A 133,504-nucleotide genomic window follows, 5' to 3' on the forward strand; every position below is an offset into this window, starting at 1 on the left:
TGTAGGAATAGGGGGTCCATCATCAGCAGGGTTCGGCTTCTGTGCTAACATCCATTAATGACATATGCAATTTCTTTATTAGCCGCTCTAACATCTGCTGCATCTAGTGAGAGAACTCCTCTTGTACAGCCAATTTTTATTTTGTATCAACAAGTTCCTTACCCATTCGAATCACTTTAGGATCTCGCTCAAAATATCCATCGTCATCTTCATATCCATCATCATTGTCTTTAGGGCTTTTTTGGTTAGACAACTGCCAAATTTAGACGTCTCTACCTCCCTTACAGTGCTCGGCTGGGTGTACACTGCTAGAAGAGGATTAACGTTGCCCATGGCAGCGTTCTGCTCACAAAGATTAGGCTTGGGGATGGTGTTTCTTGTAAGCACCATTGTTATAGAGACAAGGTGCTTTCAAATCTTTCTTCAACTCTCAATAAAAGTACCGAAATAACTGATTATATGAAAGTGAAAGCCAAGAAAGTAAATTCAAAATAAGTAAGTGGAGATGATAATTTTTACATGGTTGAGGAGTTAAAGAGCTTTAGTCCATGAGTCAATTGTATTGGGCTAAATAGTCTTTAATGTATTACACAAGTATTCTTGTAATGGCTTAAGAACCCTAGACGTTGGCTAAAGTGCTTGAGGAACAATCTTCCAACCCTTTGCATGAGGGTATAATGCTATATTTATAGGCTACGATCCGGATATGGGTATACTCGTGACCTGATAGGGTTTGCATTAAACTTGGTCCACTAATGGAGTAAATACACTTAATAAAATGACTTTAGGCCCATAGAATGAGGCCCAGCCCGTGAGACTGTGATATTACATACGGATGGGGACCACTTGATGTTGACAAGCGGCGTGCATGAGCCGTTTCCGTACACTGTTACGTCAATGAGGTGGTCGTCGGACAAAGTGTATGCTCCCTTTGGTGGTACGCGCAATCCTTTGGTCTGACGCAGGGGACAAGGTCCTAAGCTTGTGGAATTCGGTGTTAGAAGTTTTCCATGTCAGCTTGTGGATTCCAAACGCCTTTTGGATTACTCCTCCAAAAGTATCCCTTCAGCTCATTTGGAGGGCTTTCGGTAAGTTATCTTCATCTCAGCGAGATACCCTTTCGAATTCTAAAAGGTTCGGATCAATACGTGGATGACTTACAATTTAGATAGACTTGCGGTCCATCTTCTTTAGTGGATTCAACCCACAGACTTGATTAGACCTGAGACTAGCTTTAGTGGGCTGTTTCTTGGAGAACCCTTCTAGATCTATCCCAGACGCTAATATGAAGGGTCTTGACTGATTCCTTTTGAGTGGGGCGAGTCACCCTTCTGGATTTGGAGACATCCAGTTTCAGGCATAGATTTCCTGTATCTCAGATGGTTGTGCGACCCAAATCTTCGCATACTCTTGGCCCATTATCTTGTTGGACTTCTAAGCGGGCTTTAATCAATTAATTTTGTTATTGGGAATGTCACATGTCTTCCCTCGAGAAATGTGGATAACAACAAGCTATTATTTTTATATACTGATTATTTAATATATTTTTTTTATTATTATCTTGAAAGCTAATTAGTTATCAATTAATAAAATTCTAAAATAAATGTTAACTAAGATTAAAAAAAAAATTAAAAAACGGTAACTAATCACTATATTAGTAAGCAAATGGTTTCTTTTCTAAAAATAGCAAAAAAGCATATGATTCTCACATCTTGAAATATTCACATTGAAGAGTAAATCACAATGGTACTTTTTTAAGCTCACCCGCATAACAATGTGACCATAAATTATTTTTAAAGTTTGAGTGAAAAGAAAGAAATAAGAAAGAAAGAATAAAAGGAGAAAGGGAATAACTTTAAGAACATTATTAATATTTGGGGTAAATACCATTTTAGACTATGTGTTTTGCAAAAGTTATAGATTGGATCATCTGTTTTGTTAAATGATAAAATGAACCCGATATTTTTCAAAATGGTAACAATAGGATCCTAAACTTAATTTTCGATAACTTTTTTTTAATGTAACCAACTTAAAGACAATTCTTAATACGAATAATTAATAAATACATAAAATGTAAATAGTTTTGTCATAATACATTTAGATCGGATTATTATTAAATTTTATTTTGATTAAAAAATCAGTTCAAGTTCCTATTTGTACTATTTTGAAAAATACAGGGTTCATTTTATCATTTAACAAAATAGAGAATCTAATTGGTAACTTTTGTAAAACACAAAGTTCAAAATAATATTTACTTTTAATATTTGGCTAAATTATTTGTGACACTTAGATGAAAACTAAAGTGTGAAATATAATTTTTTTTGGGTTGATGTGCACGTGACTTTATAAAGTGAATACAACCTATTTTTTACACAATCTATTTTTAACTTCCACCTCTACATGGATGTAAAATAAGGATAATCTACTCCACATAATAAAATAAAATACATATTTTTGATGGAAATTCATAATCTTTTTCTATACTTTTCAAAGAAATTATCTTTTTTTATTAATATTATTGTTAATTTTTTTGTAGTTTTTTCCTAATAATTAAATTGTATAAAAAAGAGCTAAAAATTAAGGATATTAATGACTTTATATAATAATTAACTCTTATTTTCTAAGTTGATGAATCACGTGACTTCTTTAACTAGTATTATAAAGAGTGGAGTGAGGTGCATAAGTATATAGTATTGTTATGAGTATTGCTAATAATCACTAGTGGTGTCTAGCATTTTCTTGATATGTCGCATTGTGATTGGCTAGCGATACTCCCTAAAAACTATTATATTAAATTATATGAGACTCGATACTTAGTTGGACTAATAGCGATATTATCACATAAGAGAATGTTAGGCACTACTGGTGCCATTTAACATTTCTCTATTGTTATTAAGTGTTAAGTAGTTGGAGATAATATTTTATAAATGATTAATTATATTATATAATTATTATTAAATTAAATTAATTGAGACTTCAATACTTAATTATAATATTTAATTAGTACTTACTACTTTTCATAAGCATATTAGCATTTGTATTTCATGGTTCAAAAGATATTTTATTTGTAAGGGTCCCTCAATAATTATTTTAAATTGTTCTTTTGCTTTTGTATCTATCAATATTAATAATAATAATAATATATTAATAACTATTATTAGCACAGCTGGGTTTGAGTTTGGTGGGACCATCCAATTAATGGGATTTCGTATTTAATTTGTTGTTCGTCGGGGCCCACGTAATTGCATCCACACATAAGAAATGAGAATGATGCTACTCGACCACCCATGTGAGCTGATGCGAGAACAACGGCGCGTACTATTACACTTCACGCAGCTGAGAGTGGGCGATATACCCCAATTTTGTCATCTTCTCTATACACATTTATTACTCCCTCACGGGACCGTGATTGAGAATAGAGATGCGTATAAATAATTTAATTAGTGAAATATTAGATATTTAAATTGTGATTAGATTAGACAGGATTTTAATTTTAAATATCTAACTAAATTAAATTACATAGTAGATAGAGTGTAAAAATTAAGGTGTCGTTTGGTAATACTTTTGTAATCAGTTTTCTATTTTTAAAAGTTAAAAAGTGAATATTTTTCAAAAACATATTCTATAAAACTGTTTTTACTTTTCAATTTTATAATTAGAAATCAAAATTTTTTTTAGAAAAAAAAAAAAATCACTTTCAATATATTTTTAAACAGTTTTTTTTTTCTTAATCAATCTTTTGGATTACAACCAGACCCGGACCAAAATCCCCTCCTCACGGCCTTGGCGCTGAACCCGGCTTCTGACCCGAACCCAAATCCAACCCCGGATCTTGACCCGACTTAAATAAAATCAAAAAAATAAAAATGAAAATGAATTTTACAGAACACACTTTTATTTTCTGTTTTTAAAATTGAAAAACAAAAGTGGTTACAGAACGCATTTTTGTTTTTTAAAAATAAATTTGTTAAAAACAAAAATTTTACTTTCATTTTGTGATTAAAAAATTAAAAAACAAAAGTGTTACCAAACGACACCTAAATAATTTAAAATCTAATTGTTATGAAATATTATTTATGAATATTTAAATTATTAAATTAATTTATCACCATTAATGTTTGATTGTATTTTCTTTTATTAGATTGATCACCATTAATGTTTGATTGTATTTTCTTTTATTAGATTGATTTAGTTCCTATTCTTTTACTCATATTTTTGTATAAAAAGGAGTTCATCCCATTAGAATAAACAATTAAGAAATTCTCATTCAGTTTTTCTTTTTCTTTTCATCTTCTTTTTCTTTTTTATTCTTATATAGTTTATATTATTTAATAACACGTTATCAGTACGAGTCTCTGCTCAAGCTCCAAATTTATTTTTTCTTCTTATGGTAATGGGACAAGTTCCCAAATTTTATTGTCTTGCATGGACTTAATCTCTTCATCCATGTCATCAATCCACTTTTGAGAGCTAGAACTTTTCATGGTCTGATAAAAATTGATTAGGTAATCTTCCATCATTCTATTGTCATCCTCATGTTCTATTATCTCTGGTTCTTGAGGGTATTAAATTTGTTCTTCTGGAACAATTACCTCATCTTGAATTGGGAGTTGTTCAACATTATCTTGTTGAGGTTCTAGATTCATTTCTTAATCAATGACTGGTGTAGAAGCCTATACATTGTCAAAAGTGATAGTAAGAACTGAATTTGAATTCAATTCCTCCTCAAAAATAATGTCTTTAACCTTATTTCTCCGAGAAATACTAATGATTTCCTTCGAGAATCATTGTACCTAGTGTGGCTAGCAAATCTCATTCTGGTCCCTAAGCCTAATGATATATGGAGAATGTGCATAGACTTCATGGACCTCAATAAGGCTTGCCCAAAGGATTCTTTTCCACTCCCAAGGATTGATCAAATGGTGGTCACCACATCCGGATATGAGCTTTTGAGCTTCATGGATGCCTACTCTGACTATGATCAAATCAAAATGCACGTTGCAGATCAAGAACATACTGGTATCCAAATGGATAAGGGGGTACGTGTACTGTAACAAAGTGATGACATTTGGGTTGAAGAACGTCGAAGCCACCTATCGGCGGTTGGTTAACAGGATGTCCAAGGACCAGCTTAGGAGGAATATGGAAGTGTATGTGTATGACATGGTGGTGAAATCTAAAACTTCTGCAAAGCACAACACTGACCTCGATGAGGCCTTCTTAGTCCTCTAGAAGTATGCATTGAAACTCAATCCCAAGAAGTGCACATTTGGAGTCTCATCTGGGAAGTTCTTAGGCTTTATTGTCAGCTCTCAGGGAATCGAGGCAACCCAGAGAAGATCAAAGCATTCTTCGACATGCCTTTCCCCAAGAAGTTCAAGGATGTGCAAAGTGTAACTGGAAGGATTGCAACCTTAGTCGATTCATTTCAAAATCCATAGATAAATGCATCCCATTTTTTAATGTGTTGCGAGGAAATAAAAAGTTCGAATGGACTGAGGAATGCGAGTAGAGATGGAAATTGGGCGGTTAATGTACGGGGAATGCAATCCCTGCCCCCATCTCCGCTACCTATTTATACCCCCATCCTCGTCTAATAACCAACTGATTCAGGGTAGGAGAATACCCATCGGTTATGGGGAACCCATCGGGTATCCATTAAGGTAAAATATAATAAAAAATTAATTTAAAATAATTGAAAAAAATAAATTAAACCAATATTCTCACAAATATTTATTATGCATTCATAATTCATAGAAGATAAAAGATAAACCTACCTAAAAAAGCATAACCTAGTAGAAAATAAAAACTAAATATGTCTCAAAGTTTGAAAAAAAAAAAACAAAAAAGTCATAACCCAAGTATAGGATCATAGTCTCATACCTCTCAAGCCTCCCAACAAATTAAAAATTAAACAAAGATAAAATTAAGAATCGAGAAGAAAATATCTTTACACATGTAATCCACAATGATCATCAGCTCACTATCGTCATTAGATCTTCATAATTTAAGCATATGATATATAATTTTTATTATGGATGATAATCAAAATATTTTTAATCATCAATCATATATATACTATATATATGTTAAGAATAAAAAGGAAATTATATATATCTATGGAAATCACGTTGATGAATAGTCCTTGGCCAACCATGAAAAAGGATTGCATCGAATACATCTGGAAATATGAATAATGACGGCGTTATGCCAAAATTTTGCGAGTTCCACCAATGGAAATCACGTTGATGAATAGTCCTTGGCCATTTGCTATGTGGAGAATCGACTTGCTAGGTTCTCTTCCAACCAGAAAAGGAGGGGTCAAATACACCATAGTGGCTTTTGATTATTTCACCAAGTGAATGGAAGCAAAACCCATGAATATGCTCACATCCAAGAAGGCTCTGGACTTTATCATCAAGAACATAGTATGCATGTACGACCTCCCACACAAGATTGTATTTGACAACGGGAAATAATTTAATAGCGATCACTTCACTGGCTTTTGTGTCAAGCATGGGATCATCAAAAGTTTCTTAGTCGTGGCTAGACCACAGGCAAACAGACAAGTGGAATCCGTCAACAAAATCTTGAAGACCACATTGAAGAAGAAATTGCAAGCCTGCAAAGCTCATTGGCTGGAAGAACTTCCCAAAGTTCTTTAGGCATGCTGGACCACCAAGAAAACTTCAACGGTGCACAATCCTTTCTCGATGGCATATGGATATGAAGTAGTCATCCCAATTGAAAATACCATCCTTTCTCATAGGCAAGAAACTTACGACCCTACCTGGATCCACGCTCTACTTCAGGAATCCTTAGATTTAATTGAAGAGCTCCACAAGAAGTCTCAAGTCCAATTGAAAATGCATAAAGGCAAAATTTCCTTGCACTTCAATTCTAAAGTCAAAAGTTGGACATTTGAAGTTGGTGATCTCGTCTTGAGAAGAGTGTTTCCAGCCTCTCAAGATCTGGGAGTGGGAGTCCTAGGACCCAACTGGGAAGGACCTTATGAAATCTAGCATAAAGTGGGTAACAGAACCTATCAAATGAAAAGACTGGAGGGATTAAAGATTCCGCAAGCTTGGAATGTAAACCACCTGCACCGATATTATCAGTAAAATGGGAGTGTCAAGATCCAACCTTCCTTTCCTTTAAATGCATTTTTTACCTTTCCCTTTTCATGTATGCCTCAAGGCACATATACAAATTAAATGAAAGCAGAGGAATTGCTCAAAAATTGTACTTTTAAATTTTCAGCAATATTGTTGTTAGTTTTGTAGTACTAAATCAGTTACGCAGCGGAATAATATTTTTTGATTATCATTGTATCACATCTTTAGGATTACAATAACTATATACGTTAAATTTGAAAAAAAAAAAATTTACCTCTTAAAGCCTATTAGGGTATCCTTGTTTTTTCTTCGTAAGTTGTATTCTTGGATGATGACGAAGAAGTCACACTGTAGTCTTCCAGTTCTTTCACCACACACAAGTACTAGTGTGGGCTAGTAGAATATAGTGTATATGGAGTTCTTAGTTTAATTCTCAACACACGAGAAGAAATCTTTTTGGAGTGATGATGGAAAAGAGATCAATCTGATTAATCCTTTTTAGGCTTACCCAAAAATAATACGTATCTCTTTTTAGGCTTACCCAAAAATAATGTGATGAAAAATTTTTGTTTTTAAAATTGAAAAACAACAGTGGTTATAGAATACATTTTTGTTTTTAAAAACAAAAATTTTATTTTTATTTTTATGAATAAAAAATTTAAAAACAAAAATATTATCAAACGCTAAATTAATTTTCATTTTTCCCATTATCAGTTAATCTAAATTGAATGGGGCACAAAATGTATGGATTTATAACGGCTATACACATAGCAAATATTTTATGAACTTTGCGGGAAAAAAACATAGTAAATATTTTATGTGAATTGGTTAGTCTAGAGATTAGAGAAACAAATAGGTAGTTTAAATATGTTAAAAATTTAAATAACGCAAATCGTCGCAACAAGTAATAAAATGTAAGTATTTCACTCCCAGAGAGTATAGTTATTTTTTTTTTCTTATTCTTCTTCTTCATGTTCAATAGGAAGGCAAAATACTTAAGTGGCGTTTAGTTGAAGGTAATGAAATAAAATAGAATAGATCATTTTCATTCCATTCATCTGTTTGATTGTGTTTGAAAGTATTAGAATGTCATTCTAATAAAATGTCCTTTATACTATTTTGGTGGAATTACTATATATTCTATTTTTAAATTAAAGGAAAGACCATTCCAATATAACATGAGAAAAAATTTAATAATTTTTTTAATCAATTTTTTTTTATACAATTTAAATTTTATTCCATTCAATTATCATTCATATTATTATTTCCATTCTTGTTATTTTATTTTCATTTCTAACAAATGATAATGTGTGAATATCGTTTGGCAAAGTCGATTTGAGTAGATCGAGTGTTTGTTGGTAGTTGCTTGACCACGTCAATACCTGCCTCTCATGCATATCATGCAGGCCGGCCTTGAAATGTAGTGGGCTATAGGGTAAAAATTATTTTTTGGGCCCTTATTTAGAAAAAAAATGGTATTTTTCAAAATCAGCAAAAAAATTGTGTAATTTTAAAAAGGTAAAATTTTTTTTTAGGCCCCTGGACTAGGTGGGCCCTAGGGACAGGCCTAGCCCGCCTATGCCCAGGGCCGGCCCTGATATCATGTATGCTTCTTTTTTTTCTTTGTTATTTATAAACACCATCATACAACATATTGTAAATGTTTCTATTTTTTGATTTCTTACCGTTAAATTTTATTGTTTTTGATCTCTAGTCTAATATATAACAACAAGACAAAAGGACCATAAAACATTCTTTTTAGTAAAGCAATCATGTCGTTTTTGAATATGAAAAACGACATATATGTATGGCTTTGGTTAGTGGTGAATAATGATTACATACATGTACACACATTCAACGCCAATATATGGCCACATATTTTAAACATGCACTTTATTTATATAAGATTTCAATCGAGAGGTGACAATATGCATGACATAGCAAAATAGCAAAACTCCTATAATTTTATCAAATAAGGTAATCGATATGGATTCTAGTCATCAACATGTCAAAGGTGCAAGTTTTATCATCAGTTAGCTTGTTAGAGTTTCGTGTAGAAATATTAATATTATGGAGAGCTTCTACGGGTGCAATTTTTTTTTTTTGTGCGTCGATGCACCTCTAACTTTTCGACATTTATAAAAAAAAAGTTAGTTTAATTTTTTTATGGTCGTGTACATATATTATAATTATTTAACATATCTTGCAAAATTTTAAAAAGTTCGAAATAATTTATAATATAGAAAAAAATAATCAAACAGTCTATTTCACACACTGATAAAATAAAAGAAACACCCGTACTATAGACTGTTTGAATCTTGTTTTCGGCGTGTTATTTTTTTAAAATTTTTTAAAATTTTAAAGGATATCTTAAATAACTACAAAATACATCATCATAAAACAAATAAGAAATAGATTAAAAGATTCTTCTTAATGTCGAAACATATACAATTTTTAAATATTATATATATATATACACATTTACGTAGGCATTGTAAAAACATTATTCATCAATGTAGCAACGACTTTTTCATTTTTACCCTATTAGTAATTTCTCTAGAACACCTCAAACGATGACAGCATATTCCTCCTTTATCGTTATCTTTATCTTGTGCATGGTCTAGTTATTCAACCACTCAATTATATTCACTTATTGTAAGGTTATAACTTATAATATATAATATGTAGTATGTGTACAAATAATAAATATGCAGTCAAATATCATAACGATTAATTAATAAGCAACTATCAAAACTATAAACTTAATATATGTAGTTATTTTATATTAGACTTCCTTTTAGAGAAATAAAGCTCTTAAAAAGTGCGATTAATTATGAAATAACGACTTCTTCAAATATCAATAATAACTTTTATTTTGACTATTATTTATGTATAATACATTTCCCTTTCATTTCTGTTTAACTAAATGAGTAGCAATATATTATATATATATATAAATATATGGTAAAAAGTGAAGTGAAGTTGGCTTAGTTTTTATCTCAATTACAGGATGGTCATAGTTAGTTTTAATGGGAATTGCCAATATTTCACCTAAAAAAAAGCTTTGAATTTAAGGAGTAGGCCACTACGTACGTGTTGAAGTTAGGTGGCTGAAGGCAGTCGCTGCTGCACACCGCACGAAATTAATTGAAACCTTCAACTTTGATTTTTACGAACCACATATTTCCTAACTACTTCAATCCACTTTTCTATATCCCTTTTCATCTCTCTCTTTCTCTCATAATAATTAAACTCCACAAAAAAATGATAATTTTTATTATCTTATTGTGACATTACTAAGATTAGTGACACTAACGGCCGCGACAATGTTAAAATTTTAATTTTTGTTGCAAAAAGTTACGGTGACTACAATTTTGTCGTTGAATAAAAATTCTAACGATAAAACACTGTATTTTATCGTTAGAAATTTTAGAAACGATACTTGTAGTTATTGGAGATCTTGCATTTTGTCACTAAAAAATTCTAAAATTTTGAATATTTAATGCATTTTATATCCTAATTGTTTTTTCTTTTTAGTATGCAGTCATTTAATCTTTTATTTATATTTTCTCTATTTTATTTTATAATTTTTTTAAAAAAAAAATTCAGTTCAAGTTTTGATTTCCAAACATCCTTATGTTTTATTTATTTATTTGAAAATAAAAAGCATGGCAAAAAAGCTCATTAGAACATATGAGTTAGCTGGTGGGAGATGCACCTACCTGTTGTAATACCGTATGTGATTGGTGTCACTAGTCTTGGCGTTAAAGTTGGCCAAACAGGTCTTTTTCGTTCCTTTTTTTTAATGATTAAATCATTCCCTTATAAAAACAAGCACAGACCTTAAATCAGTACCACAAACTCTTCTTATTAGTACCTTTAATTTAAAAGGGAAATTTGACAATTTATGCTTAAAAATTGTCTCTGATTTTCATCAAATCGTTTAAACCGTTTAAACCGCCCGCACCACACCGCACCGCAAAAAAAATGCAATTTGAAATTCTTTGCGGTGCGGTTGCGGTTTGAATTTTTCTTAAACCGCGCGGTGCGATTTGGTTTGCGGTTTTGAATTGTTAATATGCGATTCAAACTGCACCACACCGCACATTATAAAAATACTAATTTTTATATTTATTTAGGTCCAATATGTGAATGTCCAACCCAAAGTCCACTAATTATTGTATTGTTGAAACTTATTTTTTTTTTCATATTTATTTTCAAGCCTTATAGTAATTTTGACAAGTGTTGCTCAAGCTTTATTATATTTGTGATAGTTTAATTATTTGGTGATAGTCCAAACCGTAAAAACTGCAAAAACCGCACCGCACCATTTTTTGCGGTGCAGTTTTTTAGTTTCGCGGTGCGGGTGCGGTTTGGAAAATTAGAAAAACCGCATGTACGTGTTGGTTTGAAAAAATTATCAAAAATCGCACCACCCGCACCACGAACACCCCTATCCGTGGTCTTTTAATATACCACATTAAAATGCATACAAATTTAATACTCTAAAATTAATTAAATCCCAAAATACCTCCTCATACCTTCCCTCTTTCTCTTCCACGACCACCGCACCACCTCCAGCGGAACGCACTCTGAAGACGAAACATAAGACAAAACCAAGGAGGATATCGCGAAACTACAAAGAGAAATTGTGAAACCCAAAGCTCCAAAATCTATGAGTTCTCAACTCGCTTGTTTTCTGCATTTTTTTTTTCTGGTTTTTGACGATGTCGTGAAATATCGTTAAATGTCGCGAAACATCGTAAAATCATGAAACATCGCTAAATGTCTTCAATTCACAACATCGCGAAAACACATCGCTAATATCATCGCTAAATATCGCTAAATATCGCAAATTATCACTAAACTTCAACCATAGCCTCAGATTTATTCTAATCAATGTGAATACATCGCTAAATATCGCAAAATATTGGTAAACTAGAAGAAAGAAACGCAAAAAATGAGAGAGGCCGTGAGAGAAGATGACGGCGAGGCCTTGCGACCGGGGTTTTGAGTCTGTGTGTTCGACGGTAAGATTTCTAAGTCGGGGTTAACGCCGAAGAGTGAGAGAAAGAAGTTTTTTTTGAAATGTAAGGGTATTTTTGGGAGGAAAAAATATTAAAAGTATATATATACCATTTCTAATTTGGTGGTATATTAAAACAACATATTTTACATTTAAACATACGAAACCAAATTTTCCATTTAAAACTACATAAGTTCTAAGGATAAAAAAAGAAAGAAAAATAAATGCTAAAGTAAGAGAATAAAGTTTGAAATGTTGTTTTAGAGGATTCCAATTTAGTTATAGTTATATTGTATTTCAAATTGTATAGGTGACATTCTTATATTTTAAATTATATATTTCTCTCTCCGTACATTCTTTAATTTTCAAGGAAATAATTAAAGAAGCTAAGAACTTTAACCTAGAGGATTTTTTTTATTCAAGTGGCCCCTGATAATGAAACAGCTCGGGAAATGATTTCTAAGACAGTGGTGGGGAGGTTCATCTCTAAGAAGGTGGTCTCAAAAGGGACCTTGAGAAAAGCTCTTACGGGCATGTGGAAGCTTACTCCAGGATGGCATTTGCAGGCTCCTGTTCCAAAAACCTATATATCTCACTTGAATAGTCCTAAGAAAGTGAATTTTGTTTTGGAGAATGGGCCTTGGGGCCCTTGTAGTGGCTTTATGATGGTGGCGACACTTTCGAAGGATGGTAAGTGGGAATCTACTGATTTATCAGCTCTGGATATCTGGATTAAGGTTAATGGGGGTGTCGTTGCCTTATATGGCAAATGAGTGCATAGAGGACATGGCTAATTATATGGTGACTCTTATCTAGGCAAACAAGGTGCAAAAGAATGGGGTCATTATGAATAACTATCTTCATTTTCAAGTCAAGCTTAACCTTATTGTCCCCCTCCTTGTTGGGGTTTCGTTGCTGGATATGGGGACAAAAAAGGTGTGGGGTCATTTTATATAAACGTCTTCCTATCTTTTGTTACAAGTGTGGTTATTGGCCATGTAGAAGAGGACTACTTTGGCCAGAAAAGGATGGTGTCTTTCTAAGATGGTCAATCCATTCCCATGTTTGGACCTTGGCTCAAGGAAGGGTCTCGATTGGAGAATGGCTTTGCCCTTCTAGAAGTTGAAGACCTCTAAGATTGTCGAAGGCTTTAGACAGATGACTCAAAGTTGTAAGGGAATAGTGTGGTGTTGGCTGTTTCCACTAGTCTGGTGGGTTGCCTGAAAGACAGAGCGACTGACGAGATAGGCATAAGGCGCGGTGGCCCTAGCGCTATTGAAGTGGCACCACTAGGGTGGAGGTAGAGGGTATGGTAGGGGTTGTTTCTCAAATAGCGGATAACTCCTACTCAGTGACTTACAATGACTATGTGGACCGCTCAAACTTTCCTACTCAACACGTGGTGCATGTGGCCAATTTGTTCAAAGAAAAACTTGGATCGATTAGATTTAGAGTGACCCATGATGAGGATTGGTCTAGGCTTAGTAAGACAGACCCAATTCAGAAATTGAAGAAGCCCCACTTGGCTGGGCTGAGAGGAGTCCCGAAGCCACCAATTTTTGGAAGAAAAAATGGGTGAACTTGGAGCTAGCATTGGATCAAAAAGAAAAAGGATTTCTGAGAATTTTATTAACAAAAGTGATTTTATGCATGAAAGTCAGGGACAAAGTTGCTATACATTTAGAAAAGCGAGTGGCATTGATCTGAACGATAAGACGACTAGTAGGGATGAAAGTGTTGGTATAGGTAAAAAATCTCATCTTCTTCATAATTCTATGAAATCTGTTGAGAGCTCCTATAGTTCGAAGAAGGATGAGGCAGTTCGAGATCGGGATGAATTTAACTTGCCTAAGGGCTCAAATGATAGGGATAATGATACCCTGCTTTGTGGGGATACTAGTAAGGGGCTCATTACTGAGTCATCTCCCCTCCGTTTGGCTAATCAATGAAAGGATGAAGAGTCATTTGCTTCAGATACTAGAGCCCCGAGAAAATTTGAGAACAAGAGTGTTCAGGGGAAAGACATTGAGAGGGATTTTTCTTTGGTCGAGGAGGCGAGCCAAATTATACCCCCCAAAGCCCCATGAAAGTACTTTCGTGGAACTACCGCGAAGTCAAGATTATAATGGCTAAGAAAGCGCTTAGAGCTTTAGTTTTGAGAGAAGACCCAGATGTTTTGTTCTTGATGGAAACTAAGCTCGTGGGAGAGCATATGAATGGGGTTTGGTGAAGTTTGGGGTTTGGTGATTTTTTTTAAACATTCTTAATGGCCTAGATTGGTGTGTTTTTTTTTTTTGTCTATGACCCTCCACTTAGGATTGCTAGAAAAGAGTTTTGGGAAAGTCAAGCTTTGGAGAGTTTGACTCTGGACCATCCTTAGATTTGGTTGGAGACCTTAGCATGATCTTATGCCAACAAAATGGAGTTGAAGAAGGAGATTGTCAAGGCCTTAGCGATTTGTTGGATGTTACTTGGGGTGTGGACTTGGGAACTATAGGGAATCATTTCACCTAGATAAATGGTCGCCGCTTTCAAGATCTAATTTGGGAAAGATTAGACAAAGTTGTGTGTGATCCTGATTGGATTCTTACCTATCCTAAACCAGGTGTTCAATCCCTTGCTATTAATATTGGATCTTTTGTTGGAACAGGAAAAATATAGAACCCAATTCAAATATCTTAATGTGTGGGCAAGAGATGAAAAATTTAAGGAGGTCATTAAATAAGCTTGGGCTATTAAAGTGCTAGGAGCTAAGAGCTACCAGGTGGTCACTCATTTGGCTAACACACGGAGGTGTTTGGCAAAATGGAACAAGACTCATTTTGGTATTTTCAAGGAAAAGCTGAAAGTGTTAAACAATCTCTTGATTGAAGTTTAGCGCTAGACTCCTTCAGAGGTGAATTTGAAACTTGAAACGGATATTGCCTTAAGATAGAATTTTGTCTCACAACACTCATGTTGGCTCGGTAAACAATAAAATCACTACTAGGGGTTAAAAGAGTCATTCTTTTACATATAAGTATGAAGATACTTATTACTATTATTATTTAAAATAAATCTAAACTATTTGGTGACACACTCCAAGGTAATTAAACCCAGTGCTCTGATACCATTTTTCTATCACGGCCCGAGCCTTAGGTCCAGGCAGATATTTAATATCCATAACTTGGGTGGTCAAAGGTCACACTTTGACCCTTGTAGAAATATAACACTTATAAAATGATCTAATTTATATTATAAAATACTTATTTAAAAATAATAAATTAACTCCTATATCGATAAGAAAATATTAGTACAAAAATTAGGACCACTCATTAATATAAAAGAACAATAGTATCCCCAAAGTTATGTAGTCACTAAATAGATAGATTCAATAAGTTAGTAAAATACTAAAATAATATCTAGCATCCATCATTCCTCATTTCTAACTAGTACATAACTAATTTAAGTGATCCAGACCATCTATTCCAGCTCACATACAAAATCAATTTCATTAGAAGTTTAATAAGTAGAATAAGACTAAACTAATAACGACTTTTTTCCTCAACGGTACCATCCTTATTTACTAGCATCAAACTGAGTTCCTGGAATGAGAGAAAATGGGGGGTGAGCTTATTAAGCTCAGTAGGAAAAAAACTAATATCAAAGACCCTTAGTTTAATAAAAATTCCTGCATGGTTAGTTTTAAAAAAAATACAACATTTCATCACCATTATCAAAATGTATAACAAAGTAGAGACACCACATATAATCAAAAAATCAAGCGTCAAATGCATATCACACCGTCCACTAGACTCCTAGCTATCAATACCAATCATAGAAAACGACATCCAAAACTGGTTAGTCGCACCTGATAACCTCCATAATATTGGGGCTCAGATTCAATTCACTTCCTATACAGATTCTAGCTCTTTCACCTACAGGTGAGTGCACACCTGATCTACCTATGATGACATATATTCACAAATCATGATCAATATGGCTCTCATCAGTACAACCAAAAGCATGCAAAATAATAAGAATAACAAAAGAACACATTCCCTTTTTATTTTCTAAAAAATCCAGCAGCATAATGGTTGTATTTTGATTAAACTAAAAAATCATAACCTACATAATTATTTGTACAAAAATATATTTGGCACTTAGTGCCCCAGAACAGTTCACAAAAATGTGCAGATTAAGTTTTTAATTTTTCAAACAATTTGCAAGTCATAAAAATTAAGTCCAATAATCAAGTTGAGTCCCTACCTTTCCCAAGTCGTTAAACTTTGTCCAAAAGACGATCTTAAGCTCTCAAGTCCCGAGCTCCAATTGTTTAGTCATCTTAGATATCACTGTCCCTTATACCATTAAATAGCTAAATAATTATTATGATTATATTTTACTTTCAAAACTAAATCCAATGACATATAATATGACTATATTTAAAGTTTGAAGTTTTGAAATCTCACTTAAGCGATGCACATTAACTATCCGTGGTGGTAGAAATCAGTGTACTGGAAACGTCGCTAAAAATAGGGATATTATATATCAAATGACTACCTCGACGAGTAGATCACACCCATGCTAATCATTTGTCAAAACAGTACACGATATCGCTAAAAAGGGGTGGAGCTACAAAAACGTCACTAAAAAAAGTAGCGGCTTGAGCGAAATGACTTAGTGTAGGTTGTTCTCCTCGACAAGTTGAGTCTAATGGTAAAGACGACTCGTCAAAAGGATACCGGAGGTGGCCAAAAAATTTTAACTTGCGATCTTGGGCTAACAGCAGCAAAAGGGTAGCGCCACTTGGGGGTTGAGATTGTCGGCACCTGGGGATTTGAATGGTCCGACGCGTGGGGCCACATAGTGGCCAGAGAATGGTCGCCAGAGCTACGCCAGTGATGAGTTTGTGGGCTTTTCTCTTATGGTCTGAAGAGAGAGAGGGGGGGGGGGAATGGGGATAAATGTTCTATTTGTTTTTATATATATATATATATGTATACATTTTTTTTTATTTATTTATTATATATATATTTTTCTTTTGACTCGGTCAAAATCAAGTCTTTATATTTGTGGGATCAATTTTATACAGCCGAGAAATTGATGGGAATGAATATTTAGTTTCTCGATTATTTCCCTATTATTTTTGATAACAAATCATTGTATTTTTCTATAAATAGTGGAGCCATTTTATTATTTAGGAATCTCGATTTTCAATTTTTTAGCGAGCCATTACACTGCTAAAATAATTGAAAACTTTCTCGAGATTATTTTTATTATTTTATTAATAATTGATCATTCAATCTTATTGCTTTAAAGACTCAGTGTCGTTAGCTAAAAGTAAGGTTAACAATTATTATCAAAGCTAGCTATGAAACCTTATTCTACAACCCTTGCATGACCTGCACCAATTGCGCTGAACATTGAAAAAGGTCATAAAAATTGAAAAGTGTGTTTTATAATAGTGTTTGACTGTAAATTTGAGTTTTTCGTTTGTTCATAGTCTATGTTTTGAATACCATGTATTCAGGGTCAGAAGCTGAAAATATTTGTAAGTGGACCAAAGTGCAAAATAATTATTTTAGGGGGTCAAAAAATAAATTTTTAATAAGATATAAAAAAAATATAAAATTATAATTGAAAAATTAGAAAAAATTGAATACATAGATTCGTTCATGCACGTATTATTATTTTTTTTTATGAGATTTGGCTCAAAATATAGCAATATTCATAAAGTTCCTTCAATGAGATAATAGAAATTGTTACATGAAATTATTAAGAAAAAAAAATATTTTTAATCTGGGTTTATATTTAATGTACTGCAAAAAATATAATGAGAAAAATGAAGGAAGAAAAATAAATCACTAATAAAGTTTTAGTTTTTTTTTTATTGTTAATTAGTTTTCTTTTTGTTATTTAGTATTATTTTTTTTTAATTAATGCTAAAATTTTACCTTTATTTTTTATTTTCTTAATTTTTGAAAATGATTTTTTTAAAAAAAAATTATAATTTTTTAATAAAATGGGACATTTGGCAATGATCAATGTTCGGAGACACAAATATGTTAGAAGGAATTTTTAACAACCATTCAAGCTTCACATATGAACCGATCATAATTTGGAAAACCAACAAAAATACTATTTATTCTGACTTTAATTTAATTTAATTCAATTTCATATTCTTATTAATATTCCCTTTCACATTCTCTTTCTTATTTATCTCATGTTTATATTCCCAACCAAACGTCTCCTTCCTAATAACTAATAAGTAAATAATTTGATACAAAAGAGAGCCTTCTATATTTACTTTTCCTTCTCTTCTTATTAAATATACCATATGAGCTCACAACAAAAATAAGGGAAAGGATGACATGGATAGACCTAACCTCCAACCATATCCAACCTCATCCCCATCTTTTGCAATATTAATGCCTTGTTTTACTAATCCAACTCTTACCTATATATGCATTATTGTTATTTTTAAAGGGAAAAACACACTAAAATATTGGACCCACTCCTCTATAATATTTTTTTTTTCTTTTTTAGTAAAAAAAAAACATATAACATATTAAATATATGTGTAACAAGAAAACTATAATATATATTTATCATTATGGAACATTTGGAGGTTTTGGTTTGGTCGACTAAACCACCCAACTCTCTTGGTCAAGACATAACAAAGACCCCCCTGCCCCCTTTTTTTTTGGGTTGATTCATGAAGTTGTATTAAAAAATTAGGTTACCCAAATTGAGTTTTTAATAAGAGTAGAAAAAATTGGGTTGAAGAAATGAGAGAGAAGGGTAGATGGGAGCTACGAGTAGCTGTAGTAGTAGTAGTAAGTAAGTGAGGATGTGAGCGTTGTGGAAGGAGCAAGTGCCACGTGCGAATCTCATTTAAAGTCGTTAAGAAACTTGAATGACCCCACGGGCTCTTGCTACCCGACCCCAAACTCACACCTACCCGCTGCAATTCCTTATAACTACTATTAAGCTTTTTCAAGATTTGTGCTTTGTGTCTTGTGCATGATCATCATTATCATCATATAAACAACATTCATTTACACTCTTCTTCTTGGTTCTCTTCACTTTCAACACCGCCTTTTTCCGTTTTTGGTTCAATATGCTTCATACCCACATAGAGATTTGAAGCAATTTGATTCAAGGCTTCTTCAATTTTTAAGTTCCACTTTCATTGAGGTCTGTGCTAGTTTTTTCTTAGATTATTTCTTTAATTCTCTTATGGGCTGTTGCGTTTTGCTTAATATGTGTTAATTTGGACACTGAGGTAAGTGTTTCTCCTAGCTTAGGAGAACTATTCTAGTTATACTTTCTACTGGTTTTTGTGGTTTTTAAAGACTGCATCTTTTGCAGCTTGTAAATCTGAGTAGGCTATGATTGGGACTCATGTTTTTTCCACTTTTATTTTATTTTTATAAAAAGGGTTTTTATATGTAAATCATTATGCTGGTGGTGTAAAAGTTAAGTTTTTTCCTTTTCTAAATTATTAATTTTTGAGCGGTACCCTTTTCGTGGTAAACTATGTTCATGTGATATTACAAATGAAAATTGCATCCTAAGACTGTACAGTCAATCAAATTTACTTCTAAAAGCAATTATATCTTAGAAAGTTTCACACTTTTTTTTTATTATTCTGGGGAAAGTGGTTATGATCACTAGAAAATGTCTACTGTTAACGAATAATTTCTATTGTTGGAGAACTATGTTTGTGCATCAACTGTGTTTTGTGTAATTGAGGTAGTTGCAGTATAGAACCACTGCTGATTTTCTTGTAAAAAATAGATTTGACTAAATTAGAGTGAATTAGGAGTAAAACGCTTTTGTTTTTCTCCATTCAATTACTAGAGTTGTTGAACAAATAATTCTCTTATTGCAGTATGTTAGAAGCCCGAAAGAGTCCGACAATGGCTGGTGTTCTAGGTGGAAATGGATACGTAAATGGGGCAGCTTTAATCAGGCATCCTGCTGCCGTTTCTGAAGTTGATAAGTTCTGTAATGCACTTGGTGGCAAGAAGCCAATCCATAGTATTTTAATTGCAAACAATGGTATGGCAGCTGTTAAATTTATACGTAGTGTGAGGACATGGGCTTATGAAACATTTGGCTCAGAAAAGGCAATCTTGCTGGTGGCCATGGCCACACCAGAGGACATGAGAATCAATGCTGAACATATTAGAATTGCTGATCAGTTTGTGGAAGTTCCTGGTGGGACTAACAATAATAACTATGCCAATGTACAGCTTATTGTAGAGGTCTGTATTCTGAGCTATGCCAACTTTCATGTTTTCTTAATTTGGATTCTAAATGTGAAACAGGCCAACTAAACTCGAAGGATAATTTTTCAGTTTACAGAAATTTTATATTGGTTTAATGTTACACTTGCTGAATTTTTAGTCTAGGTGAGACAGAAAGGTTGGAACCTAAAATCCAGTGTCCCAAGTATGTTTTTAGAATATATGATCCTAAGATTTTAATGTTTCTAAGAATGTGGAAATTTTTGGTTTGTGAAAATGGGACGTACATGTATATTGTCATTTGATGTATCGATCTATGTTATTGTTCTATCAATCTTGTTCTTGGTGCATTCATGGGGTGGTGGTGAATAATTCAATGTTGGAAATAGTTGATTAATATTCTGTTTGTTTTCCCAGATGGCGGAGATAAAACATGTAGACGCAGTTTGGCCTGGTTGGGGTCATGCATCCGAGAACCCTGACCTACCAGATGCTCTAAATGCAAAAGGAATTATATTTCTTGGGCCGCCCGCAACATCTATGGCAGCGTTAGGAGATAAAATTGGTTCATCATTGATTGCTCAAGCAGCAGAAGTGCCTACCCTTCCATGGAGTGGTTCTCATGTAATATTCTATCAAACCAAAACGTACCTAAATTTATCTTGATTTATTATGTAGTGTTTTCCACACCTAACCTTCTTAAAATTTACCAGGTGAAAATCCCTCCAGACAGTAACTTGGTTACAATTCCAGATGAAATATATAGAGAAGCATGTGTTTCTACAACAGAAGAAGCAGTTGCAAGTTGCCAAGTTGTTGGTTACCCAGCAATGATCAAGGCATCATGGGGTGGCGGTGGTAAAGGCATAAGAAAGGTTTGTTCTTTGCATGTCAATATGCTTTCATTTGGAAACTTGTTTCAAATGATTTTCATTCTATTGGAAAAAAAAATTGCTTACAAGATCTGTATGGCGAAGAAGGTGTTGTAGAATGATTTGAACAGTAGGTTAGACTAAGTCGTCTATTATGGTGAGGAATTAGTTGAGCCCTCTTCATTATTTTTTAAAATACTGAAGTAAATCATTTGAATCTTTAGGTTCATAATGATGACGAAGTCAGGGCATTGTTTAAGCAAGTTCAGGGAGAAGTTCCTGGTTCCCCAATATTTATAATGAAGGTTGCATCTCAGGTTAGTAATCTCTACTTTTTGATATGAATGATTATAATTGCAGCAGTTTTGAACTGTGCTAAGCAAACTCAACTAATCACTTCATAATTTGTGAATATTCTGCTGCAGAGCCGACATCTAGAAGTCCAGTTATTGTGTGATCAACATGGAAATGTTGCAGCTTTGCATAGCCGTGATTGTAGTGTTCAAAGACGACACCAAAAGGTAAACTCATATCTGAAGTGGTAAAATGCATTTAGGCCCTCTTTCTCTCTAACGTGTTCATCTTTGTTATATAGATTATCGAGGAAGGTCCAATAACAGTAGCTCCTCTAGAGACAGTGAAGAAATTGGAACAGGCAGCTCGAAGGTTGGCTAAATCCGTTAATTATGTTGGAGCGGCTACTGTTGAGTATCTGTACAGTATGGATACTGGAGAGTACTATTTTTTAGAGCTCAACCCTCGTTTACAGGTAAGCTTATTGTAGGTTAGGTTCATGTTTTGTTGCTCTTCAATTGTTCAGTTTATTTGCCTAAAGTGGTTGTTAATGAAATCACACCAATCGAGTAAAACTAAGTTATTTAGATATTATGCACCATTTTGTGAAAATGGAACGAGCACATAATTAAGGTGAGAAAGAGGTATCTACATGTGTGACTTCAAATATTAGAAACTCATTTTATTTCATTTCTCTGACTGGCTATTTTTTGAGTAAATGGATGTCCTGGAATGATTTTATTTTTATTTTTGCAGGTCGAGCATCCTGTTACTGAGTGGATTGCTGAAGTTAATTTGCCAGCAGCCCAGGTCGCTGTTGGGATGGGTATTCCTCTTTGGCAAATTCCTGGTAGGCACTTCTATAACCTTTTTTTCCCCTTTTCTTGAAGAAGATTTTTATTTTTTCCAATTTTAATATTTCCTGTTCTCTTCTTAATATGCTTGATTCAAAAAGAGATAAGAAGATTTTATGGAAAGGAACATGGTGGTGGATATGATTCTTGGAGAAATACTTCAGTTAAGGCCACCCCATTTGATTTTGACCAGGCAGAATCTATAAGACCAAAAGGTCATTGTGTTGCTGTTCGTGTAACAAGTGAGGACCCAGATGATGGATTCAAACCTACCAGTGGGAAAGTACAGGTTAGCCTTTAATATTTCATATGCAATAAAGAACAAGTGATACTGGTGAATTCATATTGACTTGCATCACCATGCACAGGAGTTGAGTTTTAAAAGCAAGCCAAATGTGTGGGCATACTTTTCTGTCAAGGTAACTTTATGCTGGTGTTATGTCTATGGAATTCTATTCAAATTCTCTTTCCAAAATGAAAATGGAAAAAGTATTGAATACCTTGAGTTCATTCATTAAATTCTAATCACCATTTTTCCTTTTGCAGTCTGGAGGAGGGATTCATGAATTCTCTGATTCTCAATTTGGTAAGTGCTGACTACTAATGTTGTATGCCGTTTGAATTTTGTAGCTAATCATATGGCCGAACTTCGATAATCTGAAACGTAGGTGTTAAAGTGAATCATCCAATATCAACATGTGTTGTGACTAATCATTCTTTACATTGATACTGTACAAGCTAGAAGTGGTTTTTGTGTCTTGAGAAAAATCTTCACAAACAATTGGTTTTTTGTTTTATAAGTATGTGTTGCTAAGTCTTTGATCACACCTCAGGACATGTTTTTGCATTTGGCGAGTCTAGAGCCTTGGCTATTGCAAATATGGTTCTTGGGCTGAAGGAAATTCAAATTCGTGGAGAAATTCGAACTAATGTTGACTACACGATTGATCTCTTACATGTAAACTTCTCACAAATTAATGGTTTCTTTTTTCATTTTCCCTTTCTAGACTTGGTAGAATCAAATCAAAACTCCAACTAACGCATAAATAAATGTTTCACAGGCTTTAGATTACAGAGAGAATAAAATCCACACAGGCTGGTTGGATAGTAGAATAGCTATGCGAGTGAGAGCAGAACGGCCCCCTTGGTATCTGTCTGTTGTTGGAGGAGCTTTATTTGTAAGCACATATGTTAGAAATAGTTTATTATTCGATGTATCATATGTCTAAAATTCATCACTTACCCTATATTTTTGGTCAATTTAGAAAGCATCTGCAAGTAGTGCCGCAATGGTTTCAGATTACGTGGGCTATCTTGAAAAGGGGCAAATACCACCCAAGGTATTTTGGTTAAAAGTACTTATTGAAGTTCCATGATGTATCTCATGTAATTAATTCATGCTTATCCTCATTGCAGCATATATCGCTTGTACACTCACAAGTGGCCTTGAACATCGAAGGAAGCAAATACACAGTATGTGTTTAAACGATGACGTTGTAAATCTTTGTTTTTGTGGATATTTGTTGCTTCTCATTGTCTATTGACATACATTCTCCAAAATATGGAAAATGTTTTTAGATCGACATGGTAAGAGGTGGACCGGGAAGTTATAGACTGAGAATGAATGAGTCAGAGATTGAAGCAGAGATACATACTTTACGTGATGGAGGTTTATTGATGCAGGCAAGTGTATTCTCTAAATCTTTTGTTCTAAAACTCATCATATTTTACACTATCCACTTTCTTGTTTGCCTGATAGCAAATATTAAAAAAAAAAAAATCAAGTTGCAACTATTAAACAGTTTGTTATTTTCATTACACGACACATGCAAACTCAAGTGTTTCTCCGTTCCCCTGAAGTGGGGTAACCCTCTTAGAATACGAGAATACTTGACTCCCAAATTCAACTTTATGTAAAATTGCTAGAGGAAAAGCTTCCTCAGTTTGTAAATAGAATGTCTTTGTCCATTTTGTATTTTGGAATTTTAACTGAAATCTACAATATGTATTTTCTTTACAGTTGGATGGAAACAGTCATGTGATATATGCTGAGGAAGAAGCAGCTGGAACTCGGCTTCTCATTGATGGAAGGACATGCTTGCTTCAGGTATCCCATCATTCACTTCTTCCAAACCATTTTGTTTTCTTAAGAAATACTTCTTGAACAAGATAGAGTTAACTGTAAAATATTTTGTTGCATCTAGAATGATCATGACCCATCTAAGCTCATAGCGGAGACACCATGCAAACTGATGAGGTATTTGGTTTCTGATGGTAGTCATGTTGATGCTGATACACCTTATGCTGAGGTCGAGGTTATGAAGATGTGTATGCCTCTACTTTCACCTGCTTCTGGAATTATTCAATTTAAAATGTCTGAAGGTCAAGCAATGCAGGTAATTATGTTCCAAATAAAGATCTGGATATTCATAACTTGCATAGAAGTTAAACAGTTACTATCTTTGTAGGCCGGTGAGCTTATAGCAAGACTTGATTTAGATGACCCTTCAGCTGTGAGAAAGGCAGAACCTTTCACTGGGACTTTTCCTATCTTGGGACCTCCAACTGCAATTTCTGATAAAGTTCATCAGAAATGTGCTGCAAGTATAAATGCAGCACGAATGATTCTTGCAGGTTATGAACACAACATTGATGAAGTGAGTATCTAATTCTGTTTCACCGTTGAAAAAAATCTATGATTTTAGCTAATAATGTAATAAATAATGATGTTATGAGATTAAACTTTTAATGAAGAGATTTTCATGCATCTACCCTCCAGGTAGTGCAAAACTTGCTCCATTGCCTTGACAGTCCTGAACTCCCTTATCTTCAATGGCAAGAATGCATGGCTGTTCTTGCAACCCGCCTTCCCAAAGATCTTAAAAATGAGGTAAATAAAACTTTATCTCCCCCCTTCCCCTGCAATTATATGCTTGAATAGTGGTTGATGCTCACATTTTATCCGATGTTTATGTTTTCATCAGTTAGAATCAAAATATAAAGAGTTCGATGCAATTCCTAGCACTCAGAATGTTGATTTCCCTGCTAAACTATTGCGGAATATTCTTGAAGTAAGTGCAGTTATTTTTCATTTGGGTTCCGCCCTCTCCTTATGATTCATAGTGAAGGAACGCATATTTTTCTGTAGGCCCACCTATTGTCCTGTTCTGATAAAGAAAGAGGAGCCCTGGAGAGGCTTATTGAACCTTTATTGAGCCTTGCAAAGTCTTATGAGGGTGGCAGGGAAAGCCATGCTCGCATTATTGTTCAGTCCCTATTTGAAGAATACTTGACGGTTGAAGAATTATTTAGTGACAACATTCAAGTAAGTGTTCCTTGTGAAATAAAATTCTTCAAACTGACATGGTAATGAGGGTAATATTATTATTTCTTTTATTCACTTTACTTTTATGCCCATTGTGTTTGTACAGCCTAACTGTTTGTTTCTTACTTAACTCTACTGAATGAGTTCTGGTTTTCACTCTGCTTGTGATAGATTAATCATAAACTTGTTAACAAATAAGCAAACAATGAAAATGTTTGGAGTAAAAAGAAAAAGAAAAGAAAAATGTTCTGAGTCCTAATTATCATTTTACATCCAATAGTTTCTTAAGAACATGAAATTAATTTTACTTTTCGTTCTCTCTTTTTACGTATTTTGGTCCATTCATTTGTAAAATTTAGCCTCATTTGTATCATATTTAGACAACTTCGTTTTCTACTTTTTGAGAAAATGATATTGAAAGTAATTAACTTATAATAATACTAAAAAATCTGACTGAAGACTTTTCTACATTATCCAACTTGGTTTTTTGTGTCGTCCATTTTAATAGCCAAAATCCAGGTGATTAAGCCTTTTACTTGAAATGCTTTTATTGTTCATCTTTTTCTTTTTAAAATCTTCATTGAAGTACTCTGTTTTGTCCAGGCTGATGTAATTGAGCGTCTCAGACTTCAGTATAAAAAAGATCTCTTGAAGATTGTCGACATTGTACTTTCTCATCAGGTAATATTTTGATGAGCCCAGCCAGTTTTGAGGGTCTTTTTATTTACTATTGGAATAGTTTACGTTTTTACTCTGTCCGTTTTCGGTTTGCAGGGTGTCAAGAGTAAGAATAAGCTTATACTAAGACTCATGGAACAGCTTGTTTATCCTAACCCCGCTGCATACAGGGAAAAACTAATTAGATTCTCCACGCTCAACCATACAAACTATTCTGAGGTTTGGCTGTTGCACTAAGCTAGTAAATTATGATGGAAAGAAAAATCCTTTGTATGTTTTTTTTTTTCGTTTAGTTTCTCAAACATCTCTCAATGTTTATTTTCTCCGGCATGGATGATCAGCTCTTAACAGTTCTAAGTTTTGTATCATCTTTTCATGTTTTCTTGAAGCAATAACTTCAGTTTGTTGATCAATGTTATAAATGAAGTTCTGCTGTCAATGTATTTATGCAGTTGGCACTAAAAGCAAGTCAGTTGCTGGAGCAAACCAAATTGAGTGAACTCCGTTCCAACATTGCGAGAAGTCTCTCAGAGTTGGAAATGTTTACGGAGGATGGTGAAAACATGGATACTCCCAAGAGGAAAAGTGCCATAAATGAACGAATGGAGGATCTTGTGAGTGCTCCTTTGGCAGTTGAGGATGCCCTGGTAGGTCTGTTTGATCATAGTGATCACACCCTTCAAAGGCGAGTGATGGAGACTTATGTTCGTCGATTATATCAGGTACTGAGATTTGAATTGTTGTAGTTTTCTGCTTATTACTTGCAGACAGTTCTCATGTGTTAACTTTGTCTATGCCATCAGCCCTATCTTGTGAAGGGGAGTGTGAGGATGCAGTGGCACAGATCTGGGCTCATTGCTTCATGGGAGTTCTTTGAAGAGCATATTAAGAGAAAAGAAGAGGCCGAAGTAAATGATAAACCATTAGTTGAAAAACACAGCGAGAAGAAATGGGGAGTCATGGTGATAATAAAAACTCTCCAATTTTTGCCAGCAATAATTAGTGCTGCAGTAAGGGAAGCAACCCATAATCTCCATGATGCAACTCCAATTGGATCTCCTGAGCCTGATAGCCATGGGAATATGATGCATATTGCATTAGTTGGTATTAACAATCAGATGAGTTTACTCCAGGATAGGTATCTCATTTGCTCTCACTTTGATTATGACGAGTCTACATCAATTTGTACAAACTCTCTATTTCATAGATAGCAATGCTTCATAATTACTTGGATTCCTATCTACAGCAGAAGGAGCTTTCTTAATCTGTTTTTGCAAATTGTTTAAAATATATGAAACATAAGTCTTACCCTGTACTTAACTTGATGCTTTGCAGTGGTGATGAAGATCAGGCTCAAGAAAGAATCAACAAGTTAGCAAAAATACTTAAAGAGCAAGGAGTAGCCTCGAGTCTGCGCAGCGCAGGAGTTGGAGTGATTAGTTGTATCATACAAAGGGATGAAGGACGGGCTCCTATGAGGCACTCCTTTCACTGGTCATCAGAAAAGCTCTATTATGAAGAACCTCTATTACGTCATCTGGAACCTCCTTTGTCCATCTATCTTGAATTGGTTAGTCATTCTAAGCCAAAAAAAAAAAAAATAATGTTTTCCATGATCTAAAGTTCGTTGAATGTTGACATATTTTTAAATATTATCAGGACAAGCTTAAAGGATACGAGAACGTACAGTATACTCAATCAAGGGATCGTCAATGGCACTTATACACTGTTGTAGACAGACGTGTACCAATGCAAAGGATGTTTCTCAGAACACTTGTAAGGCAGCCCACAACAAATGGAGGGTTTACCGGATATCAAGGACTAGATGTGGAAACAACCCGTATGCCATTTACTTCCAGGGGAATTTGGAGGTCCTTAGTGACAGCAATGGACGAGTTGGAACTTAATGCACACAACACGACTCTCAAATCTGACCATGCTCATATGTACCTTTATATCTTACGGGAGCAACAACTAGAGGATCTTGTGCCTTACCCTAGGTAAATATGTTTATATATTTGTTCAACTCCTTTGACAAAATTTGATATGTTCTGTTAGTTAATCTTACATTTGGAATGTTGTGGCAGGAGAGTTGATGTAGATGGTAGTGTAGAAGAAACTGTTGTTGAGGCAATCTTAGAAGAGCTGGCACGTAACATACATGTATCTGTTGGTGTAAGAATGCATAGATTAGGTGTTTGGGAATGGGAAGTGAAACTTTGGATATCATCTTCCGGACAGGCAAATGGTGCTTGGCGGGTTGTAGTAACAAATGTGACTGGTCATACTTGCACTGTACATGTAAGTTTTTATGTGATTTATATTCATGAAAGGAAATATTTACACTATCTTGCAATTTAAAAGTTTAATAGGTTATTTTATGCTTGCAATTAATACAATACACAAGTGTGTTAACATTATGTTGATCATTTACATGTGTTGTGGTAAGAAAGTGATTATAGACTACCATGCTAGTCATAAGAAGCAAACTAGCCACATTGAAAAGCTGATTTATTAGCAACAAATAATTAGTTCTAGAACCTAACATGAGTGATGTTACTTTTGGAACTGGCCCAAGGACGAAGGAGGAAGAAAGTGAAGCCATAGATGAGTACCAGTTAGTTGTGTCATACTCTAGACATTAGTATAATGCCTAAGCAATTATGATATCATATTCTCCTAGATGCATTCTAATATACTATATAATTGCTTTGTAAAATTCAGGTTTATCGAGAATTTGAGGACAACAACGAACACAAAGTGGTGTACAGTTCAATTTCTAGGGTAGGTCCTCTGCATAGAGTTCCAGTGAATGCGCAGTATCAACCTTTAGGAGTTCTTGATCGGAAACGCCTTTTGGCCAGGAGAAGCAACACGACTTACTGTTATGATTTTCCACTGGTAAACACTATGCTTAACACTGTGGTCTCTTTCTTTCTCTCTCTCTCTACCCTACACACACTCACATCTAATTATTGTGATTAGGCATTTGAGACGGCATTGGAGCAGTCATGGGCATCTCAATCTTCCAGTATCAAAAAACCAACAGATAAAGCTATTCTCAACGTAACTGAGCTCCAGTTTGCTGACCAGAATGGTAGCTGGGGTACCCCTCTTGTTCCTGCTTCACGTCCATCTGGGCTTAATGATGTTGGCATGGTAGCTTGGTCTATGGAGATGTCAACTCCAGAGTTTCCTTCTGGAAGGAAAATCTTGATAGTTGCAAATGATGTGACATTTAAAGCAGGGTCTTTTGGCCGAAGAGAGGACGCATTCTTCCTTGCTGTGACTGATCTTGCTTGTGCCAAGAAACTACCTTTAATATACTTGGCAGCAAACTCTGGCGCCCGTCTTGGAGTAGCTGAAGAAATAAAATCTTGCTTCAAAGTTGGTTGGTCGGATGATTTAAGCCCTGAGCGTGGTTTTCAGTATGTATATTTAACCTCTGATGACTATGCTCGCATTGGATCATCTGTGATAGCACACGAGTTAAAGCTACCAAGTGGAGAAACCAGATGGGTTATAGATACAATTGTTGGAAAAGAAGATGGTTTGGGGGTTGAGAATTTGTCTGGCAGTGGGGCTATTGCTAGTGCGTATTCAAGAGCATACAAGGAGACATTTACCTTGACTTATGTGACTGGTAGAACAGTTGGAATAGGTGCTTACCTTGCTCGCCTAGGGATGCGATGCATACAGAGGCTTGATCAACCCATCATTTTAACCGGTTTCTCTGCATTGAACAAACTTCTTGGTCGAGAGGTTTACAGCTCACACATGCAACTTGGTGGGCCGAAAATTATGGCAACTAATGGGGTTGTTCATCTGACAGTCTCAGATGACCTCGAAGGAATATCTGCTATTCTAAAATGGCTAAGCTATGTTCCACCATATGTAGGTGGTCCTCTTCCCATTTCACCTTCATTAGATCCTCCAGAGAGGCTTGTTGAATACTTCCCTGAAAATTCGTGCGATCCTCGTGCTGCCATTTGTGGTGTTTTGGATGGTCAAAGCAAGTGGATGGGAGGCATTTTCGATAAAAATAGCTTTGTGGAGACTCTAGAAGGTTGGGCAAGGACTGTTGTCACAGGAAGGGCAAAGCTTGGAGGAATTCCTGTAGGTATAGTGGCTGTAGAAACACAAACTGTAATGCAAGTTATACCTGCTGATCCAGGCCAACTTGATTCCCATGAGAGGGTTGTTCCTCAGGCTGGACAAGTATGGTTTCCTGATTCTGCAACTAAGACAGCACAAGCATTGTTAGATTTCAATCGAGAAGAGCTTCCACTCTTTATTCTTGCCAATTGGAGAGGTTTCTCAGGTGGGCAGAGGGACCTTTTCGAAGGGATTCTTCAGGCTGGTTCAACCATTGTAGAAAACCTTAGAACATACAAGCAGCCAGTTTTTGTGTACATCCCAATGATGGGCGAGCTCCGTGGTGGGGCATGGGTGGTTGTGGATAGTCAAATTAACTCAGACCATATTGAAATGTATGCGGATGAAACAGCTAGAGGTAATGTACTTGAGCCAGAAGGGACGATTGAGATCAAATTTAGAACAAAGGAGCTGCTGGAGTGCATGGGAAGGCTTGATCAACAACTAATACATCTGAAGACAAAACTTCAAGAAGCCAAAAGCAGTGGTACACATGGGCTGGTTGAATCCATTCAACAACAGATAAGAACTCGGGAGAAGCAACTTTTGCCTTTATACACTCAGATAGCTACTAAATTTGCAGAATTGCATGACACTTCCCTGAGGATGGCTGCGAAAGGAGTTGTGAGAGAAGTTCTGGAGTGGACCAAGTCTCGATCTTTCTTTTACAAGAGACTGTGGCGGAGAATTGCAGAGGAATCACTGATCAAGACTGTAATAGAAGCCGCTGGGGACCAGCTGCCATATAAATCTGCGAGGGACTTGATTGTCACCTGGTTTTCAGATTCTGACATTTCAAAAAGCAGACAAAATGCTTGGTCGGATGATGAAGCTTTCTTTAAATGGAAGGATGATCCACAGAATTACGAGGCCAAACTAAAGGAGCTGCGGGTGCAGAAGATATTTCTCCAATTATCAAACATTGGCAACTCAACTTCAGATCTCCAAGTTCTACCTCAAGGTCTTGCCACCCTTCTAAGCAAGGTAAAAACCCTTTTCTTGTAGTTTAGTCATATCCATTTTCATATGCCTATCTGAATATGAATTTGTATCATAAAACTGTTTGTGCCCAAATACAGGTGGATCCCACAAGCCGTAAAGTGCTAATAGAAGAACTCCGCAAGGTGCTCGGTTAGCTGGAGAAATCGATGAACTTGTTCTCGATCATTTTACAAGATGTTATAACATTATGGCCTCTTGGAAGTGATCTTTTGAGAACCTGTACTCATCTCTCCTCAAAGTGTATATCTTTTTCTCTCTTTTCTTATTTATTTTAGTTTTAGAGTTCAAATAAGGGAACGGATAACGTGTAAGGAACAAGACTAGCTCTATTTATAGCAGGGCCCTATCTCTTTCAGTTCCCTGCAAAAGCTTTATCATTTCTTAGAACTGAAACAAATATTATTTTTTTGAATAAGAATGTAGATTATTTAATTAATCTACTCATATTTATAATACACTTTGATAATCGATGATTATTGTTTCATGTCAGTGAGTTCAAATTGATTAGATGCCATGCAATTATCTGTGACTATTATTTCATTGAAAATGAAAAACCAAGCCTACATGAAAGTTGACAAATTGAGCAAAAGCTCCAAGACATAAACTTGAAAAAGGAGCATATTGTTTATTTGTTGTGTAGTTTTGTTGGTATATTGATATTATTTCTTCATCTTGTGCTTGGATTTTTGTTTCTCTTGGAGCTTCTTCTTCTTCTCTTTCTCTTTCTCTTTCTTCCTTTTCCTCTTCTCTCTCTCCTTGGCTTTCTTTTCTTCTTCCTTCTTCTCTTTCTCCTTTTGCTTTGTTTTCTCTCTCTTTGCTTTCTCCTTAAGTTCTTCTTTAGTTAGTTCTCTTCTGACACTGAAACACATCTTGAATGAATATCCAACACTTCTCTATATGGCACCAAACTATACTTATATAGTATATGTAATGTACACAAACACACACACATATATATACATACATACATACACACGTATGGTGCAGTTTTTGCCGTCTCCTTGGTTGGTTGCCGTCCAATTCCATTGCATGCTCTGCTCTTTATTCTTCCTTTGCTTTACTTCTTGGCATTTTCCTTTGGTTTTATTTGAAATATGACTAATTTACTGTGACGGCATATCCTTTTTGTATAATTTACAAATTTTATTTTATGTCTTCTTATTTGGTTTATTTTCTACAAATATGTGGAGTTATCCATAATCAGTTGTAAAATAAATGAGATCAGATTTAAGAAAATAGTAAATAAAAATTATATTATGTAAATAAGATCTAAGCCGTATGTGCAACCCACTTAGAATCGATTGTTTGATTGGGAATCAACTCATCTATCGATTAAATAAGATTGAAATCGACCCACCTATTTATTAATTAATAAAATTAAATAATATTGGGAAGAAGAGATTAGATAACAGCAACATCTTCTACATATATATGTGCATATCACTATATTCAGATTTGTACGCAAAAAAAAATAATTCTCAATATAATTATTATTAACTATATCAATTATTCGGATTGGTTAAAGGGTTTAATTTCAATTTGTTTGAAGTTAACGTGAGAGTTAACCTCTCTTATTTTTGAATATAATTTTTTTTTTTAAAAAAAAATCACCTAATATTTATGAGATTTGTTTTATTTTTATTTTATTATTTTATTATATATAAATAATATTTTATTATTTTATTAGAATAGATATATATTAAAAATAATAAAAAATATATATATATATTTTTTTTTTCCTTACAAGCATTATGGTATTATGAGAGGTAATTGTGGAGCATTGCTACGAGATATTTTATGGTGCTCAATACCATACTAGTAGTTAGTAATTTTTTATATTATTTATTTAATCAAAATATGTTGAACCCACAATATGTCACCTCTTGTGTATTTAGCACCTTAACTTGCCCTTAGCTTTTCTCTTTGTATCATTCTTTTAGGGCCCGAGGAGACAAATATCCAAGTTAGTGGTATGAGATAAGAGCAAGTATCATTTCTTTTATAGCATAAACGCCAAAAAGTGAATCATTTATCCAATAAAGTATATAGTAAAGAATGTGGTATCTTATGCTCTAAAAATATATATAAATATATATGGAGTTAATTTTTAAATGAATCTGGCTTCGTTTTGTAACTACATTCGTACAGATAGACATGGTTTGCGTGTGTCATCATTTGAAATTAAGGGCTACAGCCAACATATGTAGCAAAGGCTAGTTCATAATTTTTATAAGTCTGGAATCTATATACATATATAATGACTTTATATATATATAACAAAGTGCATTATATAAACATATTTTGCACTCATTTCAGTGCTTATCCAGACTCGTATTTTTCCACCTGAAAACCGAACCCTTTTTAAGGTAGCAGCATATAGCATTGGACCAAAACCTTATTACATTTTTTTTTTTTTTTGAAACTGTTCCATACTAGCTTGTTCACCTTAAGCTGTAATGGTTTCTGATTAGGATTCCACTTCAGCACATTTACATTTTATCTTTTTTCCGTCTCAAAAAGAGAGCCCACAAAAATCAATTCAACCCCTTGTCTTAATAAGTGGAAGACTTATTTCTCTAGCTAGTACTACTCTTTCTTTTCCTTAAAGAAGTTCTCAGTTTGTACATGTTCTTCTCCAGAAAAATCTCTTCAAATTAAATTAACCAAGTGGGTTTCTGAAGCTTATATGCTAGCTAGTTTGAGAATCAAATAAAGGAACAGCTGGTAAGCTTGATTAATCTTTACAATTGTTTTTCATTCTTCTAATAATATAATTCTAGATATATATTATATATATGGTGGTATTTTTGTATATGGTCGTGAGAAATTAATAATTATGTTCGGTTTTTAATTACTCAAAATGTGAATTATATATAAGAAGTATTTTTCCACTATCAGATCAAAGAAGGAAAGAAAGATAGAAAATCCTTTAGTTAATTTGTATTATTTGTTTCAACCAACTAATTTTCTACTTTTCTGATAAAATATTTGTGTGAAAAACATGAGAAGGGGGAGTGTGATCTCAATGTAGCTTAGCGATTTTTTCATTTGGTTTTAAAATGCTTCTTATTATTATAGTACGTTGGCATGGGCATGCTAATTTGTACGTAAATACTTGGTTTGATTACATTCCCTAATATCTAATTAGAAGATAACTGAGATTAAAGGTTCCCTCCTTATTGGTTTCTCTGCAATTGTTTCCAGTAATCAAATAGAGGAGAATTATTTTATCTCTAACAGCGTTATTTTAAAACATTTTAATAATTTTGTTTCATGAATTAACAAAATTAAAAGTATAATTTTGATGTGTCAGTTCAAGTCCAACTAATGATCTTAACTATATATATAATTTGATTTTGCATAGACATCATCATTTAATTAAAAATATGTATAGGTAAAATTAAATACTTGATAATTGTGTGTAAAATTAACTAGTTGACACATTTTACATCTCCATGATCAACATTAACTAATGGTTTCACTTTCACTGATGGATTATAACTAAGAGAGCTAGAATTTCTAGCAAAATTCTGGTGTAATTCTACGAACATGATCGTTCTTTCAGAAAAAATAAATAAATAAATGAGGTCATATGGATAAGATTGAACAAATCTTCCATCAACTTTTCTCTTTATTTATTATTATAGTTTACGTACAAATAGTTAAATACTAAGATCTTGTTAAGATATTAGACTAGGAAATTTTTAGGAGGAAAATATATAGTAGAAAAAAACTGGCCGGAAGAAAATGTTTTCCACAAATTTAATAAGAAACCTTCTTTTAATGATTATTTTTTTAAAATATGAATATAATCAAACTTCGTACTTGATATGAAATATCATTTCATGTTACTTCAAGCTTAATTAGGTGCTATACCATGGTTATTATATGATTAATAGGATCAATCGAAACTGTTAACTACTCACAACATTAGAGTATGGTGTTATGCAATGATCATTTGCATCAAAGCTCATTTAAATCTTAATTACATTCAAATGTATATTATATTATATATATAGTGGGTGAAAACAAAAGATCTGAGAAAAGCCTCGAGGTCATGATATATAGGGTAACATAATCTCAAAGTATGGAGTGAGCTTTAGATAACTTTAACAGTTCAATTCTACGCAGACTTATAGACTTTTGCAAGTTATTACATTAAATTCTTGCATGCTTTCTTGTAGTGTACAAATTGTACACATCTATATACGTTATTATTTTTCTTTCTATTGGAATTAAGGCATATGACCCTCCATTAACCACTTTCATAATGGCTCTTCTCTTCTGCCATATATATCCAGAGTTATACTAGTAATTTCTTCAGAATTCAACTTATCAGCATGTTCAAGACTCAGCTGATTTTTATGATATTGCCATCAACAATATTACGTTCATTTGTAATGTGTTTGTTGTTACTTAAACTTCTTCCAGCAATTTTGGAGAACAAGCTGCCACTGCATCCGCAACAGTTAGGAAGATTCGGTCCTCACCGATCAAAGTCGTAAACTTAGATGCATGAAGTTTGTCAATCACCACAGGACCAGGATTTGCAAGAACAAGCTGTTTAGCAATAACAGGGGTCAGTATATACTCAAACCAATTAAGTACAATTATTGTATTCTATGAAATGTTAGTAATAATTATGGTTTGCTATTATAGGTAAGAGGAACTAAAAGTAGAATTAAATATGGATAGGTTTATTTACTTGAATGTCTCTCTTTTGGAGACTCCTATACAATTCTTCCAAGGCATGGATACCACTGGTGTCAATGTCAGTAACAGCTGCAACAATTAAACAACAAAACCAAAACATAAGAAATAAAATGTCATAGGTAGTTGATCAAAACTAGGTACAAAATTCACTTACGTGACATTTCGACTATCAAGAAGTGAATAGCTGGTAGATCAGCTGCTTTAACAAGTTCTTCCTCATCGTTCAGCCATCTCAATATTCTACATACATATTATATAGTTAGATAGATTTACTTGTAGGATAAATATGAAGGAATAACAGTAAGGCAGAAAAGGCTCTAGCTATATACCTTTCTCTAACGTAATTAGAGTTGGAAAAGTAAATTGCTGAATCAACTCTGACAATCAAAGCGCCTGGAACCTTAGTTGCTTCTGGATATTGTTGGATGTTTCTGTACACAGTTGTTCTAGGGATCTTTCCAAGAGTTGCAGTCCTTGGTCTAGTAACTTGTAACAGAATTTTAGCAAAGGATATGACGACCTACCACAACAACAACAACGATTAACAACAGATCACTTGACACAATATTCTTTCTTGGTCTACTCTAGGAATATAAGATAGTTGTAAGCTTATGTTGGGAATTAGTACCGCGATTAAGAGACCAATCTCGACAGATTTGAATACAACACCAAAGAAGGCTCCCATGCAAGCCACAAAATCAAACTTATCAATCTTCCATATTAGGATTGCAGCCTGAAAATCGATTAGATTGAGCACAGCAGATATAATGATGGCGGCTAAGATGGCGTTTGGAGTGTACTTGAAAAGGGGTGTGATGAACATCAATGTTAGGAATACAACAGAGGACATCACAATGTTAGAGACTGCTGTATGACATCCAGCCATGTAATTGACTGCCGACCGAGAGAATGAACCTACAAGCAATGAGCAAAAAGATACAATACAACCAGTTAGAGACACCTAAGTTAGTTTAGTGTTTACAAATCTATGATGACAAGAATTTCAAACATAATAAAAGCATTGGAAAATGAAATGAATGATTGACTCCCTTGTGTTTATATCATATTAGTTTGATCCCCTTTCTATATTGTTTACTGACGTATTATTATAAAGTTAAGAATGTTAATCAAAACAAGTATATTACTTAAATGAGGGAGGATCAAGTGTGAATTTTAGAAATTTGCTTGTGATGAGCAGCTAATCCCCAGTTCAAAATCAGCTATTATTGTTTGAAATTGGTCATTTATATAAATAATTTTCACCTGTTGTCACATAGCAGGAAGTCATTGAGCCAATAACGTTCATGGTTCCAAGTGCCACCATTTCTTTGTTTCCATCAAGTTGATAATCCTTCATGGAAGCAAATGTTCTTCCAATTGCTATAGCTTCCTAATATATAGACAACCCCAAAAAGAAGTTCACTTTCGATGGTTAGATTCATGTTGCTCCAAAGTCCAAAACAAATTCTTCAAAAATAGGTATATCAGCTTACCGTTAATGCTATAACACCGGCCACAACACCAATCTTAAAGCCTTTGACGAGATATTCCCCAGTGAAGTATATTTGATTCAAGGATGAAGGACTGATTCCTTTCTCTATATGTCTCACCTTCATATAATAAGTCAAACACGTCATAAAAAGTCAACGGCAACAAGTACTAAAAAACCATTCTTTATAGTATTAAATCTATTGGTTAAATAATTAGCAATAAGGAGGGAGAGAAATCATGTCAAATGCTTACTATTTCAACTCCTTGCTTTTCTGCATGGGTTATGTAAACAAAAAAAGTTGACAAAACAACTGATATCAATGGAGCTATTGCAGGCACCCAGAAGAGTTTTTTGTTTTTCTTTCCCTGTTCCCAACACAAGAGTGAGTTAGAAAAAAAAAATAAGAAAACATTGAGAGCTTATATCGCTTGAAGTAAATCATGGAAGTGATATTGTGATTCTTACGATGAATTTAGAAACTAGAAGAAAGGTTAAAAACACCCCTCCTATGACTATAGTCTGCCAATTCCACTGCGAATTTGGTACATATAAATCAGTAACTAGAAAACTATAGAATGATTTGTTATTGAAACTGCATAGTTTAGGGAATGTAAGGAGAGGTTTACCCCATGGTGAGCTGAGTCAACTACTGAATGCATCACTGAGATGATATCAGTTTCCTTTGTGAACTTTTTTATGCCAAGAAATCCCTTAAGCTGTTGGAGGGCAATTGTGATAGCAGCTCCACCCATAAAACCAACAATAGCAGCATGTGATAGGAAATCAATCAAGAAACCCAATCTAATATCAGATGAAAAAGAAGACATGAAATCAGTGCATATTTTATCAGAGAATTAGCTGAAGATAGTAGCCATACCAGGCCTAAACACTTAGTTGAGAATTACCTCAAAATCCCAAGAGTTGCTTGGGTTATCCCAGCAAAAAAAGTAGCTGTAAATGCAAGTCTCAGATATTCAACCGGATGTGTAGTATGATCAACTTGATTCTGAAGCAGTGTACCAAGTAAGAGAGATACAACAGCCACTGGTCCTATGGCTATATCTCTTGAGCTTCCCATAAAAGCATAGATCAGTGGTGGAACAAAGCTGGAGTCTGCAGAGATTAAAACGGGGACAAGAAGAAGACTAAGCACAAAACTCAATGAAACAATCAAACCGAAAATAACCATAGATAAGTAGAAAGATAACATACACAATCCATATTGTGGAGCCAAATTTGCAAGTTTTGAGTACCCAATATCCTGTTTTCCAAGTCAATGGAATTGGTCAACATTGTGAATGACAGAATCTTTTAAGTATAAACCTCTCAAGAGAAGCAGAGAAGTAGCTGATAATGATGTACCTGAGGAATGCAGAGACTTGCAATAGTGAGTCCAGCAATAAGATCTCCCCTAAATTTTTTAAGACTATAATCTCTAGACCATTCAAAGATGGGGAAAACGGCCTGCACTCCAAGGATGAGCTTTTTAGACTTGGACTGATCCTTAAATGAACGTAAAGGGTCATCAGCAAAGAATGTCTCTTTGACAGTGTTTTTGAACTCCTTGAAGAGGTTTTGCTTGGAAGGAACTGAAACTCTGGGAATATATCGGTCACTCGGGGTGCTCCTTATCGTGTCCATCTCTTCTTTATTTTCAGCAGTTGAATGAACTGTTGAAGCCATCTCAGTATATATTTTACTTTGAATTCAGAACACTGATATGCAGAAATATAAATGGAGGGACAATTAGCATAGAAATAATACTTCGTTTACATCTAATTATGCATAGACAACTACCCTTTTGGCTCCAAGTTCAGAAGGGTTAATAATAGACCAACCACTTGAGCAAGTGGCTTTATAGTCGTCTTGTGACACTTAAGTCTTTAACTTTGTGTTCAGCAAAAAAAGTCTTTAACTATGTAAATGAAGTCCTAATTTACTGTAACTAATGAAATAACACCATATAGTCAAACAGTTGAAAAAAATAAAATAAAAAACAGTGTGAAGTAAACTCAATGGAAAAAGTGTACAATGTTATTTAAAGCTTACAGAGTCATATAATCAAATACCTTAATGGAGCAGTAGAGAGAGTTATTGAATGCAGAACAGGATGTTGAGGAAGTTAGCCTTATATAAGCTGTTATGAAAGAATTTTAGTCAAACTTTACAACTGAAAACACAAGCACCAACAGCAGTGTATTGATGAATCTGGATCTCTTACATGTCACATACACACACAACTAGACAAAGTGAAGTTACTAATAATAAAATAATTGAACTTTAGAATCATAAAACAGCCAGACGCATGGACTATTGCTATTATTATTATTATTAATTTTCAATGGCTTATAATTGATGTAAGCAATAATCTCATCAATACCATAACTCTGGTGCTTAAGGATTATAATATTTAGTTTGAAATGGGTGTGTTGACTTGAAATCACAGATGGCAGAAGTAGAGAGCTAAGTCCACTTCTTTTAAATTATATTTTCCAAATCTTTGTTCATTATATAGAACCAATGAACCAAAGTTTCATTTTTGAGCTTTAATGGGGTTTATTATATTAATGAATTTTTTAGTACTAATTTGAGGGATCACAATCAAGTAAGGTCCCACACTTTAGACATAAAACATCAAAATATGAAGATGTATTCTCTTAATGTAATCCATGCTCCAATTTTCTTTTCAACTAAAGCTTAAGAATATAATATGATACGAGAAGGTCCACAAAGCAAGTTAACAAAACGACTAAACAAAGTATTAGAGTGAACCATTGACCATTTCAACTCAAGCAAAAAAAAAAACAATAACCTTGTAACAGACGCTTAGATATAGACATATAGCGTAAGCATCACCTTTATATTTTTCTTCTTCCACGCTCAAATAGTTATTGGTATTCGACTCTTGATTGGGACATTAAAGAAAATAAAAGGGCATCCATCCATATCCAATCATAACAAGCATTAGTTTCATTGAAAATATGCTGTTATTCTTGAAAAGGATTAAATAGAAAAATCATTACTGTAATCTAAAACTGGACATTGTTTTCAAGAATCGCCAAAAGGGTGCATGCGTTTATGAGATGTTGTTCGTTCCCTTTTGGAATGCCTAAAGAGACAACTTGACCAAATCCAATCAAACTCATACAGATTATATATTATTCTGTGAAGATAATTTTTTTTCTATCTAATGTAACATTGATCCCCCTACTCATATCATAGGCTATTGCCAATGGCATCTAATAAAACAGTTCTCCCTACATGCATTGCCAAATAATAATAATCATGACTCAAAATCCATAATTGGTCATTTCAATATGCATAAAAAAATATGAAGAATAAAGTCCAAAACAGAGTCTTACTCACCTCATTCATTCATGTGCTTCTAACGAAAACCATCGATAGTGGGAGAAAAAGGGCACTTTTTTTTTTAATCAGAAAAGAAATAATATTATATATGTATATAAATATCTATATGTACATATTTGTACATACAAAAAGGAAAAAGTAAATAAAGAAGAAGAAGAAGAAGAATTTGTATATGTAAGAGAAAGAAAAGAAAGAAAAAGAAACAATATTTTATATACGTGTCATTGTGAAAAGGCAGAAGTGGGAATCAGTAGTAGCCACCTTCCGTTTTCCTCTTCCCACAGCACACTTAATGGTCCTCCTCGTATTTTAGGAGTAACTCAACTTAATGTATTATTATTGTATGTAGTACATGTTTCTGTCCAAGTTCAATATCTACTCAAACTGCTTCCTTGTTCATCACTTTGGTTCATAATCTAATTTAATTAACCGTTAACCTAAATTTTTGGGTATTCTAAGATTCATAACATTTAACTTTTTCTTTTTAACTTAATGAAAAAGTCTCGACAAAAAAAAGAATAGGAGATTGTTTTTTATTATTATTAATAGCTGGGAAATATTAAGTGTGGGGACTTTGATGATCCACGTGTTGAATGAAAAAGTCAAGGGTGGGGAGTGTTTTTTTCAGAGGTGTGGACCCCACAAATTTTGAATAAGGACGTTTTTAGGGTCATATTCAATAATCAGCTCCCGCCTAAGCTGTATTCTTTTCAAACTGGTTGACCGACTACAAAGATTTACATATTTATTTATTTATTTTACAATATTAATAAAAATCTAATAATAAATAGAAACTGCTAATTTGGCTATAACATTAAGATTCATATTTTTAATTTAATTATTATAATGTTTTGTATAGATAGAAGTTAAAACAACAGTAATTACCTGCATTAAGGCTATCTTTAATTAAAGATCTATTGTAATAAATGATTCAAAATATAAATATAAATGTTATATTTGATATAATATTTGTTATTATAATCGAGTGTATAATATAATTTTAAGATGTAAATTAGGACAAAAAGTAAAGGAGCCAGCAAAGGAGCTGTATTTGAGAGATGAAGAAATTTGTTTTTGTTTTTATTATTATTTTTTTTTTTAAATATTGTTTTTTGGTACAATATATATATATAAGCAGTAGAGTCTCTATCTAAGAATATTTTATTTAAGAATAATCTCTAATTTGTTATAAAGAATACAAGTCTTAATTTGATCAAATTATAAATAAGAATAACCTTTAATAATTTATTTATAAGAATAATTACATCTTATTAATAAATATAGACATATATTTTATAAATTTATTTACGTAGAATTAATAATTTTATTCTAAATTATAGTATATGTATAAATATTATATTTACTTAAAAATAATTTTATTATAATATAGTATTAATGATTGTATAATGTTATTGTTGTTATATTGATATTTTTTAGTGTTTTATTTTTTTTTTCTAGTGTAACTCTATTTACTGTTACAAAGGTATGATACCCAAAAATCTCATTACAAAAAATTAACAAAGTCCAGTCAAATCTGGCTTATTCATCTTCCTAATGGCTATATTGAGAATTCTAGTTTGAAAATCTCTTTCATTCAACTCCACACTAGAATACACATTATAAGATTTTCTTTCATAGATACAAGCTTTTTTATTTGGGAAATTTGAATTTCTATGCTTACATTAAGGAATAATTTTTTCCCTAAACTTAAAATGGGGAATATTGGTAAAATGGGATAACATTTTCTTAATTCCCACAATACCCCCCCATTTGAAACCATCAACTCTCTCTCTCTTTCGCCTCTCTTTCTTTCTTTCTCTCTTTCTCTCGGTGCCGCACCCACACACCCACGGCAGACCACCCACGGCAGACCACCCACGCCGTCGACACTCAAACCATTTCACCGCCCCCACCTTCAAATGCACCACCACGGCTCACCTCCACCACCCACCCACTGTATCGCCCCTCTCACTCTCTTCGTCTCTCTCTCTCTCTCTCGAACAGGAAAAAAAAAAAAAACATATGGTTCGATGGTCGGACCACATGGTCCGATGGGGTCCGACCAATCGGACCATATTTTTTTTTTTTTTTTTAAGGAAAACGAAGAGAGATGGACATGGTCCGATGGTCGGACCACATAGTCCGATGGGTCCGATTGGTCGGACCCCATCGGACCATGTGGTCCGACCATCGGACCATATGTTTTTTTTTTTTTTTTTTCGGTCCGAGAGAGAGAGAGAGACAAAGTAGATAGAGGGGGTATTTTTGGAGTTTTGAAAAAAGAGTCATATTTTTCATAATGTAAAATGTATTGGTTCAAAAACGAAATTTTGAAAATGTTTAAGTATAGAAAATCAAATTTCACAAATTATAATATGTAGCAACAACTACAGCAAAAATAACATTAGAAAGGAAACAACTATTTTTTATCACAATCTAAGTTAGCCAACTTTAAAACTGAAGAGACAAAGTACACCCAAGCGGCCAACCATGAACACCCTGCACAACTTTTTGAGAAAAATTGCACCCAAAGAATAAATGAGAATGACTCTCAAGAACTTGCTCACAAAAAGGACATAAAATTTAATCTGAATGGATATTGAAAGTCATCAACTTGTCTCTAATTAACAAATGGACATTCACTGCTTGTCACAGAATGAACCAGTGTTTAGGTTTAGTGTAAGTCACATGTTCATAATGAAGAAGACTCTAATAAAGCTTACTAGCCTTGAACTTTGCCATTACTGCTTTGGAAATATCATTAAAATTTCTCCAATATCAACTAACATCAGCTTTCAAAAAATAAGACCAAGCTATACAATATTGTTTTTAGTTGCACTAAATTTCAACAATTCATGGGTCAGGTTGGGATTTGGAGATCATTGCTGACCTGTTTGAGGCAAGGGATCAGTCCCTCATCCGTGGTATCCCTCTGTCCAATACTGCTGCATATGACCAACTGTTTTGGTCTTTCGAAAATTCAGGTGTGTATTCTGTAAAGTCAGCCTATAATTTCCTGCAGAATTAAAAAAGTAACTGGTTTGATGAAGAGATTGATGCGTTCTGGAGTAAACTATGGAAGCTGAAACTTCCTTCAAAGGTTAGTAATTTGTTATGGCGTGCGTGTACACAGTGTCTTCCTACGTTGGTTCAACTCAAAACTAAGAGAGTAGATGTTAATTTACTTTGTCCCATCTATATGGAAGAAGAGGAGAGTGTTTTGCACTGTTTGGTGACTTGCCGTGTTGTCAAACTGTGTTGGAATCGGGTTGGTATCGGGACGGTGGTGACTCCTGGATCTGGTTTTTTGGACTGGTGCTGGGGTGTGTTTCAGCATGCTACCTCGGATCAATTGTGCTTAATGGCTACTATTTGTTGGGCTGTTTGGGGAGCCCGAAATGACCTGGTTTGGAATGGAAAAGCTGTTCATCCCGATAACGTTGTTGAGTTTGCAAAAAAGTATCTTGATCAATGGAAAAATGCTCGTCAGTCGGATTCCGATACATCTTACTCTACTTTCCAAGCAGGAGATGGAAATGAGCATTGGTGTCCTCCACATAGTGATAGCATCAAGATTAATGTAGACGCGGCATTGTTTGAAAGGAATCGATCATATGGCTTTGGTCTTGTCGCTAGGGACTCAAACGGTTTGCTTATAGAGGGACACACGGCTCTGGTTTATGGTGCAGTGGAACTAGTCCTAGCGGAGGTGTTGGGAATTAAGGAGGCTCTTAGTTGGATCAAAGAAGCGAAGTGGCAAAATGTCACTCTTGAATCAGATTGTCTTTGTGCGGTTCAGGCCATCCGAAGTTCCTTAGACATGATTTCTACTTTTGGTTTGATTGTAAAAGACTGTGAAAGCTTGCTTGCTTCTCTTACAAATGTTTCTATTTCTTTTGTTAAACGATCTGCTAATTTAGTGGCCCATAACTTTGCTAAGGCTGCTATTTTATTTCCTGATCGTCGTTTCAGTTTGGAGCATGTTCCAACTGATTTGTTACCTTGTTTAGTAGCAGAAGTTTATGGCTAATAAAGATTTTCGACTATTCAAAAAAAATATATATAATTTTAATTGATAAATACTTTTTTTTATATATAATTAAAGTACCAAATATAATCTTATATAATTTATCAAAATTAGAGTTTCTAATGCACATAATGAGAATATGACCTATAAAATTGGGTATAAATTAAAGAGTAGTAAAATAAAGGTAAAATTTAAAATAAGAAATAAAGTGTGTATAGAGTATAATTTTCTCACAGTCATGGCCTTTCCTTGAGGAAATTAGATTCTATATCTTTTTTATATTGTTTTTTTATTTTTTTTTTATTTTTACCTACTTTTAAAAGTTTATTATTTTTACCTCTTTTTTTAAACATTGTATCAATTTTTCCCTATCATTGGGTACAATATATATAAAAAGAGATATATTTTAATTAAATAAAAATTAGAAATAAATTTAGTTAATTGATTAATAAAAAAAAACATTTTTTAACTTACCCCATTTCCTTGGGCTTGTTGGGCTTCTGCAAAATTTGTTGGACTTGACCCAATCTTCTTGTCAGATGTGAGAGTCGTATCAAACCATTTTTATTAGGGAAAGTTACTTTGTTTAGGGATAATTATATAAAATAAAATTATAGTTTTACTTTTAATATTTCTTTTATATTTTTACCATTTTTATAAAAACAAGAAAATAATAAGAAAATTATATGAAATTAACAGGAAAATAATATCTAAACAATATGAAACTAACAACAAAAAATAACATACAGATAATAAAAAATAAACAAAAAATTAACAAGAATACAATAAAAAAAATATTTTCTATAAATAAAATTATAAAATTATAAAAAATATTTAAATTTTCGTACAACTTAATTTTTGTAATTTTTTTTTTGTGTATTTGTAAAATAATCTCTCTCTCTCTCTTTTTTTTTTTTTTTTATAACTTTACGTTTAATTTTTTTTATAATGCAACACAAAAACAATAAAAAAAATTCATCAAAAACAATATCAATAATAATAATATATAAATAACAAAAAAATAATTGTAAAATAACATAAGTATAAATATAAAAAATCTTTAAAAATAACTGTAAAAATATTTAAAATTCCATACAATCATATTTTTATAATCTTTTTGTTATTTTTGTATTTTTTTCAGAAAATCCTTTTTCATTATTTCAATAAATTAACAGGTATATCTCTTATATTGTTCAATTAATCATAGTATTATAAATTATATACAATATAATATCTGATGTTTTATAAATTTTTAACAAAAATATTTATTCACCAATAGTAATAAGTGGACGATGATATATTTTTTTAGGAGGTATTAGTAATTTTAAGATTTCCCGGTGATTTTAATGAAACTTATTTCATTGCAAGAACTATTGGAATCCTTATTTTTGTCGCTTTTCAATGTGTTAAATTAACTCACGTTACTAACTTCCTTTCTAGCAATTCCTTTAGTTAATCATAACAACGACATGTTATATTATTTTAGTTAGGAGTGTTTAACAAAATTTATAAATCGTCCAACTCGAATAAATAATTTGTAAATTGGTCTGACTCGTAATTCACTTCTGACTCCGTGTTCGATAGCCCGACTGCAGTAATATTAATTGTAGTTACATTTATAAGTAGCTTGGTACATCTTTATTCTATTTCATATATGTCCGAGGATCCGCATAGCCCCCTTGTTAAGTAATGGGTTTTTAAGGAGGCCGCCAGCTTACAGGCCAGGCGTCTCTCTGACTTGATAACTAGTATTATCTTCCCGCCCAACTCTATCAGCATGCCCTTTCTTTTGAAATACTTAATAAGGTCTCTCATGGCCCAACCCGAAATATTTAAATGAAAATCCAAACCGCTTAATAAATATATTGGGTAGTTTACAAATTATTTTAAACCGTCTAATTAATCCGAATAAACCGAATTAAACTAATTTATATATTTTTTAATAAAACTGTATATATTATATTACATAAATTATATTTATTAGTTAAATTATTTTATATTTAAAGTTTGGATGTTTTAGTTTTTAACTTAAAATTTAGACTTTATAGTTAATAATTTTTATTGTATTTGGATATTGTAGTTGAAGTTTAAAATCTATACCATATTTTTTTTTATTATTTTATTCAATTATTTTATGTTTACTCAATTATATTTATCTTAAAATTAATTTAATATAGTATTTTTTAACTTAAAATATAAATAATATATTTTTATTTTTAAATCTAATTATTTGAATACTAGAAACTAACAATAATAATTATATAAAAAAAAAGTAAAAAGCGATTTGAACGGATTAACCCGACCAAACTGAAAAAATCATTGGACAGTTTGAACTTTTTCTAATTTTTGATTAGACGAGTTACGATAAATATTTACAACCTGATATTTATATTGGGTTAATAAAAATATGTTATAATCCGACCAAACTGACTAACGTACACCTCTAATTTTAGTGCAATAATGTTTGATTAAATTAAATATAATAAATTATTAAAGTGTAAGATTTGTAGCTCTAACTAAATTATCAAAATTAATATATAAAATGTAGATTACATATCTTTAATTCATTTTTCATGAGGTATCTATATTAATGTTTTGTAATGGTTAGAGACATGATTTTGACTAGAGGAGTTCCTAGTGCAGGTGGTATGGGTTGTGATTTTATGATGTCAAATATTTTGTAATTAGATTTCAAACCCGCATTGTGAATATTTCTTAAAACTGTTTATGTTTAGTAAAGATTTAATTATCTGAGAATTTTTTTTAAATGCACTTTATAATTTCAATATCCTTTGATTAGTAAATATCAATAAAATAATTGAAAAATACGTACGTAATGTGCCTTAGATATTAGAGCGTTACAACTTTCAAGAAGGGTGCACGGATGCACTCCCTTTGTGTGACATCCAGATTGTTTTAGTTTTAAACTTTATTTATATGATAGTGACGATGTAGTTAGTTACGACATTCTATACAGTGTTAAGAAATTCAAAATAATTTACAAAATATAGAAAATTATAGAAAGCAAAATTCAAAGAATCTATTTCATACGAATGTAAAACAAAAATGAACTTGTTTTTGGCATGTTAAAATTTTTATAATTTTTTAAAATTTACAAAATGTCTTAAATAACTATATTGTATACAATCATATAAAAAATTAGGAGAATCACCCCATATATTATTTTTTTAATTTTTTTATTTTTAGGGTTTGGATTGCAAGAGTAATTTCTGTGTAGGTTGCGAAGTAAATTTGAGTTGCGATTTAATTTACTGTGTACGTATTTTTACATAAATACGAAAAATACTACTTTTAAATGTAAAAATAAAAAAAATTCTCAAAAAAATAAAATTAAAATCATCCAAATATCAAAAGCACAAAGGAGTGCACCATAGACTTTTTCATATGTATATATCATTAATTTTTATTAGAATAATCATGTATATATATCTGGAAAATTCGTTTAAAGATGTGGAGCAGGACTCTGGGAAAGTGAAAATCACCCTAGATGATATTGAAGAAGAGATTCTGTTTTGGAATCCTTTAATTGTGTGCTATGTTCTTGGAGTAAATCCACCATTGCACGTTCTTGAAGGATTTGCGAAAAGGATATTGCTTGATAAGGTCGATCGAGTCTCATGGAATCTTCATTATTCGGTTTACCTCTCTTGAATTCAGGGATCAGGTCATGAATGGGGGTTATGTTTTCTTCAATCGCAGACCTGTAATATTGAAACCTTGGGACCCTAATACTAATTTCAAGAAAGAGGATGTCAAGTGTGTACCAATTTGGGTGCAACTTGAGGATCTTGAATTGAAATATTGGGGCCAAAGGTCTCTTTTTAAGATTGTTGGGCAAATTGGCAAGCCTCTTATGGAGGATGCTATCACTAAAGATAGGGAGAGGCTGAGCTATGTTAGAGTGCTAATTGAAGTGCAAATGGACCAACAACTCCCGAACTTGATTGAATTTGAAAATGAATATGATTTTAATACCTCAGTTTGTGTCAAATACGAATGGAGGCCGATTACTTGTTCCCACTGTTCTGGAGTTGGAAATTCTGCAGAGGAATGTAAAAAAGCTGCTGTTCCTGCTAAGTATCAGTGGATTGTGAAGAATGACAATAGAAAGAATAACATTCCTACTGCAGATGCTGATGGTTTTACCAAGATTGTAAAAGGGCCGAGAATGGACATGAATGGAAAGCAACAGGTGTCTGCTGCAGTAAGGGTGGTGAACACATTTCAGGCACTTACCTTAGAGGAACAAGATGGAAATAATGGGGAAAGTAATGCTGAATATGGTGATGACAAGGCCACAACTGATGAAGAGAATAATGACAATACAAGAGGAGGGGGGGGGGGAGGTCCCTCTCTTTCTAATGGATAGATTGTTATGTTGGAATGTCCGAGGGGCCAATCATCAATCTAAACAACAACTAATAAAGAACTTTATAATTTCTCAAAAGATTAATTTTGTGGGTCTCCTCGAGACTAGGGTAAAGGCTCCAAAGCTTGGAGCCTTGTACTCTAATATTTTCGATGGATGGTGTTTTTCCTCAAACATTGCGTGGCATTCGGGAGGTAAAATTGCGATTGCTTAGAATCCTTATAGATTTATGGTTGATATCATCAAGTGCACTAGCCAACTAATGCATTTGAGGATTTCAACTATTGAAGGTTTCAACAGTCTGCTTACGGTTGTATATGCTTCAAACAACAGGGGAGAGAGGAAAGTACTTTGGAAGGACTTGTGTGATTTATACTCTGATGAAAATTGGTGTGTGATGGGGGATTTCAATGACATTCTAGCTAAAGAAGAGAGAGTGGGGCATCGAGTAAGGTCATATCTGGATTCAGATTTCCTTAATTGTGTGAATTATTGTAAGTTTGAAGATGTCAAAGCTAGTGGGAATTTTTTCACTTGGACGAATAAACAACCAAGGGCTGATAGGATATATTCCAAGATAGATAGGATCATGGCCAACCAAGCTTGGATTGGAAAATATGAGTTTGTTGAAGCTGTATTTCTTAACGAGGGACTATTCGATCATTCTCCGGCAGTTCGTTCTTTGCATCCTCAAGTGGTGGGGGAAAAAAAGCCATTCAAGTATTTTAGGATGTGGAAATCTCATCCTAAATATGATTCCATGCTAAGAGATATCTGGAGCTTGAAAATATCAGGGAATCCAATGTATCAAGTTGTTTGTAAGCTAAAGCAATTCAAAGAGAGGTTGAGGAAGTTAAACAGGGAAGCATATTGTGATCTTCAGCAGCAGGTTCATGAGGCCAAGGCATCCCTCGATAGTCTACAAAGCCAACTACAGCAGCAGCCTCTTGAAGACAGTTTACACCAGCAGGAACGATCAGCCCGTGAGCTTTTAACTCAAAAGCAGAAGGATTACTCATTGTTCTTAAAACAGAAAGCTAAAGTGGAGTGGATTCAAGATGGTGACTCGAACTCTGCTTTGTTTCATGCTTGCATAAAGCATAGAATAAGGCAAAACCGAATCCTCTCCATTGAAAACCAAGAGGGCAGCAGAATTACAGACCCTGAACTCATTACAGCAGCATTCCTAGACTTCTACAAAGGTCTACTTGGAACCAAAAGAGAGGAGAGGAAGGTAGTGGAGAACAGTATACTCAGCAATGGCCCTGTACTATCCTCAACTCAAGCTGATTACTTGCTTTCGGAATTCACAAAGGATGAGATAAAAAAGGCAATATTCAACATACCTGCAAGCAAGTCCCCGGGTCCAGATGGCTTTTCTAGTAGCTTCTACCAAGATAATTGGGAGCTCATTGGAGAGGACATATGTGCAGCTGTGCATTCTTTTCTGAATTCAGGTAACATCTTGAAAGAAATAAACTCTACCATAATTACATTGGTGCCTAAGGTGAAATGTCCTAACTCTGTTAAAGACTTTAGACCTATAGCTTGCTGCAATGTGATTTACAAGATTGCAATCAAGCTGTTAAGTTCTACAATCAATAACATCCTTCCTTCAATAATATCACAGACTCAAGGTGGTTTTATTAAAGGGAGATTTGTAGGACATAATATCTTGATATGTCAAGATTTGGTGAGGCACTATGGTAGAAAGGCAAATAAGCCTAGCTGCATGATTAAGTTGGATCTACAAAAGGCATATGACATAGTTGAGTGGAGTTTTCTTGAAGAGATGTTAGTTGGCTTGAATTTATACTCAAAATTCATCCAGCTAGTCATGAACTGTATTACCACTCCTAGATTCTCATTGATGTTCAATGGAACTCTCCATGGGTTCTTCGAGGCGAAAAGGGGAATTAGACAAGGTGACTCGATCTCTCCCTTGCTTTTTGTTCTGGGTATGGAATACTTGTCGAGATTGATGAAGAAAGTGGGGGGAAAAGAGGGGTTTCAATTCCATGACAGATGTGCTAGTTTGAAATTGAATCATCTTGCTTTTGCTGATGATGTACTATTATTTTGTCATGGGGACTTCATGAGTATCTTATACATGTTGCAGGCTCTAAAAACCTTCTCTCTCACTTTTAGATTATATCCGAATGCCAGCAAAACTGCTTTATACTGTAGCAACATGCAACCTAGTGAAGTCAATCACATTATGCAGATATCAGGATTCACCAGACAGGAAATGCCATTCACCTATCTGGGAATACCAATCTGTGGGAAAAGGATTTCAGGGAAAGAATGTGATATATTAGCTGAGAGAATGACTGCCCGAATTAGAAGTTGGAGTTCAAGGAATCTCTCTTTTGCTGGGAGAATCACCCTCATCAACTCAGTTCTTATTGCTATACAGGCCTATTGGAGTCAAATAATGATTCTTCCAAAGAAGGTATTGAGATCTATTGAAGCCATTTGTAGAGCTTATCTTTGGAAAGGTCAAGCTATGTTCCAAGGTGCAGGGTCTGTTGCTTGGAATAATATTTGTCAACCTAAGGCAAGTGGAGGTCTAGGGATCAAGAACCTAGAAGCATGGAACAAGGCTGCAATAAGTAAGTATGTATGGGCTATTTCTAACAAACAAGAGAGCTTATGGCTCAGATGGGTCCATAGTGTTTATATTAAGAATCAGACATGGGGGGATTACTCTCCCTCCATTCATTCCAGTTGGTATTGGAAGAAGATGGTTACCTTGAAAGAACAAATCCGAGAGCTAATAGACTTTGATGTTTTCCAGAAGCAGAAATATAGTATTTCAGCCGGCTATAAAATGTTCTCCCCCCAATCAATCGGTTAGTTTGGAGCAAAGAAACATGGTCAAGGCTTAACAACATAGTGTTATAGCTTGGTTGGCAATGCTTAATAGGTTGAAGACACAAGATAGGCTGATGAATTTTGGCATACAAGTTCAGGGGACCTGCTGCTTGTGTAAGATGCATCTTGAAACCTGCCAGCACTTGTTCTTTGAGTGCAATGTTGCTGAGAAATGCCTACAGGATCTGAAATCTTGGCTGGACTGGCATGCTCAAACCAGTAGCCTACAACAGCTGCTTAAATGGATTGGGAAGTCCAAATTGTCCAAGTTTAGGAAGGGGGTTCTCTCGGCTGCTGTTGTAGGTCTGGTGTACAACATTTGGAGAGCCCGAAATGAAGTGGTTTGGCAAAAAGCTAGAGTTAGCTCGACCCGAATTGTTGAAGAAACAAAATGGAACATCAAGGTTCGGATTGATAGGGTGATGCCTAAAAAGATCAAGAATAATGATAGAGATTGGTTTATTGCTTTGTAAATCATATTACATATATTGACTCTAGATTGATATAATTGTATACATAGATATCGACCCTTTTCATGGGTGCGTTTAGTTTGTAAAAAGCTTGTTTTGTGCAATACAACTCATTAATTTATAAAAAAAAATCATGTAATGGTTTATCATAAGGATATATAGTCGAAGAAGAAAGTGAAAATTTTGTAAAATCATGATTATCCTTCAATTCATCATGAATCTAATTAAATCTAGATATGTTTATATATAAATAGAACATATATATATATATATAAAAGAATTACATCGATGTGTAATGAATCTTCCCAGGATTGAGTCCTAGTTCATCTGGAATTAATTATAGATTGATGTAGTTTTAGTTCTTGTCTGCCAAATATTCGTTCTCTCTTGTCCTTTTTGAACGTATGCAGTACTTATCTATAAATATAACTAAAAAAGACTAATAAATAAATGACTAAAAGAATTGACTTCCAATTCCACCACAACTTTGTAATCAATTGCAAATTAGACACCTTAATAGTTAGAATAATTTCGATAGATAGCCGGCCAAAAAAGCAGCACCACCCGTTATAGATTATATAATTAAATAAATAACTTGCATGTTTTAAATTTACATTATATATATATTTATACAAATTAAAATATATAACAAACGATAGGGTTTGTATTATATTTAATATATATATGGGCAATAATACATCGAAAATTATTCTTAATATGAAAGAAAAAAATAAGTGAGAACCCCCTCCCCCCCAAAAAAAAGTGTATTAATTAATATCACTGTCATATTACTCATTTATTTGGCAATAAAGAAAAGGTCTACGAAAGAAAGTCGCTTAATTATAATATAACAGTTCTGTGTATTATAACTTAAACCTATGATACTTTTTGACTATAATACATTGTGATATATTGTGAAATTTATTAGTTAGTGACATAAAAGTCAATGTACGTATACTTGGTTGATTAAATTACTCAACCACATATAAACTCGTATGTATATATAAATTATACATATATTTTTTCAATATCACATTGCAAAATTAAATTTTAATTTTTAACTAAACAAATCTTATGCTATGTTATTACTGAAGGTCTATATGATAGTAATAATACTTATCAATAAAATATATTGTTAGTGATCACAAAATATTTATCATTAAAAATAGTTGTGATTATAAAATTATATTAGTGACAATTTATAATTAAATATAATATTTAGTATTATATTTTGTTGTGAATAAAAGTAACATTTTATCACAAAATATTTATATATATATTTTTGTAAGGATAAAATATTTACATTCGTGACTAAAAAACTATCTAAATTACTTTCTGTAGTGTTAATGAGACCACTCAAAAGATCAAAACCCTAAGCATGGTTTTCTTTGCAAGTAATAGACTTAATTAGTAGTTTTTTTAAACAAAAATTGGCTTGCTTTAATTACCGTATAATAATTTACAGTATTAATTATATATATATGAAAAAATGCTAAATAAACAGATTCTATATTGCACTCTATTAATTAATAAGGTAATTTGATTATGTGTGAGGCTTTTTGACATAGCACGAATAAAGAACGATACAAATTCGAGTACGGTACGAAATTATTGGACTTGTAGACCGTGTCGAGTGTAACGCCCTGACTTTCAGAGACGCCACGTGTGTACTTTTACAAATTTAATACTAACTAATCTATTAGTTTAGAAAAAAATATATTGTAGTTTAAATAAATTTTTTTTGATTAAATTAGAATAAAACCTTCATACAAGTTCTCCCTTTCGATCTAATCTTCTTCTCTTCTTCTTCTTCTTCGTCAGGTATGCTCGCAGACCACCATGGCAGTGGTTGAGATATTGAGTGTCAACAACGACGGCTAGCCAACTATAGAACTCACTTTTTTTTTTTTTTTGATAAAATATAGAACTCACTTTTGTAGATCTTGTTTTATTCCTCTCTCGTTTCTCATCGTTCAAATCAAACTTTTTTTTGTATAGTCACATATGGTGGCTCAACTTGGTGGCGGCGTTGCAGGGTTCAAATTTTTATTTTTCTGTATTGGTTTGGTGAATGTGGTGTGGATGGATGTAATTTTTCTTTCGTTCTAGCGTTTGTGTCCATTAATAACCAACGCAAAATAAATAATCCCGTTAGTTAATAATCGACCCAACACTCCCCAATTTGTGTCAGTGGAATGTACGATGGTCTTTTGGACTGATGCAAAAAGCAAATATGTCAATTTAATATTAGAATTTTATACCCTAAATAAAACTCAATTTAAATGTAATCTTAATTTCATTATTAGTAAAAGAACATAAGTTATTTCGTTACTTATTTCGTTTATTGCTTGGTGCACATGTTTATTTCATGATCATATATATTTGATATATAAATTCTATTAAATCATTAATAATTATATCATTGTCTACACAACAGTAAATAATTATGATTACATGATATAAACTATTTTAGTCTCTCAATTTATTAGTGCACTAGATTTATACTGACATGATAATCATCGACGTTGTTTACTTACACTTGTTTAAGTAGAATGTATTTTCCAAGACATTAGCAAAGTAAGCATGTATCAGATGTATTGGTTATACATCGAACTGGACTGATATTGACAGTGGAAAAGATATCTTAAACTTACTGTATATCTTTTCTAAGTCAATGCCACTTATTTGATCTTATAAAATCAGTGATCTCAATCCTAAGATGATTAGGTTCTAGCCTAATTATACTATTCAGGTTTTTGGACTTCTTCATTACCCACTTACCCATAGGACTAGCATATACTTACATATTGAGAATATAGTAGTACAATTGAGTGAGAATGCTAATTATAAATATGCAATCTATAACTTCTATAAACTCTTAGAATTGAAATAATGGTTTCCTTAAGCTTGGATAAATGAGTTTAAATGGTAGAGCAATCATTTCAGTAATTATATTAGTTTACTAGAATATCATTTACAAGTAGCTAAGTGTTTTAAGGATAAAATAAATTAAAGGGTAAAACAATAAATTTCTCTCTATTCGATGTAAACTATCCATAGAGGAACATTGATTGTTTAGATTGAAACAATGGGTACGTAATTCATAGTGTATATGTTGGCATATAGAGCATTCTATGTAATCAAGACTACAATTCTAAACCTATAGTGGAATTAGGAGGAATTAATAAAACAAGAAATTTATTCATAAATTGTGGGAACTGCCTATTGGAGTTTGGTTACATAGGCCCATAGTCCCAAAACTATTTGGGATAATATTGTCTTGTAGTCAATTAATTGGTTTCTTGAACCAATTAGAATTCTAAAAAAGACTTTATCTTTTTTTTTTAATGATTTTTACTAAGCAATGTGCCTACACCAAAAATAGCCCTATACATCAAAGGTTGACACGTGGGAAGAAAGAAAACATCCTGGAGTTGAGTAGTCCTAAATCATACCACGTCGAGATGGGAGGGGTCCCTAGCCTGCCCGCAGGTTGACTTTGAAAACTTTAAAATGGGTGTTTGGATCCCTCTAATTTGTTTTCAACTCACTATCTTTCAGTATTCTATACCATGAAGACATAGCCTCCAAGTCCAGGGTCTGGGAGCTAAAAACACACGAAACAACACATCAGAAATGAACTTGGGCGCCTAGGGTTTCACCCAGCGCCCAGGTTGAAACCCCAACTAGGGTTTCAGTTTTTGAGATCGTTTAAGTGAAAATGGGTCAAATTTTACACTGGGACATGAACTAGACATACCACAAACATATTTGAGGCATCCGAATCAAATTCAAAGAAATTTCATTTTTGAGCACCCGGTACCCAGGCACCCAACGCCCAGGTTGATAATTTCTCAACTTGGGCCACTTCCAAGCATCAAACTGCAAATCCAACTCATGCATCTTCTTTGTCTTCATAAAAAATTGGGAAACAAGTGTTTTTGGGGAAGAAACAGACCAACTTGGGGGCCAAAACAAGGGACCAGCACCCAGGTTGACACCTGGTGCTAGCCTAGTGCCAAGTTTAACATTTTGTCAACTTAGGCCAATTTCAAGGAGTTTATCCAAAAAGTCTTCCAGGAATATTCTCCATTTTCATCAAAGATTAAGATTCAACTATTTTTGGGGAGCAAACATAATTTTCCGAGGGCCTTAAACTGGACCAGTGTCCAGTTAACACCTGGCACTGGGCCCAACGCGCAGGCTGTCATATTGTCAACCTGGGCTGTTTCCAATCCTCTCTCTGAATAAGTGTTCTGGGAATTATTCTAACATCAGAAATAATGAAGATACAAATAAACTTGAGGAGAAAGAAATAACTGCAGGGGCTTCAAAACTAAGCTTAGTGTACAAGTTGACTTGGTGCTGGGCCTAGCGCCCAGGTTGACAATCAACCTGGTGCGCTGGTTTTGATCACTCAAATGCAAATTTTGCTCTGAAAATTCTTTCCAAAATGGTCAAAAATAGTGTAGGAGACCTTGTCCTTAAGTTCAAGAAAGTGACAAAATAGCAGCTCGGAAGCTCCAAAAGAAACCCCCAACACCCAAGTTGACATATGGCTTGGTGCGCTGGGTTCTGCTTATCCGATTCTGATTTTTTCTTAATTGTTCATATAGTTTTCCATAGTAACTGAGAGCTATGAAGTCAAAAGAGTCAAATTTACAACTTCACATTTCATTTTTCTAGCAAAGTGACTTACACAAAAATCGGGTAGTTTCGAGTCTCTCATTTTTACAGAATAGCAACATCTCCAAGAACTGGTGACCAATTTTACCAGAACATAGAAACTAGCTAATTGATGTAGTGCTAGTATCCACTACAGAACTAGAGTATATTTCCCTTACTAAAGTTGTCAAGGAAGCTCTATGGTTAAAGGTAATCATGACTGAATCGGGGTTTGATCAAAGGGATGTAAGTGTGCACTGTGACTTTCAAAGTGCTATACACTTAGCTAAAAGCACTATATGTTTCATGAAAGGATGAAATACATTGACATCGAACTTTATTTCTTAAGGGACATAGTTAAAAATGGACTCATCAAGGTGGTTAAGATTGCCACAGAGAGCAACCCTGCTAATATGCTAACTAATGTGATACCAGTGAGCAATTCAGTATTACATTAGACTTTCTTGGTATCAAGACTTTATTCCCGGAGCTTTGCCAAAGTAGTCGCTAATTCACTCACAGGTTACACTTAAGGAAATAGAAATCAAGGTGAAAAATTGTGAAGATTTGGTCCTTATATCTTTGGACCTTTGTTAGACTTTTGTCTAATCTGACTCATATTGCATTAGAAGACTAGTTATTTGTAACATCCAACTGTCCAAGACTCAGGTCAACAGTTGATAACGGAATTCATTAATTTTGTTACAACTAACTTCAGCTCTCTTCTTTCAAAAAAAATCTTCAACTTTCTCCTTCTCTCTTTCTCGCCTTATATATAGAGTTTAGATTTGATCAACTTAGAATTGAGACAATTGTAATGTACAATGATATTTCTAGAGAAAATTTCAGAGAGAGAGAACTTGTGCCATTCAGAGAGAAATTTGTAATGCGAGTTGGAGATCATTTCTGATTTGAGTGTGTAACCTCATTCTTTATAGTGAAGTCGACTCAAAGCACTGCCTACTCGAATCTTAACCAAATAAATTTAGCACTCCATTAGATACTCTTATATATCTAACAACATTTTAGTAAAAAAAATAGAGGAAAATATTTTTTTAGAAATTTATTGGATAACTTCTTTTTATTTATATATAACTCTGAATTGATAAAATAATATTTTTCTAATTGAATATTAGAAAATATGAAACAAATATTTGGCATATATTGACACTCATTTCATTATTGAATATATTTTATAGGCATGGTTAGGGAGTTATAATATAATAACATGTTTGCCAACTTAAAACTCTAGGGATATGGTACTTGTCATATTATTGTTCCATGTGGGACTCTTAGGGTCCTTTAATATATATGGATAATCCCATTAATTTGATGTAATTTATAACGCATATATATAAAGGGCAAATCATTCACAATTCTTTCCCAAACAACATTGCAAAACTTTTGCAGCTAAGCCAAATGGGTTCACTTCAAAGTGAGAGTACTAATAATAACGCATTTGGCTCAGTACTAGAGCTTCAACAGTTCGATATAGCTAATGTCGAGGAAGGTGCTGTTAATCATCATCATCATAATCATGGTGATCATATCAAAACATCATCGTCATCATCTGATCATGAGAATATGGTCCTCAACATTCCTGATCCTCCAACTATCTGGCAGGAGCTTCTTTGTTCAATCAAATATGAGTCTCTTTGTTCCAAGAAAAAGAAAAATATTCATACCAAGAATACAGTTAACCATTCTTCGTTCCTTCCAACTCTATTTCCCATCTTCCGATGGGGAAGACATTACAATTTTTCTATGTTCAAAAATGACTTCATGTCTGGTTTAACTCTGGCTAGTCTTAGCATTCCTCAGGTACGTACGTACTACCTCTTTATATTTATACATACTCAAAATTCTTCTACATAACTTAATTAATTAGTGTTACATTTGTTTTGTGTAGAGTATAGGATATGCAAATCTAGCAAAGCTTGATCCACAGTATGGCCTCTGTAAGTTATTTTACGATGACCCCTCTGCATATAATTTCACTTTATAAATCTATTCATTATATATATGTATTTATATTATTATATATGATGATATACAGACACAAGCGTTGTCCCACCTCTAATTTATGCTGTAATGGGGAGCTCAAGAGATTTAGCCATTGGACCAGTAGCTGTGGTTTCATTACTAATATCCTCTTTGGTTCCGGAGATTCAAGACCCTGTAACTGACCCTGTCGCCTATACCAACCTTGTTTTCACTGTTACATTCTTTGCTGGGGTTTTCCAAGCTTCCTTTGGATTCTTAAGGTTTATATATGTATATATATATATATATATTGATTGATAATAAATTACTCAATTATATATATTAAACGTTACTCTTCAATTATTAAATACTACATATGTATATAATTATAGTTAATTCTCTTAATTAATGCATATATACTTATACACTAGGTTGGGTTTTCTAGTGGATTTTCTTTCCCATGCTGCAATTGTGGGATTCATGGCCGGAGCAGCCATTGTTATTGGTCTTCAACAACTAAAGGGTCTATTTGGCATTACTCACTTTACTACCAAAACAGATGTGGTCTCTGTATTGACATCCGTTTTCAAATCACTGTTGCACGACCCAGTAAGTATCTCATATATAAACACATTAATGGGTTAATAACCTTACTCTAATTAATTTAATTAATTGACTTTTTATGTTACAGTGGCACCCTTTGAATTTTGTTCTGGGTTGCTCATTCCTGATTTTTCTTCTAATTGCCCGACACATCGTAAGTAATTGTAAATTCATATGTCACCACAATATAGCTTTGTTTTTCTTTTCTTTTCTTTTAAATATATATAAGCTTAATTAATAATTTACGTGCAGGGTAGAAGAAATAAAAAGCTGTTCTGGTTGCCAGCAATAGCTCCCTTAATATCAGTTGTATTATCTACACTAATAGTGTACTTAACAAAAGGTGATAAGCATGGAGTGAATATAGTGAAACACATCGAAGGAGGCATTAATCCAATCTCTGCTACAAAATTACAGCTCACAGGTCCACATGTGGCACAAGCTGCCAAAACAGGACTCATTTGTGCTATTATTGCTCTCACCGTGAGTAATATTTTTATTTAATTTCTCTTAATTATTACCTACCTATTAATTAATTAATTATATATTTATTCATATATATATATATATTATCAGGAAGCAATTGCTGTAGGTCGTTCTTTTGCTTCCATTAAAGGATACCATCTCGATGGTAACACTGAAATGGTGGCCATGGGTTTTATGAACGTTGCAGGATCTCTAACTTCATGCTACGTGGCTACCGGTATAATTAAATTTAATATATATAAGACTCTGAGGTGGATTCTCTCTAAATCTGTATTAATATATTTATATATATATATATATATATATAAATACTGCAGGTTCGTTCTCAAGAACAGCAGTGAACTTCAGCGCAGGGTGTGAAACAGTTGTGTCGAATATAGTAATGGCCATAACAGTGATTTTGTCACTAGAATTGTTAACAAAGCTCTTGTACTACACTCCCATGGCCATCCTAGCTTCTATCATTCTCTCAGCACTTCCAGGCCTCATTGACTTTAATGAAGCCCTTCATATTTGGAAAGTTGACAAACTAGATTTCCTTGCTTGCATTGGTGCTTTCTTTGGTGTTTTGTTCGCCTCAGTTGAGATCGGTCTATTAATTGCGGTAATTATAACTAATTTCATTAATTAATATTAATATTTTGTTAATTATATTATTATATATATTTTTTTAAAAAAAAAACACATATTATAGACGTGACCATGATAGAACCCCATCATCCAAGTTGTACAATATAAATAATTTAATCAAGTCACCGAAACAATAAAAACATGCCCTCGTGATGTTGCTCTCTATAATAGTACTATAAATATTGGAACACACTGCTGATAATTATATCAATCAACTTAAGTAATAGCGACAAAATTTAAGAGGATTATATATATATATATATAATTGTTGTTACGTATAAAATTATATTGTAATATTCATGATTGGTATGTAATATTATAAATATATATATATATAATATTTTATTGAGTCGTTTTCCGATTTAATTGTTGAATGTGTGTTATATTATTTGGTATTTATGGGTGGTGGAGATGGGCTCCTCGTCTCATAATTGAGCACTTGAAATTATTTTGGTCCAGTCTTGATCAATTTTTCTTTAGTGGATTCTTAGCTTTTTTATATATGTGCATATATACATATATACCTTTCCAAAAGTAAGGCTACTAGTCAGGTCTCTAGTCTTGTTACAGACGTTATATCTACCACTTACTTCTTAGCTCTATTGGCACATTTCTCTTGGCCCATATACATATGATATATATTCTTATTTTTGATCATGGGTCTATTACTTTAAAATTTACCAACAAAGAAGAAGAAGAAGGACTTGTAAACATGTGTAAGCATCAACATCATAATCAGCGCACAATACATGATCTGGGTCCCATTCCATATTACTACTTGTCTAGTAGCATTTGCACTTTTACCCATGAGAATATAATTTTAAGTTGTAGATAATTGTATATAGAAAAATTAAGGTAGTAAATGATGCAACTTGATTAGTATATATTAAGTGTTAATTACATGCATATATCTGCAGGTAAGCATATCTTTTGGTAAGATATTATTACATGCAATTAGACCAGGGGTAGAATTGATAGGGAGAATTCCCAGAACAGATACGTTCTGTGAAATCAGCCAATATCCAATGGCTACAAAAGCTCCCCCAGGCATCTTGACCATCCGTATCAACTCTGCCTTGCTTTGTTTTGCTAATGCTAATTTCGTAAGACAAAGGTACATATATATATTATATATAATTAATTATGCCATTATAATTGTTACAGCATAACACTGCAAAATTCTAGTACATCTCCTTCGTATTTTCATGACACAAATACAGTTCAAAATAAATATAAAAACCATTGCCTCTAGTCTACAAGGACCTTGTAACATATATTTTGTCAATAACACTATTAAGTAATTGTCTCATTATGTATGTATTGGCTTATTAATAATTAGGATAATGAGATGGGTGAAAGATGAGGAGGAGGATTATGGGACAGAAGATTCGACTCATGTAAAGGATAGAGTTCAAGTAGTTATCCTTGATATGTCCAGTAAGTTTACTCTTAATGCTAAATATATTAATTAATTATTATTACCAAAATATATTATATTATAGTGAACATAAATATTTATTAAACACCCTACATTATATTATTGATTAACAAAGTAAATAAAATATACTTTTTAGCTCACATTTCTCAACACATACTTAAATATATTCATTGGTACTGTATCTAATCTAAAATATGTCATCAGATTCCATACAAAATTACACTAATAATATAATGTGTAATAAGTATTGTTAGGCTATAATACTACATAATTAGAGGAGCATTGCAATAAGCTATAAGAGAAATACTAATTATAATCTTCCTTTTAAATTTTGCGTTCAAAAACATATGCGGAAATAATTTCTTTTTCTCAATAGTCCGTTGTAGTTATAATTTCGTATAGCCTATTTAGAGATCAAAACACAAATTAGAAGCTTTTGAATAGGAGTGGTAAACTTAAATATCAAAATTCTGTTGTTAATACTATAGACTATTAAATTTTTTTTATTTAAAAAAATAATGATTTTGTAACTATAAATAGCACTACTATGTAAAAAAAAAAAATTAAAAAAAAATATTTTAGCCTAATATTTATGTTACAAGTGTGAAGGTTGAGAAAGATGGCGTTGTAATTAACATTCATATAATTAAAACATAATTGTGTTTAAAATGATAAGATTGGCATATATCGCCACCATGATTCCATTTTTTTTTTTTTTGACATACTATGATATATTTCATATTTTAATTTAAATTAAAATATATAAAATTTAACATTTACGACCAATAATGATATGTGACATGTTTTTTAGTATTTTTTATCATTTCTTTTTTATTAATAATTTTAATTCTAATATAATACAATAAGTTTTTTTTTTTTCTTTTTTTTTAATTATTTATTATTTATTTCTTTTTTTAAAAAAATATGGTTGGTTGAAAGGAAAGCAAACAAAATGCATATAATTATTGGGCAGACCCAACAGATAATTAGGGATGTCAACTACCGTTGACTTTTTTTTTTTGAGAAAAATTAATAATTTTATTTTTATTATTTATTATTAATCATAATATGTGTGTGCATTTTTCTTTCAAAAAAAAAAAAAATATGTGTGTGCATTTTTTATTATAAATTTATAATATATTGTGTGATAAATTTATAATATATTGTGCGCATTTTTTCTTTTTTTTTTAGCAGTGTTATTTAGTTTTTTTTAAGTGTATGTTGTATTTATTTAAGACTATAAGTAAATTTTTAGAAAATAATTTATATCGTAAATAAAGTTTAAACATACATACTATCTATATAAAAATAATAATAAAATATTTGAAATTTATTTTTATTACTGGACATGGACATATAAACTATTTGTTATAAAAATTTATATATATAGGAAAATTCTATAATGCATTCTTTAAAAAGGATGTATTAGTGTACTCCTATTTGTTTTGGTATTCAAAAAAACTTTTTAGTCTAGTTTTTTTTTGTAATTGCGTACGTTGTAGTTATTTAAGGCTTCCTGCAACATTTTGAGAGATTTGAAAACATTTAACACGTCAAAAATAGGGTTCAAACAATCTGTTGCACGCATAATTCTTTTATTTTATACGCATGTAAAATAAACTGTTTAAATATTATTTTTTACATTGTAAATTATTCTAAATTTTTCAAAATTTTATAAAATATCTTAAATTACTATAACATACACAATTATGAAAAAAAAAATAAGACCTAAATTTTTTTCCTAAATGTCAAAACAAATAAAAAGTACATCAATACACTTTTTTTTTTTTAAATTATATTATAAAATTACCCCATAAATATATATATATATATAAGTTCTAAATAATTATAATATGCACTATTATATTTAAAAAAACTAAAAAAAACTCTCCTATACTTACTAAATCCTCCCTAGTGAAACTTATGTATTGCATAATTTTGGTATTATAATGGTTTCTCGACTTAATTTATTCATGACTAATATTAATGTGAGTTTATTTATTTATTTATTTTTTGTTTAATGTGCACCAGTCGTGATGAATATCGACACTTCGGGAATTTCAGCTCTGGAAGAACTTCACAAAAATTTGCTTTTGCATGGAATAGGAGTAAGACTATACATCTTATCCTATTATATAAAGACTAATTAGAATTTTTACTTTCCGAACTTTGACATGTACTAAATTATACTTTTTATATTTTTAAAGTCGTTAAAAATGCCTCTGAACAATTGAGATTGTTAGATTTAAGAATTTTTATCTAATTTTAGTAAAAAATTTTAACATGGATAAAAGTTCAGAGGACATTACATGTCAAAGTTCGAGGAATATGATTTAGTAGATATCAAAGTTTGGAGAGCATGGTTTAGTACATAAACCATCACTAAAATGATAAAATTGAATTAATAAATTAAACAAAAGTCCTTAAATCTAACAATTTCAATAGTTTAAGGAGAATTTTTAACGGCTAAAAAAATTTAAAAGACATGATTTGATACATGCTAAAGTTTAGGGAACAAAAATCCTAATTAGCCTTATATAAATATCAATATATATCACATTTATTAATATCAGAAATACTAGAAATAGGTGACAAACACCACAAGAAATAACAAACTACTATTGATATTTAATATATATTAGGTCTTACACTTTTAAATTTAATAAATAATATAAAAAATTACCAGCCACTTACGCGCTACATTAGTATGGTGTTAGATACCTTAATGCATAAGAGTACAATGACATTGGAACGTCGTATTATGTCGTATTGTATTGTATTGTATTTTATTGAATTGGATTATATATCATCTTTTTATATAATACTATGTATAAACTTTAATTTATACTAGAATATTATATATTTAAGTGTCCATAAAAGTGAATACCATATATAGTTTTACATAAAATATTATATAAAATACAATTCAATATAATACAATACAATATAATACGAACGGCGTTCCAACTTATTAATACTTACTAAAGTGTGGAATATGGAAAACTAATTAATTAATGTTGTAATTTTTTGTTTAATATTTGCAGTTAGCAGTTGCAAATCCAAAATGGCAAGTGATTCACAAGCTCAAATTGGCCAAGTTTATAGACAAAATTGGAAAAGAGAGGATTTTCATGACGGTAGGTGAAGCTGTAGAGGGATGCCTTGGATCTAGATTAGTGCCTAATTCTGAAATTATTAATTGTTGATTATTAGTTGCACTCATGCATGTTGGGATATTCAATTATATGATATTGTAGCTAGGTTTGAGTGTTGTCAGAAAAATATTGTAAAAATATAATGAATAATTAAAGAATTGGAGGTGCTTACAATATATAATTTCCATGTAAAGCAACATATTTATGAGAACAATTAGTGAATTCTCTCATTTTTGTCACTATGGTGTAACTTTGCTTCCTATCATCATCCTATGTATTACATCACAGCTAAAATTAAAATTCAAACTAATAATAATTTTAATAGGTATAATAATTTTTTACTATAATTATATTCTTAACTAAATATATAATATGTATTAAGATAAAAATAATAGTTAATAAATTAAACACTAAATATTGTCACTTTTATTGACGCATTTTTGTGTTATATAATAATATATTTAGTGTCAATATATAATATGTATTAAGATAAAAATAATAGTTAATAAACTAAACACTACAAGAAATGTTTAGTATAAATACATAATATGTTTAGAATTTTATAGATTAAATAAAATTAATTAATTGAGTCTACGAGGTAATATTTTCTCAACTAGTGCGGGGACTATGAACCTATATAATCAAGCTTTCAATAAGTAGTTCTAAAATTTACTAAGTAAATTCTCTATCTTATTAATTTCTCATAACTCCACTATAGATTCGAAATTGCACTCTTAATTATATTGAACGCTCTATATGTTCTAAATGTAGACACTATTAATTGTCTATTATTTCAATCCAAATAATCAATGATTCTCTATAGATGATTTACATTGAGTATGGACAAATTTACCGTTCTACTCTTCAATGTATTTTATCCTTAAAATACTTAGCTTCTTGTAAATGATATTTAAGTAAACTAATATAATTACTGAAATGAGTACTCTACCATTTAATCTCGTTTAGCCAAGCTCCAAGGAAATCATCGTTTTACTTCTATGCATTTATAGAAGCTATAGATTCCGTATTTTGTAACTAGCGCTGTCACTCAATTGTACTACCATCTTCTTAAGATGTAAGTATCGGGAAGATCCAATTGGTCAACTTTAACAAACAAGTCAAAGAACACAAATAATACAATTGAACAGAACCTAACCATCTCAAGATTGAGATCATTGATCTAAGATCAACTAAGTGATATTGACTTAGAAAGATATAACGGTAAGTTTATGATATGTAACGTCCCCGCTTCAAGCCTCCATTGGGCCCTTACACCCACAAAATGATGGCTTTTATACACGAGTACGTCACTTTGGCTGCTTCCTGGATTGACGACTACTTACAGACCAACACGAGTGTTTCCAACGTGCTTTGTCCTCACTCGCACACTTCCTGGGAAACTTCCCAGGAGGCCACCCATCCTGAAATTACTCCAGGTCAAGCACACTTAACAGTGGAGTTCTTTCGTGATGGGCTACCGAAAAACAAGATGCACCTTGTTGAAATAGGGAGTACCAATCAATCTATTTAAGCCATCTTCAACTGGGTAGTGCCAAACCTACATAGTCTTAGAATCATCCCACTTGACCATCCCAAGGTAGTGTGAGATTGCACAGCTAGCTTACTCGGTATTTCCCCCTTACGGATCACGAGACTACTGACTGTCACAATCATCCTCCCTCTTACGGGGTCCGACATCCTCGTCGACCACACTTATGGTTGGTTAAGGCTCTGATACCATTTGTAACGTCCCCGCTTCAAGCCTCTATTAGGTCCTTACACCCACAGAATGATGACTCTTATACACGAGTACGTCACTCAGGCTGCTTCCTAGATTGACGACTGACCCTACAGACCAACACGAGTATTTCTAGCGTGCTTTGTCCTCACTCGCACTCTTCCTCGAAAAACTTCCTAAGAGGTCACCCATCCTGAAATAACTGGTCAAGCACGTCACTCTAGCTGCTTCCTAGATTGACGACTGACCCTACAGACCAACACGAGTGTTTCTAGCGTGCTTTGTCCTCACTCACACTCTTCCTAGAAAAAATTCCTAAGAGGTCACCCATCCTGAAATAACTCCAGGTCAAGCACGCTTAATCGTGGAGTTCTTTCGTGATGGGCTACCGAAAAACAAGATGCACCTTGTTGATATAGGTAGTACCAATCAATCTATTTAAGCCATCTTCAACTGTGTAGTCCTATACCTACACAGTCTCAGAATCATCCCACATGACCATCCCCAGGCGGTGTGAGATTGCATAACTTACCCGGTATTTTCCTTTACGAATTACAAGACTATTGACTGTCACAGGCACAAAAACCCAACATCATGTTCTTAAGAATTTAAAAATTCATTTAAGGTAAGTCAACTATGAAAAAACCTAAATACAACTGTAATGCAACAATTATATATGTTGTTAGGTAAACTTACCACAATTGAGTTTTTCCTATTTGAGTATACTTATTATTTTATGGAGTGCAAATAGAATTTTTTTTATATTATTTGTATTTCAAGGCATAAAACGACGTCATTTTGTGTTGGATGCCTTGCTTGGCATCGTAGTTGTCTGGTTGGTTGCGTCTCTGAGTCTGCAGAGAGAAAGAGAAACTGAAAAATGGGTGCAGAAGCAGAAGACGTTAAAGAGGCAGAGAACAAGCTCAGCCCTAATAACACTATTAACCCCAATGCCATCACACAATCCCAGTTCCTCTCCTGGAAACGCCGCAAGGTTTTCTGTTCTTTCTTTCTCTTTCTTTTAGGTTTTACTTTATCCCTTTTTCGATTATGTCTTTTCTCAATTATTCGATTGATTTTCATGCGATTATCCTACTTTTTATATAGTTCTTGCATGTTGTCTTTTTGGGTTTTTCTCCCTAGAATGATTTATATATTTCAATTGTAAAATCCCCCAAATCCGAATGGTACATTTACTATAACATCAATTGGGGTTGATGCCTTGAAAGGCCAATAAATCTCTCAAATTTTTATTAGTACAATGAAGAAAAATTCTTGCCAACACTAAAGACTTCCAATTTCATCAATAAGCATAGTAAATTTGCCTCTTGCTCCAATCCCATCAGTAGTTAGAGAAGAGATGTGATTAAGTTTATAAAGAAAAATGTATTTAGAATTTGGGGTTTTCACAGGAGGCTGATGCATTAGCTAGAAAAGCTGAAGCAGTAAGGAAACGTGAGGAAGATATAGCTGCAGGGACAGTGGAAATGAATGGCCGTGAGCTCTTCACTCATGAACCTTGGGTTTTTGATAACACTCGTTATTGAGGTAATGTTTTCCATTACAATGATATGACTCAATTCTTATTAGTCCTATAAGAATTCTTTTTCATACCAACTTTTCCACGCACTAGACATACAATCTAATTAACTTAAAGTCAAATTGATGAAGGTATTGTTTTTGATATATTTCACTTGTCCACAGGGCTCTCTTTTTATCTTCTTTATCTTCATGTTGGTGGTTCTATACGCAGTGCCTCTTGATACTTGTTGTTTTCCTTCTTAAGATAGTTGTCTTCTGTATTCTCGTATAGTATAGCAGTGACCAATTGGAGGCTATCCCTCGAGTCAAGGCTCTACCTAATCAAAGAAACTAAGTGATGTAACTGTCCCTGTTCTTTAAGACCTCTCATGTAATGGCTTGATTCAACGTCATTTTGCATGATTGTAGTTTCTTTCATTGAAAAAGGATTAGTTGTCTTCAAATGAATATGACATTAATCTTTCTCAAGAAATAATTGTGATAGCCTCCTCTCAATTCCATGGGAAATAAGTTCTTGGTTAACGAATTTGACACAGAATCTGAATTCTAGCCCCGCAGGGCAGCATCTCTATATTATGTCTGTCTAAGCTATAGGGCTTCTATTGAATTCAATTATTCGACTTAGTGCGGTTGGTCCGATCTGAGCTTTATCAATAGGAGTAAAATAAAAATACGTGTTTAGATGAATATGAAGCCCTTAAGAAGAGTATATTATCTTTTATGAGAAAGGCTTCCCGGGGATGGGGGGTGGGTGGGGGTATTGGAGTTCATAAACTTTATTTGCTCAATGAGTTATTGCGCTGATAGTGATGGTGTTTCTGATTGGAATATCTAGACACACTAATTTATGTTTTATTATACGTGACAGGCAAAGAGAAGGGTCAGTTGGAGTATAAACTTAACACCGAGAAGTGAAAGATGTAATTGAAAACTCATCTAGTATCTTTGGGGCGATCTGTTTAGTGGACACAATTTAGTCGCAATAATAATGATTATGCTTTAACATATCAGAATATGTTTTGCAACATTAGGGGAGCACTCACATTTATAATATAGTTTCTGTGATTTGTAAGCCTTGTTGTCTGTTCTGTTATACTTATGGTAGAATTCCATCTAAATGTAGTCTGGTTTATGTACTTGTTACCATTGTATTACCCCGTATGAAATCTAGGTTATCTAACCTTTTAATCTTCTTCTCCCAGTTTTGAAACTTATGATAGATATCCCCGGTTAAACTTATCATGGGAAGATAATAGATGAAACTTATTACCAAACGACAACTGCTTTCAAGTAATTATTGACAAATATAGTTTTTAAGTGCATATAAATGAAGGAAGCATTCATATATATATACACATTTGTGTATGTATCATACTCTAGGAAAAATTTAATCACCTCTGGTACGTCATCATCATTTACATCTACACGTGAAGTAATAATATAGAAGCTGCCCTGGCTATTTTTGGTACCAATAATTAAGAAATGAACTTTTTTGCTTTAAAGAAAAAACACACCCAAAATACAACTTTACTATGTTCTGCTTGTTTATCTGAAATTGATTTAATAGAAAGAAAGATTGAAAATAGACAGTTTTGAGGGTGGGGAATAGGTACGGGTAGCTGGGTTTTGAAGATAAAGAGAAGAAGAAGAAATGGGCACGCGTTGGTTATTTAATATCAATCGTATATTTTTGCAGACGCTTTCTATATATTTGCGTCGGTAAATGTCAAAGTACGCATTAAGAAAGTTTCACTTAGAACCCTAAAATGAAATGGTGTCGTTTGACTTTTTAGAACCACTTGTGAAGAGTTTTGCTTGCATGTTATCTAACGTCGGTAAAAGTTTTTCCACCTAATTTTAGCAAATCATTTCCTGCATTATTGTGCGTTACTTGGCGCCGCCTATTTTCTCTCCAGCAAGAAAGGTAATGTTCCTACTAAAAAACATGATCTCTGCCACGTGGTGAATTTTTTCTTCACCTTTGTCAGTGTTGCACCATCATTATGCTGGCAAAAGTCATTTACATTGGCGTTATTAGTTGCCGGTAAAGGTGAGTGTCGCGAGCAACAAGTTTGCACCTTTTAACATAAACCGATGCAAATGCGTTAACAAACATTGTTTCACAAACTTATTTGAGCAACCGTTTGCCGACTGAAGAAGTCTTGCAGTACTAGCAATTCTCCGTTTTGCTAGTGCAGCTCAGTAAAATATCATTTTTTATAGTAAGGGTAATGTGTATATTATAACTCAAAAGCTGATTGAGCCTCAAGTAGTGATGTTTGGTCAAGTTCATGATAATCTTGATCGATCATAACAATAATAATGAACTTCCATGAACAACTGCCTTTCCCTTTTTATATGTATCTTGTTATTAGTGGGTTGTTGTTGCCCTCCATTTCTGAAGCCATATCTAGCAATTGTAAGAGTGATCGATCGAAGAATTTATAAAAGGGAGAATCAGCTGACATATTTGCCATTGTTTTGCCAAACGGCAAATCCACTTCTTTAAAGCTACTCGCTCTTTTTTTTTTTTTTTTTTGTGTAAAAGTATTTTATTTATAATAATAATAAAAATAATCATTATTTTTTTGATATTTTTGATATTCGCTGTATACAATTAAGTATTATTTATTTAATATATAATGTAGTTACATGAAAGTATTTCTCATCAATTCATTCAAATAACTTATTGAACACATGTATAAATATTCAAACAACGTGCTTGCAATTAGTTATTTTAATCTAAATTTCAACATTTTAAATTATTTAAAATTTCAAAAAGTTTATTAGAAATTTAAAATAACTATAATATACTATCATATAAAAACAAATAAAATTATAATTTATTTATGTAATGAAAATACTTAAAGTAACTAGATAATATAATAAGGAACAATTATTGTTGTCTCGCAAATCCCCACTATCTGTTTTGAGAGAAACATAGCGGGTTTCATAATCTGATTTATGATGTTAAATTAAGTGAAAATTATATGAAATATAAGATTTGATAAGAAAGTTACAAAAATATGATATTCTTATAGCATTTTTTCACATTTATGATTTTTCATAGCATTTGATATGTCATATTTTTGTAAATCTAATATTTAAACATATATTTTATGTTTTTGTTTCTAGTCCCATGTCTAATTGGTTTTATCTCTTTTATTTTATTTATTTATTTTACATTTGCATTTAGAGTTTTTATTTATTTATCTATTCCTTTTACTCTAATATTTTTGTGGATTTTGTGTTTGCTTAAGTTGTTTAGTTGAAATTTCTCAGTTCTATTTATCATTTTCAATCCACTGAGTTCTTCCTCTTCACACCTTTTCTCTAATCCCCTAGCCATGCTGCTGCTCCTGCAGGCATGCGATCCACCTTTTTGTTTTTCGATGATGCTCACCACCATAGCTTCTATCACGTCCGTGGCTGCTTCTCGAATCTCAGACAATGTCTCAACTGCATGCATGGCCCCTTAGAAAGTCTTGATCTTTTTTGATTAATCTTCCCTTTGAGATTGCTTTCTGCTCTAGTTGCATTGCCTATGAGCAAAAGGAAGGCTCACTTTATCCTTTTTCGTTTTCCGATAATTCTGACCACCATAGCTTTGATCACATTTGTGGTTTGAATATTAGTCATTCTCTTTCTTTTTCTCAATTGACTATTAAGGAAGATAAGTTTTTTTAATTATTAAAATTGTACGTTTTCTTTTTTTTTTTTTTTTTTTTTTTTTTTTTTTTTTTGGAGTCAAAGTGAAAATTTTATTTAAACACTTTCAGCCATTACAATAGACTTAAAATCAGCAGAAACATTATGCTGATTAAAAACACAATCTGACGAAAAACAAGACTCTCTAGCAAGACAATGAGCAACCCTATTTGCAGATCGTTTAACAAACTTTAAAGAAACATTATTTAGAGTCGAGAGTAAGACTCAACAATCATCAACAAGTAATCCAAACTGAGAAGGCATTAAAATTGAACTATGAATAGCTTGAAACAAAAAATAGATTAGTTTGATATATTTGTTTTAATAAATAGAATGTCTTTGTATATTTATCGGGTGCAATATAATCATCCAAAATTTTCATCAAATTTCAAATTGAATGGCAATATATTTTGGAGAATTAGAGATATCGTTGAAAATATATCACTTAGGGAGAAAATAATGAAATGAGAACCTAAACAATTTTTATAGTTTTCAAAATATAAGACATGGCAAATAATTTCTAAAAATTATTTTTAGAAAAAAAAAGAAAAAATGAATCCAATCCCACCTAGACCCTGAGACCGACTTCGAACGTCGGCTGCGACCCCGCCCTTGAACCCGGACACCAAGACCCTAAAGCCCAAACACCGCACCTTGACCCAAACCCTGGACCTAGGATCTCGAACCCTGGACCCTAGACTACCCTGGACCCCGGACCTCAGCGCGGAACCCAAACCCCAACCCCGGCCCTTGGCTCCCGGACCCAACCCATACCTCGGACCTAGACCTAGACTTGGCCCCAACCCTAAATCTCGAACCCATCCTCGACCCCGAAACCCGGACCTGGACACCGACCCCAAGCCTCGAGCTCCAACCTTATACCCAGGTTTGAAAGAAAAAAATGTAAGCAAAATATGTTACACAAAAAAACTAAAAAATATTTTTAAAATAAAAAATAATATTTTGATATTTTTTGAGTTTTTGTTTTGTTTTTTACTCGGTTTTCAAAAAAGTGTTTTTAAAATATTTCACTAAACACCTCCTATTTTCTATTTTAAAAAAATGAAAAACGGTCGATTAGTTATAAAACCAAACAACCCATATCCATTCCATTCTCCCTTATTTTTTCGAACCAAACATTAGCAAAAAATTAAAACAATTTTTTTAATGCATGTATGTGAGACCAAAATAAAAATATCAATAGAAAATATTGTTAACAATGCTAAAATTGTTCACTGTAACGGTAACCCACCATGAATTTAATGACATTGTAGCCCAAAGTTTTATGTCTCAATAAAAATATAAATTGTATGAGTTCTCAAACCAATCAACCGGTTTAATAAAATAACAGATTTAAGTACTTGTCTGCATGTAAATAAAACAAGCAACATGTTCTTTCTGATTGTCATGAAGGCAGAAATTATTGAACCAAAAACAGAGATAGATGATATGGGAATTGTAATTAATTACCAAAATGTGGTAATTAATTAGATGGAGGATGAAGTAAAGGACCGAATATGGGGGTCAATAGCTATGCCATTCTCTTCATATGATGGGTCATAAGCAGTATTTATTATGTCCCTGCAACCAGTTGTAAATAATTAATTAATTAATTGCTCACTACTTTGTACCAAATATTATACATTCGGTGTATCAGTAGTTAATATATATATATATCTTCTGTAAAAAAAAAAATGCACATATTTACCTAAATAAATTGTTTCTAATTTCAAAATGCAATTTACTGTTTCTTTTAATGAAGAAAACAGGTTCAATTCATAAATAATTTCTTACAAATAGCTAGCCTTATCAAAATAATATATATTTACAGGGCAGCTGTGACTAAGTAAAACTGGTTCTATTCATAAAAATAAAAAAATAAAAAAAGGAAAACTTGTTCAGATCAGATCCCGAACCCAACTGTTATAGGGTCTTAAATTTTGATAAAAAAAACATTATTAACATAATTGAAATTTAGGAAATATTATATCTACTATAAACACGAATATTATCTTATGATTCTTTGTATTCCTTGTCTTATATATATAGTACAATTTTCATTGCAGCGGCAAAAAAAGAGAATATGTAATATTAAATTTTAAAATAGCTCTTACCCATTTTGATAATTTGAAGTAAATTCTCATTGTAGGAAAAATAAGTTATGGTTATTTATTTCTTTCTTTCTTTTCATATCTTAATTGTTTAAATAATTCTCATCGATATCTTTGTATACACTATCATCTTATTTTAATTAAGTGTGTTTTTTTTTTCCTTAGTTATAATTTATGAGAATAATTTTTGTTTTGTATGGTAAAAACTTTTTTTCTTTAAATAATATAGTGTAGATTAACGAATATTTTTTCATGATTCCTTGTATCTCTAGTCAGTGCTATTTTCATTTGAGTAGTGCTTGTTTTTCAACAATATGGGCTAACACATTTATTCTCGTAATATTCTTTCTCATTTTTTGGTAATTAATTTCTTATTTTTTCCTTATTAGAGAAAAGAGAGAAGCCTAAGATAAATCCAAAGTGTTATATCTGTAGTATGAAATTTGAAAATAACGGTTATTGTGTAAATTCTTTCAGTTTCACCCATGTTGATAATTAATAAATTCCCATCCATTCAATAGAAAAAAAGTTATGATTATTCATTGTTTTTTTCTTTCAATGTCTTAATTATATTTTTTGTTTTGTTTTGAAGAAATGTCTTAATTATATTTTTAGTTCTTATTGGTTTATCAGAATACACTGACAGTAATTTTACATGAAAGTAGTCCGGGCTTGAAATTTAGGCAAATTAGGCTTATACTAAGAGCTCACTTAATTTAAAGGCCAAAAAAAATTATTTTTTTTAATAATTTTAAAAAATACTATATTTTTTTTTTCTAAATAAAAGTCTAATTTTTTTTTTTTCTATCACTCATTAAATTTCAAAGTCGACATTGTATATACAAGAATTTATTTTTCCTTAATAATTTTTTTTGTTTGTAAAAATAATGTATTTATACTGTATATTTTACTAGTAAATATATAAAACTAAATTTTTTAATTTTAAATATTATATACACGATATTCTTATTATTTATTTTGAAAGATCATTTTTATAATGAAATTATATGAAATATCCTTGTAATTTTTTCAGCAAAATGTGTTAAATTTTTTATTATTATTTTGCATTAAAATTATTAAAGTGTACATTAATAAACTAGTATACACATATTATATTTGAAGTAATTATAATAGAAGTACTGTAACTTTTCGACATTTGATGAAATTATAATACAATTTTTTTTTGTTTTTTACACATCCCACCAAATTTTAGAAATATTTAATAATTTCTCAAATAAAGTTCAAATAATTAATTTTATATGTATTATAAAGATAAATATGCCTGCATTTAAATGAATATTCATTTATGTATTCCAATTAATAAAATGTCTACTATAACAATAATATAAAAATACTGTCGTCCAAGAAAATTGAGTTATACTTTTTGTAAGTACCATAAAATTAAATACTATAAAATTTTCTAGGGATTGAAAATATTGTATTTGTAGGAGTTAATTACCTTGAGGAATTAGCAGGCTGGTTGGAGTTATCGGCTGCATCATTGTTTGGCACTTCTGCAATTTCTTTTTCATTTCCTACTTCCTTCTGCACATATATATATATTTATTATATAAACAGAGTACTGTATTAGTTAATCAATATATACATATAAACTTTCTTGTGCGGTTGTGCCAATAACAAAATCTAATGGGAAGAACATTTTAGTCTATTCTTTTTAATTGTGTACGCGGAAATTATTTAAGGCATTTTGTAAATTTTAATAAATTTTTTGAAAAATTGAACACGTTAAAAATTAAGTTCAAACGATGCACGTGCGACTCTTTAATTTTTATGCGTTTGAAATAAATTGTTCCAACATTGTTTATGTTGTAAATTATTTTAAATTTCAAAATTTTACAAGATACAATATCTTAAATAACTATAACGTACACGAGCATTATTTTTCTAAATGCCGAATCCTTTTTTTTTTTTTTTGTGCTTTGTACAAGCAACTTATTGTAATAAATTACCTTCAAACGTTTAGAAGACGTTGACGACTCTCCAATTTCATCTCGTGGATTTTTAGTAGTGAGACGGCCACGGCCACGGCCACGCCCACGCCTCTCGGAAGTTATTTCACTCTATAAATAAAATCAATTACATGAACTTAATTTGATAACAGAAATGGGAATTAAATTTTATGATTGTTATTAGTTTGTTATATTTGATATATTAACTATACCTCTTGTGTAGATGCTGCATTGTTGTTTTGAATAACAGTTGCCTGTCCATTGCTCTGAATTCCAACCCCAACCCCACCTTGCTGAGAATATTAAGATCATAATGTTATATATAATGTGTAATTAATTAATTATTTCTGAAATAGATTACATGCCATTTGAAAATAAGTTGTATAGATATATAATTACTTGTGAGTTCATCAATACATGATCAGCTGTATTATTGGTAGAGTTGGCAGTCAAACCATACACACCACCACCGTTAGGTGTACCCTGCGATCTGCATAATTGTAAATCTTATTAATTACTTGCTAATATTTCAAAAATCTAATTTCTAAAATTTATTTTCACTTTGTACCTAGAAAAGAAAGAATGCCCTCCACGACAGTGATTAGAGTTCATAGCATTATTAGTAGTATTCACTTGAAGCTGCCGCTGATTATTGTCCAAATTCACCCTACTTAATAAATCAAATGAAAAACCAAAATTAGGAAAAGAGATTGAGCAAAAATAAACCTGAATAAATTATTAACAAGTCAACAAAAATTAGGGACTATGTTTGTTTCATACCAGGTATAATTAAATTGTTACCATCACTTAATTTCTATCTACTTATTATTAATTAGTACAATTATGAAATTTTGGTAACTATATAACAAAATTGATTTTAAGGGTAAGATTAAGATAAATACATACCGAGACAGATTGGATGGTTGAATAATGGTATCTCCAAATTGGACTGGTTGTACTTGTGGTGGGACATTCACGTTAGAATATTGTGACGCCAGGTTGGTCCTAATTAAGTTCATTAGAAAAATTATTATTTGATTAAATCAGCTTAATATTGACCACATAATTAACAATTTGACTAGAGATTTTTTATACATAAATATTAGATGGTAAATAAACTACCTTGAGGACGATAAGGAAGATGGCATAGTAAAATTAAACGATGATGCTCTGAATTCATTGTTTCTTGCTTCTTGTTGTGCAATAGGCCTAAATTCAAAATAAGATTATCACATAATTTCATTATTCGATCATATAACAATATCTTATATAAAAATTGTAATTAACAATAAGATATGTCCAGGAATTGGGGTAAATTTATTTAAAGTGATTTTGTATTAATTAGTACTGACCTGCGATTGAAATGATGAACTATTTGAACATTAGGGTGCAGAGTCGAGTTAATGACTACTCGGTCAAATTGAGTGGCTGGAACTGGAACTTGGACTTGCTGATGGTACGAGACATTTTGGCCCCCCCTGCAATATATATTTTCAAAATGAAAGAAAAAAGAAAATAGGCATATCAAATTATATGAATATAATGATATAATAAGAGAATTTAAACATGCATTAAAAAAAAAATTATATAAACAAAAAGAGAATTAAAATGAAAAAACCAGCAAGCTTAAAACCGAAAAGGTACGTCTGCTAAACTTTCGAAATAGCATTAAAACAACAATATAGAATATACTTAACTAAACTTTTTTAATCAATAATAAATCGTAACAATAATCATATATATATGTTAGATATTCTAATAAACGAACCATCAACCTAAATCATCCAACTCAATTGGCAAGGCTATCAAAGATTGGATCTCAACAGTTTTCAACTAAAAAAAATTATTAAAAGAACAAAAGAATCGTTCCAGCCCAATTAATTTAAATCAACTCAACTTGGCTAATTTTTTTTTTTCTAATACTCATAACATAACATGTATTAATCATATTAATTATTACGTATAATTTACTTAATCCATGATATGAACTTGTTCTTAGAACCAATACCACTGTCAAGAAATTAATTGTATTTTTTTCTAAAAAAAAAAAACAATCCATTATTGCCACATAAATTGAAAGCATTAATTTAGGCCTAAATTAATATAAACGTAAGACCTGAGAGACGCTGCTGATGAGTTTTGACCGTATGGGTTGTAATTAACGACATATTGCATTGGTGGAATTTGGGTATTGTTCATTTGTGGATGCTGACTTTGTTGGCCCCTGAAACAAATAACCACATATAATCATAAACACTTTTTACTACATATATTTATATATATCATTAAGTAGTGTAAAAATTGTGTAATTTGAAGGTGTCTCAATTATTATTGGTATATATCTAATACTTAACATGAGTAATTAGAGAACATATACCAATTATATCCCGGAGGATTATTGTTTTCAACTGCACTTAAGTTAGCACCAATATTGTTCATCACCAATTGAGGAGTGAAAATCACTTGCTGGGCTGAGTTATTTATCTGTCTATTAAATTGATTTACAACTCCCATTCCACCAGTAGTATTCATCATCTGCTTTAAAATAAAAAATAAAAATTCATCATTATTACATGTACACTAATAATTTTAGTAATAAATAACATCATGATGATCATCATATATATTATACATACTGTGTTTGGAGAGAATATTGAATTGGGTGGATAGATGGACGACTGTGGTTGCTGATATTGATTGTTGCCGTTGACAAAGTTTCCATAGTTTGTACTCATGTTGTTTGGGACTAATTGATTATTGTTGTTCATTATTGTCCCAAGTTGACTAATGTCAATTGTACACATAAAAATTCATTACTGATTATTAAATGTAAAATAATATATAATGACAAATCTAAACACTTATATAATATATGTTTAACTTACTGGGGTGATACGTTTTCAGGATAAACATTTTGGTATTGATGATGGGATGAGTAAATCATATTAGACTCATGATGATTAGTTCGACCAAATGAGTGAGCTATTCCATTCACTTGTGCAGCAGCAACAACCTGATTCTGATTCTAATTAAATTTAAAGGAACTTACAATTAAATTACTGAGTTATATATTTAGTGGGAATAATAAAATGATCATATAAAAAAAAATAAAGTGTACGTAGTTATATTATTATTACCGTCTGTAGAATTGGGATAGTTGAGAGTGGTCTTGTTCCTGTTCTATTGGAATGGTTTGGGCTCTGGAATTGAACATTGTTGGTGCTTGGAATAACTGATCGTTGAATGTTATTTCTCATCATCACATGATTCTCACCGTTGATAATGGATGAGTTAATTACATTATTATTATTATTATTGGACCAATTATTTCCTGCTGATGACCTTACTTCCGCATAATCCTACACGATAATATATTTAATTATACAGCAGTATAACCTTCATCAAAAAAAATACTATATTCAACAATAACTTTTAATTTATTATGAGAAATTGAAATTTTAATTCAGGCCAATTATAAAGAGTACCTCTAAATTATAATTAGTTATTCATTTTTTAATTTTCGTATTAACAAAGTATAATTCTATATAAGAATAATTACATTTTAAAAATATATATACATACATTTTATAAATTTATTTATATAGAAATAATAATTTTATTTTAAATTGTAATACATATATAAATATTATATACACAAAAAATAATTCTATTATAATATAGTATTAAAGATTGTTTATTGGTATTGTTGTTCCATTGATATTTTTTTTGTATTTGATTTTTAATCCGGAGTAACTCTATTTAATTATAACCTCTCAGTTAAAATATAATTTGCTTGGTTTTAAGTATACTATTAAATAGAAATTTTACTATATTAATAGGTATAATGAGACTTTATATATATATATATATATAATTATATGAATGTAATAAATTGAATTCATACCAGCAATATTGGAGGATGATTTTGGGATACAGTAGGTGGTGGTAACACAGAACCAGTTGAGTGTTGAGAGTTAGAGTTTGGTTGCTCATCACGATGGACATTGTTAACATTGACAATCGGAGGAACCAAGCTAGTAATGTCTCCACTAATCTCAATACTTTTTTCATCATCTATAATATGTGTCAAAGCCTCTAAATTGTGGTTCATTCCGGTATGTTCTTGACGCCCACCATCACAATTTATAATTCCATTGACATCATCGCCAGTTTTCTGTGCCAAGTTATCCTGATCATCACAACACATAAATAAATAAATAAATAAATATATGGAATTAATTAATAATGTTGGAAGTTTATCTTTCAAACTAATAACAAGTATTGGAGAATATTGTCTCACATAGATTAAATGTGAAAATATTGAGCCATAATTAGCTTTCAGTTAATTTAGTTGGAACCGAGCTGTTTTGCTCCTTTAGTTTTCAGTTATAACAGTTTGTTATCTTGTATGAGCTATAGTTATGTCTCATTTTATTTCAGATATAACTTGTACTGTAAATGTTAAAGGGAGGGAGAGAGGCAGAGTGTGAGAGAGAGCTTCAGAGAGAGTTTGAGTTCTTTGAGATTAAGAACTTGAAGGGAGAGTACTCTGGGTTGAGAAGAACTGCTACTATTCATTTGGTGTGAGTACGTACAGAGAGCAGTTACAAGAACCAGTTCTAGCACCTAACAACAAGGCACTGATCAGGTGGATCAGACTGAGCTAGGAGACTACAAGTTGGCTCGAGACAGGAATAGAAGGGAGATTAGACCACCCAAAAGATTTGTAGAAGCTGACCTCATAGCATATGCTCTAGTTATTTTGTAATCTGAATAGATACCAGAACCAACAACTTATGAAGAAGCAGTAGCAAGCAAGTCAAGAAGAAGTGGTTAGCTACTATAGATGATGAGATGGACTCATTAAGAAAGAATAAGACTTGGATTGTGGTTCCTAAATCCTATGGTTAAAAAATAATCTCTTACAAATGGTTGTTCAGGTTAAAAGAAGGCATGACAAAGGTGAACCACCTATAGGTACAAAGCTAGGTTAGTAGTTAAAGACTTCACAAAGGTGGATGGAATAGATTACACTGAGATATTCTCACCTGTGGTAAAATACAAGACCATTAGGATGATGCTTTCTGTTGTAGCACATTATGATTTGGAAGTTGACCAGTTAGATGTCAAAACTGTATTCTTGAATTGTGGGGTTTATAGTCTAGTGCATGTGCTGTTATTATTGGTCAGTTTGTTATAATTGTTAGTTTATTCTTTTGAGTTAGTTAAGTCGGTTGTACTCTTGTTTTTCAGCCTAAATATAAAGGCTATTCTGTAACTCTTTTGAGGGAGAGAGAAGTAGTGTGAGCTGAGAGTACTTTGTAAAGAGAATGAGAGTTAAACTCATGTCTCTCGAGTGAACTCTGTGTTGGGGGCAAGACTCCATTGAGTACAGTTCTCTGGGGTCCAAAATCGATGTAATCTCTGAGTTATCTTAATCAAGAAATAAAGGCAAAGCCTCAAGGCGGTTCCTTCCAAGGATTAGATCCAAGTGTTAATTCACTTGTGATTGAACCTTGTAAACTTTTGTGTTCTTATTGTTTTTACTGCTGCATTGTTAATTCTTGTTCTCTGGTTTATTGTTTGTTGTTTCATTACTTGTTAGCTTTATTTGATCTTGTTTATGTTGTTCTTGATTGGTGTTGAATCACCACAAATGGTATCAGAGCACAGCTTGCAATTGAGGATTCAAGAACTATGAAGATCAAAGCTTGAAACACATCAATGGCGACTGCAAGATTCGAAATTGACAAATTCACTGGGGTGAATGATTTTGGCCTCTGGCGCATTAAAATGAAGGCACTCCTTGTGTAGCAGGGCATAGTCAATGCTATTCTTGAACCTACTTCCAAAGAAGGAGAAGAAGTAAAGAAAGTCTCCCAAGAAATCGAGATGAAGGCTCACAGTGCAATCTTGCTCAGTTTGGGTGATGAAGTGCTTCGAGAAGTTGCAGAAGAGGTGTCTGCTCTTGGTTTATGGAATAAACTTGGTGCAATCTATATGAAAAAGTCTCTAGCTAACAAATTGTACTTGAAGAAGAGACTTTACACCATGAAGATGGAGGAAACTAAAGAACTAAGGAGGCATCTCGATGATTTCAACAAACTAATCTTGGACTTGAATAACATTGGAGTCAAGATTGATGAAGAAGATCAAGCAATTCTATTACTAACTTAGGTACAAAGCTAGGTTAGTAGCTAAAGACTTCACAAAGGTGGATGGAATAGATTACACTGAGATATTCTCACCTGTGGTAAAATACAAGACCATTAGGATGATGCTTTCTGTTGTAGCACATTATGATTTGGAAGTTGACCAGTTAGATGTCAAAACTGTATTCTTGAATAGATTCCTAGATGAAGAGATTTATATGGAGCAATCACATGGTTTTTAGGTGGAAAATAACAAGATAGAAGTGGTATGTTTACTCAAAAGGTCTTTGTATAGTTTGAAGCAATCACTAAAGCAATGGAACAAGAGGTTCAACATGTTTGCTCAAGAGATTAGTTTTGTAACGTCAAATTTTGATTCTTTCTTGTACTATAAGGACCTGGATACAACTAGCATTGCGTTTCTGATATTGTATGTTTATGACATGATGATCATCAGTCTAGACAAGGCCAAAATCAAGATCATCTAGGATAAGCTCAAATCTGAGTTTGAAATGAAAGACTTGGGACTTGTGAGGGAAATTTTAGGTATTTGGGTTCTAAGAGATAGAAAGGAAGGAAGAATGATACTCACTCAGAGAAGTTACATTACCAAAATGGTTAAGAAGTTTAGTTTTTTGATACTGCTAAAGCCACTACGGTACCAATGGCTGGACATTTTAAGCTCTCAAATGAAAATTGTCCTAAAACTGAACCTAGAAGAAAGGAAATGGAGAAGGTTCCCTATGCTGTTGCAATAAGATTTTAATGTACATAATGGTCAGCACAAGACCAGACATTGCACACTCTTTGAGTGTGCTGAGCAGGTACATGTCTAATCCAGGGCCTGAGTATTGGAAGGCCTTGAGATGGGTTCTGAGATACTTGAAAGGGACATCAAGATGTGGCCTAAACTATGAGAGGGATCCAAGAAAAGTTTCCCTAACTGGTTATGTAGATGATGATTCTTCTAATAGAGATAACAGAAGGTCCACTACTGTCTACTCACTACAAAAAATGTACAGTTATATTTAGAGACAACTTTTAGTCACAATATATAATTTTTTTTGTGACTAAATGTGACTTTTAGTCACAACAAAAAGTTATTTGTGACTAAAATATAGTATTTAGATACAAGTTGTCACTAATTTACTTTTAGTCACAACAAGTATTGTGACTAAATATACATTGTCACAATAAATTGTGATTTTTGTGACTAATACTTTTAGCCACGGATCTTTTAATCATAACATAAGAATGATAATTTATAATTAGTCATAACTTTTTTACTTTGTCACCAATTTTGTTGTGACTAAAAGTAAGATTTTTGTAGTGACTTTTTTGCCATAAACAAGAGCTGCATCAGTTGGAATCTCAGCAGCAACAAGTAGTGTCCATATCCACAACAGAGTCAGAATTCATGGCTACCACTGATACTTTCAAAGAGGCAGTTTGGTTGCAGGGTATCTTATAAGAGTTGAAGTTGCTTAAAAAAGGGACTATTTTATTCAAACAATTTGTCATCTATTCACTTGTGCAAGACTCTGATTCACCATGAGAAGAGTAAACACATTGACATAAGGTTGTATTGGATAAGAGAGAGGATAGAAGACAAGATGTTGGAATTGGAGAAAGTTCACAGAAGTGGCAACCCTACTAATATGGGAACTAAGGTTCTCACTTTCAGTAAGCTAAAACATTGTCTTAGCTTGCTGAACATTCTTGCTTGTTATTGAGACCTTTGAGAGTTTACCATCGTCATTGATCGAGATTTGGGACTGTTATTCTTTTGAGGATGAAGGTGGAATTTGTGGAAGTTAATCCTCCAAAACAATAACCAACATAACTAACTTTCAGTTAAGTTAATTGGAACCGAGTTGCTTAGCTCCTTTAGTTTTCAGTTATAACAGTTTGTTATCTTGTATGAGCTATAGCTATAAATAGTTCTTATCCCACTTCATTTTAGATGTAACTTATACTGTAAATGTTAGAGAGAGAGAGTTCTTTGAAATTAAGAACTCAAAGGGAGTGTACTTTGGTTTGAGAAAAATTTCTAGTGTTCTTCGGTGTGAGTACAGAGAGGTCTTGAGATCTCTACAATTAGAGTTTATACAAGTTCAACATTGTTCATATTAGATTAATGATGATGGTTCTCAATTGGAGTATGGCCAGGAACAAATTTGATCTCTAAAACCAGAACCAAGATAAATTATTGTCTTTTTTACTATTTTCAATTTCTATTTTATGCTCGATTCATTTAATTTGTGTTGCTTTGATTGTGTTGCATCTGGTTAGGTGTTGGATGAATTTAGTTGTTGTATGTGAATTTCCAACAATAATAAATAACTAAATATATATACATAATGATTTAGGATATTATTATTTAGCTTTGTGTAATTTTTTGATAGTATACACGTACGATTATGTTATAATTATATAGAATTAATAATACACTATTGTCTAATAAAATGTTAAGTACGTAGTATGTACTCAGCTCAGGCCAGCCTTCATACGTATTAATTATTAGTTAATATTAAAAAATAATATGTATAATTATGTTAATACCGTAATATTCTCCATCTGAATCTGATTAACCATTGACATTGAGCATATTGCACCTTCTTTATTATTCGTCACACTGTGCTGCTCAATATTGCTCCCGCTCCCAGTTCCACTTTCACTTCCTAGTTCCACATTTTGTTGCTATATAATAATAAGATATTATTTTAATGTTATTTAAAAAAAATTGTATTCTAATTACAAAATAACATTTTCAATAGGTGTAAGTATGTTAAAAATAATAGTTTATAACTATTAAAATAATAATAAAAAAAGTAGGGACGTACACTTAGTAACTACACGTATACGGAAAAATAGTTACGTGTACAACAAAATGTAATTTGAATTTATTCTTGGCACTATAAACTTTTAGATATTTTTTAAAATTTACATAACAAAAAAAAAAATGGACTATAAATTTCTCTTTTAAAATAGATAAAGAGTATACGAAAATACCTTTCTTACTATAAAGTTCTAATATTTTACCCAAATATTGGAAAAAAAAAGAAAAAAAACAATTCAAAGCTTTTCAATTCTCTATAAGCAATATGTAATACTATCTTTCCCTCTTTTTTCCAATGGTGTGTGGTTTGCCTCTTTGATTTGGTCTCATTATAGCATCCCAAAGCATAGGTTTATTGCTTGGGTTGCTTGTTCTAAATGCTTGTGTATATTTGATGAGAAGTGTTACCGTCAACCTCTTGTTACAACCTCTTAATCAACTTTCATGCCCGAAAACACAAGCTGGAATATTTTTTTTCAATTTTTTTTTCACAGGGGTGTTCGTTATGCGTACAACATCATTCATGTAAATTTTTGAAAAATTTCGAATAGTTTACAGTGCCGAAAATACATTTGAAGATTTTTGAACGCGTGTAGTAAATTAGAATATCAGGAACTCTGTTTTCGGTACTGTAAACTATTCGTAATTTTTTAAAAATTTACAGGGATGATACTGTAACTATAACAAATACCGCTATGAAACAAAATTTGAAAAAAAATATTTCGGCATGTGATTTTGGACGTAAAGAGATTGACTAAGAGGTTGTAATATGAGGTTGTAATAGGAGGTTATAATTAACATTTCTCATACTTGATTTGGCCTCAAAGATATAGAGCTTTTAGGTTTCATGAGATAAAAACTACTAAAACAATTGTTTTGTTTGTCAAGCATCTAATTGTAAATAGATTAAAAGGGTTCATACAAAAGAAAATAGTAATGAAGGACAGGGTTTGGTTGTCAAATTTGTACATGGAATGATTGTAAGGCTGTGTATGTAGGTGCTTGTGCATCTTATTTACCAAATATATATATTACCCAAATACTTGTAAAATACACTTTTCAAAAATCTAAAAGAATAAAACAAAGTAAACAAATAGTTTAAATAAAAAGATAGAAACCTTTGTTACGTTCCCATCAGATTGGATATTGTGTTCCAAAGGCTCATTATCAGCCAATAATTTGTCTGCCTCATCGAATAAGGACTCAACTGCCAAACGAAATTGTTCTTCTTGATCAACCGCTCCCGCCGATTCAAGTTTCTCCATATATGGGCTTGCTTCACCTATAAAGCCCAATTTGGATTAGATTGGCCCAATAAAATTTTACAATGCATTTGATACCAATTTTTACACAAAATAAGTAAAGTGACACTTATTATATTAAGGTTTTTTTTATATATATTTTTATATATTTACAGATTTTTCTCTTACAAATTTTTACTTGTATTTTTCTTTCCAAAAATATTATTATTTGTTGTTTTCATGTAATTTTTATGTTGCAAATGTGAAAACAACATTGTTTTGAAAAAAAAAACACATTTTGTATATTTGTAAAAAAAAAGTAGTAAAATCGTATTAATTTATTTTTTTTTTACTTTTGAGTATTTATAAAAATATCCCATTTATAGCTAGTCTCTTCTAGATTTTTTTTTTCCCTTCATAAAGTATAATTGTTGGTCTAAAACTCACTCCAACAAAAGGAAACAAATGTTTTGTTTTGTCTTAATAAGCGTTAAAGATATAAAACGGGATAATAATAATTAAATTAGGTGGTTTTACATTTTGTATAAATACTATATATAGGATAAGAATTTGAGTATGTTCGTTCTTAGACACAAAAAAAGTACACAAATTTAGGTGAAACGCGTGAGCGCTAATTAGATCTACCATCTTTGAAAGTCTCTGTAATGTAGTGGAGACACCTAAACAACAAATAATTATTTATGTGCCACTTGTGAAAGATGGAGGTCGAACCAATTATCTCTCCGTTAATGTCAAAACTACTTTACTTATAACCAAATCCATTCAAATTTAAACCTAAATCGCAAACAAAGATTTGTTTGCTTATACGATCCATTTATAAAACTCTTCTATATGAATAATCATTACATTTGAAAGATTATTCTGTGAAATAGCGATAAAAGTTACAAAATTATATCTCTGATACCATTCAATGTAAACTTCATACAAATCCAAAGCGATTATAATTCATAATTATAAAATGCTATTCTAAATTGACTGATGATAAATTTTCTTCTTATATTATTAAGTATTAGTAAATCCTCCAAATACATTAATATGGTTTATAAGCTTAGATTTTTCTTCCGTTAACATATTTTTACGAAGGGATTTTAACTAAGAAAAACAATTCCAAATAGAAAATTAGTGGAATTATATGGAGAACATAAATAATGCATAATTCAACACAAATTTAATTATAATAATTTATACCAAATAATAGAATTACCTCTAACAATGGTGACTGAAAACGGCTCAATGTGAAAGAAGAATGTTGAAAGAAACCCTAATAAAATTTGAGCTTATAAAAATATAGAATAGGATTAATAATTATTTGTATTTATACACAAAATGAGATATTTTTTTTTTTACATCAACTAAAAAAAAAATCTAAAAAGGAATATATAGGTCAACTAGTAAGCAAAAAAAGTTTAGCAATATTTTTTATTTTTAAATTTTTTTTTTTCACTTTTTTATTCTTATCACATTAATTGCTTAATTTACACATAAGGTAAAGAATCACAAAAACCCATATATATATTTTATATTATTATTATTATTATTATTATTATTATTATTATTATTATATTATATTATTCTTATTTATTTATTTCTTTTTAATAACTAAAAAGGAAATCACGTGGTATAGATTCCTTCAAGAAAGGTTGTGGTGGGTTTTAAACCCTTGACCTAAACAATGAAGGATACCAATAAAAACAATCCTTACCACTACACAACATAACATATTTTTTTTTTAACATTGATTACATATATATACCTTTAATTATTTTTTCCTTTAAATTAATAAAAATATGAAAAAACATTCATGTTTATGTTCGGGGAGAAGTGTTTTACACGAGCCTTGTTAGTATAATTTTTAAATTTTTTACACCCATTTTAATATTTTATTGTTAGCGTCTGAATTAACTTAGTCTTTCAATTGTGATAAAAAAAACTTTAAGGTGGTTTAGTAAATTTTTATTTTTAAATTTCTTAAAACAGCAAAATAAGAACACAATTTTTGTTTTTCATTTATTTTATAAATATAAAATAGTGTTTGATAACTATTTTTGTTTTTCGATATTAACAACAAAGCATAAAAATTTGTTTAATAGCTTTTATTTTTATTTTTATTTATGTTTTTGTTTTCTTTTTTTATTTAAATGAGGAGAGAGAAAGTGGGTCGGGGGTTGGGGGACAAGATTCGGGTCAAGGGCCAAGACCTAAGAGCCAGTTGCTAGGGTTCGGGTTTGGGTTGGAGAGAAGGGTGTCAAGGTTTGTCTAAGTTGGGGTTGAGGGACAAGGGCTAGGGCCTGGGAGCTAGGTTCAGGTCAGGGTTGAAATTGGGATCTAATGATCAAGTTCAAGTGGGGTCTGGGTTTAGCTAGAGGCCGGAGTCTTTTCTAGGTTCGATTGGGTGTTATGGGGTTAAGGCCTGGAGCTAGGTTCGAGGGCCAGGGGTCAGGGTTGGGGTCCAAGTCGGGTCCCAGGGGCTGGGGTCCGAGGTTGATAGTCGGGGTCCTGGTCCGGTTCATGGTAAAAAAATATTGAGGAAAGGGAATACTGTTAAGAATTATAACATGTAACCTATTTTATATATTACATCATCCAAATACATAAAAAAACCTAGAACATGTTTCTAATTATTTAAACATAAATATATATTATGTCAAAAATACTTATAAACACACAGCTGATTTATAATATTGAATCCACTCTTTGGATTCCCTAACTTTATGTCCTTTCTCTGATACTAGGTATTACAAGGAATTCAAACCACTCTTTTCTCTATAGTCTTCCACATTGATCTTTGAACTACCTAAGATAATTCTGATCATTTTTCGTAACACATGTAAAGGAATTTCTCGAGAGAGAGATGAAGAGAGTTTCAACCACCATATATAGAGAGAGCTTAGGTAGGATAATTGTTGTCTCCTGTAACCTTAAGCTTATATCAAGTCCTTGATAAGAAGTATGGGCTAGATCATATGGTAAGCTATTAATGAATAAATCAAATGGCACTGACTTGACAACTAGCTAAGCAGCCATGTCATCATTTTGTTTGTCACGTGTGACAAAACTTGACAAAAGGACCAATTTACAATACTTTAAATAGTTCAGGGACTATTTTTAACGGACTGAAAAGATCAAGGGGCACAACAATGCATAAGTCATAGTTCGGGAGGTAAATCCTAAATAGCCTAAAAGGAAACTCATATTCCATAACCCTAATTCTTTGTACCCGATCATTCCCCTCTCTTTTTATTTCTTAGTGCGGCTACAAGGCAACCATGGTGACCCACCATGAGCGGCTGAAACCCCAACCTCAGATCTCTCTCTCTCTCTCTCTCTCTCTCTCTCTCTCTCTCTCTCTCTCTCTCTCTCTCTCTCTCTCTCTCTCTCTCTCTCTCTCTCTCTCTCTCTCTCTCTATCTATCTATCTATGTATCTTGTCGACGATCTTCTCTTCTTGGCCTCTATCTCTTTCTTCGCGGTTTGTTAGAGATAGCAGAGGCCAAAAGGTGGCTCGTTGCCATCGGAATCAGAACCTCGAAACCAAGAAGAGCTTATATCTCCCATTTTTATTTGTCAAAGACCATCACAGAACGTGGTGGAGCCTCACCGAAGCTGAGTCTCTTCGTCGCTCATCCCTCTCTCTCCCTCCAGGTAAAACTTCTCTTTCCCACTCTCTCCATTCATCCCTCTCGATCCCAATCTCTCTCTCTCTCTCTCATTTCATTATTTTTTTCAAGTATTCCCAACGTTCGTGGCTACTCCGTGATTCAGTCACAATATTCCCCATCTCCGGCTTCTAGGAGCTGGCTTCGGTGTCGATCTAATGTTTTTTTTATGTTAAACTTCAATTGTAATCATTGGTTAAGAAAATATTTTTTTGGGATTATTTGTATTGATAAGTAGATTTTTGGATAAACATGTATTATTAAGTAATTGTTTTAGTAATATTGTTTTTGTTAATGATATTTTTTAGTGCATTAATTTTTATAATTGTTGATTTCATTTTTAGCCAACGACACTAAGTCAATTAAAGAGATAAGAATAATAGATAATAAGTAAAATAATTAAGAAAATTAGAACACAAGATTTATAGAGGTTCGGCCCCGAGATTATGGTAATAGCCTACTCCCCTTTTTCTTGTATTACTTCAAAGAATTAATATGATTACAAGGAGCTGGCCAAGTGAGTTTTTTAATAATTCTCAGGAAAAGCTTACAATTATTTTACAGCATAAGAGCTCTCGTGAAAATTTATGATTTTAGATCCCTGTACAATGGAATATGGATCCACTATTTATAGGGAAAAAAAGATACAATAAGTAGGTTTCCTAAAACAAATAAAGCTAAAAAGGAAAATGTTATCCTAAATTTTATCCAGGTGATGTAGCACATTTTTTAGGTGACACGTATCGTGATTCCAAGACATGGGTGGAAGAATGGTGTACCAAGTGCTCGCTCAGGATAAACAGCTTGCTAGACGCAACAATAAATAAGCAAAGTAAAGCTTCTTGTATGGAATGAACGAAGTTAACCTGGACAGGAAGAAACAGCCAGCGCTTCACGCAATCTGACCAAAGAAAAATGCATGAAGAGAACTCATTAAATAAAGTTTTTCATTTTATATAATCAAATCTCTATTTTAGAGGATTTCCATATGTAAATATCACAGTTTAGGAAAATAATTAATTTCCTATTTTTATTGTTTGTCAACTTTTGAGGAACCATTTTCCATTGTAATTATCCCCCTATAAATAATAGAGCCATTCCATTATTGAGGGACAAAAAAAATTATATTTTCAAGAGAGCTATTACGTTGTTTAAATATCTGTAAAAGCTTTGAGAGAGATCAAGTTGTTCTTGCTTCTCTTCTCACAAGTAAAATACAATCAGAAAGAGGATTAGCCTATTACCAAATAAATGGTGCTGAACCTCTATAAAATTTAGTGTTCTTAGTTTATGTTATATTTTTAAACATATTATCATTGAATTTAATTAATTCTAAATTGCTTTCAAGACTCGGTGTCATTGGCCAAAAGCGTGGTCAATATTTTGGTATTTTCATTGAGAGCTAAACTCAAGAGTACAATTGGATTGATCTCATTCAGTTCAAATCACAAATGGCTGTAACAACTCGAAGGAATCAGGCTACTGATTCTACTAATCCTATGGTGACTAATCCAATTGTTTAAACTCTTGTAAATTTGAGAAATCCCCATGCTAGTGATCTGAACAGAACCTCTCTTGGAACCGTTGTTACTCTAGGTACTCAAAATACTAGTGTTGGGTTTTGTGCCCTAAATAAAACCCATTTCAATATAATCAGATTTACTTACTAAGAAAGATTAGAAATGACATTTTATGTTGCATGGTTCACATGATTTATTTCATGATTATATATATAATGTATGAATTCTATTTAAGTCCAGAACATATGAATTTGTTAAAGATTATAGTGTTGTCAGCACAGTGGAATATAATCTTAATTATATGTTCGAAAGTTTATTCCCTGATTTGTCAAAACACTGGATTTAGATTGACATGGTATAATCAGCGATAGGTATTCTTACACCTTGGAAAAGTGTTATGTCCTTTCCAGGACATTGGCAAAGTTTACCAGTATCGGATGTATGGAGTATACATCGGAAGGGACCGATATTGAACTTTGATTAGATATATTAAAATTTACCGTAATATCTATTCAATTCAATATCACCTGTTGATCCTAGATCAAATGATCTTAATCCTGATATGTTTAGGTTCGATCTCAAGAGTATTATACATGTTCTTTGATTTGTTAGTTAAGCCTACTTTTGGGACAGGGTGATACGTACATTTTGGGAACATGATATTATAATTGAGTGGGAGCGCTAACATAAATATGGAGTCTATAACTTCTATAGGAATTTAGAAGTGAAACGATGATATCCTTCGAGCTTGGCTTAACAGAGATAAATGGTGGAGATCTCATTTTACTTCGCTGAAATATCATTTATACGGAGCTAAGTGTTTTAAGGATAAAATACATTGAAGGTGTAACGGTAACTTAGTGCCTATTCAATGTAGATCATCTATTAGAGGGTCATTGATCAAATTAGGATTATAACAATGGATAACTAATGACGTATCTATATCGTGGAACATATAGAGCGTTCTATATGACTGAGAGTGCAATTCCAAGTTCTAAGTGTGGATTCAATAAGGAATTAATAAGTTAGGGAATTTACTTGGTAAATTCGGTTCAACTTATTAGAAGCTCGGTTTATATAGGCCCATGGTCCCCATACTAGCTGAGACCATACTGCTTGTGAGACTCAGTTAATTGATTTTGATTAATCAATTATAATTCTAAAGTTAGACTATGTCTACTTTATGAATTTTCACTAAGCAAGGGCGAAATTGTAAAGAAAAGAGATTCTAGGTTTATTTTTTAATTAAGAGACTTTATATGTCTAAATTAATAAATATATTAAATGACAATATTATTTAATAATTAAAAATTAATTATTAAATAATTAGAATTGGCATTTAATTGGTTAAATTGAGAAATTGGCATTTTTGAGAAAATGGGATTGAAAAATAACAAAATGGGAAAGTTGCAAAGTGAGGCCCAATTTCCTTATATGGCCGCCCACTATGCAAAGCTTTTACCATTTATTTTTTCATTATTTTAATTCCATACTATTCTAACCTAAACCTAGTTGGCATTCTATAAATAGAAAGTGTTGACTTCAGGAAACTCATGACTTTGCACATTGTTTCTTTCAGAGAAAGCCATAGCCACTTTCCTCTCTCTTTTCTTCTCTTCAAATTTCGAAAATTTCTTGAGTGATAGAGTAGTGCCCACACACATCAAGTGGTATCTCAATCATAGTGTGTAAGACTGTAGGAGAATCCAAACAACAAGAAGGAGAATCAGCATCAAAGGAAGGAGAGAAAGAGATCCAGATTCAGATCTTGATTATGCTCTGCTACAGAAAGGAATCAAGGGCTAGAAATCTGAATGGAAGGAGTCATATTATTCCGTTGCACCCAATGTAAAGTTTCTTGAACTCTTATGTGTTTATTTCATTGTTTTAGAATTCATATTAGGATGTTATTGAAACATACTTGGTAGTAAATCTAGATCCTGGTAAAATATTTCCAACAACTAGAACTACCAGTACTCATGCTATTAGACAGACCAACCCAGATGTCGAAGGGCCGCCAGTTGGCGAACCTTGGGTAACTATTGATGATGATGCCGAATTGTGTAATTTGAGGGAAGCAACATCTCAAATTCAAAATCACACTAACACTCTTCATCATGATTAGGCAGATACCCGAGTAGTCGTAAATGAAGCTTTCGCACAGTAAAAGAGGCTTTTCGAGGAGTGGATGGATAGACAGGCAAAAAGTTTAAGGGCTCAACAGGAGCCAATTGATGATCGGTCGCGCAAAACCATGGAGTTGATCAGACAATTTAATTAATGAACCGGACATCACCTAGAAGTGGGAATTCCCTTCAATAGGGATCCCAACAGAGGAAAAGAGACATATATCCCACCAGGAAATCAACATGTGCAGGAAGTTCCTCCAATGACTTACACCCAAAACCCCTTGCAAGCTGGACCGTCAAATTCTAGGCCACAAAACACAAATGTGGGCCCCACGGTAGACATTGTTTAATAAAATGGCCTAATGTTTGCCCCTTGTAGCATTTTTGTAAATATAAGTTTGTAAAGTTGGCTGACCAACTTAGTTTTTTCCTTATCTTAAATGCTTTGTACTTTTACGCTCGAACTTAATATATTTATATGTTTGCTTGCATTTTCATTCACAATGTAAATAATTATATTTTGATCAAATACAGAGTACTCTTAGTCTTTCCATTGCTCATAATTTTCTTATCTAAGTAGTTAGTAATCTACTATGTGCGGGGGTAGTTTATTATCTACCTCGCAATAACAGTTATAATCTGTCTTAAACAAACTTAAAAATATACTTTTAATGATTTTATCACTTTGTACATTTTTGATTGCTCATATGAATAGTAATATTATTTATCCATACATTAGGTTTAAGTACTTTTACCAAGACACCTTGATGTCTCATTTAACACTTTCCTATATTGTGCGAGCTGTTAATATTTAGCTTCGCACGCGAGTTATGAGTTATATCTCACTTATAACTTTTGATTTTCCTTTCTCGTCAGACAGGTTTTAAATCATGAACTTATGATGGTTTGATCCCTTTCTCGTCAGAAAGGTTTGATCAAAAACTTTAATTTTTTTTTTTTAAAGTTGTGGGTTTGTATTATATCATGTATTTCCAGATGAGTTCCGGTTAATCATACACATATGCCCCTTTAAGTAATTTTAAAGAGTAAGACTTTGTAATTACTTAACTAAAAAAAATTGATTCACTTTATTCATAATTGAAGTTTATATTACATCAGCAATGCAAGTTATATCATTAATTTACGGGTAGTAGGGTCGCAAATATTCCACGTTTCAGTATTTCTGTATTAGCGAGCCATTTAGCCGAGCAAATTTGTAAACTTTAATTCTTACTACTGCTTCGATTACCTAAGGACCGTCCAGTTCGGGTTGCATACTCCCGCAGATGCATCTCTCGTGTTCACAAATACTCGCCTTAGCACTAAGTCTCCAATGTTTAATAGCCTTTTCTTGACTCTTTTGTTGAAGTATCTTGCAACTCGGTGTTGATACGCTGTATTAGTGACTTGCTACTCAGTTCGTTTTTCATGAAGCAGATTTAAGGATAATATTAGGAGTTCTTGGTTTTCCTCTTGATCATAAAACTCTCGTCTATGAGTCAATATGTTCACTTCAACAGGTAGCATTGCTTCCGAGCCGAATGCTAGCGAGAAGGGAGTGTGTCTCGTTACTGTCTTCTCGGTAGTTCTGTGAGCCCAAAGTAGCTGAGGTAGCTCGTCGACCCACCTGCCTTTGGCAGCATCTAACTTGTTCTTGATAATATCTTTCAAGATTTTATTAACAGCTTCCACTTGTCCATTTGCCTGAGGCATAGAATAACCTCTTTTTTATAGTTTAATTATTGTGTATCGAGGCACTGAATACAAGAGTTTTCGCACCTCATTTTTGTTAGTTGGAAGTTGTCCATCGAGTAGATAGTTGATTATAGGAGTCATCCATGTAGGTGAACTGTCTATCATCTCTATGTCTTCCTTTTCACATATACTTGGCTCGTTTAGCATCTCCACTGGAACCAAGTTTAATTCATCCAAGTCATTCTGCGAGGCCAGTTTTTCCAAGGCATCAGTGTTAGAGTTTTGTTCTCTTGGGATTTTCTCGATTTTAAACTAACCAAATCTTTCCAAGTTCTTCCGAACCTTTTCTAGATACTTACCCATTTTAGGCCCTTAGCCTGGTATTCCCCGAGAACCTTATTTACAATCAGTTGTGAGTCACTATGACACATGAGATTCTAGACCTTCAACGCCTCGACTATCCTCAAGCCAGCGATCAAGGCTTCATACCCAGCCTCGTTGTTTGACGCGTCAAATTGAAATCTCAAAGCATAATGAAACTTAAAGCCTTCTAGTGAAATAAATATTACCCCTTCACCCGAGCCCTACTCGTTGGATGCACCATCCACGTATAACTTCCAAGTGGCTGCGTCTCGGTGAACAGGAAAATTTCCCTTTTGAGTTATTCCTTCTATTAAGAAGTCTGCCAAGGCTTGGCCCTTAATGGATGTTCGAGGGTGATATGTTATGTCAAGCTGCCCCGGTTCAATTGAACATTTTATTAATCTTCCAGAAGCGTCTGGTTTTGATAAAACTTGTCTCAAGGGTTGATCAATTAACACTTTTATTGGGTGTGCCTGGAAGTAAGGTCGTAACTTGCGAGACGCGTGGATAAGGCATAAAGCAAGTTTTTCAAGAAGGGGTACCTCGTCTCTGCCCCCAGTAACATTTTACTGACATAGTAAATAGGTTGCTGGTGCTTTCCCTCTTCTCTTACTATAGCCGCACTAATCGCATCTTCCGAGATAGCTAGATAGAGGAGTAACGTTTCTCCAGTTATTAGTTTTTCCAAAACTAGAGGCGTCGCCAAATGCCTTTTAATGTTCTAAAAGGCCTCCTCACATCCTTTTGTCCACTCGATTTTCTTGTTGCCTCACAATATATTGAAAAATGGCAAACACGTATCAGTTGATTTCGAAATGAATCTGTTAAGTGCAGCCATCCTTCCTGTTAAAGCCTGGACTTCCTTAGGTTTTGTTGGTGATGACATATTTATCAAAGCCTTGATTTTCTCAGGGTTTGCTTCAATGCCCCTCGCATTGACTTTTCCCAAGGAAACTCCAAAGGAATATTTTTTCGGGTTAAGCTTCATATTATACTTCTTTAATATTTCGAAGCATTCTACGAGGTTTGTGGTATGACTCCCAGTTTTTACTGATTTTACCAACATATCATCGACGTAAACCTCCATGTTTTTTCTGATTTGATTCGCAAACATTTCATTCACCAGTCGTTGATATTTTGCTCCAGCATCTTCAGCCCAAACGACATGACTTTGTAACAGTAAAGTCCCATGTTGGTTACAAAACTTGTTTGTTCTTGATCTCGGACATGCATTTTTATCTGGTTATATCCAGAATATGCATCCATAAATGACATAAGCTCATGCCCAGCAGTTACATCCACCAACTGGTCGATCCTGGGTAGTGGAAAACAATCTTTTTGGCACGCCTTATTAAAATTAGAGAAGTCAATACAAGTTCTCCAAGTTCTGTTAGGCTTTGGGACGAGAACAGGATTGGCTATCCACAAAGGATAAAACACTTTGCGTAGAAAGTCACTGACCAATAACTTATCCACTCCCTTTTTGAGGGCCCCTTGTCTCTCAGAATCCAAGGGTCTCCTTTTCTGTCTCTTTGTTGGGTAGTTTGGATCGACATTTAGACGATGCAGATAATATTAGGGTCAATCCCTATCATATCTCCATGGTTCCAGGCGAACTGATCCTGGTTCACCCTTAAGAAACTTATTAGCTGCTATTTCAACTGCTTGTCCAGGTTCCTCCCAATGTAGATACACTTTGTGGGATTTCTTGGGTCGAGAACAATTTCCTCCAATTCTTCAATTGCTTTTAATATGTTTCTTTCATCTTGAATCTGAGGATCAAGATCTTCATCCTTTTTTTCTCTTTCCTCTGCCAAGACTGCCATTAACTGGTGATCGGCTTTTCCGTGCTGTAGCTTTATGAGATAACAATCGCGAGCTAGCATCTGATCGCCTCGCACCACTCCCACACCCTCTGATGTTTGAAACTTTAGGGATAGATGCTTGATCGAACTAACTGCCTTTAGTCTGATCAATACTGGACGACCCAGTAAAATATTGTAAGCAGATGGCAGGTCGAGAACCAGAAAGTCTTGCATAATTGTGGCAAATAGGGGCGCTTCGCCCAAGGTCAATACGAGCTCGATTATACCTTGACTGGTGATACTGTCGCCAGTAAATCCGCATAGATTTACCATGCAAAGTTTTAATTTAGCCTTTTCGAGCCCCATCTTCTACAGTGATTCCCTGTAAAGGATGTTCACTGAACTCCCGTTATCTATCAGCATTCTTTTTATCCTTTTATTGGCAAGCTGGATAGTAATCACCAACGGATCGATGTGAGGGTACCTCACGTTCTTCTCATCTTTCTCCAAAAATATGATTGGAGGTTCTTTAGTTTTTACCTTCTTGGAAAGTTCTTGAGCAAATACTGACTGCTCATTTTTTTTTTATTTTCTTCACATACCTCTTTTGGGCATTGTTGCTTTCTCCCGCAATCTGAGGCTCTCCCAAAATAATCAGGGTATCCTCTCCTTCAACAGGAGGAGGTTGTAATCCCTAGTTGTTTGGGTTGTTGGGCAGATTGGGTTGGTTATGTCCATTGCCCTATCTCTTCACATACTGCTTGAAGTGGCCCCGTGCGATGAGACTTTCTATCTCATCTTTCAGTTGACGACACTCGTCTGTTGTGTGCCCAATGTCTACTTGCAGTACCTGGTCGGATCTCTTTTGTGCCTCGCATGCCTCATGGGCTCAGGTTTACTGAAGGCAATCTTGTGTTCATGCGCGAGTTAAATATTTTCTCGAGTTTCATTAAGCTCGGTAAAAATAGTATAAACTGACACGTACTTGTCGTTCTTCTTTTGTTTCTTTTTGTCCTTGAACACCCCTTAGAATCATCTTTCCTCTTTGAGCTAGAGACCCCTGAGTTATCAACTCTAGTTGAGACAGTACTTGTTGAAACATTGCTGGGTTTGCCTCCCCAGCCAGTTTTTAACAAGTTCATCTCTTTTCGAGCTTCTTCTTTTCGGACAAACACCTGAGCCCTCTCGTTGAATTCAGTGATGCTCTTCACTGGACGACCCTGTAAGTCGTCCCACAATTTTCCCCCAGCAACGGATAGATCAGTAGTGATTCCCGCCTAAGGGCAGTAAGTTGTGTACTATCATCCAAATTTCTAACTCTTGTAACAGCCGTGCTAAAGCGACTTAAATATGCCTTAAGTGTCTCGTCAGGCTGTTGCTTTATGTTGGTTAGCGAGGACGCCTCAGGTCGCCTATCCCTTGCGGCCTGGAACTACTTTTTGAAGTTTTTGGACAACTGTTCTCAGAAAGTAATGGAATGATGAGTAAATTTGTTGAACCAGTTGCTTACTGCTCCAACTAGCGAGGTAGGAACAAAATACAATATAAATTGTTTGTAACATTACTGGCTCGCATTATAGTGCTGAAATTATTCAAATGCGAGACCAGATCTGTGGTCCCATCATACAGCGAGACATGAGGGTTTTCAAATCCACGAGAAAAAGGGGTATTCATGATATTTGGATGGTACGGCTCGAGTTCCTCATCTGAGTCGTATCCAGATTGTTTTCCTAACTCCCCCACTTGATACCTCCTAAACTTATCTTCCAACTCGTCTAATAGGATCCTCTTACTTTAGACCGAGTTGTTGGCGAAGATCAGGTTTTTTCTGATTCAAGTGCCCTCGCAGATCCGGTTGGGTATAATTACTAGCGGACCTCGTTCTACTTACTGAATGAGTCCTACTTACGGACCTCGTCTTGCTCTGGGACCTCATCCTATTCATGGATCTCATCCTTGAGTGACTTGCTGTCTTACTGGTTCCAATGCACAAGTACAAATTTTGAATTTTCTAATCCAATCCAATCTACATAAGTGCGGATATCCGCATTTGCGAATTAAGGCCCCGTTTGGGAGAGCTTTTTAAAAAGCTAAAATCACTTTTAGAAAAAGTTATGAGTTAATATGTGTTTGGTAAAATTTAAAAAATAGCTTTCTCAAAAATTTAAGTTAAATTTATAGCTTTTAGGAAAAGTTGGCTCACCCTAGATTTGAGATTTTAGCTTTAAAGGGAAGCTACAATTTTGGTTTAATGAATTTTTCACTTGACTCAATTGCCCTCATCTAATTTTAAAATTTCCTATTTACCAATTAATTTTAGGGCTTCTTAAATTCTTTCAATCTCATCCTTATTCAAAAAAAAAAAAAAACAATCAAAAACTAATCAACAATCATCTTATTATTATTATTATTATTATTATTATTGTTATTATTATTATTATTATTATTATTATTATTATTATTATTATTAGTAGTAGTAGTAAAAGTCTAATTTATTATTTTATTATATAAATATATAAAAGAATTAATTATTATAAGAAAAAAATTATCGTAATTTATAATATAATAAATAATATTTATAAATATATTAATAGGTATAAAATTATTTAAATAAATTAGATAACAAATGGCATACCTATTTTAGTAATTATATATTTAAAAACTATTTAATCATTTAGCTTACCAAACACTTATATGCAACTTTTCAACTCACAGCTATTTTAGAATTATATTTACCAAACACTCAGTAGCTTTTTGTCACAGCACAACTACAGCTGCTTTTTCTCACAGCACAGCTACAGCTGCTTTTTTCCTACAGCATAACTGTGCCAAACTGGCCCTAAATTGCATTGGATGGACTATTTTATGAACAACCCTATACAAGTTTTATAAATATTATCATTTACATAGACTAAATAATTTTTTTAAACAGAATTCTAATAAATTTTTATCTGTATTTTTATAATTATTAAGGGTGCGTTTGGAAGTATCTATGTAATTACTAGGTAGAGTAATTACTAGGGTGGTAATTACACAGTGTAGTAATTACACAGTGTAGTAATTACACTATATTTTAAAATGCAAAGTGTGTTTGGATATGAGGTGGTTATTACATATGAATTCTTAATATCTTGTTTGGTAAAATAGTTAGTAATTACATGGGAAAATAATATTTTTTAGTAGCTAATGTCTAATATGGAAAGTTTTTAGCAATTACACAGTGTAATTACATTCAATTCTCATGGGGGGGCATGAGAATTGGAGAGTGTAATTGGAACCCCTCAATTACTTCCAATAACACAGTTACAGTGTAATTACATGGTCAGACAAACATGCCAAATTGTGTAATTACCTCCAATTACACACAAATCCAATTACATTGTGACTTTCCAAACGCACCCTAAAATACCAACAAGTTTCTTCATATGCCTAATTTATAGTTAATGCTGATAATATTATATAAGCTCCACTATCCTCAACATATCTAATAATAAAATTATAAAATAAATGGAGTAAGAATTAAACAGGGGAAATTTGATGATCATCATGGCCCGTGATCACCTTTTCATCATATAAATATATATATATATATATATTTATATATATATATTTAAATATTTGATTGATTGATTGATACAAATTACATTGCACGTGCGTACTTACTCAAAATACTTAAAAGGTATTATATCTAGCTACATGATAGTGCAGGAATTAGGGTTCTCATCACTGAACATAATGGTGTAGGAGTCGTCGACGGTAGTCTCGGTGATGGTGGCGGTGTTGGGCACGCGCCTCACCATGTTGGGCGGGGCCTTCTTATCGTACGCCTGAGATACGTATGGGTTGGCCACCATATTGTACGGAACGTACGGCCACAGCTCAACCTTCTTCTTCGTCGACTGAGCTGCCTTCAACACTTTCTTCGGATCCACGTAGCCACTCACTGTCGCCTTTTGCTGTTTCAGGTCCACTTCTACCGATTTTGCCCCTGCCACACATCCATTTATTACTTAACCATTCCTTCTTAAATCATATATATTAGGGGTGTTCACTGTGGAGGTGTCGCGGGTTGTAGCTATTTTTTCAAACCAAACTGAATACTTAGTTTTTATAATTTCTCTAACCGCAACTACATGGTGAGATCTTAAAACCGTGAAAATCACACTGCGAAAATACAGTATTGTGCGGTACGATTTGAGGAGTTTACACTATCATCATTATCAAACATGTATAAAAATTTAAAAATCAAATTAATAAAGTTTAATAATACAAAATAAAAAAAATATTATTGAAATTTTAGCATTATAATATGTATGCATAAATTATATATATATTTGTTCTTATATAAAAAAATAAATAAATATTATATTGTAAAAATTAGTGACTTTATAATACATAATGCGGTGCAATTTAAATTATAATTATTAAATTCAAAATTAAAAACTGTACCGTATCGCGCCGTTTAAAAAAATGCAAACTGTACCTCAAAAAATTATAAACCATATTTTTTATAAGATGTGATTCGGACGATTTGTACAATTAGATAGTATATAAGTTATTTATCATAACATTTATTAAATAAAAATATATAGATCCAATAAAATGGTATAAAAAAGCCACGGCAAAACAAGTATTACATTTTATACCATTTTGTTGTATTATTATTTAATTAAAGAAATATTTAATTTTTTTTACAGCCCCACACCACAAATAAGTGATTCCATCCCTGCATATACATAAAAAATAAAAAATTATATGTGCATATATATATATATACATATATTATTCTAAATTATTGATTAGAGAATGAAACTTGTCATGTAAAATATAAAGTACTATAGTTGGTCAACAATTACTATTTGATGTTTTAAGTACTAATGTTGAAATAACTTTCATTTAATTTACTATGTATATATAATTAAATTAATAATATAATGAAAAGAGTATAATATATGTATATATATACCTTTGACGCCGGAGAGAACGCTCTTGACCTTGCGGGCACAGCCCTCGCAGTCCATCCTGATTTTTAGGGCTACAGTTTGTGTTTGCTTCTTCTTCTTCTTCTTTTTCACACTGCTTAGTAGATCTGACAAGTACTCCAAAGTACCTTCAACTCCCATTTTTCTCTCTACTCACTTTTTCGATAATATAATATATACGTACGAAAGATGATTATTATTAATATTAACCAGTTAGTTATTACTCAAATATCTTATATATAGTTTTTACAGTTATAATAATAAACTGATCTATCTATTTAATTGATATGGAAGATCAATCAGAAACAAAACCTGAGATATATAATTGTTTTGATGAAAAGAAGAACTAGTAGTTTATCTTTATAACTTGGTACTTAATTAATTTGCTAGATAATATATATATAAGGAGATATCGATGATCATGATGATAGTGAATAATATTATGAGTGACAAGAAAAATGATATGAAAGATACGCTAAACTTGCTCGGTATATATAGCTTTATTTATTTTTTCTTTCTTTTTTGAATATATTTAATAATTAGTGATTGAAAAAGATAATTGACTCTCACAATTATTGCAAATTTTTTAATGTAATATAAAAAAAAAGTAATAGAATAAAACAACTATAAATTTAATTAAAGGTGGGGTACGTACGTCCTGGTCCTAGAAAGTGCAGGAACCTTCATTGAAAACCCTGTGGGGATTCCCTTCTTTATAAATTAATAAATCACATAAATATATGTATATATATATTAACATACACTAATTTAATGTGTAGGGATGTCACCATACTAATACGTGTGTATTATGCATAAATTATCTGCTACAACGATTTTTTTCTTATGTGCCGTGAAATTAGGGTAGGTTAGTATTTATATATACATATAAATATATGCCAATATGTTTATTCAAAAGAAAGAGGAAGAGTTCAATACTTTTGGTACACGAAAGTATATATAGAAAGTAAACAGAGTACCGGTAAAGCTTGATAGCAAATACACCTATAGTGGACAAAGACCCTTCGAGCTTTGAAAATTTTCCAACTAAAATTTATTATAAGGTTTCTGATAATAATACGAACTTGGATCTTGCTTAATCAGTCGCCACGTATTAAAATAAAGGGAGAAGATCGGTATGTACAGTTGATGAATGGTTGATGCATGGGCCACGTGTCTACCAGATATTAATAGTAAATAATATATATGGGAGCTGGTGAGGTAAGCTTTAATATTTTTTTGTGTGTCCTGTGCTGAAATTGCTTGGTTGATTGGTTTTATTGATTGGGCGGTGGTACAGTAGAAATTAAAATTAAAAGATGGAGAATAAACAAAGGTATAAGGTGGGTCTGGCTGCTATTCCACATGGCAACCAACAATGTGTCAAAATGAGTATATTTAAAGCACCATCTTTTCTTATCAGATTATAATGTTATTGAAAAGGTTACATTTATGGTTTTGGAGTTTTTTCATAATAGAGGGAACGATGTGTGGTGGAGATCATATCTATCAACTTACTTTTATGGCTAATAAAGTAATGCAAATTATTTCGCAAAAGGAAATATATGCGTGCTACATTAGTAATTAGAAGAGTACTCTGTACCCGAACCACTTGAAGCTAGCTCAAGTGGTCGTATGAGTGTGCGTGTGTGTTAGAAGTCCTAGGTTCAAGTTTCAGATTATGCATGGTTGTAATATATAAACGCTTAAATAAAAAAAAGAGTACTACGTACCCCTCAAGTCAATTACTCACAAACAAACATTCATATTTGACATCTTACAATAAAATCGAAAATAATTTTTTTATAATTTATTTATTTTATAATTTTTAAAATATTTTAATAATTATTTTTTAAAATTAATTTTACGTGGACCACTAAAAATTTGCCACGTTTATAAGTGTGTACACGTAGACAATTCACCGTGGCACTTAACTATGATTTTAGACGGAGGGGTGTACAAAGCAAAACGGAATGGGAGTTTAGGTAGTTTTGACCCCAAAAGATTAATTTTTGTGGTTAAGTGTTAAAAAATTTAAAGTTCAAGTAGTTTAGCCGCCAATATCCCTTATAAAATTATATTTACTGTGTTTAATTAAAGTGTCCATTAGTATAATCAATACCAGTGATTAGCCTTCCTAGTATTGGTCCATACTTTGAATTGGTCAAATTTTTATTTTACCCTTCTAATTACCTCTTTATCATTTAGTACTATTAATTAATTCACTAGTAAAAGGATAATTTAGATCCAATTTAAATTTGTGCACAACTTTTTAGTTCTAGAATTAACACGTAAATGGAACCAATATTTAATCAATAGAAAAGTCGAGATTCCATATTGTAAATTAAGTTTCCATCCATACACATTATTAGATTACCAAAATAGAAATTGTAAGAATCATCTTCACTGAGAAACTTTCACGAGTGAATCAAAGAAACTAATAACATATGAACATGAGTTCATGATTTTTTAGGATTTTGGTTGATTTACTAATTGATCATCTTTATGATATAAATTAGATCATTATAGTAAACGACTAGTTTGATAAAGATAACTTAATTACATATCGGTCCTGTCATATATAATTTCTATTATATATAACACATTCACCAAGATATCAATCTACATCAGCAATCCGAATCAAGATTGCTTGCACTGAGTAACGAGCATTAATGAATTTTACTAGTAATTGTTGATTAAAGATTCTATTATTTTAAATTTTACTTGCTATTTTAGTCATATAGCTCATGATAATGATAATGAAATCGATCAATGATAATGAAAATAATAATAAGAATTTTACGTGGTTGGGGCGTTAATGAACCTTAGTCCACGAGTCAATATTATTACTTGAAAGCTAGAAAATCATTAAGGTTTACAAGAATGTATGAACTCTATATTTTCCTGAGCAATTGAGGATGAGTTTCTAACCCTTTGCATGAAAGGTTCTTTGTGTATTTATAGTGTTTAGGTTTTTTATTCGTTATCCTTTTTCCACTAATGGGGTCATTACAAGTAACATATCGACTAGGGCTTATCTGGTGAACTCTAGCCCATAAGGTGCTTGGTGTATGTTGATATGGATGCCACATCACATTGGCAGTTGCTAAAAGTCGTGTCCTATCTTCGTGAAGAATAAAGAAACATTATATGCTTAATTGCTAATTACTCTATTTCCATATTTAAGAAGATATGATCTTTGGGCGAGAGTTAATTCTTGATATCTTGGGCTCTTGTAATTAATGAGAATACTTCTGATATGGACTTCTAGATGCTCGTTGTCTGCTTTTCCCGGATGCACTGTGTAATATCTTCTGAATGTTGGATGGGTTACTCGCCTGGACGAGTCTTCTACTTTTCTGGAAAGACTGACTGCATATGGGTTTGGTCCAATATTTCATTTGGGTATGCTATTGGCCCTAGAGTATTTACACTGTAGTCACTTGTAGAATCCCACGTGTACCCATCCAGAAAAATGGATAACATTTACCCTCCAAGCTTTCGAAACTCAAGGGGTTATGGAAACTTGCTCCCTTCCACTCAGATGGATAGGGGTTATGGAAACTTGCGATTCTTCCCATCAATTTGTGAACATCTTTGTGTTTTTAGGGAAAGGCATGTCTGGAATAGCTTTGATCTTTCCGCATTTACCTCAATGCCTCGAGAACTAACTATAAAACCCAAGAATTTCCCTAAGGAAACCCTAAAAGTACATTTCCTTGGATTCAGTTTCATTCCGTACTCATGGATGATGGAAAATGCTTCCTCTAAATGTTCATGATGGCTCACGAAGGTTTTTGATTTTACCAGCATGTCATCGACATAAACCTCCATATTATTTCCCAATAAATGTTTAAACATTTTGTTTTCTAGTCACTGATATGTAGCTCTAGTATTCTTTAACCAAAATGGTATGACCTTACAGTAGTAGATTCCTTTGTTAGTTTGGAAGCTTGTGTGCTCTTGATTAGCCACGTGCATCTTGATTTGATTGTAGCTGGAGTATGCATCCACGAAGGTTAAAAGTTGGTATCCCAAGGCTGCGTCAATCATATGATCAATGCGCATAAGTGGAAAACAGTCTTTTAGACAAGCTTTATTCAAGTCTATGAAATCTATATACATTCTCCATGTCCCATTAGGCTTTGGGACCCAAACCAGATTGTCGAGCCATATGGGCTGTATAGCTTTCCTAAGGAAGTCAATGTTTGTTAGCTTGTCTACTTTTGTTTTTACTACTTCTGACCTCACTGGATCTACAGGTTTTCGCTTTTATTGGACTGGATCTGCCTTGGGGTCTATGTTCAATGCAAGGAAAATCATACAAGAACTCATTCCAGTCATGTCAGAATGACTCCAGGCTAATACGTCACTGTTTGCCTTGACTGTGGAGATAGTTTTTCCTTCACTACAGGAGGTAGGTTCTTCCCCACTCTGATGACTTTGGTGGGATCTTTGTCATCGATACGTACTTCTTCTACTTCTTTTATTGGTTCTATTATTCATTCCACGCCAATTCGTGGATCAAATTCATCTTCTTGGCAACCCCCAGTATTGGTTGGGAAGATGTTCCAGCTTCAGATGCATTTCCTTCCTGTACCATGAGAATTATCCTAGTTGAAACGCTATAGCAACTTTGTGCGCTTCTTTGATTGCCTCTGATCGTCCCTATACTTTTGGTATCGCTTGGGAATTTTAGGTACAAGTGGTTGATGGATGTTACCACTCTAAAATCCATCAAAAAAGTTCTTCCTAAGATGGTGTTGTAAGCGGTAGGGCAATAAACTATTACGAATGTGTTGTATTTAAATGATGACACTTCATTGCTTTCAGGAACTTCCTCATTTATTGTCATTGGATGTTGTATGTTTTCCATGGGGATCAGCGTGTCTCCGTTGAAGCCTTGTAGTTGAATCAAACATGGCAATAGATTGGCTTCCACCTGACCAATGATCGCCATGAGGAAATTGCTCATGAGGAAAATGCACATGCCTAGCATCATGAGGAAAATGCACCAGAGGATCGTCATGAGGAAAAAGCACATGCATGGCATCATCTTCTATGAAAGTCATTGGTGAATTCATCAACCTTGGACGTTAGGCAAGTGATTGTACCAGGTGGTAAGCTTTGTTTTGGTTCAATTCATTCAAGTACCTTTTCTACACATTTTAGGTGCTTCCAGAAATGTGAGGTCCACCATAAATAGTTGATGCATGACCGTCTAAGGCTGGCAAAACAACTCCTAGGGGGTACTAATTTTTGGTATCGGGAGCTACAGCTAATGCAGCTACTGCAGCATTCTATGCCCCCTGAAGGGCTTGTACATTTTGAGTTTGTATTCTAGGAGCTTATGGATGGCCTACTCCCTGAGGAGGATTTATGACTCCATGATGTCCAACAATGAAAATTTGTCCATGTGCAACTACAGGTCCAGGATATATGGCATAAATCCTTACCCAATTGGATAAGTGTTCATTTTGTACCAGTCCCTCAATTTTATTTTTCAGATAGTTACATTCATTTGTGATGTGCCTAATATCACCGTTATATTTGTACTTCTTATTTGGATATATTCTTTGTCTTTTGCCCTTATAAATGGGCGAAGGCTTCTTGTAATGAACCATGTTACAAGTTTCCTTGTACATATACTCTCGAGTATCTATAAGACTTGTCAACTCAATGTACCTTGATTCTTGATACTTTTCCTTCTTCGCAGAATCATTCCAATTTGGACCTTTTCAACTCCTATTACCCCGTGACTGGGTTATATTAGACTCTAGAACTTTTTCTTTTTGGTTCATTTGTTTGGGAGCGGTACTATATCCAGTTTGTGCAGCTCTGAAGATGAAAAAACTAGCATGTGTAGCTGGCTATACAGAAGTACTTGGTCCATATACCGTTGGGGTTGTAAAAGCAGTTGGTGCAGGGTAAATGGACGGAGTTGTCATCTGTGAAGTTGTAGCATTTGGTACATCGGTGGAAGGTTCTGGGAGTACTCTATACGCTTGAGTATATGCTTCTTCCAAATTTATAAATCCTTGAGCTTTTGTCAAGAAATTGGTTAGAGTATCTGCTCTTTTGCGTTGAAGCTCTCCCCACAACAATGATCTAGTTGCAAGTCCTAATGTTAAGGCTAATATTTTCATATAATTAGTGACCTTGGTCTTAACAAATACATTTATCATGCGTTGGATGTACTTCTTCAGGCTTTCTCCTGGCTGTTGTTTGACACTAGTCAGGGCACTAGCTTCCAGGTCGAAGGCCTTCGTTGCTACAAACTGTGTTTTAAATATCGCTTGCAGATCTCTCTAATTGTGGATCGATCCCAGAGATACTCTCTTCCACCAATCCTTCACGAACTTACTTGGTGTTAATGAAAAACATAAACATTTAATGCCATCACTAGCCTTGGCGACTTGCATAATACGATTGTACTTGGACAGGTAGTCCCTGGGGTCCATCCTTCCTTCATATAGCTCCATCTGTGGAATTCTAAAGTGCTCTGGCAGTGGTACTTCTATGATTATTTTCACACACAAGGCTCCGTATCTTCTTCCTTAGGGTCTGACATGGTGCCGCTTTACTCTCTCGAGATTCTTTCTTTGATTTTATCAACTCCTCGACTTTGCATTCCATGTATGGAGTCTTGTCACTTGAAGATTCTCTTTTACGAACACGATCGTTGATATGGTTTCTCAGATAGTTCTCACGGGGTTTAGCTTTTTCTACTTTAGCTCTTTCTTTTTTCTCATTTAATCTTCTTCGAAGATTAGTTGTGGAAATACTTCTACTATTGTCGTTTGATATAGGGTATAACTCATCAGCATCATCATCATTACTAGAATTGTTGGGATGATGCTTCTCCTTCCGAGACTCTGGCTTCCAGACTACGACATCAGTCTTACTTTTCTGCGTGACTCTGCCTCTAGAATTAGTCTAGTCACCATGTCCTGAAGCATGATTTTCTTTCTTTAATTGTTAAGGTTGGTCAACAGTGTTGGAATTTTTATGTTTCTTGGTGGAAGGAGTCTTTTTAGGATTATTGACAGCTATCCCTTTGTTTTTGTCTTTGCAAATGCTCGAGGTTCCAGGATCTTATGGAAATGCTCTTTCAAGAGCATCAAATGTTGGAGAAACTTGTACGTCGGGAGTCCCTAGGTCAGGGCAGTCATCACGACCTTTGTTCTAGTCATTATTGTGAGCAGCAGCTAGTTAAATTGATCCTAACAAGATAACCCTACTTTCTGCCAATTGACGTTGTTTAGCCATAATGACCATAGGGTCTGACTCATCAAATCGACCTTATTTTGAAGGTCAACTTCAGGCATATTATTCTCATTTTATTTTTTTAATCTAATATTTATATGCATATATTTTGTTATTATTCAAACGTGTATTTTATAATAAACATGGATTGGTACCTTAATAATAAATACATCATATTTTTTTTATCAAACTAATAATATATGAATGGGTTATTTTATTTTTGTATTTTGATAGGAGTATGTCATAATTTTTATTTTTTTGGGAAGAATATAATAATAGTTTTTTTTTTTTTTTTTATGATAATATCTAATCAATTCCACGCGCGCGTAATATATATATGTGTGTTATGAATACATATGTAACGTTTGAGTAAAATTTGACTATATAATAATAATAATAATGATAATAATAATAATAATCCAACAGCTGTAAAAGAAAAGGAAAAAATCTATAATGTTGTGAATTATATTAATGGTATATATAAAGGGTAAATGCCACAGAAGAAACAACATGGATTTTGTTGGACTCCCAGCTGGCATACAGTGATATTATATAGGTGTCATATGTATCTTATTAATTTTGTGAATCACAAAAATAATCACCCATTAGTAAATTTCCAATTTTGGGTTCTTACATTATGATTTTTTTTGTTTAAATTTTTTCTTAATTTTACATATACATTACATATATGGATGGTCATGTATTATTATTTTAAATAAATTTAAAATACCATTTCTATCATCTAATTAATCATATGACAAATATATATATTTTTTATTTTTTTAAAATTTGCAAGGTTTCTCCCAAAATAAAAAATAATAATAATAATAAAAATCAATTATGACATCATCAGCACAAATTAATTGGGTTTGTGTTCAACAATATATTATAAATAAATATAGCACAAGCTCAGTGTTCATGTAATTGTTCTTCTTTCATTTAATAATTAATATATAATGTACCCATTTTATTTCATTGTTCGATAGTACTGATGATGATGCCTTCATCATCACCGTTAATCATGATGGGAGACTACATTGGGATGGAGAGTTGCGTGGACGTTTTGAAAGAAGGAGATGAGGAATACCATGATTTCCTTGGGTGTAATATTAATAAGGAAGGTGATGATGATGATGATGATGATGATGATGAGCAGCAGCAAAGGATAATGGTTTTGAAGAAGAAAAAACTAGTATTCCCACCTCCAATTCCACTCCTGGCTCGGACCCAGAATCTTCCCTGTCGTATGCCATGGGTCTTGACACGTCACTACACCTCCGACGGTCGATTGATCCTAACAGAGGAGAAGCTCCCTCGTCACGAGTACTTCCGAGCCCACAGATCCAATGGCCGTCTAACCTTGCAGTTAGTTCCTCTCGACGAAGACGATGACGACGTCGTATTGGCCTCAAATGAAAATGATCATCATATCCCACAAGAGTCCAATGGTCTTGTGGTGATGAACAATGAAGACAAAGAAGAAGAAGAAGATAATGGGATTAATATTGCGATTAACAACGGGATTGATATTGAAATTGCAGTGGAGGGATTAAATCATGAGAATAATACTACTGTAATTGATAATAATAATAATAAGACTGTCTGTTTGAATTGCAATAGTAGCCGTCATAGCGTGAGAGGGTCATCCTTGTATCGTAGTAATGGCAGTGCCTGCAATTAAAACCGTTCATAGTTAGACAATACTATAATTGAGGATTAATAGGAATCTCTTTCATGTGAGTTTAGAGTTTTGATATTACAATTTTTATTTTATTATTATTTTTTTTTATCATTTTAACATATATATTTAATATGTGTATATATACACACCATAGACCATTTTATTAATCAATATTTTTAACTAATTATTTTTTAAAATTAATTACTAATTTTGTTATTTGTTTGATATTTTTAAAATTTATATCCAGCACGAAATACATTTAAACGGGTATTTTTTATAGACTTTCTAACGTTATTATATTTCAATTAATGCATATTCAATCAGTGTCACAAAATGATAAAGTTTAAAATTTGAATTCTAAACTTTCTTTTTAGTTTTTAGTGCCCCTAAATACACAAAATATTTAATCATAATTTAAGACGTTATATAAAAATATTATTATATATATATATAATAAAAAAAAATATCGATATAATAGTTTATATTTGTTCTTATTAAAGTTAACAATTAGATAATTAATACACAAACTTATTAATTCTTTTAGGGTAAATACCATTTTGGATCCTGTGTTTTACAAAAGTTATAGATTGGACCCCGTGTTTTGTTAAATGACAAAATGGACCTTGTATTTTCTAAAATAGTAAAAATAGGACCCTGAGCTTAATTTTTGACAACTTTTTTTCTAATACAACCAACTTGAAGACAATGCTTAATACGAACAGATACAAAAAATGCAAACAGTTTTGTCATAACACTTTTAGATCGAATTATAATTAAACTTTATTTTGACAAAAAATCAATTTAGGGTCCTATTTGTACTATTTTAGAAAATACAGGGTCCATTTTGTCATTTAACAAAATACAGGGTCCAATTAGTAACTTTTGTAAAACAGAGGGTCCAAAATAGTATTTACCCATTCTTTTAAATAAAAATTAGAAATAAAGTCGGTATGAGAGTGCTCATATCAATATCTGTTAGCCCCTAAGCCAATACACGTGTTTTGTTAATTAGTTTAATTAGTTATTACTGATAGTTAATTTATTTTCTTGAAATTTGTTAGTACTGTAATTTTGATTCTCTCTTGTATAAATATAAAGGTTATTTGCAGTAAAATTCTGTTTTGATTTTATACACTTAATTTTTTTATTTTTTTTTTTGATAAAATTTCCTTATATTTTTTTTTTTCTTTACAAATTTGAGATACCAGTTTGATATCACTAATATATGCAAACTGGATTACCACTGTATTAGCTTCAAGATTTTATTGTAACGTATACACATGCGTACATAGTTGTAATGCCCTACTTGCTTAGGACCGCTACAGTAATTCTAATTATTGTGCACGACTTAGCAAATTAAAAGATTTTTTTGAAAATCATACCATTTAAACTTTTAGTTAAACTTTAAACCTTTATAAATATATAACCTTACATAAAAGATGGATCCCATTTTAAAAGTTTACATCATCATTCAAAATATATTTTACAAAAATGTCGCTCCGCGACTACAAAATGAAGCCCCATGTTGTCTTGAGACCAAACACTCTAGGTCTAACCATCCTAATTTGTACAATCATCCCCAAGCTCTGGACTCACTAGTATTTAGCTTTTGCATTTCCTTTACCTACACAAGCACAGATATTTGTGAATCGACATGCTCATTAAGAAAAACATAAAATATATAACATACTACCGACTTGCATCTAGACGTTCATACACCTATTTAAAAGGCTTAACAAATGATCAAGAACATTCTTAACGGAAATACGACCTCTGTACCACATGCACTAAGTACTCGTCCCGTACTAGTATTGGCAGGGCCGGCCCTGAAAATTTATGGGCCCAAGACGAATTAAATTTTGTGGCCCTAAAAAATATATCAAAAAAAGAGTGTCATGGGATTTGAACCATGACCTTAGACATTATGTCCTCCACCTCAACCAACTAAGCTATAAATATTTGTTGTTTATATTACACTTAAATTTTACTTAAATAAAAGCCTAATAATTTTTTTTTATTTTATTATTTTGGGCCCCCGAAAAGTGTGGGCCCTAGGCACGGGCCTAGCCCGCCTATGCCTAGGGCCGGCCCTGAGTATTGGTAGGGTTGAATCGTACCTCGAGTACAACTGATTGTTGTACCACATGCACTAAGTACTCATCTCGTACTAGTATTGGTAACGATGTGTCATGCCCTTTAACATTATATACCGACCATGCACTCTGTACTGCAACTGTACTAGTGTTGGTAGTATAAAAATCACGTAATACAACATTCATATAATGTACATACACATATACATGTACATATCTTATACTAATTTTATCTCGTTTTCTAATGCAAGTGTGTCAGTCAACTTGAATAGAAACATCACTCCCTGAACGGAGGCTCTATGTCACATTTACACAAAACAGGTAAACAACTTGCTAAAATCTTTTCAGTGACATAATTAAACTTAAAATAGAAGTTTCTCTATTGATGAATAGAGTGAAAATACCTTAAATATCGAGGAAACATGAAAATAGAGGCCCCCAAAACTGCCTAAACTGGGAAGCCAAATTTCCAAAATGCTAAACTATTTTCTGGGATCATGCTTAGAAAAATAGTTCACCGTTTCTACAAAAAAGGGTGGACTATTTTTTTTTTGTAGAAATCCCAAAGAGTTTTAAATCTCACTCAATTCTACTCCAATTTTCACACCATGCTCCTGAACACCTAATTAAACCATAATAAACATAACCCAAGAAATAACAGCAGCCAAAGCTCACAGAATTAAAATTCACTATTGTTGTGCCAACTCAAACTTTCTTAACACCACAATCAACTCTCAAAACCAACATAAATCAACTTCAAACATCTTAAATCAACCTCAAAAAATAACCTAGAACCCTTAGGGTTTGGACAGAAGCACATCTCAACTTTTGCATGCTTAATTTTAAAGGAAAAACACTAAAACTTAAGGAGAAAGATGCTAGGGCTTTACCTTTAATCTTTGCTTTCTACTTCCCTTTAATTATTGCTAAAAAATCACTCAAAATGATGAAGAAAGTGGATAATTCTTCTGGTTCTTCCTAAGGCCGATTATGGTGGAGAGAGAGAAAGAGATAAAAACTTTTGTTTTCTTTACTTTTAAAGGTCATCAAAAATAAATTACTAATATAAACTTAATTGAATAATTTGAATTAACTCCTTAGAAAATTTTACTAAACTCACTAAAGAAAAAGCTTTAACCCCTTAAGGAAAATCTCATTTTTGCCCCTCACTTAAAGCTTAAGCTATCTTAAGGCTTAGGGGTAAATGGTCACACACCATAACCTCGCCTAATCTTGATATTCCAAATATCCTATGATTGCTCCGCTAAATAAAAAATTCTAATCAAACTCGTGTGACTCTAATGGCTAAACTGTCCCATTTTATTTGTTATCGAGCAAAAATCTCAAAAAATATAAATGTTCACATATAGCACTTATAATACACTTAGAGTTTAATAAAATCTCCAAAATTAAGAAATTATAATTCTAATGCCTATTTCTTGAAAATAGGACCCATAATATAAAATAATCACATTTAATCATATAATATAATTTAATAATGCTAATTTCCTTATTAATCCATATTTTAAGTATACATTCATTACAATTATCCCCCTGTTAAAAGGATTTTGTCCTTAAATTTTAACCTAAATAGCTCTAGATATTAAAGCCTCATGCCGGACTCTAATTTCTAGGTGGCTTCCTCCACTTTACTGTTCCTCCAAATTCTGAAGAACCTTTTCCTTCCTACTGACAATCTGAACCAGTTGTTCTTCATAGGACAGATTTGACTATAGTTCTAGGGCTTCGTAACTTAGAACATGAGTCGGGTCTGATATATATTTTCTCAATATTGAAATATGAAATATATTATGCAAAATCAACAATGATGGTGTTAAGGCTAGCCAATACGCTACCTGTCTGACCTTCTCGAGTATCTCAAATGGCCTTATGAACCTAAGGCTTAGCTTTCCCCTCCTTTTGAAGCGTTTTACACTTTTCATTGGTGAGACTCATAGGAAAATAGATTCTACCACCTGAAACTCTATGTCTCTGCACTTAGGTTTAACATAACTTTTCTACCTACTTTGCAAAGCAAGCATTCGATACTTAATCTTCTTTATTACCTCACTAGTCTGTTGAACTAACTCAGGACTCAAATATTACATTTCTCTGGTCTCATCCTAAACATTTCGTAGGAAGTCATCCCTATTGTACTCTAATAGTTGTTATTATAGGAAAATTCTATCAAAGGCAAATATTTACTCCATGAATTCTCGAATTCCATAACACAAACTCGTAATAAATCTTCTAGTATTTGACTCATCCCCTCAGATTTCCCATTTGTCTGAGCGTGAAAAGCTGTATTGAACTTCAACTTTATACCCATGGCTATCTAAAGGCTTTCCCAAAAATTGGAAGTGAATTTCAGATCTCTATCCAAAATAATGGATTTGAGTGCTCCATGAAGGTGAACTATCTCTTTTACATATAACTCTGCAAACTAATTCATTGTGTAAGTTATCTTTACCGGAAAAAAGTGTGCTAATTATGTGAAATGATCTACTATGACCCAGATCAAATCATACATTCATGTGGTTCTAGGTAGACCAACCACAAAGTCCTTTGTGATGTCTTCCACTTCTACTCGGGAAGTGTTAAAGGTTTGTAGTAATCCTGGCAGTTTTTGATGATTTGCTTTGATCAGCTGACATGTTAGACATTTGGACACATAGTAAACTACATCTTTCTTCATTTTGTACCACCAGTAGTAAAGTTTCAAATATTGATACATTTTTGTGGTACTCAGGTACAATGAATAAGGTGTAGTATGAGATTCATCAAGTATTTTTTCCTAAGCTCATCACTTCTCGGAACACAAACTCGAGCCTCAAAAAGTAACAACCCTTTACTCAAGATTGATAAGTCCGTAGCCTGACCAGCTAATACCTCCTCTCGAATGTTGATTAGCTCAAAATCTTTCAGTTGTGGACATTTCATTCTCTCAAGTAAATATGATTGAAGCATTAAATAATGAAGTTTACTGACCATGGATTCAATACCAGTCTTGACCATGTATGTCGCTAGCTGAGAAGAGATCATTATGGTACTAAAAATCTATTCGGGACCTTTTCTACTCAAAGCGTCTGTCACCATATTAGCTTTCGCGGGATGATACAAATCTTAAAGTCATAACCCTTGACAAACTCCAACTACTGCTTTTGTCTCATATTCAAATATTTCTAAGTGATGAAGTACTTGAGACTCTTGTGATTGGTATAAATATCTCACTTTTTTCTCTGTACAAGTAATGTCACCAAATCTTTAGGGCAAACACAACAACAAGAAGTTCCAAATCATGTGTTGAGTAAAGTTGCTCATAATCTTTCAACTGACAAGAAGCATAAGCAATGACCCTGTGAGCATGCATTAATACACACCCCAAACCCTACATGGATGCATCGCAATATACCATAAATTTCTCCTGATCTGATGGAAAAGCTAATACTGGTGCTGTAATCAACCGCTGCTTTAGTTCTTGAAAACTAGTTTCACATTTCTCCGACCACACGAACTGTTGATTTTTCTTGGTCAATTCTCTCAATGGTATACAGATCTTGGAAAACTTTCCACAAAATATCGATAAATAGCGTGGCAATACTCTAAATATCAAAGAAACATAAAAATTGAGGCTCCCGAAATTGCCTAAGCTGGTAAATTATATTTTTAAAATGGCAAACCGTTTTATGGGATCCTGGTTGGAAAAATGGTTCAATGTTTCTGGAAAAACGGTGGACTATTTTTTCTGTAAAATTTCCAAAGAGCTTCAAATCTCACTCAATTCTACCCCAAATTTCACATCAAGCTTCAACACACCTAATTAAATTATAATAAACATAACCCAACAAATAACAGCCAAAACTCACAGAATTTAAATTCACCATTGTTGAGCCAAGTTTGATTTCTTGAACTCAAACTTTCTCAACACCACAATCAGCTCGCAAAACCATCACAAGTCAACTTTAAACATCTTAAATCAACCTCAGTATACAACCCAAAACCTCTAGGGTTCAGACAAAAACACATCTCAAACTTTTCATGCTTAAATTCAAAGGAAAACCACTAAAACTCAAGGAGAAAGATGCTCGGGCTTTACCTTTGGTCTTGGCTTTCAACTTCCCTTTAATTCTTGCTGAAAAATTACTGAAAATAATGAAGAAAGTGGTTGATTACTCTGGTTCTTCCTAGAGCCGATAATGGTGGAGAGAGAGAGAAACAGATAAAAACTTTTGTTTTCTTTACTTCTCTAATGTTATAAAAAATTAATTAATAATATAAAATTAATGAATATGTCTGACATCTTCTTCCGTGACCAACGACTCATTGTGGGGAAAATATACATGTTTTACATCTTCATCTGTGAAAGTAATTGGTAAGTTCATCATTCGCGAACGTTGTGCAAGTTATTTTACTAATGTGTAGATTTCCCCTTCATTTTCTAACTCCTTTAAATATCTTTTTTGAGAGTTTTGGGTTATTCCTGCAATATGTGGTCCTCCAGAGATCATGGCCACATGCAATCAACGGGTGGTGGAGTTATTCCTGAGGGATGCGGGTTCCCTAATCTCGAAGCTAAAACTGCTACTGCAGAGTTTGCAAAGTAGGTAGGGCTAGAAGTTGTGTTCTAGGAGATTGAGGGTGGCCTACCCCCTGCAAAGGGTTTACAACTCCCAACTGTCCCAGTACGAGCAACTGTCCGTGAATAACCCCTTGTTTGTGATAAATAATTGGGATTCGAATCCACTGGCCCAAGTGTCTCGCTTTGACTAGAGTCTCAATTTAATCCTTCAGATAATCACACTCATTGGTGTTGTGGCCTACGTCTCCATGATATTCACACATTTTTTCTAATCTTTTTTGTTCTTTACCCGTAGCGGCATCCTTGGGGCCTTTCAAAAATGGACCATATTACAGGTCGTCTTGTACACATTTTCTCGAGTCTCAAGTAAACTTGAGTACTCAGAGAATTTTGCTTCGAACTCCTTCCTTGGTCTTTTGAAGTTTTACTTTGACTTTTGTTCTTTCCACCCCTCTTGCTCCTAGAATGGCTTACATTCTATTTTTGGAATTTTTGTTTGTTGCTTCGTCTGTCCAGGAGTAATACTACATCCAGTTTGTGCCACTCCATACCCAAACAAAATGGGTTTCCGTAGGAGCGTGCTCGGGAGCAGAAGGTCCACAGACAACCAAAGAGTACTAGGTTGTATTGGACCAATAAAATTGTGTCACGTGTACACTGTGTACACGTGGACATTCCACCATGGCAGTTAACAACCAAAAATAGACGGAAGAGGCTAAGTGCTAACAGAACTTGAGTTTAGGAGGTTTTACCACTAAAATTTTAGAATTTAGAATTAGTTGTAAAAAACTTGCCCACTTTAAGAGGTTATGCCGCAAATAACTCTAAAATAATAATAATAATAATAAAACAAAAAATGTAATATCAAAACTCTCAACTCATATGAAAGAGACTCCTAATAATCTTCAATCATAGTATTGTCTAACTATGAAGGGTTTTAATTGCAGGCACTGTCATTGCTAGGATACAAGAACATAATGATGACCCTTTTACGCTACGACTGCTACTACTACTACTACTACTATTGTAATTCAAACAGGCAGCCTTATCATCATTATTATTATCAATTACAGTAGCACTATTCTCATGATTTAATCCTTCCACCACAATGCCAATATCAATCTCGTTAATCCCAATATCAATCCCGTTAATCCCAATATTAATCCGGCCATTCTCTTTTTCTTCTTCTTCTTTGTCTTCATTGTTGATCACCACACATTGGACTCTTGTTGGATATGATGATGATCATTTTCATTTGAGGCCAATACGACGTCGTCATCGTCTTCGTCGAGAGGAACTAACTGCAAGGTTAGACGGCCATTGGATCTGTGGGCTCGAAAGTACTCGTGACGAGGGAGCTTCTCCTCTGTTAGGATCAATCGACCGTCGGAGGTGTAGTGACGTGTCAAGACCCATGGCATACGACAGGGAAGATTCTGGGTCCGAGCCAGGAGTGGAATTGGAGGTGGGAATACTAGTTTTTTCTTCTTCAAAACCATTATTCTTTGCTGCTGCTCATCATCATCATCATCATCAGCTTCCTTATTATTATTACACCCAAGGAAATCATGGTATTCCTCATCTCCTTCTTTCAAAACGTCCACGCAACTCTCCATCCCAATGTAGTCTCCCATCATGATTAACGGTGATGATGAAGGCATCATCATCAGTACTATCGAACAATGAAATAAAATGGGTACATTATATATTATTAAATGAAAGAAGAACAATTACATGAACACTGAGCTTGTGCTATATTTATTTATATATATATTATTGCACACAAACCCAGCTAATTTGTGGTGATGATGACGTCATGATGTTTTTATTATCATTATTTTTATTTTGGGAGAAACCCTGTAAATTTCAAAAAAACATAAAAAAATATATATATATATTTATCATATGATTAATTAGATGATAAAAATAGTATTTTAAATTTATTTAAAATAATAATACATGATCATCCATATATGTAATGTATATGTAAAATTAAGAAAAAATTAAACAAAAAAATCATATAATGTAAGAACTCAAAATTAAAAATTTACTTATGGGTGATTGTTTTTCTGATTCACAAAATTAATAAGATACAGATGACAACTCTATAATATCACTGTATGCCAGCTGGGAGTCCAACAAAATCCATGTTCTTTATATTAAATTTCTTCTGTGGCATTTACCTTTTATATATACCATTAATATAATTCACAACATTATAGATTTTTGCCATATTTCTTTTACCACCGTTGGATTATTATTAATATTATATAGTCAAATTTTACTCAACCGTTACATACATACATATGTATTTACAGTATATGCGTGGAATTGATCAGATATTGTTATAACGAAAAAACATTGTTATTCTTCCCAAAAGAAATAACAATTATGACATACTCCTATCAAAATACAAAAAAGAAAAAAAAAAACAATCCATCCATATATAATTAGTTTAAAAAAAAAAGGATAGGTTGAGGAATACCTCTTTTTTATTTTCATTAATCAAAAATACTTTCGTATTATATTTTATTAAAATCTTACCACTTTTATTACACTTTTATTATGAGTAGGTTGCCTACAATGCAATTTCCTAAAAAAAAAAAATCTCATATATTTATTATTAAGGATACTATCTCATCAACACATTTGAATAATAATAAATTATATGCATATAAATATTAGGTGAAAAAATTAATATATACAAAGAATTTCAACTTATATATTGCATAAAGAAAAAAGAAAATATATTTAAAAATAAACTAGGTTATGGTTCAAATATATGTATATATTTATAGGGATATGATTTTGTCCTTATTGTATTTTCACGGATTGTAATCCGTGATGTACAGCAGCCGTCAAATGAGGGAGTTATTTGATCTGACGGCTGAAATTGATCTAGGGTAATTAGGATTTAAAAATAGAAATGTATCCTGACACTCATTTAATGTACCATTTACCCATCTAATGTACCACGGAATACATTCTGTAAAAGTACATCACGGGACAAAACCATATCCTTATATTTATAAACTCGATATTTTGTATTTTTCGCATAACTCAAGAAAAGTATTGCTTAAAAAAAATGTGCTCTTGCAATACAAAGTATAGTGGCAAACGCAAGAATGAAGTAAAATTTGTAATTAAAGATAAAAATTAGGAGTCCATTTGGTAATATTTTTTAATTAATTTTTTATTTTTAAAATTAGAAAGGTAAAAATATTTTTTAAAATTATGTTCTATAAAATTGTTTTTATTATCAAATTTTTAATCAAGAATTAAAATTAGAAAAATTTTGAAAAATTTTTTAAATATTTTTTTCTCAATTAATATTTTAGACTCTGACACGAACTTAGACCTTAGAATTTGACAACCCTAGCCGCGACCCTGGACCCGGACCCAGCCCCGATACCAGTTTTGCATTCAAACCTAACTTAAATAAAATCAACAAATGAAAATGAAAATAAAATTTACAGAACATATTTTTGTTTTTAGTTTTTAATTAAATTAAAAAATAAAAATCGTTATAAAACACATTTTTGTTTTTAAAAATCAAAATTTTATAAATAAAAAATTTACTTTTATTTTTGTAATTAAAAATTAAAAAATAAAAATGTTACCAATCACCACCTAAATATAGAAATATTATAAAATAACACATGTATACGGTATACCGATAAAACAAGTAATAATAATTTGATTAATTGGCGGTAAAATTCTTTCTATGTTTTAACTTTTATACATTTTAGTTATATTTTTTTCTTGTGGACACTTAGGTGTCGTTTGAATAGGGAAGAATGAATACATAAGAAAAAGAATGAGAATTGAAATAGAAACATGAATGGAATAAAATTTAAAATACATAAACAAATTGATATTTTTTTTCATTATGTATTAGAATGATTTTTCCTTTTATCTTAAAATAAAATAGTCATTCCACCAAAATGATAGAAAGGTCATTCTAATATTAAAATGACATTCTAATACTTTAATATGCAAGCAAATAAAGAAATGGAAGAAAAATTATTTCATTTGCATTTCCACTCTATTTCATTACCTAACGCCACCTTAATTTTACTTTTTTTTTTTAAAAAAAAAAAAAAAAGAATGAGATGCTATTTAAATTTTACTATCAAATGTTAACTTTGATTCTCATTGTGTATAGATGTGTACCTTGAAGCTAATAAATGTATGCAGCCTATATATAAATGTATACATGGCAGTCTAGTTGTTATTTAATGGTGAGATTTTATTAGCACCTCAAATTTATAAAGAAAAATAAAATTTGGAGATTTTACTAAAAAAAAATATAATAAATTAAATGTATAAAATTAAAATATAAAAAATTTAACAAAAAAAAAAAAAAAATTTAAAATATAAAAAGATTTCACCCTCAATTTAATTATACTGCAAATAATAATTATTTGGGGAGTGCATGATGAGTACACTTCTACTTCAATCATTCATGTACTTTATTTTAAAAGAAAATATTAATAGTTAAGAAATAAAAATTGCTATGATAATAAGAGTAAAAACGAATATATAATATATATATATCTTTACCAAGTCCAGAATTGTAGGATGAACTCTTTGATTAATTTTGACTGGACCAAAAATATAATAATAATAATTAGTACTAAAGTTAAAATGATTAAATGTTCAATTTTTTATTGATTGAAGTTTGCGTGTACGGATTTTCTTTGCATGGCTGAATTAGAAACCAAACACGATCAGCTACCCTCTGACGCTTATGCCGATCGAGTACTACTAAATGTTTATAAAGGATAATAAACAAATGAAGGGCATATATTGCTGAATAATTATCATATATATATATAATACATATAAACATTTAGGAGTAATTAACGATGAAAAAGAAAATTAAGATGAAAACGAATTAATATAATAATATTATGAAACATTGAAAAAATTAAGAAAGATACGTACGTACCGGCTGGCAGAAGAGAACAAAGATTAACACAACATGATGATGAAACGACAACGAAAGGGTTGAAACGACAGTGGAGAAAGGAAAGACTCCGGCGAAGGTGTGAGAGATGAGGCAGTGGCAGAGAGAGATTCAGATCTCCCTGTATTTCTTCAAGCGTAGCTAGCAAAGATTATGGCCTATTTGTAGGCGTAGTTTTGGGGATTAAAGTCACAAATTAAAACCCAGTCGGACTCCCCATATATAATTTTTTATAATTGCTGTTTTAATTTGCTTACCTGACATGATATATATCATATATATATATATATATTCCTAATTTTCAATATGATACACTTCTATATATATATATAAAAAAAATAGTTTACCATTGTACTAGAATAATCACACGTATTTGACAACTCATATACATATTTTAATGACTCTTTTACGTTTGAGAAAGAGCAACAGTGTATTCAAAGTGAAGAAACTTATATTTTAAAGCTAGCTAGCTAACTTATTATAATATATAATAACGTAGTCATATAAAGTGGTATAAAAATTGTTGTTGGTATGAAATGCTACTTACTCTGCTTGGACCTATCCTAGAAGACTCATTGTCCTTGTCTAGATGGTGGCACAGTCTGGAGAGAGTCTCATGATTCATCATGGCCCTTGCAAGGAGAGAGTACTATTGCTTGTTGTCATGACCCTGCCCTATACAGGTTGGTTGTGACTAGATGATAATTCCAATCGCTTATAAGGATCTGTGGGGAGTTTATTTAAATTAGGAGCCTACATAAATGGATCCAATTTAATTATGATAGGATTAGACCAGATTTTGGATATGTGTGATTAACAAATATATATATGTATATATATATATATATATAAACAAGAAAAATATTTCATTCAATAGTTGCCACAGATTGTATATACATACAGTATGTGAATCTAGATAACACTAGTCCTTTAGTTTTAGATTCATTAGGATTGTTCGTAGTTGGTTTGTTTGGGAATTTATGCTGGTTTCTTTTTGAGTTAGTGAAAGACCTATAGATTTTAGAATTTTTGCTTGAATGTTTGCACAGTGTGATGAAGTTTTTGAGTTAAATTTTTTAAATTTAGTTTTGAGCTTGGGAGATCTCGGTCAGTGTCGTGTTGGGTTGAAGGCTGAAATGGTGGATAGTTGATTTCATCTTGTTGTTTGTTATTGATTTTGTTCTTTTTTGGGTGAACTGATATAATGGGATACACTGTTAATTTTGTTATAGATTTGTTTTATATTGATTTTGTTCTATTTTGCGCCATTATTTATGGCTTTGGCGCCTTACAAAGCTTTAGCACCTATTATATGGTTGGGCCCCTAATTATTTAGGGTAATTTGTTTAAATTTTCATGTTTTTTGGTATTGAATGTATATGAAAATTATGACAGAAGAATATTTTAAAGTTTAAAATATGCACTATACAGATTTATTAGTCGGAATAAAAAGATTATTTAGTTAAGGAATGATTTAAAGAATATTTTAAACTGAAATAAAGTTTAAGAGGGTTTATTTTAAATGTTAATTCCTATTAGCTATATTTTGGTTTATATTTTTTAAGGAATTTTTGTGTTTGGAATTTTAGTATTCAGATTCTAATATTATAATTAATTAAATAAATTGAAAAATAAGAATCTTGAGGATCTTGTAATAAAGGGAGGTGGGAACACTAATGGTCTAATGAGAATATATTGCTTCAGATATATTTGGGAAGTCAAATTATTATGGAATTTTGTTTGTTCTCAATATTATGGGAATGTACCAAAATTATTACATTATTTGTATTTTTAAATAAATTCTGGATGAGTGGTATTAGCTTTTTATGGAAGAAATGGAAGTACGAATTTGATGGATGAGCTGCGCCATTGTTTATGGCTTTGGTGCCTTTCAAGGTTCTCGCGCCTGATTTATGGCTGACCCCTAATTATTTAGGATAATTTGGTTAAAATTACAAGATATCATTAATTATAAAAAATATTATAAAATTTAATAGCTAACAATTATGATATGTAATTATGAGATTATTGCCTCATTAGTTTATTATGGATAACATAATATTAATTTTCGTATATAAATTATAAATGTGAGATTTTGTAATTAATTGGAGGTAGGAACATTTATTGTGAATTGAGAATATTTTGTTTTATTTTATTTTTATTTTTGGAAAGATATTGAAATAAATGAGAAGTAAATGCTAATGAAGTATTGAGATTATTGCTTTATTAGTTGTATAGGAAGATACTAATATGAATGGTTTTTATAATAATTTGAATGGTATAATAATTAGGAGGTAATCTTTTTAAATAATAAATAAGGAAGCATTATGTCATAATACCGAATTGGATTAATTAATATTAATTTAATATTATTAATTAAATGTATGATTAAGTGGTATTAGAAAAATGTATTTTGAATGTGAAGAGTGCAATCTTAAATTTTAAGGATATTAATACAATTTTGATTTAATTTAGGCTGAATAAAGATTATAGATACCATGTTTTACGCTATAAATAAAATAATAAACAATTTGACCTATTAAGAATTTTGACATGTTTTAGTCTAAAAATAAGTAATACTTTTAAGAGATAAAATGAAATAATTAGTATATAATATTTTGAATATTTAAGGAATAATGAGTATTAAAATGAAAATTTTATTTATGTTTGTTTTTACAAGGGTAAAGGTAAGGAATAGGGATCCTATGAAGGTTATGAAGTATATTGCTATAATTTAGTTGTTACTAGCCAAAGGGTACTCCCTTTGGCTAGTTCTAATATTTTATAGGGAGATCTAGTTGCTTAGTCTTGGTGGTTGGTTGAATCTATTCAGTTTGAATAGTTTTCTAATTAAAGTTTTATTCTGTTTTTTGATATTTTTTCAGGTGGAACTTCAGTATTATATTGAGTTGGGAGCGTTGTTAGAAGATGTTATAGCTTTATTGTCTAAATTTCCGGGGGCAGTTTTGTCCCATGGGGCTCGCTCTTAGATTTTCGCGGCCTATGGTTGGCAAAGCATGCTCTGCGGTTAGACGATGAGCTATCCTGGTTCGAGCAGGTTCCAGTGCCGGTGGCGGACGTGGGCGTCGTAAATTCATGAGTGATTTTAATCACTTTGTCAAAAAAAAAAAAAAAAAAAAAAAAAATAATGATCAATCTAATATTTTCAAATACAACGATATAACAATAAATTAAATGTCTTAGTTGAATAATTTTATTAATTCGAAAATAAAAGAACAAATAAAAACCATAATATAAAAGTAGATAGACTTACTCAAAACATATAACATATATGTATGTGTCCTCACATTTATGTGATCACATACACTACAAGAAAAAAGATTTTGACCGAACAAATTTGTACTGACAAAACTAAAGTGTATGTGCCAGCACTACAACAAAATTAACTTTTCTTAACAGTTAATAAAGGGGTCAATTATGAAAATTGTTAAAAAAACTAAGCAGAGACACTGCTACAAAAATGATTTTTTTTTACACTTTTAAACAGTTATTTAAAGTATTCTCGTCGGTTTCTATAACCGTCGCTTATACGACCGTCGCAAAACGGTATGTATAGGCAAGTATTCAAAATCGTCGCCTATAGTATATGGCACGGTTTAAAACCGTCGCCTATATCCTATTATAGACGACGATTTTAAATTGTGCCTTACAGGACTGATTACGTTTGTTTAATTTTTTTCAGCGACAGTTTTTTTCAGTCGTTACATTGGAATAATAGGGAAAAAAAAATAAATTTTCTGTAATTTTTTTCCTGTATTAATTTTTTAAATTTTTTACAAATCTGTATAGTCACAATAATTAAACTAATGGTAATATCATCTAAATATATTTAAAATTCTGTATAGTCACAATAGTTAAAGTAAGACTAATATCATCTAAATATATTTAAAAATCTATAATTAAGTTAACGCTAATTGTAATCATCTTTTATATATTTACAAATTTATATAGTAACAATAAATCGAGATATATACACACTGCTTGACACAAAAATTGTTGTCGCTCTGTTTTCTCTCTCACGTAATGAACCCACCGATCACGCATAATATTTATCTCATTATTTGTGTACGCAGTGGAGAACCTATCATGTTGGGTCAATAATTATATTGGATCTTCTACAGTCATAAAATTTTCAATTAATTTGATGACATAGTATCCACACACTATTTGTCGTCTGGTTGTTCAGGACAAATAGGTGTCATCCACTGGATAGGTCGATTAGGCCGTCCTATCATTTGATTATATATGGTGAACAATCTACACAAAAAGTAAAGTTAATTAGCAAATATAAATTTATAAATATAGAACACTTTTACATATTAGGATGTTTGATATAGAACTTACGTGAATATGATGAAGTTCAAATTATCCAGTATGTCGTTGTTGCCTGAATCCAAGTATGCCACCGTCTGCATACTTGGCTGGATGAGTGCAAGCATCCAGTGAACCATCTTCCTACACGAATAAATATGTGTAAAACTGTTAATATATATATAATAATAATAAATTTTACGAAGAGTTATAAATACTAAAATTATTTATTCTAAATCTACATATACCGATTATTTTATGGGACAATAAGCCATTTGTCTGAATTAGTCATCTTAGTCATTTGAGTTAGTGCTTGACAACAATTACTATCAGCCCCTACATTGGTGGCAATCACACCAAGATTTAGAAATTTATATACTCGATTCAGCCCCTCAATGTCTAACAGTCTTTCTTTCATGTACCTGATAACAAGTCATAATTAATAATCGTTGTTGTCGAAAGAATATTATCAAGTTTATTATTAAGAGTTAGAAATCATACTTGCACCAAACTCTGATTGGTTGGGCTCCCAAGTATTGCATGGTGCACAATTCCTGAATGTCACTTTTAACAAGCCAAATAGAGTCATCTTGGACCCCAAATAGCTCATAAGCAACCTATAATTAAATTATGTATGACTTGGGCCACCTTTTGACGGAGTTCCGAAAGTGTGATACTTTGAATGTCAAGTGGTAAGGGAAATTTGATTTTTTATGCTTACATATTCTTAAAATTTTTCCCCTAAACTCATAATATTTGATATTTGTGGGATATGACACATTTTATAATATCCATAAAATACCTCCCATTTACATTACCCCCCTCTCTTTTCTTCTCTCCTTATTTCACTATACTGTAGACCATCTAGCCCACTATCGAGCCCACCATCGGGCCCATCGGACCCATCGGGCCATATTAAATTCTATTTTTTACACATGCAATCGGGCTCCATCGAGCCCACCATCGGGCCAACCATCGGACCCATCGGGCCATATCAAATTCTATTTTTTTACACATGCATCTCGCCCACCATCGGGCCCACTATCGGGCCTTTGTCTTCCTCAATTTTTTGTGTTACCATCGGACCGGCATCGGGCCTGACGAAATCAAACCCAAACCGAAATTTTGCCCAAATCACATCCGACGAAAAAAAAAAGAGGGTTGGTGAGGGTGAGATGGTGAGAGAACAACCAAGAGAGATAGGGGAAGAGAGAGAGTTGAGGTTTGAAAATGAGAGGGGTATTTTTGGGTTTATTGTAAAGTTGTCATATTTTTTAAATTTTAAAATGTATTAGATTAGGGAAAAAAAATTAAGGTATTTTATGCATATTTTTCAAATTTCCCAGTAGTAATTACATGTGAATTTCTATTGCCATATTTGATAAGACAATTAGTAATTACACAGTAAAATAATATTATGTAATATATAATATAATAATTATTATCATTTTGTAACAAATATTTAAAATAAATTTATCTATTAATAATATTTAAAATAATAAAATTTCTTCATAAAATAAACTCAAATATTTAAAATAATTTTTATCTATTAAGACTATCAAGTTGCTCTTGTATTCCATATATTTTGAGCTATTTTATTTGGTGTATAGATTTCCAGTCTTACATGTTTGTGTATTTATAATTCCTATGTTGATTAAAAATTAATAATAAAAAATTTAAGTATTTCATCAATTAAAATTTATACTAAATCATAAATAAATCTATTAAATACTTAACACAAAAGAGAACTTAAAAAATAGTGTTCATGAAAAAAAAAATAGATTTCATATATCCATATATTTATGTCTTCTTTTTTTTTATTTACAAATAATACAATAAAAACCAACTGAAAAAATATTATAAAAGAGCATCATACATAGGATAAAAAATAAATTACGTATATGAGAAAAGAAAATAAAAAAAGACTAAATCATATTGAATAAGTATTATATTAATTTAATAAAACTAATTACTTTTGATACATAATTACACTGAATTCGTATGGGGGTATGAGAATTAGAAAGAGTAATTGAGGCCTCTCAATTACCTCCAATTACACAGTTACTATGTAATTACCAATACAAAAAATCACTTGCCGGGGCAATCCATAAATTTCTGTGGCAAACGTTAACTTTTGCCGACGAAATTCCTTTAGCTTTGCTGGCAGAGGTAGGAAAATTTTTTCCGCCAATTATTAGGTTAAGCGCCTATATCGGTAAGTTTTTTCGTCAGCAAAAAGGAGTTATGTCGGCGAAACAAGGTTAATTCACCAGCATAAGTAGGGAAACCAAGCGCCAAAAGGCACCTATTTTTTGGCAAGTGAAAAGAAGTTCTGCCGACGCATAAACTCGCCAGTAAAAGTCCCAAAAAAAAGGCAGTTAATTTTCTGCAATAAAAACGTGTAAAGTAAATTAGGTGGGAAAGTTTTGCCTACGCAATTAAGCTCCCCAGCAAAACTTTTTATCCTAACAAAGACCTTTGGATCTGGTTCACTCAAAATCTTTGAAAATAAAAGTGGACAAACTTTATTCAATAAAATTCATGAGGGAAGCTCTATATACCTGGTATGGTTAGTCAATCTGGTGTTGGTCCCAAAGCCTAATAGAACCTGGAGGGTTTGCATCGACTTCTCAGACCTTAACTGAGCCTATCCAAAAGATTATTTTCTACTACCCCAAATAAATCAGATGGTGGATGTAACATCCGTACATGAGCTATTGAGCTTCATGTATGCTTACTTTGGCTACAATTAGAGATCATGATGCATGTGGCAAATCGAAAACACACTAGTTTTCAAACGGATAAGGGTGACCTACTGTTACATAGTTATGTTATTTAGCCTAAAGAATTCTAGAGACGACCACATACCAACGGTTAGTAAATTGAATGTTCAAAGATGTTATGGGAAAGAGCATGGAACTTTCCGTGGACGACATGCTGGTAAAGTTCAAAACTTCAAATGAACATGGAGACAATCTCGAGGAAGCCCTTCCCATAATTTGGAAGTATGTGATGAATTTGAACCCTAAAAGGTTCACATTACAAGTTTCCTTGGAGAAATTCTTATGTTTTATTGTCAATTCCCACGGAATAGAGGCAAATCCAGAGAAAATACTTTCTATAATTGATACGTTATCGCTAAAGAAGCATAACGATGTTCAAAGTCTTACTGGAGGATCGCTGCTCTCAATAGATTCATTTCTAAGTCCACTGATAAATGTATCCCTATCTTTAACATCTTTCTTTGAAGCAAAAAATTTGAGTGGACTACCGAATGTGAGGAAGCCTTCTAGAAACTTAATTAAGGAGCATTTGGCTCAGACCCCAATCCTGTCAAAATCGGTTAAAGTAAAATTGTTGTACCTGTACTTGGTCATATATGAACATGATATAAGTGTTGCATTAGTGCGAGAAGAAGAAAACGTTCAAGCAAGAGATTGCTAGGCGCGGAGTCCAGGTATCCCCTTACTGAAAAATTGTCATTCTTCTTATTGATTGCCTCTAGAGAGCAGAGACCTTACTTTCAAGCCCATGCCATCAAGGTACTCACGAATCACCCTCTCTAATAAGTTTTATAGAAATCAAAATCATCCAGAAGATATTGCTGATGAGCTATGGAACTTAGCCAAATTAACATCCATTATTAGCCAAGAGTGTTAATTGAGGGTCAAGATTTGACTGATTTCATAGTTAAATATTCTGCGCTCAATGAGAACCCAAAAGAGCTTATGTCGGAGTTATCAGTGTGGAAGGTATATGTAGATAGAGCCTCGAATGAGAATGGTTTTGGAGCCGACGTAATCTTAATTTCTCCTGAAGGGTCACCATCTTCAGAGTGCCCTCTGTTTCCTCTTCGACTTTTCAAGCAATGAAGTCGACATAAAGCCATGATAGTTGGACTTCGTCTAGCTAAGGAAGTGGTGGCCGAGAATATTGAGGTCCACAGTGATGCTCAATTTATATTTTATGGTGAACCAAATCTTAAGCAAAGACCAAACTAAAGGAGAAAAGATGGCCACTTATGTATCCCAAACCTGAGAGCTACTCCAGCATTTCAAAAGGTACAACATTAGGCAAGTCTCCAGGACCAGAACGCCTTCGTTGATATGCTAGCCAAGCTAGCCATAGATTTGGAAAATAGAAGCCTACAGGGTTGTAATAATTTTCCATTTACCTACACTATGCATATAAACACTTGGGGTCAATGCCATAGACCAATCCACGTCCTGGATAGGACCCATCCTTAGATATTTAACTTCAAGAGAGTGACAAGCTAAGAAGGCAGCTATCAGGAAGGTCCAGTACTAAGCTCCCATATATGTTATAATAGATAGAAGATTACATCGAATAGGGTTATCTATGTCGTATTCAAAGTGCATATCCAAGACCAAAATTAGTACAATCATCTACGAAGTTTACGAAGGCTTTTACAGAGATCACACAGGTGAGTTTGTCCAAGAAAACTTGAAAATTTTCTAATATTTACACAATGTTATTTTCATAACATCAAATATTGTCTACATATGTGTTTAACTTCACTTATTTATTTATTTCATTTAAAGCATTTGTCAATTAAAATTAGCTTTAAGGGCACTATTCTCAACATATGCAAGAATGATAACATATTAGCCATCATTTGGAACCTCTCTCGTTTGAAACCTTCAAACTTCCAAAAACTTCTCAAGGCCAACTATATCAAACATGCTCTTTCTAAATTCTCTGGTTGAAACAACATCCAGACAGACTATGAGCCTAAGGTGTAATGTGTCCGGTACTTTAGTGGGCCTATCATCAAGTGGGCACCACTAGCGCGTCCTTACAAAAAAGGTTGACAACACTATGTAATTTGTATTTATAGTTTTATGTAAATTTATCTTGTTTCTTAATATATAGTTGATTGTGTATAGTATAATAAAAATATAAAATTGTTGAAAAACAAAAGTTTAGCACTTTTTTTCTTGATCACCTGTACAGAAAGGGGCATTGTAAATTGGCAATGTTCGTGTTTTCTGTAGGTATACGAATACATAAATGGGCAATGTCCATTTTCGTAGGTATCCACAGCAATGGGCAATGCTTGTTTTTGTAGGTGTAAGTATAATGCACATTTTTGAACCTATACCTATAGAAACACTATTATTGGCCAAAGGGTATGTTGCGTTTCCATAATTAAGCTTTTTTTGCCGTAGTCATGAGATATTTCTTTTATATGCACAATCTTATAGATATTGATATTGTTTGAGAAAATACTTTTATAAATTGAAGT

General features: G+C 32.6%; 10 protein-coding genes across 15 annotated transcripts; 6 read left to right on the forward strand and 4 right to left on the reverse strand.

Annotated features, from left to right (window-relative positions):
• The first annotated feature begins 18,913 nt into the window (after positions 1-18,913).
• Positions 18,914-32,039, forward strand: LOC115702037 (acetyl-CoA carboxylase 1). The gene is made up of 32 exons (XM_030629499.2): positions 18,914-19,320; positions 20,018-20,393; positions 20,793-20,999; positions 21,089-21,250; positions 21,472-21,564; positions 21,673-21,768; positions 21,843-22,016; positions 22,298-22,391; positions 22,497-22,684; positions 22,764-22,814; positions 22,942-22,981; positions 23,229-23,353; positions 23,457-23,573; positions 23,661-23,735; positions 23,812-23,868; positions 23,974-24,078; positions 24,416-24,502; positions 24,600-24,791; positions 24,864-25,052; positions 25,175-25,285; positions 25,380-25,466; positions 25,544-25,720; positions 26,324-26,401; positions 26,495-26,617; positions 26,851-27,120; positions 27,202-27,536; positions 27,734-27,968; positions 28,058-28,398; positions 28,486-28,699; positions 29,123-29,299; positions 29,384-31,537; positions 31,633-32,039. The coding sequence occupies exons 2-32, from the start codon at positions 20,019-20,021 to the stop codon at positions 31,687-31,689; spliced, it is 6,786 nt and encodes a 2,261-aa protein (XP_030485359.2). The 5' UTR covers positions 18,914-19,320; position 20,018; the 3' UTR covers positions 31,690-32,039.
• A 3,501-nt stretch (positions 32,040-35,540) lies between these two features.
• Positions 35,541-41,507, reverse strand: LOC115702049 (sulfate transporter 1.3). Its single transcript, XM_030629504.2, has 15 exons — positions 41,127-41,507; positions 39,830-39,897; positions 39,123-39,475; positions 38,973-39,021; positions 38,666-38,873; positions 38,387-38,561; positions 38,226-38,291; positions 38,012-38,125; positions 37,762-37,878; positions 37,532-37,658; positions 36,897-37,183; positions 36,598-36,788; positions 36,423-36,508; positions 36,261-36,337; positions 35,541-36,115 (listed from the first exon to the last, which is right to left on the reverse strand). The coding sequence occupies exons 3-15, from the start codon at positions 39,441-39,443 to the stop codon at positions 35,972-35,974; spliced, it is 1,962 nt and encodes a 653-aa protein (XP_030485364.1). The 5' UTR covers positions 39,444-39,475; positions 39,830-39,897; positions 41,127-41,507; the 3' UTR covers positions 35,541-35,971.
• LOC115702070 (uncharacterized) lies at positions 35,997-45,416 on the forward strand. Its single transcript, XM_061105158.1, has 2 exons — positions 35,997-36,134; positions 43,994-45,416. The coding sequence occupies exon 2, from the start codon at positions 44,329-44,331 to the stop codon at positions 45,157-45,159; it is 831 nt and encodes a 276-aa protein (XP_060961141.1). The 5' UTR covers positions 35,997-36,134; positions 43,994-44,328; the 3' UTR covers positions 45,160-45,416.
• Positions 45,417-48,844: 3,428 nt separating this feature from the next.
• LOC115696849 (uncharacterized) lies at positions 48,845-49,546 on the forward strand. The gene has a single exon (XM_030623737.2). The coding sequence runs from the start codon at positions 48,845-48,847 to the stop codon at positions 49,544-49,546; it is 702 nt and encodes a 233-aa protein (XP_030479597.2).
• A 9,264-nt stretch (positions 49,547-58,810) lies between these two features.
• Positions 58,811-66,110, forward strand: LOC115702076 (low affinity sulfate transporter 3). Its single transcript, XM_061105654.1, has 12 exons — positions 58,811-59,376; positions 59,465-59,513; positions 59,612-59,819; positions 59,970-60,147; positions 60,230-60,295; positions 60,394-60,624; positions 60,718-60,844; positions 60,945-61,231; positions 62,175-62,371; positions 62,597-62,694; positions 64,727-64,803; positions 65,740-66,110. The coding sequence occupies exons 1-12, from the start codon at positions 58,975-58,977 to the stop codon at positions 65,899-65,901; spliced, it is 2,082 nt and encodes a 693-aa protein (XP_060961637.1). The 5' UTR covers positions 58,811-58,974; the 3' UTR covers positions 65,902-66,110.
• Positions 66,111-68,327: 2,217 nt separating this feature from the next.
• Positions 68,328-70,322, forward strand: LOC115702086 (uncharacterized). 3 transcript variants are annotated; one of them, XM_030629532.2, is made up of 3 exons: positions 68,328-68,582; positions 69,001-69,136; positions 69,999-70,322. In XM_030629532.2, exons 1-2 carry the CDS (start codon positions 68,469-68,471, stop codon positions 69,133-69,135), a joined length of 249 nt encoding a protein of 82 aa, XP_030485392.1. In that variant the 5' UTR covers positions 68,328-68,468; the 3' UTR covers position 69,136; positions 69,999-70,322. The 3 variants fall into 3 exon arrangements, with proteins under 3 accessions (XP_030485392.1, XP_030485402.1, XP_030485399.1); XM_030629539.2 differs by having other exon boundaries at positions 68,376-68,582; positions 69,293-70,322; XM_030629542.2 differs by lacking the exon at positions 69,999-70,322 and having other exon boundaries at positions 68,375-68,582; positions 69,001-69,140.
• A 3,731-nt stretch (positions 70,323-74,053) lies between these two features.
• On the reverse strand, positions 74,054-88,437 carry LOC115696867 (uncharacterized). Its single transcript, XM_061105655.1, has 18 exons — positions 88,377-88,437; positions 87,029-87,192; positions 85,634-85,771; positions 80,824-81,108; positions 80,057-80,278; positions 79,805-79,944; positions 79,556-79,703; positions 79,297-79,457; positions 79,036-79,143; positions 78,272-78,397; positions 78,042-78,128; positions 77,826-77,924; positions 77,488-77,586; positions 77,319-77,409; positions 77,132-77,212; positions 76,920-77,030; positions 76,409-76,494; positions 74,054-74,419 (listed from the first exon to the last, which is right to left on the reverse strand). The coding sequence occupies exons 2-18, from the start codon at positions 87,173-87,175 to the stop codon at positions 74,326-74,328; spliced, it is 2,223 nt and encodes a 740-aa protein (XP_060961638.1). The 5' UTR covers positions 87,176-87,192; positions 88,377-88,437; the 3' UTR covers positions 74,054-74,325.
• A 13,421-nt stretch (positions 88,438-101,858) lies between these two features.
• Positions 101,859-104,125, reverse strand: LOC115702104 (heavy metal-associated isoprenylated plant protein 24). 3 transcript variants are annotated; one of them, XM_061105644.1, is made up of 4 exons: positions 103,977-104,125; positions 103,306-103,477; positions 103,045-103,065; positions 101,859-102,327 (listed from the first exon to the last, which is right to left on the reverse strand). In XM_061105644.1, exons 2-4 carry the CDS (start codon positions 103,460-103,462, stop codon positions 102,032-102,034), a joined length of 474 nt encoding a protein of 157 aa, XP_060961627.1. In that variant the 5' UTR covers positions 103,463-103,477; positions 103,977-104,125; the 3' UTR covers positions 101,859-102,031. The 3 variants fall into 3 exon arrangements, with proteins under 3 accessions (XP_060961627.1, XP_060961626.1, XP_060961628.1); XM_061105643.1 differs by lacking the exon at positions 103,977-104,125 and adding an exon at positions 103,634-103,788; XM_061105645.1 differs by lacking the exons at positions 103,045-103,065; positions 103,977-104,125 and having other exon boundaries at positions 103,306-103,782.
• A 7,336-nt stretch (positions 104,126-111,461) lies between these two features.
• On the forward strand, positions 111,462-112,496 carry LOC115696877 (uncharacterized). The gene has a single exon (XM_030623768.2). The coding sequence runs from the start codon at positions 111,576-111,578 to the stop codon at positions 112,263-112,265; it is 690 nt and encodes a 229-aa protein (XP_030479628.2). The 5' UTR covers positions 111,462-111,575; the 3' UTR covers positions 112,266-112,496.
• A 7,300-nt stretch (positions 112,497-119,796) lies between these two features.
• On the reverse strand, positions 119,797-124,177 carry LOC115703237 (uncharacterized). Of its 2 annotated transcripts, none has more exons than XM_061105656.1 (2): positions 123,885-124,177; positions 119,797-120,609 (listed from the first exon to the last, which is right to left on the reverse strand). In XM_061105656.1, exon 2 carries the CDS (start codon positions 120,602-120,604, stop codon positions 120,146-120,148), a length of 459 nt encoding a protein of 152 aa, XP_060961639.1. In that variant the 5' UTR covers positions 120,605-120,609; positions 123,885-124,177; the 3' UTR covers positions 119,797-120,145. The 2 variants fall into 2 exon arrangements, with proteins under 2 accessions (XP_060961639.1, XP_030486614.2); XM_030630754.2 differs by having other exon boundaries at positions 123,889-124,176.
• Between the last annotated feature and the right edge of the window lie 9,327 nt (positions 124,178-133,504).

This window comes from Cannabis sativa, chromosome X (assembly GCF_029168945.1).
Source record: "Cannabis sativa cultivar Pink pepper isolate KNU-18-1 chromosome X, ASM2916894v1, whole genome shotgun sequence".
Classification (NCBI taxonomy): domain Eukaryota; kingdom Viridiplantae; phylum Streptophyta; class Magnoliopsida; order Rosales; family Cannabaceae; genus Cannabis; species Cannabis sativa.

What these genes read in the sequence shown, in the direction of transcription:
- LOC115702037 (XM_030629499.2), top strand. Translation starts at nt 20,019, where the DNA reads ATGTTAGAAGCCCGAAAGAGTCCGACAATGGCTGGTGTTCTAGGTGGA. An exon ending in GGGCATACTTTTCTGTCAAG is followed by an intron (nt 22,815 to 22,941) that starts GTAACTTTATGC and finishes TTCCTTTTGCAG; the next exon opens with TCTGGAGGAGGGATTCATGA. An exon ending in AGGGGCAAATACCACCCAAG is followed by an intron (nt 23,736 to 23,811) that starts GTATTTTGGTTA and finishes TCCTCATTGCAG; the next exon opens with CATATATCGCTTGTACACTC.
- LOC115702049 (XM_030629504.2), bottom strand. Translation starts at nt 39,443, where the DNA reads ATGGCTTCAACAGTTCATTCAACTGCTGAAAATAAAGAAGAGATGGAC. An exon ending in GGCTCCACAATATGGATTGT is followed by an intron (nt 38,874 to 38,972) that starts GTATGTTATCTT and finishes TAATCTCTGCAG; the next exon opens with ACTCCAGCTTTGTTCCACCA. An exon ending in TTGACTCAGCTCACCATGGG is followed by an intron (nt 38,292 to 38,386) that starts GTAAACCTCTCC and finishes CCAAATTCGCAG; the next exon opens with TGGAATTGGCAGACTATAGT.
- LOC115702070 (XM_061105158.1), top strand. Translation starts at nt 44,329, where the DNA reads ATGGAAGAAGAGGAGAGTGTTTTGCACTGTTTGGTGACTTGCCGTGTT.
- LOC115696849 (XM_030623737.2), top strand. Translation starts at nt 48,845, where the DNA reads ATGAATGGGGGTTATGTTTTCTTCAATCGCAGACCTGTAATATTGAAA.
- LOC115702076 (XM_061105654.1), top strand. Translation starts at nt 58,975, where the DNA reads ATGGGTTCACTTCAAAGTGAGAGTACTAATAATAACGCATTTGGCTCA. An exon ending in CTAGTCTTAGCATTCCTCAG is followed by an intron (nt 59,377 to 59,464) that starts GTACGTACGTAC and finishes TGTTTTGTGTAG; the next exon opens with AGTATAGGATATGCAAATCT. An exon ending in TGCTTTTGCATGGAATAGGA is followed by an intron (nt 64,804 to 65,739) that starts GTAAGACTATAC and finishes TAATATTTGCAG; the next exon opens with TTAGCAGTTGCAAATCCAAA.
- LOC115702086 (XM_030629532.2), top strand. Translation starts at nt 68,469, where the DNA reads ATGGGTGCAGAAGCAGAAGACGTTAAAGAGGCAGAGAACAAGCTCAGC. An exon ending in TCTCCTGGAAACGCCGCAAG is followed by an intron (nt 68,583 to 69,000) that starts GTTTTCTGTTCT and finishes GGGTTTTCACAG; the next exon opens with GAGGCTGATGCATTAGCTAG.
- LOC115696867 (XM_061105655.1), bottom strand. Translation starts at nt 87,175, where the DNA reads ATGGAGAAACTTGAATCGGCGGGAGCGGTTGATCAAGAAGAACAATTT. An exon ending in AATCCTCCGGGATATAATTG is followed by an intron (nt 79,144 to 79,296) that starts GTATATGTTCTC and finishes TATTTGTTTCAG; the next exon opens with GGGCCAACAAAGTCAGCATC. An exon ending in ATGCAGCATCTACACAAGAG is followed by an intron (nt 77,031 to 77,131) that starts GTATAGTTAATA and finishes TTTTATTTATAG; the next exon opens with AGTGAAATAACTTCCGAGAG.
- LOC115702104 (XM_061105644.1), bottom strand. Translation starts at nt 103,462, where the DNA reads ATGGGAGTTGAAGGTACTTTGGAGTACTTGTCAGATCTACTAAGCAGT. An exon ending in CGTTCTCTCCGGCGTCAAAG is followed by an intron (nt 103,066 to 103,305) that starts GTATATATATAC and finishes ATGTATATGCAG; the next exon opens with GGATGGAATCACTTATTTGT. An exon ending in GATGGAATCACTTATTTGTG is followed by an intron (nt 102,328 to 103,044) that starts GTGTGGGGCTGT and finishes GATGTGTGGCAG; the next exon opens with GGGCAAAATCGGTAGAAGTG.
- LOC115696877 (XM_030623768.2), top strand. Translation starts at nt 111,576, where the DNA reads ATGATGATGCCTTCATCATCACCGTTAATCATGATGGGAGACTACATT.
- LOC115703237 (XM_061105656.1), bottom strand. Translation starts at nt 120,604, where the DNA reads ATGATGATGCCTTCATCATCACCGTTAATCATGATGGGAGACTACATT.